Below are 144,179 nucleotides of genomic sequence, written 5' to 3'. Positions count from 1 at the left end.
TTTCGGGTGGTCCGTACGGAGTGCTTATGTGTTAGTTCCCGCTGAGGTCAGCCGGCCTGAGGAGCCGCTGGGAAAGGTGGCGCTCGTAATTACACTGCGTAAAGCAGGAATGAACGCTCTAAAAAAAAATCACAATGAACGGTCACGAGCAGGTGTTTCTTCTGCTTTTCTCCTGAATAAATGTTATGTATCTTACTTGCAGCACATTAGAAACACTATTCTGCTCTGGCTGCTCAATGATGCTTGGCAACATCTACAGGTGCACCCCAAAGCATCTCGACTACAAGAGGGATTTGTTCTCTTTCAATGTTAACGCAATTGAAAGGTAAAAGCATAGTTGTTATCGGTAAGCCTGCCAACCAAACTTCATCCATCGGGCGTCGTACTGAGGGATGTCCCGGCTAGGGGCTTGTCTAGAGGGTAGCTGTTTCTGGCACTGTATTCCACAGCAGATTTCTGTGTTACTGCGGTTAGCATCATAGTGCTGAAGTGTGAGGAACACCATCTGTGTAATGTTAGATAAATAGAAAAAATAAAACAGCAGGGCTGCCTTGTATGCAATTTCATGCTTAACACCCAAGAAAATAACACTAGGTGCACAACACAGGAGGGTTCCTTCTTGCTTCATCAGAAGAAACTGCATATACAGTCCGCTTTAGACAACATAAAATGAGCCTGCAGCCATAGGTAGTACCATATAGGCCTGGCTGTAAGCTATGAGAGGTAAACATTATCAGCAGAGAACATGGGCAGAGGGGTTTAAGCAGAACTTGGGGTGAGGCCAGACCTGTACTGATTAAGCTTGCTTTTGCCTTGCTAAGGTAGGTAAAAGCAAGTCTTCAAACTGAGTATGTGCTCGAGGCTCTCACCTAACAGTTTTTGACTGTTAGGACAGTTATTGTACTGGTTTTAATTGGTTTATAGCACTTAAAAGTGGTATTAAAATATTCAATAACTATATCCTAAATATATATATATATGAAACTCCACACTAGAGTGCTTTTATCCAAGCGTTAATCTAGTAAACAGTGATAGGTTACTTTTATTTCTGTCTGGGTTAGTTTTAATGTTTCTGCTTTTTGTGACATTCCAGATTCTTCTGCATCTATGTGGATGTTTGCTTTCCTGCTTGGGACAGTTGTGTTTTTTCTCTTTCCATAGCTATGATACTTTTTCTCCATGGCAATAAAACTCTCTGAAACACTAACATGGCCAAAGAATGAATTTTTCTTGGGCAGCAGCAGTGATGGCTGCTTCTCCCAGCTAATGTTACACTATTCTTGATGGCTGTATGTTGTGGTTTAACCCCAGCTGGTAATTAAGTACCGTGCAGCCACTTGCTCGCTCCCCCCTCACCCAGAGGGATGGGAAGGAGAATCAGAAAGGAATGCAAAACTCAGGGGTTGAAATAAGAACAGCTTAATAGTTGAAAATAATTATTATTGTTCTTTCATTTTTATTTTATAACACTTATAATGAAAAAGAGGGAGAGGGGGGATGAATGAAATCCAAAGGGAAGGGAGGAAAGAAAACTAGTGATGTGCAGTACAGCTGGTCACCACCTGCTGACTGATGCCCAGCCAGCCCCCGAGCAGTGATGAGCAGACTCCGGCCAACCCTCCCTCCCAGTTTATATACCAAGCATGACATCCCATGGTATGGAATACCTCTTTGGCTAGTTCAGGTCAGCTGCCCTTGCTGTGTCCCCTCCCAATTTATTGTGCCTCTCCAGCCCTCTCCCTGGCAAGGCCTGAGAAGCTAAGAAGTCCTTGACTTAGTATAAACATTGCCTGGCAACAAATAAAACTATCAGTGTGCTATCAGTGTTGTTCTCACACCAAAGCTAAAACACAGCACTGCACTACTTATAAAGAAGAAAATTAACTCTATCCCAGCTGAAACCAGGACTCTGTAATTTTTCACTGAATCCTGTAGCACCAGAATTCATGACTGGTTCTTGGAGTTATAGTTTTCATAAAGTGGTGGTGTCTTAGTAGTTCTGTGCTTAAAACTCTTCGTTCCACCATACAGTTTGTTTACAAAATTACCAGTTGTAAATGCGCTCTTTTGTTGTTGCTGGAATCATGCTTCTACTTTGCTGGTGTATTAATTGTGATCTCATAATCCTTGAGAACAATGGATGAGTACTACACTTGGTTGTTTTGCCTTCAGAGTGAAACATGCATGATCTAAACTGTAGTGTATCAGTTACATTCTAGGATCCTCAGAAAAGCAAGCTTGTACTGATGAGGAACCGTTAACTCTTGAAAGTCAAGCTGTCATGGAAGAAGTGCTACAAAAGGTAAGACTTAACCTTACATCGTTCTTTGCTTAAGTCACCTCTGCGAAATCTTAATGTCCTTAAATAGTTTCTTCAAAACAGCTTACTGCATCCAGATCAAATTTTTGGGTTTTAACATATGCTCTAATACTTCATGCTATTAATATCTTGTGTTATGCAAGTTTTTCAGTAACTTTTCCTTCAGTTTTGATGGTAGTGAGCATTTTCTGTTTGTCAAGGACAGCATTAGTTTCCTATTCTGTCAGTAGCTAGAAATGTCATGTCTAGTTCTGATTCACTTCTCCAGATTTTCACTTAACTTTGATTTAGTCATGTTTCTTCTGTCTTTCATGTAAAGTGATTTAATGCTTTTGCTGTAACTTTGTATTGAAATATTACATAATAAATACAGTTGATGTTTTGCTCTACTGAATACTTCTGCAGGTAGGGAGAGTTGGGAGCAAGTAGCGTAATGAAGTCACCTCTGAAAGCTGATGGTTATCTAGCAAAAGCTGAATGTGGATCTGACACCAAGGTTGGAAGCAATTACAGATTTGAGAATGTGTAGAGAGTTAATGTTAGAGTTGAGTGAACTTTCAAATTATGAAATCAGCAGGAATAGAATCAAATAGGATTGGTGATGCAAGATCAAATTCAAGCAGTTACTGACATCTACACTTGTTCTTTATATTATCAAGTTCTGTTTATAACTGAGTATCTTTCCCTCTTTACAGGCAGACACTGTATTAAAGGCTCTGGAGGCGAGGCTGAGTACTGTTGAATTTCGGGTGGCTGCTCTTCACAGAGTCTGAAAGAAATGGCATACAGGCAGTTTAACTGCAGGAGAATGATGTGTGTAAAAATTGCTTCCACAGATTCCAGCGGATTACAAGTACATTGCAAAAGTTTTGCAAAGAACTGAAAGATGCTGGTGGCTCATGTTTCAGTAGAACAATGATGAGTCCTTGCCTATAGCAAGGACTTCCTCTCTTTTCTGTTAAAAGGATACTCCAAAAAGAATTAAATTTTTTTTTCCAGTTTCTGTAACTTTTAGTTTATATGTAAACATGTATTTAAATTTTATCTCTGAAAGCATAGCATTTATCTCCTGACTTCCATGCTATTCGATATCTATTGAACTGAGTGTGCAGCTCCTTCCTGAACCAATTTTAAAAAGTAGTCCCTGCAATTCTGAAAGATCAACAAGAAAAATGATACTTCCACAGCCTTTGCTTGACCTGTGGTCAGAGATGAGAGTGGCACAGTAACTGTTTGGGGTAGTCTGGGTTGGTGGTTGTGGTTTTGTTTTTTTCCTCCCAAGCTCAAGACTAAAATGTAGTGTAAAAGAAAGCTTTAGAAGTGTTAGATAAAATGGCTTTCCATGCAGTACTGAAGGTGTTTTACACCTTCAATGGGAGGAAAACAAACAAAGCTGGTAGTAGCATACCTTTAAGCAAAGCTTGGTGTATATTTGAGCAATGAATTAAAAATGCTAATTAAGAGCACTTGTCAGTATTCTATTGTCTTAACGCTTGAAAAAAATTACTTGAAACACTCACACTGTGTAAGAAACCCTGTCAATTAGTTAAATACACAGAAGATCAAAGGCGCATGCTTTTGATTTTAATTTTTTTTAAAAAATTAAATTTAAATCTTGACCTAAACGATTTGTTAATAAGTAATTGCCAGGCTGATATGAGTTTCATTCATTTGCTTGCTAATGTTACAGCAGAGTAACACAGGCTCCCAAACCTCCCCACAGCACCCGTGTCCTCAGCACCTGTGGTCCCTCCATGCTTCCCTGGGGAGGCCAAAGGAGGGCATATCTCCATAAGAGATTTCACTGCTACTTAGCACTTACAGTTAGGATTTTCCTTTCCAGCTCATTCTTCTCATTCGGGACTTTGGTTTTCCACTGTGTAGTGCTACGGGGGTTTTGCCTTTCTTCATCTACCCGCTCCTTAAGGTGAATTTGCAGGCTAGCTGGTGACTGCCAGTGGCTCTGCTTTGTTACCTTGAGGTAGGAAGTGTAGGTTTGCTGAATAAATACTGTTTAGACTCAAACCCGTTAAGACAGAGCCACAAAGGAGTCCGTAGGACTTGCATCTGTTACTTTCCTGGGAGTTCCTTGGGGATGATGTGCTATTACTAGTACGATGCTTTCTATGAAAAAAAAGAAACAACTGAGCAAGATGGATTTTTCTAATCTAGAAAGTAGATTGGGGCTCACGTTTGTCTTTTGTTTCTGATATATGAGATATTAAAGAAGTAATAAAATGTAGCAAGCATTCATTTAATCCATATTGAGGAGCAAATTTCCATTATTTGACAGAAACTAACACCACTAGCCTATCTTTACAAAGGTAAAGTTGAAAACATGAGGACTTGCCTTGTAGTTTTCAGTGGCACTGTGATACTCTAGAAAAGGAGCCCACAGCCTAAATTTTGAATGACAAACTGCAGCTGTTCACCACTAGCTAATTAACATTGCTGGCAAATCTCAAACTTCCTAAAAGAATCTAAACATCTACCCACTGAATATGTATTTAAAAATATTCTGGGACAGAGTGACTTCATGCAGTGACTTCTGCATGAGTAGCAATAGACCCTTCGTTGTTCACACTTCAATTGTTTTCTGCATATTTTTTTTCAAACCACCAATTTCTGCATCCTCTTTTAAGCTGTGGGCAGCACACATGCAGAGAAGAATGCTGGATTTAAGCTGAACCCCTGAAAACCTATGGTTCTCTGTTTTCTCTGCTGTCTTTCAATGGCTGTTCTTCAATCCTTGCATAAGCAAAGCTCTGCATTATATCAGGCCAGTGAGGCTTTTCTGAAAGCAGCTGATGAGAAAGGAGGGTTAAGCTTAGAAAGCTTCGTATTTGAGCAGGAATTAACAAGGCTTGGAAACAGTTTGCAGACACACAAGGTCTTCCTGGTTGCTGATATCAGAAGCATAAAGCTTCTCCTCCCCAACACCAATAAATACAGGGGGCTGGGTTGGCTGAGCTGTGAAAGTCCCCATTCATAATGCTGCTGTTAGATTTCAGGCTGCTTATTTTATCTAGCCCGGTGTCTCGTTAACCCCCTTGCTGGAGTACTAACCCAGCCCCTGAGGCACGGTGAAATCTGGGTAGCTGGAGCCAGGACTCAGGATCACAATTTGCAAATCGCTTTTCTTATCTGGATGGATTTTTGACTGCAGTGCTAATTAGTCCCAAAGGCTTTATTCAGCAGAAATAAGACATACTGAATAACTCACCAAAAAGATGGTGGGACCAGGTTCCCTTCAGGGCACTTTTCCTTGGCAAAACATAGGCCAGTCAGGTTTAAACTGCTGGTTGTCCTTATTAGCTGTCCTGAGTCTTAAAAAAAAATCTGACTGTCCAGCTAGTCAGCTCAGCTGAGTGTCAGTGCTACCTGAAGTGCAGCAACTAGAACGAATGGCCTGGAGCAAGGAGGGAGGAAGATGATGATAGAGGAGGGCTGGGATGTGCTCCCTTAGGTTGGAGGGGAACTGCTGAGGTTGCTCATGCTAAGCTGCGTAGCTCTGCTCAGGGATTGCCGTAACATACTCCCAGATCAGGATGGTTCAATTTCTAAAAAATGGGAAGATACAAAAGGGGAATATTTTTTGCCAGACAAAAGCTAACAGCCCTGAGAGGTATCAGAGGAACCTAGTCCTTCTGTTTTATCCTTAAACAAACCCACTAAAGTTAACCCCAATGGCAGGAGAATGAGGCTAATCTTGACTAGACTGTCTCAAAGTAATGCTAAAGCACCTCAGGTAGCTTTGATGTGCCTTTGGCTAGCCCATATGGCCTGATTATGTTGAAGTATACAGCACATCTTTTAGCAATGAGGAAAACCTCTGGTTAGATCCAGCTGTCTCCTTTCCATGTGCCTTGAAAACGATGCTGTTGTGTCACATGACTGCTACGCCTTCTGACAGACACAAAGCTAATATTTTCAGTGCAGTTCAAACAACATTTTTTTTCATTCAATTAATAAAATAAATCTAATAAACCCAATTTATGTCCTCCAGGAGAAAACAAACCCCTATTTATTGCCCAAGTATGAGGACTGTTTCCCAAATGTTAAATAAAACCTAAAGGGATTATCACATAGCCTTTGCCGAGAATTATAGACCACGTATTAAAGAAAGGCAAAAATAGCCATCCCAGAGAAAGGGGGAACAAAATAGGAGTGAAAGCTGAATAATTTCCTGGGTTTGTAACAAGCAAGGTAGTGATCTGAAGTCTGCAGCATTTCCATGTATGAGATGTCCCTGGGAAGTCAGCAGGACAAAGTTTTTGAGTAAAGACTTGCCCATTTGGAGAAAACAACTGGAATAGCAAGTGTCACATCAGGTTTCCCACACAGGCTATCCTGGAATAACTGCTTTGGGAGGGGACTCTTAATGAACAGAAATGTTTTTTTTTCCAGAATAGTGACTTCTCTCTGGTAAGGCACTAAATCTTTTACAACAGTATCTGTTCCTCCATCGCCATTTTTGTTATTTTTCCCTGCACAGCCAGGCCCAACCTTTGCCATGTGAGCCCTGTGCTAACTAGGACTGGACCTGCTACTCTGGCCTCAAGTGTTTTTTTCCACATGGTACAGACAAAGGGAAGTTTTCTACCATTATTTTTGGGATTCCTTTTATAAGGATGGAGGCTTTTCTTCAATTTTTTGGTCCATGAATGTTCAATAGTCCTTCCTGAGCTAATTTTTCTTTTCTTTTTTTCTAATTATTTCCAGACATTGATTGGAGATACACCTTTCCTTTCATTCTTGCAATTATTACACGTGCAAACAGCTTTGGCTCTGTTTACATCTGATGTCTGCGCAGTACCATTTTTGCAGACAAGAGCTGAAGCTCCTCTGTTCCTGCAGTGAGCTCCACAAGGTGAGGACTCTGCCCTAGCTATCCCCCCAGAGCCCTGTGGAGTATCTCCAGCCTGCAAAGGCTTTTGAAGGAAAGGCTTGGGCACATCAGGCAGCCTCCTGCCTCTTTGGGGTCCAGCAGAGGAGTTATGGGCTTCCTCATCAGGAGGTTCAGGACTGGTTTTCAGTACCAGTCAAACTAAGGCTTGAAATGGCGTGTGGACCAAGATCCTCAGCCAAAAGCTTTTAACAATCAAATATAGTATCATTTCAGTGCCAATAAATGTGGCTACATGTGAATGGATGTAAATATGAGTCAGAAAAACTGTCCAGATAGTTGTTATCATTAGCTTCTGCTATCAGTAGAAGGTTCTCTAAGCATTCAGGTGTAATGCAAAGTCCTTGGGAAATAATAATTTGAGCAAACCAGTAAGGCAACAAAAATCATACCAGATACTTGGATTGTATGTCTGGGTATGTATTCAGTAAATCTGCTACATATATGTACTAGTTTAGGGGTTTTTTTTCCATGTGGAGTAAATAAATTTATAGGAAATTAATAAGTATTTTGCAGACAAGTTCACCAGAAGGTGGTGGGTAAAGGCCATTTGCAATCTTAGCTAAAATTGAACCAGAAAAATATTATGAACAGAACGGTCATTGAAAGTCTGCACATTTGACAAACCTCTCTGCAGCAGGATTTGCTTTGTTTTCAGTTCATGTCCAGGGGCTGAAAATCAGACACAAATGCCAAAGGTTCACCTAGTTCTTCAGTCTGCTTCTTTGGTTTGTTTTGATTTTCAAATGCTAAAAAAAAAAAGAAAAAAACCCAACTAAAAAGTGGGAATTGTTGTCAGAAAATGCTCTATGAGAATACACAACCCTTTTCAGTCATGTATTTTTCTTTCAGACATCTGAAGGTTTTCTTCCTCGTTGGATGTCATTAGCATATAATTAAAGTGCCAGATCTGTGGTATTTTCCTGTATGCTTAATGTGGTGAGTTCTTGAGGTTTCTTGGGAGTTTTTTTATTTCAAACAGTTAACTAGTCATTTCTTTCCTCCTATTTACATGCCTTGCAAGAAGCAGGATGTACTAACATTCTCTTGTGGTTCACCATAACAAAAATGCCATTTCTCTTTGGAGACAAACCTCAACAGGCCCCTGCAGCAGTACTTCATTTATGGCTTTCTGGGGGAAACCTCTCTGTGTGTCCTCCATACCCAGCACAGCAGCAGAGGAAGCTGCTGTCTGCTGGTAAAAGCCTTCCTGCTCTTCTCTTCTACCACACATCTCTCCTTCCTGTCACACTGTATCATAATAAATTTGAATAATCAAGCTCTTCCTCAAAGCAAATGCTGTACTTTCTCCCAAAATCCATGACCTGACCCTAAGGACTAGAGTGGTATGTGACCCCTTTCCAGGAATTTAAGCTAAAAGCTTACCCATCTGCAGTGGTATCTCCATGGGAATGACACTGGCTTTGCAAGGGCACTGGTAAGTTTTCACAGGTTTCTGTTAGAGACCTAGCAGGACTGTGTCGATGTCCTGGCCCTTCTCTAAGTGCCTCTGTGCCCAGGGCATGTCAGCAAAAGAGCCCTGAAGGCCTCCTTAAAGGCTCCTCGCTCACAGGATGCCTGGGGGGAGCAGGAGATGCTGAGGAGCAATCCAGTTGGAAAAGCAATCAAGGCTGCCTTCCCTAGCAAAGGACCTCAGGGCCTGAGCCCCAACCCTCCTCAGCTGCAGACAAAGAGGAGAGAAAACAGGCTCTGTGATTCCCAGATAGCTTTTCATGGGTTAGGAGGAAACATCTCACAGGTTTTGTTTTTCCTTTCAGGCTGTAGGTGTCCTGCGCTTCTGAAATCTTTATGTTGGAGTGGCTGGTCTGCACCTCCACTCAGCACTGCACAGGGGGCTTCTCTCTGGGAAGAACCGTGGGAAGGAAGAAGCAGAAAACATTACTGATTTTTTAAAGAGAGACAACTTTCCCTGGGAACAGATCTCAAGTGCCTCTTGAGATCACAGACTTCAAGCTACCCAGCAGTTGAAGCTTTTCTTCTCTTTCCCTTCCAGGATGCTCTTTGAGGTCTGTGTTCATCCCTTCCCCTTTATCTAAAGCCTGAGGCATTGCAAACAAGATCAGCATTGACAGATGATGTCCTTCTGGCTGGGAATCTGGGGGAGCAGCAAGGACACAGGATGGAATTAGCTGTGTCTGAAGAAGGAGCAATTTGCATTTGTTGAATTCTTGCTGAATTACTTGTGAATGGTACTGCCTGTGGGTGCCTTGACCCTGTTTTGGGGAAGGCTTTTCCGAGTTGGAGAGAAGGTCTTCATCTTGTTGTTGGGCACTTATCTCTCAGCATATCAACTTAATTAATGGTCTCACCCCTTTGGTCAAATTCTACTCTATGGATCTCTGGCAAACCTGTCTGCTTCAGGGTTTGAAGTCCTTCTCACATAAACTCTGTCCTTTAGCCTTGACCCTTATGGAGTTAGAGAAACCCTTTTGGCTCCTGGAAGGGGAACAGGAGGGGAGCAGCAAACGCTGAAAAGGATAGACCCCTATGAAAATCGTGATGTTGTTATTTAGAGGCACAAACACTGGCTTATAAAACTCATGCTGTACACCTAAGTTTTACAACATTGGCTTCTCCATACGTAAAACATGCCAAATCCTATATGACATATGAAGACATATGACATTTTCAGTGGCAACATAGCTGCTGGGAGAGGCTTAATCATTTCACACAACTTCTTGCAGGTGACAGGATGACGACGTGTCCAGCAGGGGAGGATTTGCCTGTCCATTGCCAGTTACCTCCTCTGGAACAGAATGTTTCATGACCAAACACAACGCCTGAGGAAGGTGAGCCAGCATAGCAAGGAGTGCTCACCTCACTGGCATCTGGCAGGTGATATGAGCAGGGCATGACTGTATGTTTTGCTTTTTTCTGAAGAAAATGAGCGAGCAATCCAGAAAGGGAAACACAGAAGTCAAGGATACATTTTTGCAGGTGATCCATTGCCTTCCTCATGAATGACATGGAAATAGATGGTAATTTCTAAGATGAGAAACTATTATAAAAGATTATCTTCCTTGAAATATCTCTAGAAGTAAGAATGTTTCAGTTCAAACAATTCCAGGAGCAAACAGCAACACAGTTTTCCTGTGTACATGTAGACAGTGCCAGTAATGGTTATATTATTTCTGTTTTCAGACACAGAATTGTAGACTGCCATCTTGAACAGGCAAGGAGAAAGCTAGTCAAAGCATAGGCTTGAAGATATTAAAATCTAGCAGGCTGCCGTTGCCCCTGCAGAACACATTTCTTCTTCCCACCAGAGCACCTCAGAGCTTGCAAAGAGGGAATGGCGATTTCCCAGCTAAGGGCAACTGTCACCCTTTGTTGGGTGACTTGTCAGCATCGGTCCCAAGGTAGATTAGAAAGCAGAGCTGTGCAATGTAGTAACCATACACATAGGCTTAGCTTAGACATCACTTGCTGCCCAGAAACACCCCTTTTGTCAACATAGTCCCTGAACCAAAGGCAACTGACATGACAGCCAGTGCTCCCTCCTAGCTTTGCACCAGTTGTAAACTCTCTTGTCTGGCCAATATCCATTTGTTACTTCAGCATTTCACTTGGTTGAATTGCTGAGATCTGTCCTGATGCCTCTAGTAGCATCAACACACCTGGTTGTGGGGAGTGGTGTCTGGTCCTGACACAACAGCAAACACTCTAGCAGTATCACCCCATTGCTACACAAGCATCTGGCTTTTGACCTTAGTTACATGTACGGACACGTAAACCATCTTGCCATGTTGGAACTTTTTACATTGTGTGATGAGAATAGCAGCTCATGATCCAGGAGATGGGCTGAAGGTGAGGGAACAAGGGGCCCCTTTTAAAAAAATTAAATCATAAATACTTTAAAAAAGCAGTAAAAGGGAGAATCTGCAGAGAAAGCAGCAACAGGGAGGGAGAATTTTGATCCCTCTCTGAGGGCTAGTGCTGGAGTTCAGCACGCTCTGCTCCAGAGCCTGGTTTCCCTAGCCGGGGAGATGCTGAAGTTAAAAGGCATTTGCTGGTTATGCAGCAATGTGCTTTGCGGTGTCTCTACCAGCTGTGTTGCAGCTGTGCCTCCCAAGGGCAAGGGGTGCTGTGACCCACCCAGGACCTCTTCTGGAGCAGGCATAGAAAGACCCACGCTTGCACTCCTCTAGCATCACTGCATAGTCACCTTTACAAGTAGCCACCTGCTCAAGTTACCATATTTAGCCACAGCCAAGACTCAGGCACCCAGATCTGTTCCAGAAACTTGGTTTCGGCTTTTCTGTCCTCGTAACTTCAAGTGTCCAGCTGACAACTTCTGTGCTGCAGGCATATTGTCTGTATGCTTGGCATCCCTCATTAGTTCAGAGAAATAGTGTGTGATGCTCATGGTTCAGCATTTTCTTGTGGTAGCAACCCAAAAATTGACATCCAAGTATCAGCCTTGCAATTGGTAAAATTATAGTAGAATAGAACTGCCTTTCAGATCCATCAATTCAAAATTATTATGGGTTCATTTAGGAAATCATTCAGTGGAGCACTGGGGATTGACTGGAGCAGTCATACTGGCTTGAACTTGATCTTTCAGTCAGACAACAAAGAGCTTGTGTTGAAGTGACTAGTCATTGTGCTCGTCACAAAAAATGGTTTCTTCCTTACAAGTGCATACATATTTGTCTGTGTAGAGGTCAATGGAAGGTTTAAAACAACTGCCTACTTGCAAGCTTGAGAGCATATTCATAAGGAAAATGGTACACATAAAATAACCAAACTATCCCCAAAGAGATACTGGCTATTCCAGATGAAATGACTACAGTAACCCTAGCATTGCAAATATCCTTCTCAACGAAACTACATTCTAAGTCTTACAAAACTGAAGGGGAGGAAGAAGATTTAGAGCATTTGTGTGTGAAGGTGCAAAATGCCAGTTTTTAACCAGCCCTAATTTAAGCTAGTGTAGTTGTAAAGAAAATCTTAAAATGTGGCTCAGAGAAACCCACTAAAAAATCTGTCAGCGAGGTCTGTCTGAATCAGCAAACAGCCCTATGATGAGTCTGAGTCCTGGGCCTAAATCTTGCATTTCATTTTATTTGGTAGTAAGCTCTGGAACCTAACAATGAAAATGCAAATATTGACACTTTTCACTATTTACCTACTTCTCATTTTAGTGGAAACATCCACTGTATAGTCTTATTTCAGATACAGTCTTATGCTTCCACAGTCAAAAAAAAATCTGTCTTTCTTCCCCTGCTAGGCTTAAACATTCAGCTCCCCTCTGTGTGGCTGTTTTCCATACACTATCCAGCAGCATGCTGAATACAAAACACGATAAGGGAACATTCAGTTAATGCAATTAAGTAAGACACGGAATCATGGTTCACGCTAATCATTTCCCTAGTCCAACAAAAGCCTGCACCATTTTTAATTTATCTGGAGATGCCACCGAGTTTCCAGTCCGCTGCACCAGAGCCATCCAAAAGGTAGGTCAAGCTTGCCAAGTTCACTTCTGCATGAAACAAGCTATATTTTCCCCAGGGGGTGGGTGCACACATCCTCATGCTGCCTGTCCCACCGCTAGGGTACGGCCAGTCTCCTGTGGCAAATTTCTGCTGGGCAGTGGTTGCTTCACTCTGGTGCAGGGATGAAGGATGGCTCCTTGATGCCTCAAGTGAGAAAATGAGTGGAAAGTTACATCCCAGTGGTGCACCCGTTGGGTTTTGGTTGCAGCACACCCGTGAAGGTGGCCAGCTGGCTCCAAAACCAAGGCTGGTAGTACTGTGCATTGGAGGGGGTGCCAGGTGACACACTGGCAGTGACTGCAGTGCTCCCGGTTTGGCACTGGGCATAAGTGCCGTGTCCGTGGTGGGAAAGGGGAAGGGCCATGACAAGCAGTCCTCCCACAGGCTTGAGCAGTGTATGGTCTATGAAAACAACCCTGAGAAGAAAGACTTGGGGGTGTTGGTGGATGAGAAGCTCAATGTGATCTGGCGATGTGTGTATTCTGGCACTGATGGCATGACCAGTAGGTTGAGGGAGGTAATTCTCCCTCTCTACTCCGCTCTGATGAAACTTAATGTCCAGAACTGGACATAAGCTGCGTTAACTGTGCAACGGTCAAGTGCAATGTCAACGACCTTTATATACTATGTGTACAGTCAAGGGCAGCAGAGTGGACACAGTCCAATGATCTAGGGCTTGTACGGCATGCTCTCAAGCTAACAAACTGAAATCCTAAACTTGGCCCTTTGTTGTTTTTTTAGTTGGTAGGTTATATTAATTGTAAAGAGGAAGTCTTTTCTAGTTCTAAGCAGCGAGGGTAATTACTATTTTTGGTCATCGCAGATGCTTAAACTGGATAGAAAACAGGATGTTTGAGCTATGGTGTTTTCTTTTTTTAAAGTTGGCTTTGACCCCAAACCAGATCAAATTCAGAACATTAGCAGTTTTCCACAATCTGTGGAATTTTAAGGAAGTTTTATTTCAAAACAGTCCCAAACAAAGTCTGCCCAGCAGCTCACAGTCATATGAGATGAAATTAAAAAATTCAGACATCGGGGGTTTTCAGAGAGCTCAGGAGAATCCCGGCTCAGCTGGACCCCCAGAGGTGTGGCTGCCTGCAGCTGTGGTCCAGGCAGTACTGAAGTTGTTAGGATCTTCCTGTTAGCTGTTGTGGATTTCCAGGCTGCAAGTCTATGAGGAGACCAGCTCCAGGGCAATGTGCCATGAATCTCACCCAGGTTCTTCCCTGTGTCTTGTGCCGTGGGCTGAAAAATAACCTCATTGAAGCTGCTTGTTTCAGACAATATGTTCCTTATTCAGTGAGTCAGCAACATTAAACTCCTTCCATTTCGAGCTTGTGCTGTTGAGCTGGAAAGCTCTGTGCATCTGCACAGGCTGGGAGAGGCTGATGTATCAGACAGCTCTGAAGATGGTGCAGAAGGGAAAAACGATGAAAATGAAGAGGGTAGGAGTTCAGTAAAAGTCCCAAGTCAAACAAGCAACTAATCTGACAGAATACATGTCGCAGTTGACTTGCTGCACTTGTTCATGTAGTCTGATGTGATATTGGAAGAAATCCTGAGATTTCTCATCTGCTAGCACTGTTTTGGTCTATTCATCACCTTCAACTTTTAGTCTAGAGTGCTCAGGTTTGCCAAAAGAGAAACTGTCTCCTTTGCTGGCAAAAGCAGGACTCCGTGCAGCCTTGTAGATGCTGTAGCACTTCTGAGGGAGCATGCTCAAGGGCTTCTGCTTCTAGACATTCTAGCTGACGAGTAAATAGGGGTGAACCACACTGGGAGCAGTTTCCAAGAAAGAATTGCTATTAATTAGCAATGTATTTTTCATATGATGTGCAGTGACTGTAGAGAACCTTCAGAAAGTCTGAGAGTCCTTAGGTTTACTCTGGAAATGGATCAGGGCTGTAATGGTAGCTAGGTTCATAACTGAAGGCAAGTTTTTATTTTTAAACTCATTGCAAATTCTTTTAAAAGTTTCTGGAAAAAGAATAACACCATCTATTGGATCATCCAGAGCAGGTGAATAAATGAATGATGAGCCTTCACAGCCTTCTTTGCATCATTTCTCAGCATTGGAGCATTGATTATAACATCCTTCATTGATGGTCTTGACTGGCTAGAGGTTACAAATGCATTCTTAAGAGTTGCTTTTCATTAAATAGCATGCCTTGTAGCAGATATCCATTTATAGAGCATCACAAAGGGTAGAAAATGCTGTGGGTTATTACCTGAATACCTGGTCCCTGAATACCCTTCATTTATAGGACATCTGAATCATTTTTTCAGTGGCAAGAGCAATGGTGAGGCTAGCATGAACATCAGAAGCAAAACACACAGTGTAAAATTGGAAGCTGACTGCTTCTTTGCAAAAAAAAAGTTTTCCCAGAATTTTGTTGACATCACAATATCTTATACATGCGTACATATCTGTCAACATCTATATGGAAGTGTGTGCATATATGCCTCTACTACAGCAATCCTATGCCTAATAAATCACTATGGCTCTATTAAATCCCAATTAGTAATGTGCTTAAAATAAAATACGAATATGTATATTTGTAATGATGTGTGGCATTTTATATAACACTCAAGAATGTCCAGGGAGCAGCAAAATTTTAATTAACGTTTTTCATTGCTTTTCCTAAGGAGTCAATTCAAAGTCCCACTGAAAGACAGGAGGGAGACATTAAAAAAAATGCCACACAGTGACAAATGTTTACATGTATTTTATAACTTACTCTGTAAAGGACATCTGTGGCTCATCTAGTGTAAAAAGCCAAGACTATCTGGTATGAGGCATTTTCTATGTATGTTTCTGTAATGATCATGCCGTGAGCAGTGTGAAAAACCTTCAGTGTCCTGAATTTCTCTTAGCATTGGTCACATAATATATCAGCACTTTATGAAGAAGTGTTTTAGAGCAGAGAAAGCCACCCCAGACAGCATCAGCAAGGCATGTCCTGTTGAAGCCACCAGTGCTGGGCTAGAAACCCAGCGTGCCAGAGCAACGCCATCTGGAAAGCTAAGGCCACACTCCAGGCAGAGGTGCAACAACTGCCTAGAAAGATGGATCCAGACAAGTTTTGATGTAGCAAGGGTGGGAGCTGGTAATAGTGTGGCCGTGACACCATGGAGCATGACATGACTTGGACATCTGGGCAATTGCCCAGTGCTATAGGCAGGATTTGCAATTATGCTGTTTCTACACTCTTGTGGAACCTGGTGTTGTTGGTTCAAAGCAGACTACAAAACCATGGACATAACAGAAATATGTTTGACCTCTGGGCTGATGCATTTCAAAGTGTGTCTCTCTGCAGCTATAAACAACGTTGACTGAGGTCCTCACAAGTTTTACTGCATTTGAACCATCTTTGGATACAAGAAAGTCTCATGCCTGGTTTACAAAGAGGTACCCAAAGGAAAAAGGATTCAGGTAGCTTCCCAGTGTCCCAGAGGATGTCCCTGAGTGCACAGGCTAATGCCTTCACCATGGTGCCAGCCTTTTGCCCCTCCTATGAGCTTACCAAGTCAGAGCAGTCAGAGCGAAGGTGGGAGACAGTGGACAGTTGCATGTGGAAAAGGAGATTTTCTAAGCGTAAAGGAATTACTGAGCTGGTCCTAGAGGCTGGAATAATGGCGCTGTAGGCCATGTTTGGGGTTCTTTCTGCAGAGTAGGACAACTTCCCTGTCACTCCTGCTTGAAAATATGTGATGAAGATGTTATCTCCAGACCCCTTGGCACCTTCTCCCCCACCCAGTACTCAGAATCTGGGAGCTCTCCTGGTCCCACGTGGCTGGGGAAGCCCTGTGGGACTGACATGGGAGAGAGGACGCAACAAAAGACGAACAACCGGACTGTTTTGGCATGCCTTTTCCTTGTATGTTGAAGCAGATCCAGACTGCCTCTGAGCCAGGCTCCCCAGGAGAGTCATCAGCCTGCTCAGAATGGGCTAGCGTAGCACAGGAATCATTTGTTTGCTGTCCTCCCAGTGCAATGACTACTGCGCGCTATCAGGAAACCACGCACTAGGTGATGTAAATGCTTTCCTGTGTGGGATCTGTTTCTTCGCAGCCTGTCTCCTCTTGGGCTGGACAGTGTTGAGACGGGTCAGATTCCACTGAGCTGGGCTGGTTTTGCAACTTCTCAGCCCTAATGGAAATGCATATAATAGATAACCTGGCAGACATCTTCATCTAATTTGCCCTGATGGAAAAAAGATAGTATTTTTCACTCTGCTGCATTCACTTGAAGGCTTTTTAAAATGTAAACATAGATTTTGCCTAACTAAATGTAAGTGCCCTAATTAGAGCCTGTTTCTGAATAAGTTTGGAATTGCTAGTCATTCTAGGCTTACCCATAAAATATCACTGTGTTGAAATACTTTGCTTGATTCACTTCATTTAAGATCTCAAAAGAAACTTCATGCAAAAAAATGCTGTGAAATCAGTAGTAAGAAGTTCATTCTTGATGCTAATTATTCTCCATGGTTATATTTAAGCATTATTAGATATGATTAAGTGCATGAATCCTCATGTCTCTGAGGTAAAATCATAGAATCATTTAGGTTGCAAAAGACCTTTGAGATCATGCAGGCCAATCGTTAATACTGCCAAGTCCACCACTAAACCGTGTCCCTAAGTGCCACATCTACGCTCTCTGTCTTTTAAACACCTCCAGTGGTGGTGACTCCACCACTTCCCCAGGCAGCCTGTTCCAATGTTTGACATTCTTTGATGAAGAAATTTTTCCTAAGATCCAGTCCAGTCTAAACCTCCCCTGGGGCAACTTGAGGCCATTTCCTTTTGTCCTGTTGCTTGTTACTTGGGAGAAGAGACCAACACCCAACTTGTTACAACCTCCTTTCAGGTAGTTGTAGAGAGCAATAAGGTCTCCCTTACAGGCGTTTTGCTGGCATGCTCTGGGTGCATCTCCCTCACATGATGTTGGTGGGGTTATGCAGAGAAATGGGAATTTGCTTATGGAACTCTGTTGTCCTCCTCTGCTGGTGGTGAAGACAGGGGTGAGACCTCTTTCAGTCTTCATGGTGCTGTAGTCAATTATTCTAGGAGAGCTAGGCTCCCATACAAATGTAACTATGTAAAAACATCACTGTATTATGAAATAAATAGCATGTGTTAAAAACATGGAACAGAAAATCTTGGTTCCAAGAGATCCAGACACCCTGGGAGACTCTCTGGCTCAATGAACTCTGAAATTTAGGGTCCAAGTGTAACTGGCAAAAATCATCTATTGGAAGAGGTTTGTGTTTGCCTCTGAACTGCCATCTGTTGATTCATTTTGCTGCAGGTGGAAAAGGCATGAGAGACTGGGAAGGAGGGATCTGTGTGCCATGAGTATTATTGCAGGCACAGTTACCAATGAATCTCCAAGTCCTATGGATATTTATCCCATAGTTGTTCATCTGGCTGGAGGAATATTGCCACAGTACAGACAGGTACGGAGACATTTTCCACAGGAGAGATTGATAAGAGAGCTAACTACTAAAAATTTACTATGTTTCTTATCCTCCTTGGAGATCTCCAAAATATTCCTTAGCCTCAAGCCTAGTCTGGTATTTTGAACTAGTGAGCCCCCAGGCGTGTGTGTGGCCAGAGCAGTTGTTCCTGCCAAAGTCCAGGTGCTAGTTTCAAATCCATTTTCAGCCTCTCTGAGGAAAGAATTGATGGCTGAGGTTCTTTTGGCACCAGCTTGAGTTCTGGACACTTACAAATACCTCCTAAAGTCATTAAACCCAGCCTTGTTCAACATGTTTCTTTAAGCTCCTTTGAAAATTGAAAAATGCAAACAGTTATGAGATCAGTATTGATTTCCTGAATCAATTGCTTTTTTTCTGCTAGACCAAGTTCTAAACATTGTTTACATATTGCTAAATAGAATTAGTTGTCCTAGCTATTAATAACTAGGGATTTAAATATTGGCTTGGCAGTCTGCCAGCTGCTCTAAATCTATGACCAAATTATTCTGTATGCTGTCTCAAGCACTGCTGCAGCCAATGCGAAGACAGTGATGAGTATGCAGTTGGCTGTCAGGTTTGTCCCTGCCTGCATATGCTTCTCCCTATTACCTTAGGGCAATTGATGGACAAAACTTGGGGCCTTTACTGCAAGGAAGAGCTCAGAGGTGAGAGCATGGGTTCCTGTTTCACTGTTGTGGGTCCTACTTGTACGCAGTGTGGTGACACCAAAAGGGCAGTAAGTATTTGTTCCATTGTAACAGCAAAACATGAGCTTTCTCCTCTTGATTTCCATCTTGCTAATCGACAAATTTCTTGCATAATGGGTGTTTATCAGCACTGATCTCTGAGGTTATTGAAATTGTTGTGGATAGCATACCAGTGACTGGCTAGCTGGAGGTGTCTTACAGCAAAGAAATACTTGTAAGTAACAAAGGGAACGCATTATAGGAAGTGGGATGGGAACACAGGCTGTCATTGACTACACTGGAAATTTAACTCGATTTCCTTCATATTTCTGGTGTTTTTCATCTTCAAAGTCAGTACTCCACACAGAGAATCTGCTTTGTGATGAGGAGGGTGCCATGGTGTGTAAGGTCTTCTTAGTAAATAGTGGTACTGCTATCACTTGAAGGCCCTTTCCATTTTCCTCAGTCTTGTAGTTGTGCCATAAGATTTCTTTCCTGCCAGGTGGAGCCATCTGGAAGGCTCCTTATGTGACCCCAGTCTTACATCCACCTGCAGCTGGAGCTTGTTGTGGAAAAAGAGTTTGCCCCTGTTTTGGGGAAGGTGTGACCCATCATGAACTTCTGTTGCTGTTTGATCTCTCACGAGACCCTTCTGAAGCCAAACCTCTGTCAGCTGACACTGAGCCCCGCTTTGACACTATAATAAAGAAGATTGAAAGAGCCACAGAAGAACATCGCAGGGCACTGGCTCCAGACCCAGAGCAGCTCTCCATGTACAACATGGTGTGGAAGCTGTGGCTGCAGCCATGCTGTGGGACATTCACTTTTTGTTGGTAAGGAAGGTGACAGCATACAAATTTTGTGAGATAGATGTCTACTAACATGTCCTGTGACACTGGGTCCTCTGCTGACAAAGCTTTCAGTAACTGGTTGTATCCTTTCTCTTGCTGGGAAGAGAAGTGGATAAAAACAAAGGAAAGGAATGTCTGTCAGAGCTTTTCCCCTGCATTATTCACCACTAACCAAAGGTTTAAGGATATCCTGTCCGGTACGGTAAAGGGCTTGAATACAGACTGGTTTTACAGATTTGTGTGTAAGAGAGAACTGTAGAGGTATATGCCTAATATTTGCCTAATTGATGCCTACTCAAGGAAGATAATTGGAGAACTCTGCAGAGAGCCTAGTGTATGATGCTGAGCAGGCAGCAATAGGAAATACTAAACTTACATAGAACCCTAGATGTTTGCAATTGTGCCCCTATAGCCCCCAAATTATGGTTGTACTCTATCTAAATGTAGTAGTTTGAGTCATTATTGTTTCCTGTCCTGCCCTGTTATCTCTGAAGAAATATTGTTGGGATGCTGAGCAACACCTGAGACAGAGCAAATTTGATCGAGGAGGGATTGTCCTCGAGTTGTGAATAGATTTTTTTAACAGATCTGCAGCTTTAGCTGGGTAACAGTAACATATTTCACAGTCAGTACAAAATGTTGATGTGCAGTATACCTCTGCTAAAGTTACAAATAAGAGAGAAGCATTTTGCTCTTCAGAAACAGGTTCTGGTGAATGCAAATTGGCAAAAGCAATTTTATTGCACATAAGATGCCAATAAAAATGTTTTGGATTGATAGTTTACACTGTTTCAATGTCAGTTCTAGAAAAATAAGGTTCATTTGAGAGTTATATTGGAATTAATGCCCCAAAATGTTTAGTAGCAGTATTTAGGTTTACAAACTACAGCTTGTAAAAAGGGATCTTGCCAATACTAGTTTAAGAAAAAAAACCACCCACAAACCAAAACCAAACAAAAAAAACCCAAAACCCTGTGGTGGTGTGACCCCAGCCAGACTTTCTGAAGAGACTTTGCACTGAGTTTGTAGTGAAATTGCAGAGATTTTGGAGCTTTGAATCTGTTAATGTCTGTATTTTTGCAGGAGTAGATGACGTCAGAGTTTATTATAAGCATGTTGCTAGAACTCTAGAGAAATCGGTGTTTGAATTTAGTAAATGGAAAGATTTTGTTGTTGTTGTTTTGGTTCCTCCCTTGACCCCCCTGAATACCCCTGCAAACATTTTACTTGCTCAGATGGTTTACTTAACACTTTTCTTCCTATCTTTTAATGTTTTTTCCTAAGTGTGATGTAGAAACAATTTCACAAATTTTTGTTTGTGTCACTTCAATATCTATGTTCTTCAGTACTGTAAGTCCACTCAGAAAACTTGTCAAACATAGAAGGAGCTGTACAAGTGCCAGTGTTTGCTTTTAGTACTTGGGTATGTGCAAAAAGCCAGATGAAAAGCAGCTTAAAGCACACAATAACTCAAAAAGCAAGTTTTTGCGGGCAGAGAATTTGCCTGTATGCACCAGTGAGTAAACAGCAGTTTCCTGTACTCAGGCTCAGTGAAAAACTGGTAAGCTGAAGAGGAGGAAATACCACAGGGCTCATAATGCAGAGATAAAAGTAATCTCTTTTCTGCTTCACTGTTACAAAGCTCTTTTTCTAAAAAAAAAAAAAAAAAAAAAAAAAAATCATGGCTTAAAGCTTAGTTTTTTTGAAGACAATAAGTAATCTCAGCTGTTACCTCTGAATTGGGTCACTAACGTAGTGGTGAGGAACAGGATGCAAGGTCTGCGGTAGCAGAATGCCTCCTCTGCTTCTAGGTAGAGTTTTGTTATTGGGGAAAAAATAAGAAGGTGTGGGGTTTTTTGGGGGTTGGGGTTTGGTCTGTTTTTTTAAGGTATGCCAGCAGCAGCGTGGGCACATCTTCGGTAGTGATCACATGGTAAGATGTAAACAGTCTAGAAGGGCTGAAAGAAAAGTTTAGTCATAATTTGGACCAAAGGCAGGTGAAAATTAATACTTTTTGGCAATTTTCAAAGATCAACCTTTCCCAAAACATAGTATAATTCAAGAAATGCAGTTATTTTCAAAGAAAATCTTTGTACCAGCATCATCACAAGCTGTTAAAGTTATAAAAAGTAAGTATGATAGTCAAAAGGTATTCATAAAAGTAGCCCAATTTGACAACTTATGACTATATTAAGTTATTTTTGTAAGTGCAAGGAGGTCAACAAATAAAAAAGCTGCCTCCAGTGCTGGTTATTCCTGCCACTGTATTATATTAATCTGATAGTTTAAGCTGCTTCATCTTTCCACACCGACTCCTACTGAGTTCTCTAGAACGAAGTGTTAAATTCCGTGTTCACTGTATTTGCGTAACTCAGAGGACTGAAGTGTCAGAAAATGAATGGATGAGAGCTCCTCCACGTAATTGTTCAAGACCTTTTGAAGGGTAAAACATATTATAACAGAGTTAAGTTCTGAAAGATGGTGGTAGTGGGTAGATATACTGAACTTTCAGTTCTTTGGGGTGGGGGAAGAAAGTGCAATTAATATCTTCAGCATAGGTAGGTCTACCTTTCCTGAAAATGCAGCAAAGAAAAGACATGACAGAGGAAAAGACATCATGACAGAAGAAAAGGGGGAGGCCAAGCTAATTCTGTTACCCTGTCTGGAAGACTGGAAAAGCAGGGTGGGGGACACAAAACCCCAGGGCTATTATTATTTATGCCATCTCTTTTTGAGGCACTGAAATAGAGCAGTGACAGTCTTTAGAGAAATCTGCACAGAATTAACTGAATAAGGAATTTAGAAAGGGCAGTAGCTATGTTGTGCTGGTATTCCAAGAATAAGGACTTTGTACTCAGCCTGGAATTCATGTAAAACCTGCATAGCAGTGGCAGTTCCAGTTTGCTGGTGGTTCCAGTTTGCTGGCTGTTGCTGGCAGAGATCCCAGGTGGTGTTTGTGCTAGAGAAGAGGAAAAGGAGCAAGTCCCACCCTGCTTCCTCCCACATGTGTCTTAAAGGATCAGGAGTGCTCAGCACACCAAGGAGCAAGATGGGTTTCAGAGCCAGAATAATAATTGAGACAAGAGTTTGTTTTCCACATTGTTAGAAGGAGTTGGCCTTTTTCATTAGTCTTGATCATTTATTGTGGCTTACTGGCTTACAGAGGGAATTGCTACCTGAAGTTTTCTTGGATTTCTATAAGAAACTCTGCTAAGTTTTAGAGGCCAGTGTTGGAATTATGAATTAAGGTGGGTTGTTTTTTTCTTATTTAATATCTAAGGGAATTGGGCAAGCCCTTGGGACCAGTAATGGGTTTATCACATCCTAGCAATGTCAGTGAGAGCTCTGCTTTCAGAAAGATTCAGTGCCTAACAGAAAACTATAAATATGCATATTTAAATTGATTTTTTTAAAAAAAAAACCAAACACCAAGTTTCATACTTCTAGTCCTTCGGTAAGGGTAATAGTCCTAAAAGGGCTTGCAGTAAATTAGGAAGCACTAATTTTAATCATGCCACAGCCAATGGTATTAAGATCCAACTAGCTTTTAATATTTAATAGCACTGCACCTCCCTGGTTCAAAATTCACACCTTTCCTGAGCGGCTGTACAAAGTCTCTGTCTAAATACCAATGTGCCTGCTGTGACCAGCTGGCTGTGCTGCACGAACCTGTGGGGAGAAAGTGGAAAGCAGCAGAGCTGTTGTACCCGCTTGGAAAGCTTACAAACACCCACAGGAAACCGAGGGTTTTGTTACGTGTCCTGGATCTGTCTGGTTCCTTTGCTCTGCTACAGCTCACAAAGGATGTGATGATCCTCAGCTACTCAGTGCAGGCTGAGAACATCTTTATTGCAATAGTTTTGGCTTAGTGATGTACCCTTTAAACACAAAAGATGCTGCCATTATAGATAAGAACCAGAGCCATTCCTAGTTCTTCCCTCTCGCGTGTTAATGCCCTCATGCGTTTGCCTGACTGTCACCTCTGCTCTGTCCTATGGGGCCATAGTTCGTTGGGGCTCCGGGCGACCTACTGCCAGGCTGTGACTCTGAGGCACTGCTACCGTATAAATAAAAGATTTGAGATCCTACTAGTTAGTCCTTCCTTTCATATTAATACAGCCTGTTTTTCAAAGCGTGGGATTAGGCTACTGGCATTTGCATTCACAGGAGGGTCTAGCTTCAAACCACCAGTGCGTTGGGTCAGAGGGATCTTGCTGCTTCCCCGTTGATCTCTGACTCGGCCACCACTCAGGGAGGATGATCCCTCAGTGCTGCCTTTCAGGATCTTGCTAACAGAGAGGGGAAGCATCATCAACCCTGTGGTAAATTCCATAACTAATAGAGATGAAGCTATTTTTATTATTATTATTTATTTCCCATATTGGGTCAGCCATAGCCAAACAAGTACTTAGATGTCACTTGGAAAAATCATCAATGGACCCCAGACTCTGACTCTTCTTATACTATTTTCCTGGTCAGGATAACAGCATCTGCAATTTTTTTATCCTATGGCTCATCCTTTGAAATACATAGGCCAGGATTATACTCTGCTCTGGCCACTTTATTATTCTGCAGACATTCAAGGTAACTGTAACACTCTTATGTACCAAAAAGGCAGAACTCTCAGAAAATGCTATATTTTCCCACTGGAGAACATGCTGATTTTGGAGGAGAAAAACCCACAAGTTTTTGATTAGTCAAGGTGGAACTTTTCAGTTCTCAGTGTTTAGAAGTGATTTTATGTTTACAGATGTGCTTTTAGTTGTTGTAGAAATTAAATATTCTTATTAGCCTCAATCTGTTCCTTAATAGAGCTAACAAATTATTCTTTAATTGTGCTGGTTTGAAATGGAGAGAAGTGTGGAAAAGTAGGGATTTTGCATGGGTGGGATATTTCAGATTTTTATCTCTTCTCACAGTGTCATCTCTAATTTACTTCAGTGTACACCGCAAAGATGAGTTTATGCCAGTCCCTGATGGAGCTGGTTTACCATGTACTTCTTTATGACTATTTGCACAATTGTAGTGCAACATTTTCTGTAGATCCCTTAGTCTGTGGCCATTCCCAAGGAAAAGGAGTGCATTTCCCAAGCCGTTCTTTGTCCAGAGCAATTGGGTGTGCTCTCTATTTCAGCAAGCATAGGAAATTTCTTCCACTCATGAAATTTGCTTTGCTAGACAAAAATAAATATTTAAAAGTTGAAAGGTTATTTCTAGGTTTTTGAAGTCCAGGTTGATTTCATAGAGTTGGTGGGCAGAAAAACTGGCTTGTTAAATTTATAAATGTCATTAAGTTTTGAAGACCTTTAAGGAACTTATCATCGTATTATGTTTCTGGACAGTTTTCAGTAACGTTCAGATAGAAACACCTCCTTGAACGTACTAGATGGCATACAAACCTAAAAATTTACAGTCCTTTCCCTAAGAATGACACTGCAAGTATTATTTTTGGGGATGGCTTTTCTTTGAGGCATTTTTTATGGTTTCTAAGATCACAGTAAGGGTTAGATTCTTTTTCCTTGACCTTAAAGATAATTCGAGGTTAAGTAACCGAGATACTAGCTTTACTTATCGTTCGTCACCTCACCTATAAAATGGTGAAAACCTTTCAGGGAACACCAACAGTTCTGTGCAGGTATTGAGTAACTGGCGTCTTTAATACTTGTCTAAAGCCATGGGCATTTACCTTTCTTTCCAAAGGCTCACAACCCCCACTGGAGTTATTGGCAGCTGGGAACAGGCCAGATCTTGCAGAACTGTATGTTGTGCTATCTGACCTTACCTGTCCTCAGAAGTGCCCCTCTGCCTTGCAATATCGGTTCAACAGGGCTCTGCAAGCGCGTGCTCAGGCAGGTAGGGACCCTCTCTGCCATCAAGCGCTGGTAGGTGAGCTGGCCTCTGCTGCAGCCAGCCACAGGCAGGGCAGTGTGAGTGTGATAATACAGGGCAGTTAATGGCCAGCCACACAGGCAAGATCGGCAGACCCACTGGGCACTGATGTTTCTTGGTTTGTTTCCTTTTTCACCAGAATTTATGTGGCCAACTGTGTACCTGTTTCGTACAAGGGCACGAAGCTTGCCAAGGGAAAGCAATGGTAAGAAAAGATGTTTGCTGAGGGTCTTTCCTGGCTTTTACATTTTGTGCTTAAGAAAAAGTAAGCAGATCTCTCTCTCACACCACCACCACCACCCCCTGAAACACACTGAGAATCTAAGAGCAGCTACTAGAGGTTTAGATCTATTGGTATTTCAAGGCTTTTTACCCTAGTTTTATAGGATGTGGAGGTTTAGGAGTATACGTAATACATAGTATGGTACTTTTACTATGCATTTATCACATTGCAGTATCTGTCAATGAACTAGCAGTCAGTAGGTTTGTTCTAGCATATGTATTTTACTTTAGGTGAACATCTGTAAGCTGCCTTTTGCACCCACCTTGAGCAACTAAGATATGAGCGGAGATATTCTTAGGATCTTCTAGGAAGATAGCCATTTTTAAGCCCTTTGCTGCAACCTTGGTTTTGCAGATGGTCCCATGCCTGAAGGTGCGCTTTCCAGATGATGTTGTGTAGCACTGGACGCGGTGGATGCAACAGGCAAGCCATTGCCATCATGAGCAGTGTGCCTCCACATCAATCGCCTCCATGCTTCTGTCCCACTTGTTCCAGGAGCCTTAACGGGAGTGTCCCGCACTCCTGGATAAGGCGTGCCTCAGGAGACTTGCAAGCATCCAGCCACTCATTCTACGGGAAACATCTGCTAAGATCAGTGCAAATCTCAATAAAGAAATGCTCACACAAAATTCCCGTGCGCACAGAAGTGTTGCTGGTTTTGGAAAACTCAAGAACTTCTGTAACTACTCAGGAGCTCCACCTGCTGGCAGCATTTGGTAGCTGTTTGCCTCTGTACCGAGTCCTCATTGAAGAATAAAGTCTATTGTAAAGCTTACAAATGTTTTTGTAATTTTACCTTTTTACTTCTAATTTCAGGAGCTGCCTAAGAATTTTTCTAATTTTATGCTTGTTTCCAAGAACCCGTGTATCAAATCCTTCAAAACCCAATTTTTTACTGACACTGGCTGATGATCTTGGTACTAGAGATGTGGGGTGATATAGCAATGATACAATAAGTAAGAACGTATTCTAAAAAATAAATTATCCCTTCCGGGTGAATTTCAGTGAGAAAACTGATGACACTTCGTACTAGAAAATTAATTATTAATGGTTTAGTTTATCTAGATACTATTCTTTTCAAACCACATACAAAATAAATGTTCTCCGGTAATTTCTACTGGACTAATAATTATGCAGACATGCTTGAACAACTTTCTTGGACTTCTATCCTTCAGCACAGTCAGAACTTTGCAAACTCTTGTAGGCTTGTTGTGAAATGACAGCTCAGTCTATGTGATATATTTATCTCTAGTGTAGTTATCAATCTGCATATAGATTGATTGATAGAATGATTGTACATATATTCTGTGTTTACTCTAACCTATTATAGTCTTGGAAATTATTTTGTACTGCATCTATTAAAGGAATGTCTTCACTACGCTACATGAGCTTTTGATATGGGATATATCTGAAATACTTTTTTTCTTTCTTTAGTTACTAATAAAAACAAATGTATCCATGGAAAAATTAATTTCTAAGGAGTCCAGGTATCTCAAGAAATATGTAACACAGAGCTTTGCTAGTTGAGCTGCAGAAAAACAGAGAGTTTTGTAAATTTGATGGTGTCCTTGTCAAACCTAGGAGGAGTGGGATACTATAAACTTCTGTGTCATACATTTTTATCAGAGGTGGGATTTTTATTTTTAGGACCCCAAACACTGATGGCCTGGAAAAGGACGGAGTGAGACTTACCCAGCACATTACTGCAGCTGCTGTCTGTACTCCAAGCAGAACAGCTTTCCTGACTAGCAGATACCTTTTCAGATCAGGTTGGACCTCTCTCCAATGGTTCACTGCAGTTTGTCTAGCCATTGTTGCTTTTAAAAATCCCCTTAAATAAACCATTTTAAAGACTAATTATTCTAAGGATTTGGGGTCTCACCGAGGGGGGCAAAAATAAAGATGACTAGATTTAGTGATTGATTTCTTTGGGAAAATCCCCAGATAAAGCACAGCAATGTGGCTAAACACAGAAATGAATGAAAATCCAAACAGCAAAAAGCACCCAAAGGTAGAAACAGGAAGAAGAAAATTGTGCAAACACTGTATGTTTAGTGGTATTAAGATTATAGTGTAATATTACACTTTGTAAAGCCTTGGCAAACGTTTCCATAGAGAAATGTGTCAGACTGTGGAAGAGTTTTCAGCAATGATGTTTTAAAACAGATTTACTTCAGCCATGTAAATTCATGACAGAAAACTTCAGCCACAGCATATGACAGTAATAATCAGTGTAGCTCCTCTGACGTGATTCTGGCTTGCTAAAGGAGAAATGTAATCATGTACATTTCAAACTGTGTACCCCTGACTCTGTAAGCATTTTGTTCTATATAAAACTTGTTTCCCCCTTTTCTTTTTTTAACAATATATTTTGATAGAACTTTAGTTGTAAGAGATTACTTAATGTCCTAACAGAGGCATCTTGGTATCATTTTGCCAAGGTGTAACCCCAGCTGGTAACTAAGCCCCACACAGCTGCTTGCTCACTCCCTCCTCACCCAGAGGGATGGGGAGGAGAATTTGAAAGAAATGTAAAATTCCAGGGTTGAGATAAGAAAAATTTAACAGGTAAAGCAAAAGCCATGCATGCAAGCAAAGCAAAGCATTTGCTCATGCAAATATACTCAATATAATGCAAATATACCCCAAATATACTCAGCATGATGTCATATGGTGTGGAATATCCCTTTGGCTATTTCGGGTCACCTGTCCTGGCTGTGTCCCCTCCCAGTTTCCTATGCCCCTCCAGCCCCCTCACCAGCAGGGCCCAAGGAACTGAAAACTCCTTAACTTAGCACAAATATTACCCAGCAATAGCCAAAACCATCAGAGTGCTATCAACATTGTTCTCACACCAAATCCAAAACACAGCACTGCACACCAGCTACTGAGAAGAAAATTAACTCTATCCCAGCTGAAACCAGGACATGTTTGTAGAAACCACAGCATAGCTGAGGCATCTGCATTGGACAGCAGATATTGACATGGGACTTGGAGAAGACGTCATTCTGGGGGTCAATCAGAATATCCCAGTGCATACTAAATGGTTTATAAAGACTCACTAAGCTTAGGCAACTGCGTCCCATTCATTAGAAAGAACAATCTGAGAAGACTGAAAATCTGAAATCTGGCTGGCTTTATTTTAAAGACATCTTTAGAGACATCATCTCTAGGCATGACATCCAGCACTCAATATCAAGTTCTCTTTTGGAACCAGTGTTCTGGTGGGATCCCACTAAATCAAACTACTTTTGCAAGAATACCGCACCAGCAAGGTTATTCTACAGCACTTTGCATTTGTTGCTTGTTATTCAAATGAGGCTGCTTCTGTAGATACTTTTCTTTGCCAAAATGTCTAGAAATCAGTTAAACCAGTTTCTCATATGTATAACTTTCAAACATTAAAACTTCTAGTATGAATGTCGCTAATTAAATATTTTCCAATAGCTCTCTTGATGTATGGTAATGTTGCAAATTCAGTAGAAAATGTGGGAAAGTAGTTCAGCCATAACCCAAAGCACTACTTGAAAATCTTGTAGTATTATAGGATCATAGACTATCTCAAGTTGGAAGGGATCCATAGGGATCATTGAGTCCAACTCCCTGCTCCTCACAGGACTACATAAAACTAAACCACATGACTAAGAGCATCGTGCAGACACTTCTTGAACTGACAGACTTGGTGCCATGACCACTTCCCTGGGGAGCCCATTCCAGTGACCGACCACCCTCTCAGCGAAGAGCCTTTTCCTAATGTCCAATCTGAACTTCCCCTGATGCAGATCCAGAACACACGGTTTGGCATCTCACTTGAAACATCCTTCTGTTTTTCACAGTAGATGATTATCTGTGTCAACACTGGCAGATATCATGATGACTACTTTCTTGATACAGTTTTCCAGTTTCTCATCTATCGTATATATGTTTCATCTAGACTCCCTTTCTATGACCGGCTTGCAACATAGTGTCAAAAACTTTATGGAAATGAAGATCTGTGGTCTCTCTTGCATGTGATTACTCCAGAATGCTAAGCCTGAAAAATCCACTGTGACAGCTTGGGCAGTTTGGCACTTACTGTATAATGAAGCCTGAAAACTGCCCCCATGACTTATTTCTCTACAGAAGAAGATTTGGATGCCTTGACCTTGCTCAGTATCAAAATGCACATCATGTTACTCGATGAGCCCCACAAGCAATGCTTGATACAGCTGAGATCTCATCCAGGAACAGTCCTAAATGCTAACTTTGCCTTCCATTCTGCATATGAAATTTCCATACCAGTAACAAATGCAAAAAGTCCAATGGGCTGATTTGAATAGCTCAGAACGTAACCTACCAAATTCACTTCTACTAGCTTAACACAACCATATTAGTAACAGAAGAGTCCAGAGAGGAAAGGTGAATGTGATTAGACAGTCTCCAGTATGAAAGGACAATAATGAAATCATGCAAGCTTAGGGAGGAGATAAGAGGACATATAATATCAGTTTAGATATTAATAACAGAAAGGCATTCCCATTTATGTCTACATACAGCAGAACAGGGGATATCCCAGTGAAGCTAACTAGGAAGATTAAAAAAATTAGTTTATTTCAGAAATATCTGTAGAAATCACTGCTGCTATTGCTAACAGGCTATTAAAAACAAGAAGATAAGTAAGCCACACACAAATAATAAGGACAGCCACTAGTGAATAACAAAGCATGAGATACCGTTATCTTACATAGCACAAAGATTATTGCACAAGTAGCTGGACTTGCCCTGCTTATAATCCATCCTGCCACCTTGTCAGCTTTTAAAACCAAGCTCTGAGAACCTTGCCTCTAAGCTGTAACTATGAGCACACCTCCTTCATAGCAAAGTCTGGCATTACTTAGCAAAGCCAGAGGCTAGTATAAACTACCATTCAACTGCTGAATTATTAGCTGAGCTAATAAGATAGCTTGAAGTTTTTTTTGCCAATTTTCCTACAACACTTTCCAGCAATGACTTGTCATTTCTGCCCTTCATAGGAGGAATAACAGAGCAAAGGTCATACAGGTACCTGAGAATCAACATTTTGCGATTTTTCTTTTCTAAGTGAACCCTCAACTTGGAGTTCTAGCTTTAAACAAATGGTTTCATTCATATCCTCATCCTTGATATCTATAATTCATATCTGTAATTAGTTAATGGTTCTCACTTTGAAACACTATTCAAAACAATGAATATTTTGACTTGTAAGAGAGCCAGGGCATGGAGGAGACCAGAGGAAGGCAAGAGAAACCCAGTTAAGAAAGACTCTTTGGATTACCTTAACACAACTTCAACAGAAATGTGGGTGGAAAGTCTTCCTCTCTGCTGCATATTCAGAGCACTACCCTGTTCACTGCTTGAGTTCTGCACTCTTCCATTTGGGACCACCCCAGAGCATCCCTGGGACTCTCAACTCCTGGAGGGCAATCAAACGTTATTCTAATCCCTGTCGCTGCTCTCCAGGACTGCAAATAATTTTGTCATGTTCCTGGTGGTTCTGATTGTTAACTGTTTGACAGCCAAGCTTGCCCTGTGTTAATCTCCCTTCCTCAGGCACCAAGCAGGGCTGCAACCTCTATTCCATTGACATGAGGTCAGATTTTGCTTCTTATTAGTGAAGACTTTTTTTCTTGGGCACGGTTTTAGGGAGTGTGGAGATTGTTCTCAAACATGACATTCAATTAAAAGCATGGGCCAGAATGTCTTCTCAGGCATTAGAGGGTGGGATTGTTCCTTTTCTGCCAAAAATACTGCTTAGTAGTGGGTTGCTGTATGTGCCACCCAAGAAAGCAGTCTAAAATAAAGAGATTAATACTTATTTTTGAAGAATGGAATTTGTACTGTAGTCATTCTACTGTTCTCCAGGATCTGCTGTTATTTGAATAACAGATTTGATAATAGATTAAAGTTATTTGAATATTCTAAAAGTTAAAACCCCTGTTATTATATATGTATAATAAATATCTAGTATCTTTTATTCTTTTTTGGTACTTCCCCACCTCCCTTCTCTAACAGGTGGAAAAGGAATGGGAGGCTGGGAAGGAGGGATCCATGTCCCAGGAACGGGAGTGTTGCCTGCAGGGACAGTTATCAATTATGACAAGCCTTGTGGACATTTTCCCAACTGTAGTTCACCTGCCTGGAGGGGCAGTGCCTCAGGACAGGTACAAAGGTGGCATCATAAACCATACTTACTCCCCTTTTTTTATTTAGATAGAAGCTGACTGTATATGTCATGCATCCAAACAGCCACAAGTTAAATTCTGCTTGTTTCTAAACCAGGCAATTCCCTAGCTTTCTTTCTGTGTAGCTTCCCCATCTTGTCTGCTTATATGGGAAAGGCAAAGGAAAACCATATGTTTTATCAAAGGTTGTTTAGCTAACTCAGTTTTCTAATCACTGAAAGGCAACCTGGTTGATTTGGGACACTGGGATGATGGAACACCACCCCCCCACCACCCCCCCTAGAAAAAAAAATCTCAAAAAAACCTAAAACCAAAGTTGCCCCGTTTCATTTTGCTTTTTATCAAAAATTCACAGATGCTCACAAAGCTGGTTGATCCTGTTAGAGTACCAGGACAGGCCCTTTCCAAGTCTAGGAAGCTCATGAATAGGGAAGGTGGAACAAATGGCACATGGTCTGCATTTGGCTGGCAGTGTGGGAGAAGTAGCATCCTCCACAGTAAAGGATTTGTAGCATTGAGTTAGACTCCTCTAAAGAACAGGAGAAAGTGTGGGTGGCTAAGCCATTTGAGCAAGAAGCATAAAAGGACTGGTGGTGTGTAACTAAACCAACTGTTAGTCAATTCAGTAAGTGGCTTTTTACCTTCCCCCCCCCCCCCCATTTTATTACAAAGCCTCAAGCTCACAGAGCTATCAGTGACTTCAGTGACTTTCATTTCAGGCAGAAAAATTAAAAGCTGTGAACCATGTCTTCACTATGGTTATCGCTTACTTCCAGGAAGATTACAGTAATGGTGAATTATCTCCCCAGGCAGGATGTGTGAACTAGCTGTAGTTGCAAAAACTGCTAGTAACTGCTAATCACTTGTCTCCACCCATCCACCCAATTAAAAATCTCCAGGCTTATTAGCTAAACAGTAGCTGGGTTTAGAAATGATACTTGAAATTGTAATGCTGCATACATAAAGAGTCAGTACTGCTTATACTCCAGCTGCAGACTGAAATTCTTAAGCAGCCTGGTGGCTCCTGTCCTCTCCATCAGGGTAACTGATGGGCGCACCTTACTGCCTTTGCGCTCTGGGCATGAGTTCATGTTTCACTGCTGCAGTGTACTTCTGTGTGCAGTGCAGTGGCACCAAAAGGACAGTGAGTATAAACATCCCGCTCCTGCAGATCAGACATGATGTAATGACCTCTAGCTTGCAATAGGTTATCACACAAAAACATATGTACAGGTATTTGGAGTAAGTTTATTGCCTCAAACTCTCAGTTCTTCTGCAAGGTGCAGAATGGCTGCATTGTTGGTTGTCCTGCCTTGCCCAAGATGGAAGGGGTTTGCTTCCTGCATAGCCTAGCTTCAACAATAACACTGTTGTTGCAGCCTTTCTATCGCTTTTGCTGCAAAAGCATTTGGGATCAGATTTAGTGTAAGATTGAAGAAGAAGGAACTACACACATAAGGTCTTTATCTTAAGTGGTAGTTTGTTTGTTTTCAGTAGCTCTATCCTGTTTGTTAGATTTTTTCAGCTGTGGCATTAGACAAGCTGTGACGCTTTCCTGAGCTTTCAACAACCACCCAATCTTTGTTGATGTCGCCCTCCATTATTACAGCATAAAAGAGAACGGGCCGGTGACTGGTAGCTGTGTCCTTATTCCCACTGAAAACAGAGGATGGCATTTGCGTGACCTGGATGCCAGGTGCCCAGATCTGAGCTTGTTGTTTTATAGCCACTGAGGAGATGCAGATGTTTACAGGGTGTTATTCACCTCCTTCTGATTAGCACATCTGGGCTAGATCAGTCAGGCCTGTTTCTCCACTGACTGAAAAGCTGAGACTGACCACATCAGATATAAAAATCATCCTTACATTAATTTAAAGTTAGTTGAGATGACTTGCACCTTCTGTGACTATATGATGTGATAGTAAGTGATGACATGACGGTAAGCTGATGAATTCATGGGGATACTGTACTCAGGTTTTTTCCTTCTGCACAGCTGGAGAAATGCAGAAGCTGATGGAGTAGGCTATGACTACTCATCTTCCCATCTTTTAGAAACTTGAATCAGCCCCTTTAATTTTTGTTTTGCTTTTCCTATCTGTGAAGTGAGAGAAGAATTACAGAGTTCTTGTGCGACTGCAAATAGGTAGCAGTTACAAATGCTAGGGCATTCCACCATCAGCAGCTGTTCACATTCAGCTGGTCCACTGACAAAGAGCTGGCTGTTCAAAGACTACTTTGAGCACTGACCACGGGGTGAGACAACCATAGGAAGCCCAGCAAGAAATCCTTCTGATGTCAGAATGTCCACTGGGTGATATTTCTTGTGCCCATTTACATTTCTTTTATGATGCTTTCTGATACGATGATAGTATCAAGCCAAGAATCTACTTGCTCAGTGAACACTCAAAGACTACAAAACTTACTTGTTACTGCCAGTTTCACCCTGAGGTTAGTGCCCTCACCATCACACCACATTTGACACAAGCATGGCTCCCAGGTGGGATGTCACTGCTCTTGGCCAACAGGAAACATGGAAGAAAGGGATAAGGACTAAATGTGAGTATGTGGTGCCAGGTGCCATGGTGGAATTTTATTTTTAGGTTCTTGATTCCCAAAGACAAATCTGGGTACTTCATCCAAGGAAAAATATTTAAGCTATACAAGCCATGTAGTATTTGAGGAGCTATGCCTTCAGGGTGACATCCAGAGCAACCTGCACACCGCTTAAGGAGCTATATGGTAGAAAATGCTAAGTACAAGGGTGAATCATAAATGCAATTCTTCCATGGAGTGGAGCACCTTCAAGTCTTCCAGGGAAGGTTGGTCATTTCTTTTTTTCTCTTGGGAATCCTCATTCTTTATTTTCTCTGCAGAGAATAAATGCTAAACCCATTTTTGTCTAAGAATTAGGAACGGGGTTGTTAATTTAAAGAAGAAAAAAAAAAAGAAAAAGAAATAAAGAAAAGGGAAAGAGTGCTGCGACTTCGGCTTTTCTGCTTTGTAGCCGAGAGGTAAGGCCTTGACAGCCCTTTCAGGGCTGCTGCCGTGGGGCAGAACTGCTGCGGGGCTGCTGCTCGGCGCAGCTGCAGGCAGGGGCCTGGTCTGGGCAGCTCCCTCTGCCTTGGTGCTTCCCGCTGGGCTGGACGTTTGGATGACATGATAACCAACATGGCTATGAAACGGGGTGACACCAGTGAGAGAACCACCCTTAAAATGCTCGAGGCTAAAATTTTGGCTGTCCTAACTACTTACTTATCTAAGCAGACCAGGACTCGATTCCTCCTTCTGTGTGTTTGGCCACAATTAAAATATATCATCGCTACATGACACGTGCAAATGACCACTCTGCATCTTTCCTGCGGAAATTGGGTCTCTGCAGCAATTATAAATCAAGATTAGTTGAACCAACTCCATAACCTAAGGCTTTAAGCCATCAGTCTCTCCTTCTGTCGCAGTCACGGTCACTTTTTTTGTTAGGCACCTTGATGGGATTACATTACACAAAAAAAACATGGGAGGAGGGACTGGTGCGCCCCTTCTCTGGTAAGCACGAGGAGCAGGCCAGCGGTGGAGGGAAATGCCCGGCAGGGGAGAGCTGCAGCGCGGTGCTGCCCCCCCAGTGCGCCCCGCTGCCCCCGGCCCCGCGCCGCGGCGGGCAGGCACTAGGGCCCGGGGCCGCGGGCACAGCCGCCGGGCCGTGCGCCCCGCAGCCGGCAGCGCGGGAAGCGGAGGCGCCGCCAGGGGGCAGCGCAGCACCGCCAACGGCCGCAACGGCACAACGGCCACAACGGCCGCCGGGGGGCGCCTGTCAGACGTCAGTGAGTGCTTTAGACGAGGAGGTTATAACAACGTAAAATAAAATAAACCCTCCCTGGCTCTCGGGCACAGTCAGCCGCTCCGCTTTTCATTTTCACATCTCGAGGCGCCCTGTAGGAAAAGCAGCCCACACCCGCGGGACCTGTGGGCACTCAGCGGGGAGCTGTGGGGCAGCACCGGGGCCCCACCGGGCACCCCCCACAATGGGCACCCCCTGCCATGGGCAAACCCCCCGCCATGGGCACCCCCCGCCATGGGCAGCAGCTGCATCTCGAGGCGCTGTGCCCACCGGTGCCCACCTGCGCTCCGGGCCCGAGGCCCGACCCACCGCACAGCGGCAGAGCCGGGCAGCCCTGCGCCCCGAGGAGGGCTGCGCCGTTCCGCAGGGAGCACACAACAGCCTGTGCTCGGCAGAAACTTGAGAGTCGCTGCCTTGAATAGTGCTCCCCAAGTACCCAATACTCAGCTCAGCAGGGAGTTAGAGACTGACAGTGAAGAGTCCAGCTCTTACAGCTGCCACTGGAGCAGCGAGAGATCAGTTCACCTGATGCGGACTGGTGCCAAGCTGGCCCCACACCAGAACTGCCAGTAGCTCCAGGCTCGGTCACGTCTAACCCTGCACCCACTTACCCATCTGCTCTACATAAAGCAGAACAGCAGTCAGAAACTCAAGTCTCCTATGCCTCCAAATCCATCTCTATTCTTAGAGATCTCTCTTCATTTCTTTGTAATTTGTATTTTTTTCCGGACAGAGAAAGTTTCTGGGCAGAGAAAGCTATGTTTTAACTGCAGTGGCTCCTGGAGAGAATTCCTGCTAGAAGTCATGCTGCACTTCCCTAGCAAAGCTAAATACATCCTCCATCAAGGGATGCGTTTGAAGAATTGCTTTTCAGTCTAAAGAACTGCTGTTCTCCTCACCTAGCTTCCACCTCTTGCTCTCCCAGGCTATGTAAGGTGTGTCTACATTACAATTTTAGTTCAGATCAGAAGCATGCTTGTGAAGCAAATCCCTCTTGAGCGTACCCACTCGTGCTTTGGGTTGCATTGTGGAATGGGCTTGGAGATCAGGACTTTAGTTTAGATGAAACTAAACTGTAAGGTAGGCTCCAGGATCATACCTAATATGCTCTAATCACTAAAAGATGTAGAGACAGGACCAGACAAGAGTCAGCTCCCACTAAAACACCCCCACACAAACACAGCATGGATGTAAAGCCATCGATAAGTGTTCTGCTCCACAGATCAGTTTCTAACAGCCCACACTACCTGTAACATACACACAACATGCAGATGCAAGCTATATTTTGTGGTATTTTGTGTTCTATGAAGCCACACACAGAGCTTCATCTCCTGTACATGCCTTTCCCATCGAACCACAACTGTTCATGGCAAGGAGGTTGAAAACAATGTGACTTTCTGCATATGAAAGAGTGGCTAATCAAATATTACCATGTAGCTCAGCCTTCAGGCAAGCCAGAAATTCCGATTCTTTACTTCAACTGCCAATAATTCTGACTCGGCTGACAGACTTTTAAAAGTCTGGTTTAGCTCATTTACAAGTATATCATGCTCGTTTTACATATTTATTGTCTGTTTACTTCTATCTATTGGACAGGCTAGATATGAAGCCATTGTGCCTTGATGTCACCCAGGCAGGGCCCATCAATTAAGCTCTTCACAGAAGCCAGAAGAATCCTTTGTCTGTATGTTAAAGAGTCCTTTCCTCTACCACAGCACAATAAGGCTTATTAGTGACAGTCCATTTCTTTCTGCTCGTTAAACTGATTGATTGTTACCAGATGGGTTTGAGAGATGTTTGGATTGAAGAAGCAGGTTTCCTTTCCCTTGGACACATTACTTTAACATGTTGCCTTAAAATTCACACACATCCTTCAAATTCTGTCATAGCTACTTGTAGCAAATTGTGTATGCCTCCTTGCCTCTTGGAGATAGATGAGTGAAACCCCTGCTGCTTTCATCAGCTCTGATTTCTACCACCGTTTTTTTCTTTTATCCTTCTGTAACCCAGCTGTCTACTCAGATCACCAACACAGGTTAATTACAATCAGCCCCCCTGTATCCTTCAGAATGGACTAACAAGGACCTGGCTCTCTTCTACTCTGCAACCTAGTAATTATTTGCAGCTGTGAAAAGTGAATGTTAAAAGTTTGCAGAATCAGAACAATTCTCCTCAGACACTCTACACTTATTACTTCAAATCACTGTACAGTGTATAAGTTGTAAGAAATTCAGCTCAACTATTTATGGAAAACAATGACTAGTTAGTTTCATTTTTCTGAACATTGATCACAAATTTGTATGCATAGCTAGGTAAGTCTACCTGTCCATCTAATTTTTTGTCTGTTAAATGGTTATTTTAGCACTATCACAATAGCGCTCTGACTAGAGCCAGCTAATCAGAAAAATGCATATGGCCCACAGTGCTTAACTCATTCTAACAAGTATCTATGCTACCTGAGCAACAGACGCAAGACCCAAATCCCATGCTTGGGGAACCCTCATATAACAGAGGATGCTTGCATTTTTGTCATGAGACAAATGCTTATCTAGTCACAAGACAGGGAAAAGTAGGAGGTCACAGAGCACATCCCAGCCAACACCGAAGCACACACCCAAAGAGACCTAAGGAATACCTGTCCTTAGTAAGCCATCAGGAAGCGAACCCATTTCCTTTAAGAAATCCACCTTCTGCATCCTTTCTCTCTTAATTTCAGAAAGGGAGATATCTAAAATCTGTAACATTTCTAAATGTATTATGCCAAAACTTTTCAGAACCATTAAGACATCATCCCTTCACAGAAGTGCAGAAGCTTAGCTTAGCAGGATGTGGAAACCATGGGGTGGAAATAAATAGATACATAGCCAGCCAGGCCACCAGCCAGAAGCTGCAAATTTTAAGCTAAAATATTACCTCAGCTTTCATATCTGTTATTTATTCCCCCTCACCTTTTAAGAGGTTTAAAAATTTTATTTATTAATAAAATACATTCTAGCAGTAGTGATAAGACAGAGACAGAAGAATAAAGCTGCAGGGTCCAGTCATGATGAACAGCTCTGGGGACAAGGAAGGAAAGTTCAGCTGATTCCATTGAACCAAAAAGAAAATGCCATGTAGAGACAATGCAGTTGTCAGCTATTTGTGTTCAATGCATTACAGAAATGGCTCCACATGTTGAATATTCCCTTTCTTCTCCCTTTTTCAGACATAATATCTAACTGCTGCCTTCTTCCTGGGCACATCCATGCCTTCAAGCTCAGCTTAGTGCTTTCTAAATGCAGGGCAAGGAATAGGGTAAAAAAGATGGAGGAGGAAGGAAAAAATCTCCTATTGAACTGCTTTCAGAACTGCTAGTATTTTGTCATTTCTTCATTAGAAGTTACAGACCCGCATTTATGCCATGGTCAGTACAAGAGCTTGACAAAGTACAAGCTCTAAAGCTGCAAACTAGTTGCCTCCATCACATTATCTTAAAAACTAGACTCCAGATTTTACTGTTTTCATGGCTGAAATTACCACCCTATTTGAAAGTGTGCTGGAACATGAACATGGAAATGAACTGTGGTCAGTTTCTGCCCAGGTGCTCTTCTTTATAGAGACGTACAGAGCCAACAGAACTACCTACCAGCACTTCCATTTTCCCCACTAAGAGGCATGTAGAATTTTAAAAGGACACAAGAAAGTGGCAGAGACTCCCTCTGCACCAGAAATATTAGACTCTAACCATCCACACCGTGTATATGGCCCTGCATGTACCCAGGGCCAAGGTGCACCCATGAACCACGAAAAGCATTCTGAAACCCTGCCAGCTCCCAAAAGACCCTTTCCCTGTATGTGACAACCAGGACATAAGCTTGCCCTAGGAATGACAAAGCAGATCACTTAAAATGTGAACCAACCTTTCAGGGACATCCCCTGACCCCTAATGCCATTAAGCTGTTCCAATGTGCTGCTTCTGTGACAGGTGGGACTGTATGGAAGGCTCATTATGCCAGTCCAGTATTCCAACCAGAACCCTCCGAGGCCTGTTTTGAAAGAGGAATTTGCCCATGTTTCAGGGATGGTGTAACCCATCATGACCCTCTCGCTGCTGTTTGATCTCTTACAAGATCCTTCTGACGTGAATCCTCTATCAGCTGACACTGAGCCCTTGACACTGTAACGAGAATAGGAAAAGCTACAGAAGATCATTGCAAGACCCTGACTCCAGTCGCACAACAGCTGTCTCCTTACAACAATATATGGAAGCCATGGCTACAGCCGTGCTGTGGCACATTCCTGTTCTGTTGGTGTGATGAAGAAAACCACCAAGCAGATGACGTACTCTTAATACCAAAAATCACAGTACAGTTAGCTTTTAAAAAGCTGATAGTATTCACATTTACATGACTACAGTCATAGAGAGATATGGGTCAAATTACACTGGAATAACTGAAAGGGACATTGTTGATGCTTTTTCTTCAACCTTTTCTCTTACCCACAGAAATACAATAAGCCTGTAGTTTAAAAAAAAATAATATATATATATATATAGGCTCCAAAGATATTCTGCCTATAGGTCACTTGTATAATTTATCCCTCAAGTGCCTAACTCTGGATCAAATACTCAAATAAATAAAATGTATTTCCTTGCTGATTTTCAACTCAAGTAGATTACAAATGATAGAAAGCAAACTTTAACTGCAGCTGTTTATACAGGTGATATACATGTTAAGGCAACAAGACTGAGCCGAAGAGGGGATCTCTACTCAGGCCTTATCTTCTTAATGAAAAAAACTGTCCTGTGTTTAAAAGCACAATTGCACATTTAATTTGGAAACATACTGAAACATTCTGGCCTCAAAGAAATAAATACCTACTAATTTATAGCAATTTTTTGCCTCACTTGTACATTCATTTATCTATTATTTAAGAATTCCCAGGAAAAAACTGAACTGACAAGTATGTTTTAAAAATCAGGTAGCTAAAGTTATCATCTCAAGTTCAGCAGCAAAGTATGGAGCTATTCTGAAATGCTAAACCACAGTGATTCCTATTGGCATACATTTTCCATGTTGTTAAGTGATCTCCGAGAGCACTGAAAATCATCACCCAGCTGCCTTGGCAAGATAGGTCCTAAATTTCATGATCTGCGAGACCAATTCATCAGCTGCATGTCCCACTTGAGTGGCAATGCTCCTGATTTCAGAAGAGTGCTATTATGCTACATTAAAAAAAAAAAAAAAAAAGTGCTTTGTTTTGTGAGACAGCACTTTGTTTTCAGTAGGTGTTAAAAAATTCACTGCACACACTAATCACTTCAGCGTACAGGTCATCTTGTCCAAGCCAAAGAAGTGTCAGCACTCTGTACTGTCATTAGGGAAAGGGAGGGAATTAAAATATCTAATCCTCTCTTGCTGCCCTCAGGTTAAATAAATCAGTCTCTCTATATATAATCCTAACCATGCTCTTGCAGGGTTTTCATGTCAAATCTGATTTTTAAGCACAGGCTTCTGCATTTTCTGCTTCAAAAAAAGTAGATTGTGTGTCAGAGACTTTGATTTGAACTTCTAAGCCTTCCTGAACACTGTGTATTCACTCTACCACACAGATAAAGGTCAGCAAGATTTTAAAAGAAGGGATGGTAAGAGCAGCACGGTAGGTGCTTCAGGCAACTTGTTTCCTTAAAACTAGTTGCCTCGCAGAACCCCACCGGCGCAGCTCCGTTCAGTACCAAGGTTGTAAGGTTGTCTGTGTGTCATTTTTTTCCTTTTAGAAATGGGAGGAGATAAGGCGGCCCACAGCAGCTGGTAATCCCAGAGCAGTGCGTGGTGTGCTCAGATCTTGAGCTGCAACAGCAGGTCCCAGCCCTTTCACCAGCCTCAGGACAAAAGAGTGTGTACGCCTGGACTGTGCACCTTTTGCAGTGTTTTCACGCAAGCTCCTGACTTACACGCCCTATGTGGTATGTCACCGGCGTGGCAAGTAGCTCTTATTTTGCTCTAAACAGCACAGGTTGTGACCATGATGCAGCATCAAACCCAAGTCTCCAAACAGCTGACCAGGCATTTCTTCAGGTTATTTCTTGTTTTACCTTTTCTTTAAAAGGTCACCAAGCAAGTTACGTGGAAATTATTCCACATAAGTCAAAGGGCTAATCTGACAATGAACTGATAGGACACATCAATGTCAGACTTGACAGAAGTATCTAAAAATACTTTTGTTCTCTACTGCTTGATAGCATTTAAATCCACATCAGCACTGCTGAGAACTTGTCAGAAGATTTGACATTTTTCTGTGGCTGACAGGGATTGAAGCCAGAGCAGCTGTATTTCACTGGATTCATGCAGAAAGGAAAGAGCATAAAAGACTGTGCGTTTTAAAGCCAGCCTGGCTGATTCAGAGGTGGGGGAGAAACCTCATTGCTCAGTGGGGAGCAAAGCCAAAAGCTGTCCTCTAGAGTGCAGCCAGTCAGTTCAGGAACAGCTTCGTTGTCAGTTAAGCATGAAGACAAGCCTTTTTCAGCTCACCTCACTGCCCTCCCCACTCACCCACCCCAGTCATACACAAGAACATGGCCAGTCCCAGACCAGGCCACGACTAGAGCGTGTACCAGGGGATGGGAAAGTGTTCAAGCACCCACACAGCATTTAAGCATGGGTCCAAGCTCCCGCTGAGAGGTTAGGAAGCCTGGTACATCAGCAAAACCCCTGAACTCCCATCTCCAAGTGCACATAAATCTGCTGAGTTGCCATATAGAGTCAGATGTGAACATACATGCTGCCTTCCTGACACCCAAACACAGATAATTTCACCTTGGCCAGCATCTGTGGAAAGCCAGAGGGGCTTTTGGGCAGAGGGGGAGGAAACGGGCCTGGCAGCACAGAGTTAATGGCTTTTGTCAAGTAACTGCTAGAGACCTCAAACAGGTGTGGGGAAAGGGGCTCTCCCCATACAGGGAGAGGAAGAGGGCAGACAGCCCGCACAGCACAGGGGTGATCTGCAGGGGACAGGAGAACAAAGTAATGAGCAATCGCTGAACAGGATATGCAATGTGACTTCAAAAAAACATGTGGGATAGGAGGGAAGACTATTTTAGGTCCTAAATTCCTTTAACTTTCTAAAGCTACATGTATCTTAAAAGATGCAGTTTGAGGAGACAGTGCTAAGCAGGGAAAGGAGGTAAATTATTTTACCTGTTTCCTGCAGACTGTAGCCATGAAGTAGTTGCAGAGCTCTGTCTGTTGTTTGTCTCTCTAACCAGAACATGCAAGCTCTGCACAGGGTATTGTTCTGATCTCCTGGGAAATGTATATTCCCCATGAAGCAGGTGAACTCAGCATCACACTTAAAAGAGTTGTCCTGGCACACACTTCCATATCAAATGCATTAATAGGTAAAAATGCTGTTACAAAAACCGTTTGCATTTGAATAATACTAACAAACAAATTCTCAACTCATTTACATAGGTTTGCTTGAAAAATCATCTATAATGATCTTTTGCAAAATATACGAATGAAAGCTAAATTACATGCTTTGTCCCTTCTTTGCTCATGGTCTCTCCCTTCAAAGAAGGGAGCAAGCACCATATAAAATGGCCTCTTGGGAAAACATGACACAACTGGCAAATCTCCAAGCCAGTGTTAACCACAGGAGAATGTGCCTACACATGGTTAAACATAGACACCACAGAGAGGGAAGCATTACTTTGTCACAAATGAAGTTTGTTTTTACTGAAAGAGCTGTGGCTGGACTGTATAAATGTTTGACATTTATACAGCTGACTTGCATCTCAATGGATTGATCATTATTAAATGACATTCAGAATTGTTGCATTGGAGCGACTCAATAAAGTAATTGCCAAGTCTCACTGCTGTGAAACAATAAGCTTCTGAGACCTCACTTCACCATGTTTAAGTATCGGACACATTGCTTTGCTCCCTACTGGGACCCAAGGGAACGCCAGCATATGGATCACAAGATCCCATCATTTGAGGATACAAAGTAATTGTGTAGCAGATAAACTGAGAAAAGCAATTTGAGCTAAATTCATTCAGCCTGAAATTCCGAGGAGACTGAGTATATTTGAGAAGCATTTACATAAATGACCAAAAAGAAGGAGTAAATATCAAAAAAGTTTTGCTCATGACCAGACTGGAGGTCAAAATACACACACGCATATATATTCTGTTGAACCGAATAAAATATTGGAAGATTTTTGTAGAATGTTTTGATTGTAATGTTTTATCTAAACAACACGGTAAAAAACAAATTTATGAAAAACCTAGTTTTGTCTTTGCATCAACATACTACTGCATTACTAAGATTTTTTGAAAGCAAGAAAATAATAATAAAAAAAGCACCCCCATTTCTCCGAGATAAATAGTGAAAATAGTGATACTACACGTTCCAAACAACCCTGGCTCCTGTTCAGCCATTTGTCTAAAAGCTTTAAGTTAAAGGTTTGGAAACACAAAGAACTGGGGGTATTGGGGGGTGGGGGTGCAGGAAGTCTTTAAACTAACAAAACAGGTACTCACCCCTCACATGCAATCAGTTCTGTTCCAAGTATTTAATACTATAAGAAGGCTTTGAAAATCTTACTTCTCTGAAATAAAACAAATCACCTGTTCCTGATATTACACATCTAAAGGAAAACCACCTATAATTATGATCCAGAAACCTGTACAGTACCATAAAGGGAACAAACACTTTTCCAAGGCAATTAACATTATGCCATCCTGAAGTGAGAAAAACATTAAAATAATCACAAGTCGAAGGCTGGCTCTCCTAACATTTTTTTATTTTTTTTTTCTCTCCAGTTTGTTAAAGTTGAAAGGGTTCCGACAACAGTCAAAGTAAAATTCAGGAAAAATACTTGCAGCTGTATTTTTCTCCTTTACTCACAGTATATCATTGTCAGCCTTCTAACAATTAGTTTTTATAATGTTTAAAGTCAATTTTATAGCACTGTATTTTTAACTACCTTTGCTATAATAATGGCAGTGGTAAACGCAGACTACTTCAATGACTAATATAAATGAACATGTATTTTTGCAGGCTAAGAATTGACTGCTACGCATTTAAACTCACTTACAAGGGTGATTTAAAAAAAAAAATAAACCCACAGAAATAAAACCCCAAAATGACGACGAGAAAACTGGGGGAAAACCCCCAATCAAATACTTAAAACATTTTCCCCATAGACTGACCTAAATACCTTTACACAAAGGTAAAGATATTAGAGATGTGAATTAAAAAAAACAGGCCCATCTCATGTTATTTTCAAAGTCATAGGAATCGGAACAGTTTGGATTAACAAATGAAGAGAATCAGATCCATGAAGGAACAAACAGGCATGCTGCAGAGTTGTTTCTGGTGAACAAGTAGACATTTTCAGGAGCATGTAAATGTATGAAGCCACCTGCCACTAACCCAGCCTCCCATTTGTGGACAGAAAAATCAACGTTTAAAAAAAAATAAATATGCATTTTTTCAAATGTCAGCCTTACAAAACAACTGATGTGAGCTGACTGAACTAGAGAGACAAAGAAAACTTATTCCCCAAAAACAACCCAGTTGGAAAGGTCCTCACAAGACACCAGGCAGTAAGTAAAGTGATATTTCAAGAACAACCACCTCCTTTTCCTGTAGGCTAGGAAATTATCCCACATGTCTAAAATTTTCAAGAATTTTCCTTGTGGCACACCCACACTATCTCCTGTTTATACATGAAGAGCACCAATAAAATAGTTGTATGGCAAATGAAATTAGCCTCTAAGTCTAGCTGTGAATAACTCTAAGGACATCACAGAAGAATCAGCATGTTTTGTTTTTAAACACAATCTGTCCTCTTTAAATACGGAGTCTGCCACACAGCGGTAGGTCAGTCTGGCCTTTCAAAATCTTTACAGCTGCTGGTCAGGTCACTAGGGCTTAAAAACAATACTGACAAAACTCTCAGTTACACACACACACACACACAGAGACCAGCTGGTAAAAGATCTGCAGTTCTCCCTCTACATTTCATTGAGGCTGTTATTCCACAGTGCCTTCCAAATTGCCAAAGCAACAATGTCTTGCACCAAAAAGCCTACGCTTCTTAACTTTCTTTACCCTAAGGGTAAAAGCTATATCACAATTAGTGGAAGAAATTCCAAGTTAAGCTTGCTAAGTTTTTTTTCCCAAGTCATGTTCTGACTTAGCAAACCTCAACCCTGTGGATCACGGCAACATGCAGCCTGCAACACCCCCCAGACCTGCTTGTGGCCCCAAGATTTCAGGAGGATGTCCTTAAGAGCAAAAAATACTGCCCAAAGTACAGCACTTGCAAATTCTGAATTTGCTTACAAGATTCTCCCTTCTCCCACCCTGGTGACAACAGTACTGTGCTAGAATCCACTGCGGCACCACATTACTTCTAACTAGTTCAACATTTTTTGTGTGAAGACAGTACACAAACTCAGGCAGGGATTTCAACCACAGCTATGTTTTTCCATGAAATGTAATAAAACAACTACTGCTATGCTAATTCAAGAGATACTAAAGCTTATAATTATGTATGTCTGTAGAAATAATTATAACACACACCTTTAATTCTGCTCAGCAGCTAGTGCTAATGTCTCAAAAGCAATTTAACAAAATTAAAAAAAATATTAAAGTCACTAGCAAGTCACAAATAATACTTGCTGGCACAACATAAACAACCTGTAACCCTGCATCATCTGAGAAACACATGACTTCGTATATGCTTTCCATTTCTATTTTATTTCCATGACATTAATGTACTACAGTTCTTCGCAAAACATTGTATAATCCACACACAGTACCATTTTACATATTAACACTTCCAAATGTATTCCATGACAACTCCTTTTACTACAGTCATATGCCTATTTTAAAACTTTCCAGTTACTGATTTCACATCAGTAACGTTTCTCCCATAATCTCATTAATGTGCCCAGTAAGATCTAACAGTTACTGTAAAAAGTACAGTTGCATGAAGCATGAGTTCACATTGTTGATTACGGTTTTATATAGTCTTCAAAACCCGTTTGAATTATATTAGCAATAACGCTTATGAAACGGAACATTCTCAGAGGTGCACAAGTTCACCAAGAAATGGGGATAATCAGCAGATCAAGTGCTATGTAAGTAAGAGTACCCTGCAGCTACTGCAATCTCCACATAGTGCTGCACTGCACCACACACAACCGGCAGAACGCACCTACCCACGTTAACACACAAAGGTTACCTACCCAAGGGAGACAGGGTATCAAGGGTCCCTTTATGATTAATGGAGACCTTGAGAAGAATCATCTTCTGGACATCTCTCACTTTGACTTCAGAGACCCTAAACATCTAACTTGAACTAGAAGCTTGAATTCAGCAGACCCACCAGAGATTCCCACTTTAAGAGTGCTTAGAATAAATGAGAAATAAAGAACTAGATAAAATCAGAAATACCCCACAAAAGCAAATCCACTATTGTGAATATTAGAAAGTAATTCTAAAATACTCAAAGATAATTTTTCTTCCTTTCAGGGACCTTTAGACTCATTCATTCCTTTCCTAATTTGTGCAAGTTACGCCCCCCTGCCCCCAATCTTTTTGGATGGAGGAAAAAGAAACAAAAATTCCTTCCCTCCTACCTGCCTTTTTCTCTGCTAGCATCTATGGCAATCCCTCTGATGCATAACATTACATCATTGCTTTTTAAACAGAATTCCCAAGTTATTTCATTAGGTATATCTGTACCAAAACTGGTGACATATTAAGACTGAAACATGTTTTAAGTCCTGCATCAGCACTGCAGATTTCTTATTCTAATATTGTGTGGTGTCATGAATAACTGTGTCAAATCTGTTATCGTATTAGCATGCCTGTCGAGCTCTTCGTTCAAGTGTTTCTTTATCCTTGTTTGCTAAGACAAACTTGCTGACATTGGTTAAATTTAAATACCCAAATTCGCAAAGCAATCCCCCATAAGTATCCTTAATATAATGGGAGTCTCACTAGTAGATTTTTCTGGAACTATACTCACAGATTTATTAGCTCCCACACAGAGCTATTGTTTAAAAGATCTCCAAAGGGCCTGTTTACTAAAACAAGTGCCAACTGTGTTTTCAGTTGCACTTAAGTAGGCTGCAATATGGGGCAACAAAGCTAAACAAGAAGAATGCGTTTGTCAACTGCAATTGGAAGTACTGTAAACAAACTGATATAAAGCACCAGAAGGTTTATACCATAGTCTCAGCATTTTTTCCTCTGACTAGCAACTCTGAATATGCAAGTGAAGCTAACAATTTCTAAAAAACCCAACAGTATCCTATAGCAACAATATACAAAAAGGTTAACATACATTATCAGTCTGTCTTAATGAGTTTTACACCATTTTTCATCATGCTGGCGATGAAGCTGAGCAGCTTCCTATAAATATGGAGAACATCCACTAGTGATCTCAGATGAAGTCTGAATTTCCTCTAATCCTAAGAATACTTAAATTACAAAGTTTTGTTGCAGATTCCTATGAGGACAGGATTTCATCTCCTCACTTTTTTCTCATATTGAAGTCTACACTACAGTTGCCCTTAAAAGTGTTAATTTGGTTTCAAGAACAAGGTTTTCATTTAAATAGCTTCATAGCATCTTCCAAAAGTACTTCCGAAATAATCCCCACTTGGGAAATAATCTCAATTTCCAACATGTTTCACATTCATGACTGTTTCTGCAGAATGCTGTGGGAAGGAGCAGCGAACACTGATAAAAATGTGAGTTCAAACTCAGAGGCTATCATTCATTATACTTCAGAAGGCACTATGGGAGAATAATGAAGATGAAACACACATAACAATAAAGATGAGGCACTCTGAACAGTAAAAAACAGGAGTCCATATTTGTTAATCCTCCCCCAAAATATATGAGGATCTATATCTACCCCTTTAACTTTGGTGTCAAATAAACTATGAAAATAGCCAAGTATTCAAGGGTTGCATTTACAGAAGAAACACAGATCATGGTGGCCATTACAGTATGCTCCATCTTAATGTAAAAATGCATCCAATTTCTTTTTGATATGTTCAAAAGCATCTTTGCCCATATAGTCCATGCGCCCTTCCTCCCATTTTCTCCGTTCATCTTCTGGGATTGGTTCTTCTGGTCTGAAGTGAATAGACAGCTCTGAAACAGAATGTGCGACATTATTCTGTGGGAAGAAGCAGAACAGTGGGAAAACAGTCATTTGGTTGTTCTCATTTCGGTGCTGTGAAGTTAAACATCAAATGTCAAACTTCTGCTTTGTGCAGTCCCAGTTAAAATAATAAAACAAACAGTATTCAAACATTCATTCTTGTTTTGATTATGTGCTCTCATTTTCCCATGCTTTTACTACTTGCCATGACACCTTTGAACATTACCAAACATTTATTTTACTTGTCTTAACTCAGACCTTGGCATACTCAGCAACACCACAATAAGAATATTACAAATATGGCCTGTTTAGGGTGGAAAATCTCCTACAATAAAGTATAACATTGCATCTGTGCAAATTTTGCCTTCAGCAGGCTTTTATGTGAATGTAAGTTCCTAGAATTTTTTGTCATTTGTTTTACCTATCTCCAGCAAAATCAGTATTATTTATCAGATGTGAGACACATTATCCATATAAACTAATTCAAAAGATTGACACTATTCATTATACCAATAACTAGTTCATTTTGAATGATGGTCCAAAATTGTGAATCCTGGTTCAAGATCAAGCTATCATAAGTGCACAAATGCAAGATACATTATCAGTGATAATTTCAACTACATAGCAGAAAAACTGTGCCCATGATTGACCAATGTCAGTAAAACCAGAACATCCCAATTATAGCCAGTAATAAAGATGAAATATAGCAAGGACTAGTCAAGGCAGCTACTGAAAACTGCTTTCAGTACTAGTCCAAAAGGCTCCAAGGCAAACAACCCATCTCATGTTATACACAAAACAAATCAACCAGAATGGCTGGTGAAGCCCTCAAATCTAACATAAAAATGTTTCAGAATAGAAGTTAATGGGCAGGAATCTGTGGCTTAAGCTGCCGAAATGTCCTGGAATATCCATTACATCTGCCCATTTGGTCAAGGTAAAGCACAGGACTTGCACAAGATCTGCACCTAGGCAAGTATAAGGTATTTCACACAGTCAACGTGACATTTACAGGTTTAGGCAACTGCATCCTTCCATATGTATCCCCTGGGTCCCACTCTGTATGTAACTTTAAACATAAGTAAATGCTCTGAAGAGCATGAGCATGTTTGTGCCCTGAAAATGCAAATATGCAACAATATTTGGTATTTAATTTTCAGGCTTTGTATACACATAGCTGCAGTAATCCATGAAGATTCCTTCCTTTACCATTGGCAAGCCTTATCAATGGCTTCAGATGCCATTAACAAGACAGGAATCACCATGTTTTTAAAAATGAAGAATTTTAGCTAGGGCCCAGACACCCCTGGCTGCACAGGAGCTGCAGTTTCACCTACACTTTTGTTTCACAGTCTTAAGAGTATTTCACCATAGTGCTTCACAAGCATACAAAAGGACGCACTAGGAAAATGGCTCTGTTGTGTACCTTACAAGATACAAGTCCTTGACACCCTGTCACCCGCATCAACACCAAGAATGGCACTGCTGTCACATTACCCACAGATAAATGCAGTGCAAAACCACAAAGGAAAGCCTAGTAGCTTAGGCTCCATGCCCGACTCACTGTACATTAATTTTCCACTTCCTTGGAAACATTATTTCAGCAGGTAAAAAAACCCCCACAAACAAAACAAAAACAACAACAACAAAAAGAACAGCTTTGCTTGTATTAGTACTGGGAGAGCTAAAATTAACACCATGCATTTACTACTTGGGGGCTGGCAGAGGAAAATATACATTTAGAAGTTTTTAAAAGAAAAGTAGAAAGAGATCATATCCTAGCATTGAAAGCAGTTAAGGAATTACATAGCTAAAACATTAAAAAATTTATTTGCACACTGCATCATGATTAGTTGATATTTCCCAAAATGATTTTGGCAGCAAAGACATGCATGCAATTATCAGACGTACAATGCAGAAAGCTACATGTACCAGTTCTGATGTTTCCGGAAACGCAGGATGAAATAAAAGCTGTTCTGAAGGTCTGTCAAGCTCACCGAGATGGACGTTAGAACCAGTTTGTTCAACTTCACATACAGGTTGCTAAAATACAGCCACTGAGGTTTTATTAGGAGAATATTTTTCATAGGTTCCTTATCAAGTGAATTCATACAATACAAAGTGATTTTAGTCTTGGGGATGGAAGTGGATGGAAGGAAAAGGAACGGAACATATTATCACCAAGGACAAAATTCATCTCACCCAGCTTTAGCTATCAAAATGGCATTGAATCTAAGCTCCTGCTATAATCAATCTAGGATAAGTACCTCCAGAGGGTAGCTCATCTCATTCTAAAATAGGTTCAGAGTGGCCGTCATTCTTCAGTGACTACAGAAACAACCTGGAAAGCTAGCTGACAGTAGATGCCTACCACTCATGAGGCCAAACTGCAACAACAAGCTCATTTTAAGATAATAGCTTGCTCTGTAACTCATGAGCTTTTTATATTCATAGAAAAGAACAAAACAATGTATTCCAAAACAGAGTAAGATACATTGCCCCAAAAATACTGCCACAAATATTTGCCTTTGCCAAATAAACCCCCATAAATTAGTAGACAGACCCCATTCTGAAGTCTCTTCCACCAAAACAATCCTACAAGATTACTGAAGCTAAGCAACAAGAAGTGGAATATGGCGTTCCTAAGTAAGATGAGAATCAGGCTATTAATTTCTAATTGTTATGATCTTCTGATAAAATAATCCTGGTAATCAAAAAAATAAAAGAAATTTAAGTTTGAATGGCACTACTTTAAGTGAATATTATGGGTTTTTTTACCCTAAGCAAACATCTTGAAAATGTATCCCTACTTAGTTTGAGCATTTCCAATGGAGTCACGTGCATGAGGCACACAAGATAACACATCCTTTGCAAATAAATTATTCTTAAGTTATAGAGCTGGAAGTTTTGCAGTTTTACTTCATCCCCTCCGTGTTCAGGGTGGAAAAGAAAGGAAGGAAACTACAGTTTTACTTTATGGAGTAACTACCATCTAAAGGGATGAAACACTGAACACAGTAAAAATTGTCTTCGTCTTACTAAAGAGTAGTCCACAAGTTACAATAGTAAATGACATTAGAACATTAATTTTATTTTCTCCCAGTTGTAACTTGCTAAGTATGGTTTATCATACAACACATAAAGACTTACACCTGTGTATATATATATATATAAAAATAGCAGAAACACTGTGATATTATGTCCAACTTCATTCATTCATAAAATAAGGGGAGTCAGTGCAACAAAACACTCAAACACAAGAGTGACAAAAGAACAAGGACCCCTGCAATATTCATCAGTGAATCCTTGTAAGACACTCCTTGTTTCCCAAATCACAGAAAATTGAGGAACAGTTTTCTCAGTCAACACTTCTGGGAAAAGTTTTAAAATATATTAATCCACAAGAATATTAATATTAAAAATATTACTTTGGTAACACTTTATTTTAATATTATATTTCCAGTACCTAACAATTTTCAGTAAGTAACCTCTTCATAGAATTTAATGCAAGCTCTTTAAAACCTCCAGACACATCATGCATGTGTGACTAAAGACTAAAGAATATAAATACTCTATTTCTGATGCTAGCAAGAAAATTCAATAGCTACAGCTAAACTGAAGAAGATGCAATCTCCCAATCAGAGGTATATTTAATAAAATCTCATTTTAGTATCTCATTTTACTTTGTTACTGCATACAGTAATATACAATATACTTACAGCTTTGAAAGCAAGTTCTTCAGGTGAACACACTGTGGGATATTTTTCATACGTCTGCTCTGGAAGCACAGGCATTTGCAGCGAATTGGCCACATAAGGACTGACCTTTTTCAGTGTAATTTCAACTCCATTGAAAGTGTGCTAACAAAAACAAAAACATCTCACCACTGAAATACAATTTTGCAGGAAAGTCTTACCTTACAACAGTTTCACTTCCTTACAGGGATTTCAGCATTAAAGGACTAAGTTAATAAAGTCAAAAAAGTCTGTGGTCCCAGATTTAGAGCACATTGATTTACATTTTTGCACGCACGACTATGCCAGCAGCAGCAGCAGGTAAATCAAACAGGTATTTCCACTGTAATGTACCATAGCTGAAATATTTCTTTACTGCACAATTTCTTAAAAATTAAAGCATGTTAAAGTACGAGATCAAAAACTACCCATTCCTTCTTCTGCTTTCCAATTTGTCATGAGGTTAACAAACCAAATTACTCTCTGGGGCTTTGATGGTAATTGTTCAACTGATCTTACAGGACTATGCAATTAGTTCAGTGATACCAATAGTCTAATATTAAATTTACATATGTGTAAGTGTGATTTAAATTGTCTTTTCTGGATACAAAATTAAAAACCTTACTTCTACGCATTACTTTATGCTGCTGGTCTCCAAGAATCATCTGTTTATCAGCAGATTTTTTTATTCTATTCATAGAAACTATACATTACTGCACTTCTGAAGAAAAAAAACCATAAAGAGCTCAATAAATGCTTGATGACATAAGAGTACTGGATATAACACCTTAAATGTAATTAACTCTGCTTTTGCAAATCTGATTTGTTATGACCCTCATAAAACAAGTTATAATGCAGTTCTGAAAAGGTAAATTTTACTATAGTTCAAGGGCTAGTTTGATGGTCTACATCAACTTAGCTTCAAAAAGTCAAAAGTCTGTTTGTTTCAAAGCCGGACTATCAACTTTGGCTAATTTGTATCATATTTTGTGTTTAATTTTCAGAATTTATATTTCAGAACCTATACACATACGTTCCCATACAAAGGCTTCATCAATCAATAAGATGGCTGGAGGAAATCTTTGGAAAGCCAATAGTACTGAAAATTCTTCCTAAACTGCTAGTTTAGATGCTTCTAGAAGCAATCACTGCTACTACCAATCAACAGATACTATGTTTTCCCATGTGTACTGGGTTTGCATGGCATGGTTTTGGTGGGGGGGTACTACAGGGGTGGCTTCTGTGAGAAGCTGCTAGAAGCTTCCTCTATGCCTGACAGAGCCTGTGCCAGCTGGCTCCAAGACAGACCCACCACTGGCCAAGGCTGAGCCCATCAGTGATGGTGGTAGCACCTCTGGGATGGCGTATTTAACAAGGGGTTGGGTGGGGATCTGTGCAACAGCAACTGCAGCCAGAGAGAGGAGTGAGAATATGTGAGCGAAGCAGCCCTGCAGCCCCCCAGGCCAGTGCAGGAGGAGTTCCAGGTACCAGGGCAGAGATTCCTCTGCAGCCCACGGTGAAGCCCATGGTGAGGCAGCCCATGGAGGTTACTGGTGGAGCAGATCTCCACCTGCTGCCTGTGGAGGACCCCATGCTGGAGCAGAGGGATGCATCCGAAGGAGGCTGTGACCTCATGGGAAGCCCACAGTGGAGCAGGCTCCAGGTAGGACCTGTGGGCCCATGGAGACAGGAGCACACGCTAGAGCAGGTTTGCTGGCAGGACTTGTGGGGGACCCATGCTGGAGCAGTTTGCGGGAATGACTCACATTAGAGAAGTTTGTGGAGAACTGTCTCCCACGGGAAGGACCCCTTGCTGGAGCACAGGGAAAGTGTGAGAAGCCCTCCCCCTGAGGAGGAAGGAGCAGCAGAGACAATGTGTGAAGAACTAACCACAACCCATTCCCTGTTCCCCTGTGCCTCTTGCAGGGAGGAGGTAGGGACAAATCAGGAGTGAAGTTAAGCTTGAGATGGGAGGGGTGGGGGGAAGGTCTGTTAAGATTTGCTTTTATTTCTTTTATTTTTTATTGATTGGTAATAAATTTAATTTCCCCAAGTCAAGCCTATTTTGCCCGCAACAGTAATTGCTGAGTGATCTCCCTGTCCTTATCTCAACCCACAAGCCTTTCATTATGCTTTCTTTACCCTGTCCAGTTGAGGAGGGGAAGTGACAGAGCAGCTTTGGTGGACACCTGGCATTCAGCCAGGGTCAACCCACCACACCATGTTATTCCTTCCTCTAGCAAACATGATTTTCAGAATTTTTGTTGTGATTCCAGCATATTCCCGCTAACTACTTACCTTGCAGTCCTCAGATCCTGATTCTTCCATCTTTTGAAGTTCTTCTAACAAAGGCAATATACTAGCACTGTATATATTCCACCAGCAGGCAAGAAATGACAGTTGATGAAAAGATCCAGAGGTGGTGCTGTCCTGCATCACTCTTTTTGTTTCAAGGTTGTATTTGTAGTTCCAGGGCTTTGTCGCTCCCAAGAAGTGAACAACTTTGGCATCTCTACCAAAACTGTAGAGATTAAACATACAAGTCTATGGATTAAATAGTTTGGGGTTTTTTAGCCTGTATAAACCACTAAAGAAACATGCCTACTTTCACTGGTGAGATGATTTTGACACTTTGCAACAGCAAATTCAATATGAGAATATATATTCATATTTTTTTCTGTCTTATTAGTTTAGGGTATCTCATTTAGCATACAGAAAACAAAAGGCTGCATTGCCATTTGCTTCCAGCTGCTGATTCTAGTAGAAAAGTTCATGAAGGAAACAGACAGGCTCATGGAGTACCATTTCCAGTCCTCCTGCACACTCTGTTCACACACAAATAAATACCACTTGAAACACGGAATCAACAAAATCGGTTATTACTGATCCCATATTAAAAATTACTCATAAATACATCATCCTAAGTTCACCTTTCTGTAAGTGTTTCGTGCAACTGGAACAGTAATTTATGACACCCTAAATCCAACTTGCCTTCTGACAGAAAAGTTTCTCTAACTGCATTGTCTGAAGTCATATTTACTAGCACAAATTTTCTTTCATGGAAGAAACTAAGAAATGGTTTACAAAATTTAAAACGAACAACCAACTGTTTCCCACAGAACTGACTGGAAAAGAAGAGAACAATTTTCAAAGTAAAGCTGTCAGAACCTAATACAGAAGTAATCTACATCTTTTCAAACATGAGAAAAGCTTCTCTGAAACAACATAGTATAGACGACTCTGGGACTCTCTCTGTGTTCAGATGTAAGGCATTCATATTGCATTTAAGCTTCTACCACATGATTTTTACATATAAAAATGACTACTGTCATTTATAATCAACAAATACATCATTATTATTTTCTCTTATAATAGAATGTTTGTAACAAACTACCAAGGTTTACAGTCCGTCAGTGTTATACTTACTGATTGAAAGCAGGAATGTAGGTGTATACAGCACTGCTGCTCAAGTTATAGAGGAAAGGTAAGTGTTTGCCAATATCGGCTGTTGCCCAGTTGCTGAAGAAACTATTCAACAAGCCTTGATCACCTCCTAAAGAACATATTAAACAGAATTACCATAATTATGCATACACTCAAATGTATGTCAAAATGTAACATCCAAGGATGGAAGTGAGACTGGTGAGTTCATGGGACTGTAACTTGGACTTGACAATACGGCCATGTGAGCAGGTACAAGTGAGTAATACCTGATCCACTCCGATGCAAGTTCAGTGTAAATGGAGTCCTATTGTAATGTATGAAGAAAGGAGTAGGAAAGGGTTTTGGTGTCCCTCAGAGCAGAAGACTGAAGATCAGCTGTATTTTTCTCTCCTAAACCAGACAGCAAAATTAAAACCTACTGAGCAAGACTCAGACACAATGTCCCTTCATTGCCCTCTTCTGGGAAGTATAGTCCACAATAAGTCAATGGGTCTTAAGTACAGTGTAAGAGGCAAAGGTCTGCACCTTACATTTCTGTGGGGACACAATTACATAAAGCCCAAAGAACTCCTGCCTTCCTCTAATCTGCCTGATGGCATAGAAGTTATGGAAAAACAGCTTACTGACAGGGAATCTAATGTTTTGCCTTTCACCCCTTATGCCTTGCCCCTTACCATCAAAGCTGCCATGTTCAGCAGCAAACCGCAGCAGTAGGTTGTAAGTTTTCAAAGAAGGTCGGAACACAAATACACCACTATTAAAGCAGTCAGGCCAACCAGAATCAGGAGCTGCTGAAAACTCTTCTCGATCAAACAATTCATCGACGTTGCAAAGCACCTTAGAGACAGCAGGAAAGAAGAAAAATTGTTAGAGGAAAAGTTTTTCTAGAACGTGAATTGCTAAACCAGTACCAATATGGTAAGCTGCTAGTTTGGCCATAGCTTGCAGAGCATAAAAGCAGTGGCAATGCAAAATATGCTAGAGGTCAGAACCTGTATAATAAGGCAACATTAATTGTGGTTCCCCATAATTTCTCTGATAAAAGTACAAAGCCTGTGAAATTATTTCATGAACCTCAGAGACCCTCCAGAAGGTCCCTTTAAATATTACAACATATCATTAAAACACACAATTTCCTTCTTGTTTAGCTCATCGTTCCCATAGTCCATTATTCTCAGTAACTGCAACAGAGCTGAATGAAAGCTGGGAATCCAAATAATTTGAGTTAGCAACAGACTGATTAAAGGGGTAGCAGAAAAACTGTCTTGTTACTAGTTTTCCAACTGAGTCAACCTCAGAAGTTTGATTTGTTCCACTACATTGTGAAGCTTAAAAACCAAAGCCAAGTAATCAGGTTAAGGCCCAGATCACTTTTAAAGTTGGTGGAAAGCAAGCTGTGCAGTCGCTGAAAGTCTGGACCCCACCCACAACTGAGCCACTAAAAAAAGCAGGAGAAGAAAACTTCTTTTAGGAGAAAGATTTTGTCATTGAATTTAAATAAAAAACAAGTAGTTGCCTTCCTCATCTAATGTAAAGCAGGAATTCATAAGCCTCACTGCCTCACCCCCTGAGAACAACAACTTAATTTGGTTTCTAATTAAAATACAACCCTATTAAATTAAAATGCATCCCAGTGTTCCAAAGTGAGCCATGTATGTGCAGGAGAAAGCTGACATCATTGTTCTTGCAAAAATTATGGCCATTTTTATCTCTATACCTCTAAAAAATGTAAAGAAAAAGGTAATTACTTTTTCTGCACGCCCCCCCCCCCCCCCTTTTAAAACTGGCTTGCCTTCCTGACCAGAATAAGTCCAAACAAAAATATATGAGATTTATTTTAAACATCTGTCAGAAGCCCATACACAGAGTGAGTTTATGCTCTCTTTTGAGGATGGTCCTGAGTGTAGTCTCAAAACAGGATTTATTTCTATTCAGCCTGCAAAACTGTAAGCATTGCCAAAACATGCCAGCTGGAGCTCCTGTGACCACCAGCAAATCTGGTCAATTCATAAGCCAGCAGGCTGCTTGACAAGGAAGTATCCAACACTCAAAGTAGATCTTTAAGACAGACATAAATGTTTCCATGGCTCCTGCTCTACTCACCAAAGTGTCTGCATCCATGAAGACACATTTGCTATAATGAGTAAGTGTCCAACAGTGAAGCTTAGTGAAGGTTACACCCAGTTCTGGCCTCTGCATCAGAGCCAAACGGACTGAGTCAGCACTGTCAAGTGCATCTACTTTGATTACTTCATCAAATACGCTGCGAAGGACAGACCTACCAGAGCATGCAGTGGAGAGAAAGAAGGGAATGCAGAGAGGTTCATCAGAGTTCAATTCTGGCATGAAAACAGTGACACACAGCACCACATTTATTACAACAACAACAAAGGCTAGATTGATCGGTTAGAATGAGAAGTCAGAAGCAACAAGTCCTTGTAAACCACCTGCTGAAGTGACAACTATCAATCAGGACATAAACCATCACCTCTTCTGCTACGGGGCCAGCACAACTCAGAAATGACAGGTGCTGTATTGGAGGAGAAATCAATCCTTCCTTTAGTTACTTAATCTCCTATAGAAACAACAGCAGAAATTAAAGCGGCTTTCAACCTGCATAATTGATTCTAAAGAAGACACCATACTGTGTTCCCTGCGCATTGCACAGGATGCGGCACACACTGCCAGCGCACTCATCTGCACCTGTTATGCCCAAGTAAACCCAGCTTCAAAACTGCACCTTTTAAAACAGGCAATATATACTTCCTCATTACTACAAATCACCTCAAAAGAGACTTTTAGGAAGAAAACTTTTTTCTGTGCTTATCTTTCATGGGAATTTACAGGTCATACCAAAGTTAGTAATTTTCCTTCCAGAAACAAGAAAAAAAGTCTCTTAAACACAGCTTATTTATTTACCTTACACTATTAGCCACAAAGTCCTGGATGTCATACAAACAACAGGAGAAGAAAAGACTGTGCTAGTTATCTAGATTTCAGAGTCATTAGCTTTTGCCTGACTGATCTTCAAGGGACAGGAGTTAACTAGTAATGAACTAAGAGCAGGTACAGGTTTTCAGAAGCATAGTTCAGTGATGCACTTTTTTTAAATGCTATCCCTGATTAAAAATTAAAAAGGTTTTTCCCTACGCTGAATGGGGATGAAAAAACTGACGAACTCAGTATCCACTCAGATGTCAAATGTATATAGTGTTCCCTCAGGAAAGAGTGTTCTGACAAAATACATACTTTAAAAAGCCTGTAATAACACATTTCTACACATCTAATCACAGAAAAAATGGGAAAATATGTTTCTTGAGCCAGATGCATTGCAAATACTTTCACATGAGATACAGAAATCAGGAGCTTGCACATGTCCTAGGCTAAAGCAGAACTAAGAGTTTAAGTAGCTATGGCATGTCAGGTTCCTTTTAACACGGAACACAGTCCTCCAAATAACAGGGCTTGAATTCAACAGGTCTAATGAGATTTCTGTACATGCAATTCTGTAGTGCCTGTAAAATCACAGCCCAAATTAGAAAATTATTAAAAAAAAGCAGCAAAATAATTTCTCATCATGATAGCCGTGCACTAATATTTTAAGATCAGTCACCTGAAACTGAGCCCCTAAGGTTTTTAGAGTTCTGATGTCACAAGTGGTTATGTATCTTACCTCCTTCTAAAAGAGAAAAACTTGCAGAAAAAACCCAGTAGTGCCTTTATTTTAGCTCAAAAGCAAGACACTAAAACTTTCAGTTTATATTCCCAATTATGGACTTAAGACAACTTCCAGCCACAAGCTCTACTTCTGCAATGAATTCTCATGAGCCTTACAATCTTATCATAGATGTTATTTGGGACTCATCTCAGAAATCATTAGCCAAGGGGAAACTTCCAGACATAATGCTGTGAAATCCACAGGAATCCTATTAAAATCTTTCATGCTGTTGTTTATTTTTCCATAATATCAACCTCTAAAAATACATTAATACTTACCTCATCCCACTGGAAACCTCTGGAGTAATTAGTACTGCCAGTTTTCTAGATGTTGTATGGTTCCTCAATGACTGTCCGAGAACCAAAGCGCCTTGACAGTACACATCATCAGTAGCAAGGGTCACAAAGGCTTGGTCTGTTACTGTGAGAAAAATTCAGAAGAGTCACTTTACAGCTTTAACATAAGCTCTTTTGGCAGGTTCCTTCCTACAGGCTGCAGCTTATAACAACCTGCAGCTCCTGTGATAAGCTCTTTTCTCTCCCGAACTCCCCCAGAAGACACAATTGAATAGAAAATCCAGTGAATGTGACTGCAGAATGTATGCTTCTGAATTTATTTTTTGTTTGCCTGATTTACATAATAACAAGTTTTTGGACTAGCCTTAAACTAATAATTGCCTGAAACTTATTGCCCAAAAATAATGTCATCCAAAAAGCTGATCTGTAATATTTAGATTAATTCACATAGTATAATACAACCAATAAAGAAAATGTTCCTGTTTATACAGTGCCAAAAGCTAAGGAAAAAACCAAGATGTTAAGTACTAGCCAGAAACATCCTTCTTTCCATAACCTCCTGACTCCAACCAACAGGCATCATTGTTTGCTCTGTCCTTTTTATACTGGAGTAACCGGTTCTGGCTGAACAAATGCAGAGAAATTGCTACTGACATTGGTACACCTCCCAGAAGCTAAGGATCCCTACCTCAAGTAACTCCAGGAAAATCAGGAATCTCATTGTCAAGAAACACATGGGGGAAAAAAGTTACAATAAAAAAATAAAGCAAGCTACTCTCCTGCACAACAGGAGACATAATGTATTGTGTAGAGATACCAGTCCTGTGGCAGTATCACCAGGGACTGCTTCTTCAGCTCTGCCCTCTGACAGAACCACTGTTATTGGGGGTCTCCTGGAGAGAGCCAGAACCTATGATTCAGCAAGGTGAACAGCCTCCTTGGAGCAGGAGGAAGACCTCAGTGTTTTAGGCTGCAAAATTAAGCAGAACAAGGTGAGTGGGTCACACAGCAGAGGGGAATTCCACTGAGGTCTCCAGAGTGTCAGTAAATACTTGTGTTGAAATACTTGTTTAAAGCCACTGTCATCTTAAGCGACAAGCAATTATGTTAAATAAATTAAAACAAGCAAACAACAGCAACAACATAAACACCCTGTCATACAGTTCCCAGGCTCCGTGCGAGACTCTAGGAAAGAATCTCACACGACTAGTTGCAGAGAACCCAACAAATGACCTCACGGCTGCCTCTGCCAGAGGCTGCCAAAATGAATGAGTTCAAACCTCTAACCTAACATCAAGGTATGCAATGAAGTATGGTTGGTGCTGGTGACAAGCTCTCAGGTACTGAGTATCATTTTTCGTGTCCTCCAAACCCAGAGCAAAGCACAGATTCACTGGTGCACTGTCTTCTTCCCCCTTTTTTTCCCCACTCATCTCCACACAGTCCCGAATTCTCATCCAGCAATTCAAATCAGCGTTTGCTGATGTTGCAACAGATCCCTGCACCTCAGAAGAATGCCAGTAGTGCTAAACTTGACCAAAACCCCCTGAATCATCCATCCAAGCTTAAAATAGCTTGCAGATCCTTCAGCTAAGCAAACTCCAATAACATTTTTTTAATCACAATTTCCAGACAAAGCAAATGAAAAAAGGAGCTTTCAAATCTCCTGTTATAACAACAGCTCTAGCAAGTTATGGGTGTTCCAGAAAACAATAAGGAGTTGCTTACATGGAGTGGTTTAAAAGGACAGCTGTGCAAGTAAACAGCTCTTACTGCAATTTCCCAGAAGGTTGAACGAATAAATATAAGCATACATAAAAAACAATAATAAAAATAAAAAACCACTGAAGGCTACTTTAGCAATAAAACTATTCTGGAAAGACACAAAGAGTCAGGAAAGAAAAGCACTTTTGTGTCAGGCAACATCTTTAGCCAAACAAAGGTAATAAAACAACTACTGAGAGGAATGTGGGAGGTACGTTAATACAAGAAGCACACTGTGAAATGAGTGGGAGTTTAAATCTTAAAATACTGTTTTAAATAACAACCACAAAGCTGAACACATAATCTTACTGCTTCTGCAAATTCTTTTAGCTACAGAAGCTGAATCTTTACTTAAGTAATACACATAAAAATACACAAGCTGCCCATCAAATAGTTCAGCAAGCTGGTATGGCAAATTATCACATGCTACACATGCTTTCATGCCCTGTACCTCTGCGGCAAAAGTTGTGGTCACAACCACAAGGAAGCCAACTACGGAACAAATACAGCTTCTAAGAAACTCTTGCCCATGGCTCACACAAAAAATAAACCAATTGCTTGTTTTGAGAATCAGATGTGGGATACATATTATGGCCTTCTTAATAGAGTGAATCATTACAGAGATAATGAAATAGATAATCAAACTATCCATGCAACCGAAACCAAGACCGAAACCATGCAACATTAAAATATTCCTGGTGCAAAGACAGAGGCACATCCTAGCTATTTTAAAATTGTAGAGGGGCATCACTAATCCATTCAGGATCCATAGGGGGGTTAAACCCAAAGGATTTTACCATTACTTGTTCTTTCATCTAACCTGTGTTTTCAAGGAAGAGGTGTTTCTTGACTTGCCTTGTTTATAATCTTCCTTGGAACACTGTCCCTATAAGTAAATATTTTATTTTTATAACTGAATACTAAGGATCAGATTTTCATTTCACCTTGTGAAAGTAAACCATTTACCTGAAAATTCCCATTTAACTGAAATCAAGGACAATGTTGCGTTAAAACCAACGTACACAGGATTTCACTCACTGACTTCAAGCTGCAACCAAAGATTTGATCTTTTAAGTTTGAAAGCCAAAGTTGTAGCTATTTAAAATTCATTGCAACTGGATTTTTCTTTTTTTTTCTTTCTTTTTTTTTTCTTAAGTGTCAAGTACATCATTACACATAACTTTCAAGTCTTTGTGGTGAATGATAATAGGATTTTTCATGGAAAACACCCAGTGTGAACAGTATTAAGTTTTCAAGCAAATTGTTTTCAAGCTGTGGAACCTATGGCTAATTCTCAGTGAATTATGAGAAAAGTGTATGATTAAGAATCACATTAAAACCATGTGGTATGAATTTATAAATCTGCTCTTTTCTCTTGGCTGGATTACCACACAGCACCTGAAGATGCAAATTTAAAAATCATTACCATCAGCAGTGGCTCCTCAGTTTTAATACCTAATGATAGTTTCTTAGAACACACCAAGGATTTTCAAGCAAGTAACTGCCAAGTTATTTTAGAGCCTGCTCTACAGCTACAGACAGCAACAAAGAAAAGACAAAAGTGAATTGCTACAGTCAGGCTGATTTTATGTGAAACTTGTTACTTTTTTAGCCAAGATCACCAACTTCTTATGCTAATTACTCATAGCAGTAGTACCTGTGACACTGCCAGAGGCAAAATTCTTTAACAGGCCTGAAAACTGGTCAGAGGGCAGCTAAAGGCCTTACTTAGAATCCGCACCAGCAAGTGGACAGGGTGGTGCTGCACACTTTGATGTTCAAAGAAAGAGAGGGAATGAACAAACACCAGGTACCCACTGGGAATTAGGAGTGCCTTATATTAACAAGCACTGAATGAACCACGTGCCTGCTAGCTTTAAGGCAAGTTTAAGTAATAATCCACTAGAGACAGCTTTTAAAACATACTTTGGTCTTTCTTCTAATAGACAGAGAAAGGATAAACATGCTCTAGGTGCAGCTCCTAGAGTAACAACTCAAATTTGCCAGGTTGCCCGCTCCAAATTGCAACAGGAGACCAGAGACTCATAGGCTACAAATTTCCTACAAGCATACTCTAAATAACGTATTGCTATCTTATGCATAAAACCAAGAGTAGATAAATGAATAGCTATAAGCCTCCAACAGACTGGTTAGGTCTCCAGTATGTACTGCCATTCATACTAACCAACGCCGTATGACTGCTTGCTTAAATTCCTCCCTAGTACCATCTGTTGCTCTTCTGTCACCTCCCCCTTTCTACTTCAGACACAATCTGTAGGATGGGCAGGCTGCAGTCTGGACCTGTGCCCGCTGAGCCCAAAGCGCCTTTCTGAAATCCCGTGCGACAATGACATTATCCCAGCCTCAGCTCACAGCAATTTCAAACAACAATTTTGTTGCTCCCCCTCTCACATGTAGGTCTCTACGAATCCTCCCCCAGAAGCATGTCTCAGTGTTAGACTACTGTAAAAATAAAGTGACAGGCCTCATTACTCTGACCTAGCACAACCATATCAGAAGCACCTGGAACAGAAAGCTCTGCTCCAGCTGACACCCACAACCTTAAAAGCAGTCAAGAAGCATCTTGTTCTAAGTAGGTAAAATGAATAATGATGTCAGACAATAAGCTATGTCAGACCACCATCAGCAATTTTTATGTAAGTTTTCAGCAAAGAGGCAGTTCTTGCCCTGGTAAACAAATGACACCTGGCAATTTTAATTCCCATGCCTCTTCAGGCTGGCTCCAACAGTAGAAATACTTACATTACTGATGAAGGCGGCACAACCGACACTTTACACAGACCTTTTTAAGACAGAATATAAATTGACATTTGATGGGCATGCAGTATTTCTCTTGGTCTAGTCTAATGGAGTTCTGCCTAATCCAAAACCAGATTCTCTCTTATCCTTTATTATAACAATACCAAATCTTAGTAGACGGGATTACAACTGTTACCTTGGAAGGCTACAGAAAGAGGACTTGTTTCTCATTCAGTGTAGCTTTCACTGTGTATCTTTCAGTTACAAACAGTTACATTCTGTTTCAAGACCCTACAATTTTATTATTGAACAGCTAGTAAGTGATCCTTACAAAAAGTCAAATGCAGTAATATTTTAATACACAAATAAGCATAATACATAGCACCCAAAACTAGTCTCCAAATAGTAATATACCAGTTTGAAAAAAAACATAGTAATAATTGTTTCAGCAATCCAGAGACAGCACAGATGACTTCATATGTATGGGTAGGTGTTTCAGTATTTCACCTTCTTAAAAAAAAAACAAAACCAAAACACAACCAAAAAACCCCCCAAAAACAAACCCAAACCAATCAACCAACCAACACCGCAGTCCTCTGACCCTTTAATTTGCAGGTCCCCTTTTCTGCATCTTCCCCCAGTGCTGAGGTGCCACATAGGTGAATTCAAACTGGGGATCCTCCCGGCCAAATGCCCAAGGAAGATGTGTTCGTGACATCTTCCAAATGGCTCAAGAAACCCCACCTGGGGGCGGGGGGCTGCTGCTCAACTTCTTCCTCAGTTTTGAGCGTCAGGAAACGGAACGGTACCCGCACCCACCCTGTGCGGTCAGCCCTCGCTGAGGGGCTCCTCTGGGCGTTAAGGATAACCGAGTAGCAGCGGTACCGATGCTATGTAAGGAGGGATGCAGGACAGCTTCCCTGCCTGCCTCAGCCCGAGGGAGCCCTGCCCGCCCCGCCGGGAAAGCGCAGGGAGGCCCGGGCAGGCCAGCCCGTACCTACGGGCAGAACGCACCGATGAGTTCAGCTCTTTCATTGCACCGGCCAGGCAGTTTAAACCCTCATCCGAGACGGCTGCTGACAGCACAGCACTCCGCTGGTAACGAAGCCGCGGAGACCCTCGCCCGCACGGGGCTGGGAGGCGGGAGAGGCCCCGGGGGCAGCGGCCCGGCCCGGCCCGGCCGCCACGCGCGACGGCGGCCCCCGCGGCAGAGCCCGGCGGCCGGGCCGCGGTACTCACCGGACATCCTGCGGCGGCGGCGGGGGCAGGCAGGTGCACGGCCCGCCGCCCCGGCCCGCGGCGCCCACCTCTGCCGCCGCCTCACCTGCTCGCTGCCGGCCCGCTAAATCGCGGAATAGGATTAGCCTCCTTCCTGCTGAAGGCTGCGGGAGGTGAATTACACTCGCAGGGACTCCTGCGCAGCAGCGGAGAAACGGCATTAGCCGCAGGGACCGCTTGGGGTAGTTGGCACGACCCCCCCCCACTCTCCCCTCCGCGTTCCCGGCGCTGACTTTAGTTCAAGGGGGGCAGCCTCCTCTCGCCCCCCGCCCCGCCGTGCCCCCCGCAGCGCCCCGCTCCCCCGGCAGCGCAGCGCCGACGCTCGGCCCCGCCACCCGCCCGCTTGCTCCCGGCCCGCCGGCGCCTCCTGTCGGCTCGCCGCGGCACTCCCGCCCCCCGGGCCGCCCCGCGGCAGCGCCCACCCCGCCCGCTCGGCGCTGGCGGGCCCTGAGCGCCTCCCGTGGTGGCGGGGGCTGGAGGGGGGCGTCGCCTCGTTCTCTCCCGTCCCGTCGTGTCCCGTCCCGTCCCTTGCGCGCTGCTCTCGGTGAGCTTCAGCGGGGCCTCCGGAGATCCTCCCTCAGGCGTCCCCTCTCGGGCCGTCCGCCCGGCAGGCTGCTCGAGCGCTGCCCGGGGGCGCTGGGGAAGGAGAGGGGCCCCCTCGCCCAGCCGCTGCCGTTTCCGGGCTCCCGGCGCGCGGTGGTTCGGGCGGCGCTGGAGGGAGGAGCGGTCCCTGCGGGAGGGACGGAGGGGCGCCCGGCCCGCCGGCGGCGCGGGGGGTCACGGCGTCGGGCTGACAAACGGGGGGGCGTGGGGGCCGCGCCCCGCCGCCCGCGCGCCTCCCGCACCCCGCGCGCCTCCCGCACCCGCGCGCCTCCGCCGCGACGGCCTCACCGCCGGGCGCGCGCTGCGCTGCAGGAGCGGAGAGGGATAAAGATAAGCCGGGGGAAAAAAACATCAACGCCTTTGATGGTGAGGACGGCAGAGTGTGGAAAAACCATCTTGAAGCATGAGTACGGTGCCTCCAGGGCGGCCTCGGTTACCCCGAAACTTGGGATTGACCGTGGGTTAGGGGGGTCCACCCCTTACCTCCTCCGGAGCCCTCGTAACCGCTGCAGACACACGCAGTCTGATACTTGTGATCCAGATAAATCAATGTTTTCAGAGAGCCTATGCTACTTGGAGGGCTAAATGTGTTTCCACAGCCGCATGTGTCGGTGCACAGGCGCTCACCAGTGTGGTTTTGCCACTACCTTGGAAGCGACTGTACACGGCATTCAGCCGCGCAGTGTCTCTGTGGGGCACGCCTGGGCTGACCTCACTCGGCCGAGGCATTTTTGCATCAGGCTGCCCTGTGAACCTCAGGAATTACTTAGCAGAGGACAACAATTTAAGGCAGTGTGCCACCAAACAGAATGCACATACCACTCAACCATTTCAGCCTTTATTTCCAACAACTTGCAAGTGATCGGTGTTGCCACTCCAAGCTGCAGCATTTGTCCTCTCACACACTGGGAAAAGCCTAGAGCTCTGCTGGAGAAGAGGATGCCTTTGCTCTGGCAGTGGCGAGGTATTTAAGGAGGGAAGGACATAAACGCACAGGAAATCAAACTTTACTTGTCCCGCAGAAACAAAATTCTCAGGACATGTGTTAGTCATCTGCTTATATAGACAGATCAACTGAACAATATGCTTATGAGTAGGAAGATCCCTGTTGCAGATAATTTCACACTAGCAGATCTATTTCAGTTGGGGGACTCTATAATCAACAAAAGCATTTGGTTGGTAATAAAAGTGACATCTACATTTAATAATTTTCTGTTTTACTTGTGTGCCAGCAACTTTTTTAGGGTATAGAATAGATTTCAAATGTCAGAGCCAATAATACAAGCTAGATTTCTGATGGTCTAACATCCAGTTTATTTTCCTTCATTCCTGTCCAGATTTAAATACCTTAGAGCTTCCCTACATAATCCCTCAGTTATCTGAAATAATAATAAAAAATATTCTTAGAGTAATTAAAAAAATATTATTGTCATTATCCTAGTTAAAAGGGAAATTAATACTGAAAAGTGTGCCTGCACTCATATGTTGATGTAATTAGACCAAAGACCTTCAGAAGGTTAAACACTTGGGTGGGTAGGGTTTAGTAGTTCAGGTTAATGGATTTTGTTCAAATTCACCATAAAAACATCTGCTTTTTGGCTAGTAATTTTAACACAAGAAATATTTTTGAAAATACCATGAACAAATATAAATAAATTGTAGTAATATTTCAAAAGCAAAAATGTTAATAATGCACATAGATCCTTCTCTGGACAATGCTCCTGAAAAAAAATAATTCTTAAGCTGTTTTCTTTTTTTCCCCTGAAGTCTTTAATTTGAAGCATTTCTTTCTCTTCCCTAGTGGGACATAGATGAATTTGTATATAAAAGTTGTCAGTCAGCATATGTCCCAGAAAGTAACAAACAAAACTCAGATCACCTTAGATAAAACACAGCATGAGTTTATTGAAACTTGTCAAGAGAAAGAAACAAAATACATATTTTCATTGTAAAACAAAAAAATGAAGTGGTAACTACAAAACACTTAACATTTCATTAGTCGAAACTTTATGTCTACCTGGCAAAATATATCTCAATCTGTTTTAACTGTTAACATGGCAAATTAGTATTTTCTAAGAAGTATCAAATGTCCTTGAAAACTATTTTAAAAATATGTTCTCATTCATAAGTTGCAAGTGATAACCACAAAGGTGCTTGTTCATTTGTGTGTTATCAAGATGTTAAGATATTTCCATATTTAAATTGTTGTACGTTGTCATTGCTTATTTTCAGGATCAAAATAAAGATTGTGGTAATCTCCTCAGCAACCATTGTATATCCATTTAAAGCATAATTTAGATAGAATAGTGTTTTATTTTATGAAAAGAGTACTTGTTCAGATTCCGTCTTTCTCTCAACAATTTAATAAACACAAAGTCATGTTTGCCTCCATCTACATGGAATTTCAGTAAGGAAAAGCATGCTTCACATATAAGATGAAGATAAAACACAGATTTCCTCTATGCTTTAAAGAGTTAGCTAAAATGTCTGTGTTGCAGGATTATGTCAGTAAACTACTAGTTCTGCCAGCTTTTGGCTGCATTTCATTAGTTTGCTAATATTTTGGTTCAGTTAGCTATATGAAGACACAGACTGGAGAAGTGTTAGGTTTTGTTGATAGATCTGTCTACATAAGGACATTTGTTTGTATGGCAAGGTTGATCAGGAACAAGGGAAAAAAGTGAAACAGCCTTGCTAGCAAAACTATCAACCATACCTCCATATATGTATGAAGTTTAAAAGTTGGTGTCACATAGATTTTATAGAACAAAGTGTCATGGACTCATTCTAAAACATTCAGAAAACTTTGTACCTATTTCCCCTTTACAGAAATTATGAATGATACATTTCTTAAAAAAAAAAAAAAAAAAAAAAGCCTGCCAGATTATTGCCTTTAAAGGCTTCTAAAGCAGGGCCTAAGTTCAAGAAGAGGAGCAAAATTTATGTGAAATTCCAGTTCCTGAGAAAAGCCAAACACATTTCAGTAATAAATAAATAAATAAATAAACCAGCATGTGTTCCTCTAATTTTTATTTTTTTTTAAACAGTGGTTTGTCAATGTACGTATTCTTTTCATGCTATATTTTCAAATTAAGAATTGATTTTCCATCTATAGCTCCTTTCACTTTGCTAGAATTCAGACATAAATACAAAGCAAAGGCATTAAAACTTTTAATCCTTTATACAACTTCAAATTTTCCTTAACCATTATAAACAATACAGAAATATACTTAAGAAACCCAATACGTATGAATGGAAACAGCGATTTCTTTACTCCTATTTTATCAGAAGTATTAAGTATTTTGGCTAATTTTGAAAGCAGGAAAAAAATTGTGCAGTGACACAAATGCTCACAAACCAAAATTTTTCAAATTTTAGCTTATATTAAACTTGATTTTTTTGTTGCTTAAAATAACTTCTGAATCAAAATGTGTTTCTAGCCTTTATGAATGCAGGTTGGATAGTTCAATAAAATCCCTTGACCTTTTAAGCACATCTTCAATGACATAAAGCTCAAGGTGCAAGGGTGACATCAGGTAAAAGAGAGCAGAATTTCAGTGTCTCAACATAACGTTCTTTAGAGGGAGATTTTCTTTTGTCAGAATGATAAAATAGAACAAAATTGTTGGGTCTGTGGGCTGAATGTCACCAACAAAAGGAGTCTGTCATCAGAAGGCCACTCTTCTTTCAGTGGTTTATACTGTATCCCCACCTGAAAAATGAAGATCGAACATTCAGTATTTTCACCACAGATGCCCTTTGCCAGCTTTCCTGGTTTTTTTTTGCTCCAGTCCTTTTGAGGCAGCAGATGGGAACCTCTCACCCCCAGAGACATACAGACAGAATTCCCTGTTTGTCTCACTCTCCATTTCCAAAGGGCTATAGGATCCCTGACCTGATGCTTTGGCTACACTCCAGCCATAGAAACAGAGAAAAGTAAGTGATTGTCAGGACCCTGAGGGCACACACAGCCTTGGCAGCCCTGACCAGCCTCCCCTAGAGCATCCTGGGCTGTGCTCTGGCTGCATCTCTCCAGTGTCGCTCTGCCCAAGCCTTCCCCCGGCGTCCGGGCAGCAACAGCTGCCCTGGAGCCCACCATGGCACCCCCAGACTGAGGCTCTCTGCAGTGCCAGGGGATCCCAGATGTCTCAGAAATGCCTGTGAAGATTCTCCACACTCCTGTGTTTCGCTCGTGTCTTAGTCGTTATTCCCATTATGGAACAAATAATGCAAATTAAAGTTTTAAATTGACCTCTATGGCAGCAAAGAGCCAGGGCCAGGCTGTTCCCGAAGAGCCGAGAGCCAAGGGCAGCCGCATGGGAGCCTGAGCTGTTGCCTCCCCAGTGGTGGGAAGGTGATGGCAAATGGGCCCCATGGATGGGCCAGCCATCACCAAATGAAGGCAAGCCAACTAGCCCAGCCCACGGGTAAGCCAGGAAACAGCCATCCCTCCAGGCTCACAGCCGGGGCAGGCGTGTGGGGATGCATGTGGGAATGTGGCGCAGGCTGGGGCAGGAGGCCCACCTAGGCCAGAACTGAAATGGCGGCCCTGGCCAGAGGGTACTTGGGGTGCCCCAGGCGAGGCTGACCTGGGCCATGCAGGCTGGTTTCCAGGCACAGAGCCACAACAATCAGTCACCTCTGTGGTGGCAGAGTCCTCATGTTGTGTAATTTCCTTCGTAAAGTGACATACATCCATCTTCTGGGCATGTTATGTCTTCCTATACTTGTCCTTGATGAAGAATATTAATTACCACTACCTCTTACAGACCAGTGAGGTTGTTCAGGATGAGATTTTCAAATGCCCTCATCCCTGACCTATTTCTTCCCTGACTGAAATTGTTTGTAAAATTCCCATCTACTTCAGCACTAAATCAGCTTGGAAAGTGGGAAATTGATTTGGTCTTACCTTGTGGTTTGAAACAAAGTCTCTTGTTCTTGTAAGCAGAGTAGGCCGCTATCGATCCCACAACTAATATTACAAAGGCAGAAATTATAGGAGATGTAACTCCAGCTATTAATCCTGAATCTGTGAAAAAAGAGAGAGGTTTTCTTTAGGGACACCAAAAGGGTTTGACTTAAGCATATTCTCTAATAAGGGGTGCTTTTGCCAAACTGTGAGAATTGTTTGGTGAAACACTGGAAATTCATTAAGAAGAATTAAGCAGAAGACTAGAAATTATTACATTACAGCTAGTGTGAAAATGGTGTCTTAAAGCCTCATTTAGTATATGTACTACTTTTATAAGGCTAACATTTTCTTACTATTCTATGATGATCAGAAACTAATTACAAAATAGTTTGTTTACTATACCCGTGTTTCCGCCATGATTGAAATGATGCTCCTCTTCTCCTGGAATAGAGAGTGAACTTTAATCAAGAAGTGTTTTTCATCTTGTTTTGAGAACAAAGTCTTTTACTCAGCAAAGTGTGACAGAGGGTGAAAGGGGGTGGCTTGGCAGGACTGTGATGGAGGAGCTCCCCTCCCAGTCCCCACTGACAGCTGTGCTGGCCCAAGGAATAACCATCCATCCTCTCAACGACTTGTTTTTGGAGAAGAATATTATCTTCTAAAAAAAGGATAATGCTTAGCAGTCTACATCAAGCTGATATCACAGGGAATGGGAGGCCAGTATAATCTGGCTGTTCTCTATTGCCAGACAAACAGATGATTTATCAATAATTCAAGTCAAGATCATAGGCCCAGTACATCTACTTTCAGATCTCAGCAGAAGCCCCTTGCTTTGGGACTGTCCTAATGGAATTCAAAGCAATAAATCCTGCAGGGTTCGGGCATATGCCAGAATGCTACAAAGTGGTTGGGAATATGTTTCACATTTGAGCTTCAGGCTCAAAGCCATGGTTTGTGGAGAAGGATATGTAATCTAAATAAAAATAGCAGAGTCTTGTCCTATACCTTCAGTGACAAACATTACTGCTAAAGCAAAACCAGCCAGCTCCAAGTTACAAATATTAGGAAGAAGCTGCAAGGAGAACTGGCAAATACTACCTGTTATGTGTGGTGGTAAAGGCTTCCCATCGAGGAGATCTGAGTCGTCAAAACCTCCTGCAAGATAAATATTAGGATTTATGTGGCAAAATTATCTGAACAATGGTAACCCCTTCAGCTCCCTTGTCCAGTTTTTTGTAATGTTCTAGGGAAGGGTGAGAGACCTTTGAAATCCCAGCTTCGATGTGGTGGATGGGTCAGGTGTCTTGCACTGAGCAGTCACCTATTCAAATTCAGCTGGAAGCTGGAGTACTAAAACTGTTGGAGTCTACCTGTTCTGCATCTGTATTGGCACCTGTGGGATGTGTGGGCTTGGGCTTTCAGTAGCACAAATCCTTATATAATATGAACACCTCAAACCCCAGCAGTTCCTAGAGCAGGAAGCCAGTGGGTCCATTCCGGGAAAGACTCCAGAAGGACTTGCCCACAGCTTACCGCTACAATCACACCAGAAGTAAATATGGGATACGTGGTGGCAGCTGGGATAGATGTGCCATTTGCAATTTATTTCAGTGGGTGTCTGGGACCACATCCAAAAGCAGTACAGGCTTACATCTATGTCCCCTGTCCCACCTGTTATACACCCCAGGGCCATCTCAGATGCACATCTCAGTATGGATTTGAACACAGGCTTATCCATGCCCTGTGGTTAGATGTCACGTTTGAACCTTAGCATGATTCAGTGTATACATACCCAGAATGAAAAGGCAAACAAGAGGAGTGTTAGTCTCATGCCATTTAGAAGTCAACATCCCACACTGTGGGCAGACAGAAAATCTTTATGGTACCAACACTAAAACTCAGAAAATCTTTCCAGATGCTGGGTCAGGAACAGTGATTACAAAAGGGAGATGGTGGGAAGGGATGATAAAAACTATTAATAAAGAAATAAGAGAGTGAACTATTCAAAATATCTGCTCTGAACAGCTCATAGTGCTAGATATTCACAAGACAAAATATTCTTACCAGAATTACTATAGCTTCCCGGTCGTGGTGGAAGAGGTGGGTATAAAGGTTTCCTTGAGATATCACCTATTGATAATTAATATTGTTAGGTGGTTGAACAGGCAAAACTGAGAGCTGTACGTAAAGAGTATGATAACCTGAGATTTTATACCTATCTCTAATTTGTCCTCCGGTGAATTAAAAAAAGGATTGTGTGTGAGAGAAGAATTCACAAAAATGTTGAGAGGAAATATTCAATGTGTTTCTGGCAACTACTAACACTGTTTAATGCTGACAGCTGGGAAGCGCAGTGTGTTACTCTGGGTGTCAGTGGGGCAGTTATGCAGAGCCATCAGAGAAGCTGGTGTTCTGGGCTGGGCAGGTGGCAACAGGTTATTTCTGTGCCATCAGCAGGTATTAATAAGATCTGCAGATTAGTTTCGTCTGACAGAGGCTGAATTTATCTAATGCATGATGAATTTTCTGCTCTTGAACAGTGCAGAATGAACTCAGACTTCAGCTTTTTTGTTTAGGACTTTGTGCTGGTATTTGACCATAATTTTTGCCAAAGTATTAGAAATAGATGCATTGGATAGAGCCAGAGCTCTGATGACTAATAGCAGTTTCCAAACTACCCATACAGTGCTGGGAGTAGCAAGAGCTGACTCAGGTCAAAACCTGCCAAAGCTAACGTCCAGGGCTGTTGCTCTGTCTGTATGGAGTAGGCCCGCTCTTGCTGTCCTTTCTTCAACCAATTCAGTCGCAAATTTAACTCATTAAAAACTTGCAGGAATGGAACAATTAGTACAGGCAGGAAGAAATGGCAATATAAACATGGGAATTCTAAACAAAATTAGATAGTTTACAAAGTGTGAACTAACATGTCATTCAAACATAGGGGAACTGGAAATGTGGAAAGCCCTAGAAATAGGAAAGAATGATATAAAGGTGTGATTCTCTATGACTGAAACACAGGTAAACCACACCACTGAGACTGGAGTCACATTTCAGAGGTTCTATACAATGGGCTGAGAAGTATTTTTTCTTTTGTGTACCCTTGATTCAAGTGGATTTCTATGCTTTGATTCAATACTACTTGCATTTTAAATAATTTCAGTGTATAAGAACCATTCTAGAATACTTCACATCCTTGGTATGCCTCTAAACACACTAAACAATATGTGGTGCAAAAATTCCCAAAGTCAAGGATTTTATACATCTACACAGCTCAGCACAGTACTGTGCATACTTCCTAGGTCAAGTCTGGATATTATAGAAATACGTGGAAGTTACATCATGTTACAACAGCTTGGCTGCTTCAAGCTCAATCTGTATTACGTCCATCAGTGCTCATCCCTGAAACCTTCCTGCTTTCTTGATTTGTGATCAGTAGAGCTACAACAAGCTCACACCTCTCTCTACCCACTGCTACCTCTGATTCCTAATCTTAGGCAGACTTATTTTTGGTAGCTGAAGAAACTACTGCCATCACCTGTTGTTTTCAGCCTTCTGCCAGAGGCCACCACCCTGAACCATGGCGACTGAATGGGCAGTGCATCCTCTGCCCAGCCAAGCCTGTGGTAGCATGGCCTGGTAATGTAAACCACAGTTGACTTCAGCTTGCACAGGCAGGCCAGCCTGCAAGTCCTGTAGCTGGGAACCAGACACAGCCCATCCTGCTGTCCCCACTCTGCACGATGGCCTCTGGCAAAAGGGCTGCATGTACAGGGCTTGTAATGACTCCCATTACCAAAGTTCCTCCTGCAGTCTTGAAATCTCTTTTCAAAGATTAGGTAGACTTCAGAAAAAGGCTACTGAAAAACCCCATTATATTTGAGAAAAGAAGAGAGTACTCACCCCCACCAAGAGCATCTCCTAAATGCAGATCATTGTCTGAAAATGCAAAGGAGGAAGATTAGAGAAGTGAGTTACACACAATTACTGAGGGATGATAGAAAATGTAAAACTGAATGTTTGACAAGCAACTTTTTCAGGTCAGTCCCACACATTCAAATAAGGTATTACACTTTTCTTGAAAACTCTTATAGAATGTAATATTTGCCCACAGAATAACTGACATATCATTATATGATATTTTCTACTCTGAATACAAAAGATTTTTTCCTGCTTTAAATAAGCCCAGAATAAATCTCACAGTGCAATCAAGATCAATACCTTTTCAATATAACTGTAAGTACATAAATAAAATTATCTATGTTAAAATATATCTATTTTTACAATATACTTATTTGTTAAAATTTATGCCTATGGTTAAAACTGGTATATGCATGTTTGGCATAAGTGTAATTTGTTGAACTATAAAAACTGAATACCTATTTCAAGAACAAATGCTGGGAAGTAAGAAACCTACTTGTGCAGAGAGACTGAATCAACTAATTTATGTAAGGGTCATCATGACATAAAAATTTTTGTTTCAAGCAATCATATGCGCCTGTCTGAGGTCGGGTGACAGTCTGCTTTGCTTTGGCTGAGCTATAAAGGTTTTAAAATATACTTTAATGTCTGCATGTGCATGTTACACAGTGAATCAACAAACTACAACCATTCCGCCAGCACTGTACATGTGTCTTGCTGTACCTGGTATGGAATTTTCCATTCAATAATTTGTCCATGAGCTGCAGACGCATAAACAAGAGGAACTCCATTTCTAGCATGCAGGTGTAGGTATGAGTATGTGAGTGGTATTTTAGGGTGTGTATGGAACGATGGTGAGTTCTGAAAGGTCGCTGAGTAATAGGCAGAAATACATTAGATGGATGTCTTAACTCCAAGAATCCCTTTCTTGCTCCTTATAAATGTGGAGTGCTAGAATGAATCAGAAGAAAAGGGACAGCAAATTCTACCTAAATTTTGATATCTATGCTTATTGCCACAGAAATTAGACAGATGCTCCATTACATATATGTTCTTTTCATTATAATTGTTTCAGAATTCCCAAACCCTAGGAAAATCCATCCAAATGCACCACCATACAGAACTCTGCCTTCTCATGTTCTTCATATCTAGAGGGACTGGGAAGCTGCTTTTGTACAAAATCTAGTCTTATTTGTATAACAACTCAGAAATCTTTTGATGTAACCAGGAAATATGGTATGAAAATAATCAAATTCATATTGCATGACTTGGCTTGTTCATGTCAGGTGTTGGTCCTGTTGGTGTCTGGCCAGCAGAAAGTTGCATTTCAAAAATACCTTTACCTGTCAAACACTAACACTGTAAGAAGGAATAAATTGCAAACCGGATTCAATTAATTATCAAGATGAAGAATCCAGGTAAAATGCAAGGTTCCACTCTGGAGGGCTCATGCAGAGATTTGTTGCAGAAATACTAAGGTTGGTATGAATGAAATACAAATGGAAATGCATGTGTCTGTAGGGACCAGAAAAAACAGCAGAGCAAAGGGTTAAAAGAACAGACAATAAAGCTCACCGTCCCCAGCAGTAAAGTTGAGGAATGCGTTCTTACCACCCGGCCTACACTCTGATAAGATGACAGCACAGATGACTTGTCAGCAGAGGAAAAGCAGAAGGGCGCTCTAAAGGAAAAGGTTGCAGCCTACCATCTATTCCACTACTTTTCCTGTTTGCCCACCCAGAAAATAGACTGTAGGCATAGTCTGTGTACCCCAAAAAAGCAAAAGCAGATAGTTTCTGGCAGCAACCTGACCAGAGAAGCTGAAGTAAGCAAGATTATGAGGCAAAGGACCTCTCCATAATAGCTGATGACTCCTAAAGGGCAGAAAAGGTCTGTACATAAACTAGCTTGTCATTTCTGATCAAGAAGAACCACAGAGACAGGATAAGGACTCGGTAGCTGGCATACCTTGTCCTGTGTTGCACATGATGCTCACCAGACCACCTAAGCACACACATCTTGGTGCTCCTGAGTATGTGCGTTTGAGCAGATGGCTGAATTACATCAATGGCAGGATGAATGTGAATGGGTAAAATCAACTTATTTAGAGATTTTGTAAATAAACATCACCTTCCATTAAATTTTGTGTTGAATTTTGTTAAACCAGATAGGAGGTGCCTACAGGAGAGCTTCAACTCCAGCAGAGGTGTGTGGGAAGGGATGCCCAGAGGACATGACCTGTGTAGTAGTTGACCTCAGCTGAACCAAAATCATCATCTCAGCCAACCTCATTTCTCAATGATGCTGGCTGCATAAGACATAGAGAAAACCCTGAGGTTAAGATGAAACATTAGGCACACGCTAGGACATACTCTTGTATCATCTTTCTGTACTTTCCAAATCTGGTAAATGATTTTGAATACTGCTTTTTTTAAATCAGTTTTAATTGCCTTTAAACTCCTGGGAATCCTCTGCAGTGCTGAAAGAAATTCCAAAATGGTTTGGAAAACATAGAGTTCTTAATTCTCAAAAATTAATGAAGTTGATTCAGGTAGGGCAGATAATCATCTGACAGTCATATATCTAACAGTTTTAGGAGTCTCTAAAAATCAAATTCCTTTCATCTGACTGAGGCAGCTTCGCTGTAGATATTGGCATCCCTAGGTTACCCTTAAAACATGACGCGAGAATAGAGTTTTTTAGGGCATAATTCAAGTAACCTACTTGAAATATCTATATTAGGATGAGAACAAATACACATTTAGAGTCATATGAACCATCTCCCTAGACATGCTGATTTATCTCCACTGACTTTAAAAGAATTCAGGACAGTTAGCTAAATGAGGGCAGTGGCTTAGCAGTACTTTACAACAGACACTTCTAATCTAGACCAAACACAGATTTGCTTTGCAAAATGAAGTGGGAAGGAAGAATGCAACCATTAACAGGATTTAGCAGATACCACATTCATGAAATGCTGCCCCTGTTTGTTCAAAGAGTGGGCCAGGGAATCATATGTAACTGCTTTCATGTACCTAAAGATTTATTGCGATGTTTATCCAGAAAAAGACTGAATGTTGTGTGTGCTAATGTTATCCAGCATTTCCTGATCCAAGCATTTTGTTGATGGCCAGAAATTTCTTTCAGTGTAGATTAGTTGAAAAATCTCTATGTTATTATAAAATGTTCCATCATAAATGCATGTGTGGTTTTGTTGTTGGTTGTATTTCGGGTTTTTTTCAGAAATGACCAGTGTTCGTTGGAAATCATCATTTGTCATCCTCAGGACTACAGCTAAAACCTTTTGGTTCTTTGCTGTTCAGAGCCTTTTTTTACTTTCTGACACAATCAGTACTAGATAGTATTAAATAAATATATGGGGAAAAGAAAGAATACCCAAATTCCTTGTGGTTCTTTTCCAAGTCTGTTATCAATCATCACGAATATTTATGTTAAAAGAAAAGATAATGGGGGAAAAAAAAGTAAAGAAACAGTTACCCATTTTTAGCAACAGTTACACATTGCTATACTCCCCAGGGAGTTCAGTACAGGCTAGAAAAGCGTGAAGATCTTCAGGAAATAAAATGCCATCACTGGCCAGTCATGCTCAAAAGCCTTACTGAAAGTGGTAAAGACATGTAACTGTTAATTGTCCAAAGAACACTTTACATACAGAAGACAACTAGTATTCACACAAATGATCTCATCTATGGTACATTAGCGAGTATGATCAAGAATCCCATGGGAGACAGTTTCTACATGTCTAAAGTCAGTTACGACCTGTTTTCATTACTCACTCAGTACAGGCCTTGTCGGTCTTCTGATCACTGTAGGCTTCCTGGTAATTATGTCATCTGTGGGAACCAACGGCACACCAATAAACAATAACAGCTTAAATGTTTTCAACTTAACAGAAGAAGATATCTGCAAATCTAAAGAGCTGCATTCAGTAAGTCTTTATGTATCAACAGCAGAAGCTAAAAATGAAGTGATATATTTTCAAAGCCTTTTTTTTTTGTTTGTTTGTTTTTAGAAAAGTTTTAAGTTTATGACAGAAACACTGAAATCTAGCATTTCCAAGTTCTGTATATCTTTAAATTAAGTGATAGCCACTTCCTATGCTAGTCCTCGAGGAAAAGGATTTAAGATGTATTATTGTGTCTAATTCTAAATATTTCTATAATAATAAATAATTCTAAATGCCATGGTAAACTAAGGATAGGAGATTTACTTACCTGGGTGATCAAGAGCATCAGCTAAATCAAAATCATGTTGACCTAGAAGGAAGGTGACAGAAGGAAAGATACTAAATCAGTGGGCAGGTTTCCATGACCTCTAGGTCTGAGGGCTCTGGACAAAGCCAGAACACCAGTAAGAGGCAAAAGTAAAATCCATCCAAACAGGAGCAGGCACAGAGCAAGCTGTCAGCTGTTATCCCTGTGTCATGCAGTCCTGAATGACCATGCAAGATAGGCTCACTTAATTCAAAGAGGCTATTCATTCAAGTAGCGCAAAGCAATACCTGTGCTTTCATGTTATCCATAGCCAGCCGCTATGCAAATATGCCTTTGAAGACCACAGGTTGCCTGTTATAGGACACAGGGCTATTGCTGGGAGACGGCTGAAGGTAGCCTTCAGCACAGTACTTGCAAAAGAGAATTGTTAGGTGAGAATTTTCAATATCTTTTTTTATTGTTCTACTAGCTCAGCTTCAGAGAGCAGTTTTACTGACAAATCTGCCTTGTGATCAGTTGTAACATGAAACAACCTTGGTTTTTTTAATTCTTCCTGTACATGTGCCAACGGTAAAATATATAAAGATGTGTTTACCTAATTTAGTTTCCGCTGTACCTTAAAAAATCTGAAAAGGGAGAAAAGAACCCTTTCTGTTCTGTGTTAGGTGACAATGATGTCATTAAATGCCACGGCAGGGCTATTAGTATCCCGACCTTTGAAGTTAGCAGGTAAATAAAACTGGAAAATTTTTAAAATGTATAAATTGAAGCATACAACTTTGAACTGAGCACACAGTTATTCATGTGAGTTTTACTTTCCACTTTCTACAATCTGCCACTTCCTGTTTAATACACAGCCTTCATGAAACAGCTCTTTGCAAAGTACGTATCCATTAGTTTTCATCCAGACTGAAACTTCACCGCACTTGTGTTTGCACACCAAATACAAGATCAGCCTGCAGAAGCCCACAAAAAGTCATGAAGTGCCATGGCTCCCCTAAGCAGAAATGTTTTACTATGCTCTGTCGAGTAACCCTCTTGATCTGCATCTGTTTATTATCCCATCTAAAATGTTTAATACCTAACTTTTTGATGAAGTGTTTTTCTTGGTATGTCTTGTACACCTCACAATAAGAAAGGTGTCATTGTTTAAGTGGGGAAACTGAGGAATAGACAGAGGCCATCTGAGGTTCTCCAGTGTGACAGTGCTTTGGGTTCAGCTCAGCCCTCTCATCTTGGCAGGTGCTGTCTGTCTTCATGGCATTCTCCACATTAATCACTGCTCCTGAATAATAGCTCTCGCCTGTTGAAGAGCTCCGGGAAAGATTAATTATCAGTGATGAAACACTGTGTGAACCTCAAATAACAATCAGTGCAGGAGCATTAAGTAGAAATGTTTTGATCCCTGTGAGGATTTTCACATAAGTCTGTGAACTTAGTTACAGCTGATGTCTGACAGAAAAGATAAACCAAGGCTGGAATGCAGAATAGTGAATGGCTTCTAAAGCAAAACTGTCCCTATATAAAATTATGACAAAGCTGTGTTTGGAAAGGCAAAGCAGATAACAGCATTAAGACTTCCCTGGTAATGTTATTAGAGTAGCATTTTATCTTATCATTGATCTATCACCTTTTGATCATATCAACTGATCTTGGAGTGTCATCTCGTCTGACCACCTCTCCTTCCCCTGCCCTGGCCGCTCAGCCAACCTTGCCAAGCCCAGTAACGTTTGGACTGGGTCCTTAGGTGGATAATATTCTAAGACCCTGACAGGTTCTTTCTTTTATATGAATTCATTAAATACATAAATTTAACTCATGGCTTCCTCAGCAGATATTCCTTGCCAGAGCTCTGAGGGCACCACCAGCCCTTGCTGGGCCTGAGCCCCAGCCTGTGGGGGCCCACAGCCGTGCTCCTGCCCAGACATGGGGCCATTTGATCCTGATGCAGACCCCTACCCGCAGGCTGACAGCCTGGCATTGCCTCCAATGGTCAAATTGTGTTTTTCTGAAGCATTTCTTTGGTGCCAGCAATATGAGCAACTTAAATTCGACTGTCCTTTGATTTTATTCTCTGGATAAATCTTCATTCTTGATCATAATCCTGAGTGCTGAGGGAGGCTGTCTGACCTGAACCCTGCTGCTGCAGGATACCACCAGCAGGCCTCAAACCATTTCTTGTCGAGTGAGTCATCAGGAATAATTCTGTAACACCAAGAGCTGTTGGCCAAACCAGCCCCTTTGTTACAGGTCCCAACACGCAGGAACTAATGAGACAAAATCAGCTGCCGAGGTCCTAATGCTGTAAAGAGAATGTGACAAAATTGTCTTGTGAAGGAAGACTCTGGAAAGGTTCCAGGTACAACGTTTCTTTGAAGTTAGGAAAAAGAGAAAAATAGAAGGAGGAATCTAATCAAAAGAGATTATGGAATTCAAGCAAGATGATGCAGATGTTTCCAATTGCATGAGACCCAAAGCAAAACAGCAGACTGAAACAGTTACTGACATCTGCCCTTCTGGACAATACCAACGTTTCCCTCTCCTGTGGTACACCTACTCGGTTATCCAAAAGGTGGGAAAAGACAAAAGGTGTTTGGAGACTGCATGGGAGAAATAGAAGACAACTACAGAAATTTTAAGGACAGAAAAAAGCAGCCTGAAAATCTCCTGCAGAAATTAGTTAAATTGATTTCTGTTTTAGTTATTTCTGATGATAAACCAAGTAGTGAAAAGAAACAGACACCAACACAGAATGACTGATTGGGAGCAAGACAGGAACTCTTTGGCTGTGTAAATATAAACCTTGACAGATGGGAAAATTGTATGTGAACATCTGTGCGGCGTGGTAAATGATATTCCAATAAACCAAAAGATTGCTTGGACTTCCATCCCTACTTCCTCCGATAATAACATCAAATGACCGCAAGGAGTAAGATTTTGTGGAGCAGAATTTTAAATGCTCATTACCATTTCTGAGACTGCACCTAGACATTTAAAGAATCTAATTTGGGAGGATAACAGATGGATAACTAGCTGAACAGCCGATTTCATCGGCAAAATGGCGGGTCTAAAACCAAAAACACGTTAGAGACTCAGAGAATATTTAGCTCAATAGGAACTGCAGTTACTTCAAAGAACTCTGAAGATAAATGACAATGGAAATAAATTAGTCAAGGTTCTTCACAGAACAAACAGACTGAAAGAAATTAATTTTCCACATACAAAAATGGCCTTTTTTTTGGACAAGCTTCCATAATAGAAACAGCTGGAAATATATTGATGAAAATGAGAAAGAAATTCTAGTAGGGAGAATACAGCTTTGTTCCTTTGGGGCTTTTTGTTTGGTTGGGATTTGTGTGTGTGTGTGTGTGTGGTTTTTTGTTTGTTTGGGTTTTGATTTTTTTAACTTGGATAAAGTTATGAAGAGATTTAGCTATGCAGGAGGTATTACCTCAGAGTTATCTCTGTTATTACTGCTTTGGGCTAGTACACTATTTCTTGGCATCACTTCTAGCCTTTCATCTGGGAGCATCCCTGTTTTTGAAAAGACATAAAATTATTGTAATAGTGGTTTTTGTTGGGTAGTCCACAATAATTCATAACAGAATTTGAGAAAATGCTTATAAACTCCTGCCTTACACCACAGAACAGTCCTTATCTGCAAATGAGAAAATGCTAAGCTAAGCAAGCAAGCCTTCCACACGGATATATGGTTTGCATCGCAAAAGGACCTGTTTTAATAATGTTTATATTAGCTGCTCAAACACAATGAACGAGAGTAACAGCAGGACTTTTGCTGGCACTGCCACACTTATTTGGGATGTAATTCCCTCATCCCCACCCAACACATGTAGCTGTGCCAGTAAAAATCTAAAGTGTAGACCTGGCCTACATAGCTAACGGTAGACTTCTCTGTAGCAGCGAGACAGGGGAGAATAAACTCTGTAAAGCCAAGCATCAAAACATGGCAGCTTAAATTTCAAAGTTACCAGATTTATTTTTACAAGCATGATTCTCCTGGGTAGGACATTTGCTTGCACTAAAGCCCATGCTTTCTTTGAGCCTTTTTAATATCAAGTGTGGAAGGCTGGTGATACAAAATCCTTGTTAGTCCACTTGCTCTACTGTGGAGACTGTTATGGTTGCTGTTTGCCACAGAGATACTAAGCCTTTTTTTAAGATTTTAAGAAACTTTACTAAGTTTTCTTGAATATAAGACACATCCCTCTGAAGCACCACTGAGCTGAGGTCATCTTACCCGATCAAGGCAGTTGCCTGCGAAGTCGTATCCTCAGGCACATGGACACTTAATGTTCACAAACTTTTGCCCATGTTAGTTTTCAGAAAATGTGACCCAGATAATGAGTCACTAAAATGCAGACAGCAGCATCTTTTCCCTATGGTTTAATTTGTGACCTAAACATTAAATGAATCCAGCACCCTTTAACTGTGTAGCTGATTGATCACAAGGGTCTGAGATCCCACAGATTTTAAGGAAGGTTTACAAGGGTGAGGCTGGATCTGCAAGTGGATGTTACCTCATTGTCATTACAACTGTAGTCAGAAGTTTTCTGACAAAAGGCTTCCGTGGCATGACTTTGCAATTTTTGATCTCCATAAGTAGGCTCAGCCCTGCACTGGATACATATGAACACAGCTTGTGGCCATTAAGATGATGCACATGTAAAAAAGACAGCATGAATATGGCTAAATAGGAGCCAGGTTATGTGACAAATGAAAATAATTTCTCAGACACTTAACATGCATAGTCTAGTATTAAAAATGCAGCTAAGATCCATGAGAAAATGTGTTTATATGTGTATATACATGTGTTGTGGGCATAAATCTTAAATGTATGCATGCATGTATGTATTAGATAAATCCTTTTGGCATTAATATGATTAATTTAAATGGGCTTTGAGTTACATTGCTAGTAGTCATGTGATTGGGATGAGATTACCTGTGTTACAAATAAATTAGAAGCAACTAACTTAGAAATGTGAGCTAAATAGAAAGGGAAAATAAGTTGATTTTTCATTATTTAAAAACAAGAACAAAAAATATTTCTTCATTGTAATTAAATAAAAATTGTTTTGTGAATACAATGAGCTTAAAACATCATGAAGCCAGCAGAGACTGAGGAAGAAGTGGGTGACTCACAAATTACAACAATATTTTTCTGAAAAGGAACAGTATGTTACTAAAATAGCTCATGAGACCCATTTTATGTTCTTTTTAGCTGAAATGGTAAGTTATTCTTTGCACATATAATTTCTGATTATTATACAATCATGAGATATTTCAGCTGTAATGAGAAAATGGGATGTATTCTCCCAGGTATGTGACTCAGAACATACCCTTTCACTGGTCCAACTTTATTCAGGAAGCAATTATGTTTGTTTAAAGGAAATTACTCATGTAGGAAAAGTTATGGGAGAACGTTAAAGGTTTACACCACAGAGTGAAAACTTTGGACAAAATCTCAATGAGCAGATACTATTTCTTTGATGTAATACCCTTATGATCCATATTTCCTGATGAGGTTACCATAGCTTTTTTTTCCATCATGGCCCTTTCATTCCATAAACAATGATTGTTGTTACAAGCTCTTGATGCTGGGGTGGAAAAATTAGTATGCGTTAAAATCTGTAATTAAGATCTAAGTTTCAATCTATAGACCACAGCATGTGGACCTGATTATTGGCTTCATGTTTTTTCCTAGGCCACTTCTGTTTATAGTTTGAATTAAAGGGAAATGAAAAGGTCTCTCACTTATTCATACAAGAACATATTTAAATAATTACCAGCAAATAAGAGGCACTAATAAAGCAAGAGTGGCAGTACTGCTTTAGGTCTGTGCAGCATGGTCTCATCAAACATGAAAGAAATTCTTCGAGTTCTACAGTGTTTGCTTTGCTGTGGACAAACAACAGCTGTTCAAAGGTAGCTGCCATTATTTATGATGTGATATGCCCTGCATAAATAAAATAAAACATATATCATTTTCTATATTTTATTTCAGAGAGTGCAGAAGAAGCTGGTGTGTGCTGTAAAATTACAGGCAGAGCAAAAGAGTTGAGACCTCCCAGGAAGCAGCACCATACGTCTGCACATCTTCCTTCCATCACTACTACATTTTCAGCTTTGTGTCACAAGAAAGCAGAGCTTAGGTCATTGCATGGGCTGTTCCATCAAAGCTTCTCTCTGTCCCTGTGTGGTTCGTAAATCTGCCAGCCCTTTTCAACTCTTTGGTCTGAGAGTGTCAGGCTTCATGACAGTCACATTACATGAGAACTGTACAGATAGGCTCAAACAAGAGACCTATATGAGTGTTCCTACTGAAACCCTATAGTGTGGCACAAGCAACAGCTGTGTTGGGGTCTGAGTGACCACTCGCTGCCTAAGTACCGGCTGGCTAATCCACACCTTCCCCAGCTGGCAGTTTAGAGACAACAGCAGGAACTGAAGATAATGCGGGGGAGGTCAGGGAGATGCCAGGCTTTGCTATTTCTGATGCTTGTGTCTTTTAATGTTCCTCCTCCAACCTTCATCCCAAGTTCAGTGGTAAAATAAGTGCAGAATACTTTTAGCTCTTCAATATCAGTAGCACAGATCTCAGTAGTACTATTCTGTAATTTAACATCAAGTTAAATTTGTTTCAGAAATTCTCTTATGTTCTATAAACTAATCCTGTGACCCCTGGACCCACAGTAGCCCACCGGCATAATTACTGTATTGCTTCCAAGAGGGTTAGTAATACTGCCAAGTTGAAGTGAATGATCAGGGCATTCCATACACATTCTTCGTGCGTTTAAGATGTAAGACAGCAAAGAAGGAAGGCTTGCATCTTCTCTCTTTCATGCAACTAAGAACATGTTTTCTACAGAAGAATAATGCTAGAAAGAGTTGCTGGATGTCAGTAAGCAGGTCTGTTCAGCAACAAAGTCTCCATGGAGTCTCAGGACTCATCTCATTTGGACTAAATGAGAAAAAGAATCAGGCTCTCTTCGCAGAGCTGAAGAAGCCTCTGGATGAGCCACTAGAATGCAGAGAGAAGCCTCTCTGAATGACACTGGGCAGAGGGTGGTGGAGCATCAGTTGGTATCTGAACTTCAAAAGCAGGGGGCTCAGAAGAGGATCTGGTGGCTTAGCCTTCAGAGGGAACAGAAATCAAGAGTCTCGGCATGCAGAATGCTCTGCAAATCTGGGTTGGATTTCTGAACAAAGAGCCAGCCTTCTTTTTGTTACCATTATGCTCAGGAAACAAAATGATCTGTACAATCTTTGTGAATAGAAATGTGTGGCTCATATCTCGATTTCTGCTCCTTGCAGATGGTAACCTGCAAGACAGAGTTGCCGTTTTGATACAATATAGATTGTGATCTGGGAGGCTTTGTTGCTGCTAACTTAGGGGTTTTCCCAATGTGGAGTGTATGCTCCTGGTTCCTCCATCACTAATGTTATAAGACCTGGGGTATAAGGAAGGACTTTGCTTTATTTTGTCTGCTAATCTTAGTGCCTACTCTGGGCTTTGTTTTAATTTAATCTGGAACATTGTTGCCCTTTGAAAATATATTGCTGTGATTTAGTATCTTAAATAAATTCCTCAGGAACTAAAAAATGCATTGATGACAGGCAAAGCTTGTAAGTGGGACTGTTATATTTCTGTAATCTGTTCAAGCCCTTTCTTTCAACTGGGATGGCCTATTTGTCTTCATGAGATGTACTACAGATCAGATTTTTGATAGTGTTTTCCCATAACATTCATAGATATCAGCCTCCCTGTGGAAACAAAGGCAGACTTTGATCAAAACAATCTGAACCCCTCTGCTCCTAACCACGAGGCAAAATGCCACAGATTTTTATTGATTTTTTAATAATGAGAGAATTATGACATTTATTTGTTTATTTATTACCCTCAGTAGGATGGAAAGGGATTGACAGTCACTGATACAAATGAGTGAAAAACACATACTACAAACAGGCAGTCTGGGCACCGCTACCAGATTTGCAATATGGCAGCAATGTCTCGAAAGTGAGCGGGAGAAGCTGAGGAACCTCACCGGCTGTTAGCTCTTCCCAAGCTCTGACATTGCAACAGTTCTGCTGTTGTTAGCATTTCAACCAGTTCAGCTATGTATTTATCAAACTGCAATCATTTTTTTGCACTGACATGACTATAGATGATAGCAGCTCTGGTATTGGGAATGAAATAGTTTGGGCACCCAGCAACAAGAGAATTCATGTTCTGATATATCCCTGCTGATACTGTGGGTGCTTCGGCACGTACACAGGGACCTCACAGAGTGACAGTGGGGACTGGAGCTTGACATAACAGTGTAAGAAAAACAGGACTGTGTTTTTCATCTCTCCCATTATGTCTTTTAACTCCAGTAACTACATTATTCATAAAACTTAGTAACACAGAGTCTCAAATCCAAAAGGTCTGTAATTTTCTCCCCATGAAGTGCCTAGCTAATTAACTGAGAATACAATTAATTTTGAGTCAACATTTTTGTAAGCCTTAGCTGGGCAATGGTACATGGTTTACTGGCTAGCGATAAATGCTGTTCCCTTGACCTGCGTAGCACACAATACCTGATGGAGTAAGCTTAATGCGTCTTAAACATGATCAACCTTTGCATGGTCTTTGTTACTACTAAACGTGATTTATCAGTTGACCCTAAAGACCATGGATATATAGACTAGATCTATATTGAGAAGCTGATGAGCATTTCTGAGCTGTCAGGGCAGAGTGAGAGTCTCAGCTGCTTTCCAGCTCCTTATAGGAGAAGAGCCCTCAGGTTGCACTGCTTCCCCGCTGCCAGGACACCCACAGCTATACGGCCCAAATGAGACCTACAATATGTCTCAGACAGGTGCATGATCTCAGTTACTGGGGGACTAGGACCTACATCGTGTCTTACCACACCCTGAGCGGGCAATGTAGACACAGCCAAGGCTGAATTACCACAGGTCAGCTGAGCTGCAGTAACTGACGTGGCTGTTAGCGTGAACTTCAGTGGAAGATGTTCCTGTGAAGTTTCTTTCATTTGAGTTGGGGTAAAAGCCACTCAGACAATTAGTTGTTGCAGCTCAACTTATATGGGAGACCTCATTTAACCTGCCTAAGCTTGGAAATAACAAAAGCCAAAGAGTATAGATAGAAGTATGGAAGACTGCAGTGAGCGTGTAAGTTTCTGAACTGTATCAGGTCCCGCTTTCCTCATGCAATGTGGTCCTTGGTTATACCATGTCTCTGTTGAGATGTACCCATCAAGGCAGTCCAGCCAACTAAACGAAGACAGCCAGACACAAATGAAATGGTAGATGGTAAGAGAAGTGATGTGATCTGGCCTGGCTGTGGTGGCACGGTCGTTTCTGGAAGTTATCACAAATGGTTACGGTTTAGATAAGAATTAAGAACGCATATAAAAATGTTAATTATGCCATAGACATTCCTATCTTAATGACTTAGACCACCCTTTCACCAGCATGGTCAAGCTTTTCTCATATCGTGCCTTGGTTAGGGCTCAGAAGTGGTTCTGTAAATGTCCCCTGAAATAAGGTAAATACTTTGATGATAAAATTCAGTGGCTGTTGCCATAGACTTAAAATAATTCATTTTGCTTTTGAAAATGGATTGAATAGTTGCCACAGCTGTAAGACTGTGCCCAAAGCCCACAGCAGCTTTCAGCAATGACTCCTTCCCCAAAGCAGGGCCTTGGACTGGCTCTGAATTACCACATGTATAAAGCAAGAATGGTTGAGCTGACTATCCTTGTAATTAAAGTGATAGAGTATATGGAAATTGGCCTGCCCATGCTCAGATTGTTTGAACAGAAATATTCAACATCAGAGAGTCTTCCAGAACAAGAAAGTCTGCATGCCAGTGATGAGAGACAATGTGAATCATCACTGTTCACAACATAACTACAGGGCAGGCCAGCACAGCCTTACCGCTCTGCTGTTTCTGTGCCACGTTACGTGCTGAAGACCTCTAAATAATTCCTCATTTGTTAAAACAGAACCGTGGCACTAGTTTAAGGCCTGTTTTGTTCACTGCCCATCACTGCAAGATCTCCTAGGGACTACATTTAAATCAAAGGTGGTGGGAGAATGAGCAGCAGCAGCTATTTTGGAACTAGTGGTTAATGATTGATTTCTTCCTGCAGTCAAACACTGCGCTACAAGTTTTTGAAGTAATGCTAATATACAAAAAAGAAAAGATTACTATTACACTACATGGCAGATGCACACAAAGATGATCCTATTTGGTTTGACATCAAAAAAAGTTTTACAGAATGTTTTGCTGAGGGAAAATTGTATTTGAATACAGAAAAATAAGTCAATGTGAAAGGACTAAGTTTTCCCAACTGCTATTCATTTGTCAAAAAATATTCTCAAATTGTATTCAATTCTTCATTAATCCTGTGTGAAAAAATAAAGTATGCTTGTGTGTGGACTTTATATATTCAGGAATATTTTGGATAAGGTTAATAAATAATTAATTTATAATTATTAAACCATGAGCACCAATATGAAAGTATAAGCATATTTAAACTGAATCAGAATTTGTTTTTACAATATAACTAATAAGTTTCAGAATATTAATAACCAAAAAAAGCTCTAAAACCATGAAGTTAGTATTTGGCTAAGGATCTCTTTGGAAACTTTAAGTTCCCATGGAAGCTTTCATTTAACAGCTTCCATTTAAAAAGTTTATACTTCAGTCCAAGCTTGTGAATAATTTTAGGGGAGCAACACTAAAGACAAAATTAGAAATTACAACAAACAAACTCTAACTATCATGTCTATCATAAGAGATCATCCAAAAGATATATATCTCTTTAGAAACTGCAAAAGTATTTCTCTAAACACTCTTGAATGCTTCTCATGAAACAGTAGCAACAAAAATAATGCCAGCAAGCATTTCTAAATAAACAAGCCCTAGAAATAAGCCAAGGCAAAGGTCACTTACCTCTTACATGGACTAGAAGAAAGCCGAAGCACAAAAGTAGGATGCTTCTGAATTTCCCCATGATCTTCCGTGCAGTGCCTTGATTGCTGTGGTTGTTTCTTAACAATTGACGATGGTAGATGTTTCAACTGCAGCGCCAAGGTTTGAGGGAGACGCTTGGAATCAGCAGCTCTGTCCAAAGAGTTCTCTCACCATCACACACAAGCACCGTGGAAGAGAGAAGAGTCTCTAGAAACCTCTTCTAGTACAAGACAAGTAACAAAAGCAAACAACTCCACTACAGCCAAGCTGTGAGCAGCACCATAGGTGCCACCCACCCTCTAAGAAATCTATTTATCGCCCAGGCAGGGAATGTGGAGAGCTGGGGAGCCAGTGGGAGCACCCAATGAGGAGGGAGCCAGCAGGCTCTGAATCCACCTCCTTCCCGGAGGGAAAGCGAACCTGTTTGACATCCTCGCCTTCAAAGCAGGGTGTGGTGCTATGGGAGCTCAAGTAGCCTGTGAGGAGACCAGCCTTCTCTGATGCATACTTGAAAAAAAAATCTCTCAGGTAGACTCTGTCCTCAGAGTGCTGTTGCCCTGCTCAGTTTTTGGCTGAGCAATAACTGCTGTAAAGGCAACCCCGTCAGAGTCCTAACCGCTAACTGGAACTGCTGCGTTAGGGAAGCAGAGGCCAAGAATCAGAGACTTGGGAATTGTCTACAGAGAGATGACAAAAAAAAATAAATAATTGTAAACTCAAAATGTGATATTGGACTACTGAACTGAAGCATGCTCAGCTCCCCGGCGGATGCTTATCATCACAAGGTAAACGTTGTCATGATTTTTTTCATTGATCTAGATATATTTTAAAATATAAATATCCATGCATATCCTACATGGAGAGAGATCTCAGATAGTGACATGCATGAGAACACAAAGCTTTGGAAAATGAACAAAAATCATGTGTGCATCCATCCATGAACTTACTCTAAAATCACTGATGTGATTTAAATCCAGTTTTGTCATAGACTCTCTCCAGCAAACCTGTGTGCCAGCACACTTGTCTTTTGAACTGGACCGCCACCATCACACTGGCACCCGGCACTAGCAAGGAGAGTGGCGTGCGCCCTCCCTTTTGCTGGGGGGTAAGCTGCAGGGGGGTTGTCAGCGCTGGTTTGACTAGGGCAGCAAATATGCTCAAGACTCTGCTACCATGAATGGCCAGTCTGTAGGGTCCTGGTGTCGCTGGGTGAATCAGTTGGATGTGGGGCACAGGCTGGCCCCAATTGCATTTCTGTCGAGTTACCTAGAACATACAATACAGCGTGTGCACTGAATACGTGCTGTTATGCCAACTACAAAAAACTGACGCAACATAAACTGGACTGATAGAACCTGGTGATATTGGATCTTCAAGATACCTGATGTTCAAGTAGATTAGCTACACACACCCCATGCCAATGTGAACATGGTTTATAAAGGCCTGGCTTATGGTATCACATAGCTTAACTGTTTTTAAGGTGGTAATAGGAGTTCTAAAGCTTAATTCATGTATCATCACTCTCCTTGTCAGGGACAATTGCTCAGTCTCAGAAGAGTCAAGGACATTTAGGTTTAAGAGATGACTTTGTCAGCCACTTAGAAAAAAAATTACACTACAATACAAGCAATTCTGTAAGTCCACTGTTTATTTTTTTCCAGCATAACAGAAGCAGGCACACACGTGCTAATCTTCATATCAGTGATGAATTTGCCTGAAGGGAACAGGAATGTTTACAAGGCTATGTACTGGTCCTAGGCAAGTCTGAACAAATGTTCAGTAGCTTTACTTCAAAACAGCTGTAAATGGAGTCTTCACAAAATGCATTATCTCACCTGTCTGCTGATACTAGGTCAGTTGGGATATTGAACATTCTCAGATTAAGTTTGGAGCTGATGCGCCCCTTGTTTAGTTCTTCAGAAGCCAGCTACTGCTCTCTGTAGCTAAATAAAAACTATGAAGAAGGCACAGGAAGGAGTGGACCTAGCCCTGAAGCAGGGATGTCTCGAATATTTATCCCACTTCTGTTCTTGGCATTGCAGGAACTTCTTAATCTCAGCTGTCTCTGTCAAAGACATGCAACTGCTTGCCCAACATATTAGGTAAACAACATTATATATTAAAAACAAATGTAAGGCCTTATGTCTGACCATAAATTGCAGTTTTATCACTTTGAGAAATCATTGAGCCATTTTTTTTCTATTTAAAGGGAAAACGAAGTTCTGCCTAATATGCACCTGACAATGTGGATGAATTGCCTATTTTTTTTGACTTGTTCTTTCAAGAAAAAAAATCTATTTAAGAAATAGCAAATGGGTGGAGAAACAGAGCCAGTGTGTCTGTCTGTTCTCTACACCATACACTTTTAGCCCATCAGGCCTCTTTTAGATGAGACAAGCTAAAAGAGGACAGTCACAACTCACCACGGTGGCAGCCCCATCCTTCCTGTGGGCAAAGGTTAGACATTGCTGTCTTTGGCAGGGATGACCTACTGTATGAGTCTATCCAAGATGAAAGAACCAAATTATACACTAGATCTACTGGGGAAAGCCATTAATACCCTACAGTATTTATCTTTTGTCATAAAAATGGAAGTATTTTAATTAAAATATTAAAACATCTACTAATATTAGACATTCATTTAAATATAAGCCAAAGACACAAGTGAATCAGTGATAAAATTTCTTGGAATAGAAGAATACAATTCTTACACGCTAGCTAAAACTTCAGTGGTTTTTCATAAGCAGATGGAGGAACATGCATGTATTTTATTCCGGTGGTTCCTAAAGTACTCCAAATGCAGGAGTTTTAAAAAACTGTATTTTTGCTTCATGCAAGTCCTTATCCTATTCCAAATAATCTCTTCACTTTCTTTCAAATGTGTCTTTTATATCTGTGTAACAGAAAACAGCAAAAAGAAATAATCTTTTCAGTTTATGAAAAGGTTAAAGTTTGTTTCATAATCTTGTCAAGTGAAAAACACACAGAGAATAGTACAGTTTAGATAGTGGCCTAAAATAATTAGCCAGAAAAACACCGAAATGCACCATTGGGAGTGTAATTCAGCCCAAGGTACACTGAAAGCTGAGTGCACTAAAAAGTTTTCCTTAGCATTCAAAATTTGGCACAGATATTGGAATGAGCATGAATAGGCGCTACAGTAAAAACCTGCCAAATTTTATGCTTAAGAATTGCCTGCTTTCATTTCCACAGCCCGATGAATTCATTTGGATAAGCCTGGATATTTGAAATGGACGTCAGGTTTGAAAACCATCAAAACATTTTTCACGCCGTCCTTCTCACCTAAAACTGAAAGTTCTAAAAAGCTAAACTGCCACCTCAGCTCCCTTGTAGAAGAAGCTAAAGTGACATGATAACCGACCAGAAGATCCTGCTTTGCTTTTTTTCCTCCCGTTACTGAAAGTCACTTCTCCTCCTCAAAGGAGGTAGACTGGAAAAACAGCAGAACTGAAGAGGGTGCACCACAGGAACAGGACAAAACTCTGTTGCCATCCATTTAAACTTAGATTAATGGTGAAGGTACCTCACCAGGAATAAACTTGCAGTTTGGGCCTGGAAAGGACAGTATTTTTTCATCCCACTGCACAGTCTGATCAATACCTGTGTGGAAAGTAGAATGTCAATTCCCAGACTGGAATCTGAAAATCACTGGCAGCCCACATGGCCATGGTGGGCAGCAGCTGACCTGAGGGAGATGATCATGAAAACGCTTCAGCAGGGTGATGAGTAATTGTGAAGGGATAATGTTCCTTGACCCAATGAACGTAAGAAATACTGAACGAGGATGTTTAGTTACACAATGCAGGAGCATTTTAACTAGGAACAAGATCAAAGTCTCAGTGGGTAGTGGGGCAAATAGCAACATAGCAATTAATACCCTGATATCTAAAACAAGCGAACTGCAACATTCTATCCACACATCAGTAACAGAAATCCATAAATTGGCAGCTTCTTACAAGAGAACAGCCTGAAATGTCAAGCCTTCTCTTTAACCTTTTCCTGCTAGGTGATAGCAGGCCAGTCTGTCTTTCTTCTCTCACAACTCCAGCCTACAAAGCCATAGACAAAGCCAGTGGAGATGAGAGCTGTTGAAATTACCATTACAACACCCATTCCCTCCAAACATCATCTCAGGTTTGCCTGCTCTGTGGAGTACAGCTGTGCCCAAATTTCATGCAGCAATCTATGTCTGTTTAGACTGGAAAAAAAAAAAAAAAAAGATTAGCAAATCTGTTACTATTTAGTCACTTGGCAGCCCCTGCATTGTCATCTCATTTAGCTATGGTCCTCTCATATCAGATGAGACAAAGACACATGGCCCTGCAAAAGCGTGTAAAGCACATTAGGATAGCTGGATGAGGAACACTCAACACAAACACCATGAAGTTGCCCATAATAAGTCTTCTATCGCTGTGCAAATCAGCAGATTTTGTGTTACCAAATCTAGGTGTTCTTCAAAAGCCATGCCTGTACTTCACACAGATAGATGTCTTCTCTGCACTTCACACTGGCAAGTGCCCTGTGAAAGCAGCTCACAGCTTTGTTGCTACTGGCCAACTTTCTTACCGATGTTTTGATCATTTTAGAAGGAATAAACCTGAAGTGCTGATGGCGCAAGAAGACAAACTGTCTTTGAAGACTGCTCCTCCAGTAGAGCACCAAAATTTTTGTATATCTAGAGCTACTACAAAGGAAAATACTTAAACATTTCTTTTTCTTTTTTTTTAAGTTTATTTTTAGAAAAAAAATCACAATGTTCATAGAGGTTTTAGTAAGTAAATCTTAGGCTTGCAAAAGCTGAAGAAGGATTCAAGAGTCTGGTTAGCTAAAAACTAGTTTGAACTTCCCCTGCCATTCTATCCCTAACAAACACTGGCTTATTTCTGATTTCTCTACACTTGGCATTTATTATACCTGTTTATTCACACAGGTAAGCAGTACATTTCATTTTGTATTTACACAGATCAAATGTTTATATAAAAAAATCACTTTTCCACCCTCAAACACACTTAAAGGTTTTAGCACTTTTATACTAAAAGTAGTAGGGCAAAACGAGGTCTACAAATTAATTCCAATACAAAATACTAAAATCTGTGTAAAGCTTTGTTGCAAGCTAAGAAACATATACAAGAAATTCTTAAATGAATTATCCTTGGCATACATTCATATTTGAATGTACAGATATATTTACATGTTTAATATCCAAATTTATAATGATTTCTAAGATGTTCCATGAAATATCGTATTTCTGTAGAACCAGGTGGCTGAAGCACATTAGTAAGACACATACTGTAAAATGGCATGAAAATTGGAAACAATTAGAATGAAAGTCAACAGAACTGGTCAGACTATTCCTTCTAGACAGAACTAGTTATTATTCCAGACTTAGTCCCTTAACTGTTAGGAGTTGCAATTTTCCATGTTTCCACAGATACTTGAAACCCTCCTGTGGCTTTCAAGAGCAAAGCTCACAAGTGCTTTCAGCTGAGGATGCAATCATAGGTCCTTATCCCGATGGAAATTCTTCACAAGCCCAAAAGCATTCTTCATACATATGCTATTTATAATGTTCAATGAATGCTTGTGGAGTGAGGCTGGGTTGTTCCAGTCAGTCTTGCTATTCTGTACTTTAGAATTGTAGTACTGGTTCTGTCTTTTAAGTGTGTATGGTAAGCCTTCGAATTCAACAGTTTTCTGTTAAATTTTTGGTTATGGAAGCCTGAAGATGTTAATTTCCACACCCCAATACTTCATCTATTGTTTAGGCAGCTGCCAAACATCAATCTCACCAGATGTACAAAATCCAATTATGGTTCTGATTTGCAAATCAGGCTTTTCCACATCTGACCAGCTCCGTACTTGCTAAGCAGGAAGCACCAGAAAGGTTGAAGGTTCTGTGTACATTAGTTTGGGTGTTCTGAATCTGTACCAGACAGATGCAATGAAAAAAAATGCAAAAACAAGACTGAATTTTTGTCTCTTGGATGCTCAAGAACAAGTATCCCTTCCCTGGTGGCTGACCCAGGCAGCTACACAGATTGTATCAGCAGCACCCACACCCAGATCCATTACCCATACCAGTGAGCCATTTGCTTTCAGGTGCCCACAACACACACCAAGTTGTTTGGTTGGTACACTCACTGCATACAGGATATTAAAAAAAATGTTTGCACTGCCTGAAAGCAAAGGCATAACAAAATATTAATTGCTTATTGGTTTTGGAGAGGTAAGAAAAAGTTGAACATACTGAATGCGCTTGAGACACACCCATTTGTCACAGGAGTAAAGGAAAGAATGTAAAGGCACAACATACTTCTACACTCCTGTCATTAAGGCCATATATTGGTGTGCAACAATGCTTCACAGGGCTAACCATACAGAAGTACTTAGGTCTAAGTCACACTCCCAGAGGTGTTTAGCAAACAAGAAGTGTTTCCTCATGCAACTTTAGACTCTGTTGTTTACATTATGCTTTTTTGTTTCCTTTTTTTTTTTCTTTCAGGCAGAACGCAGACTCTGTATCCAGTTTCAGTGATCTGTTCTTCACCATGTTTTCTTTTAGTTCTCCAGAAGTGTGCGCTGCACTAAAAAGTGAAAAACAATTCAAGATTAGTACACTAAGTTAGTATCCATTGTAAGTTATGTATTGCCATGTAACAGTATATGCGGACAACAGACTTTTTCAGTAGGTATTTGAAACTGTGGGATAAATTCAGGTAAGCAGAGGGTTGATTCTACGAAGCCAGTACCTTGCATACCAAGGGATATTACATCTCAGATTTCTCACTCAAATAACCACGTCCTACTAGCTCCTTGTAGCTATCTACACCTGCAGTACAACCCAACAAGCAGTTTCAGACTTGCAGTTTGGCAGATGCGAAAATGAAATGGAGTACAGTCTGCATAAATAATAGAAAAACTGGGTTATTGAAAGAAAGTGCTAGCCTAGGTTATCTACATTTTCAGGAAGTCAAAGATAAGTCTACATAAAATTTTCAAAACGCTAACCTGTGCTGCCATGCCATCTGACCTGGCTTAATGCAAGCCTGCTTCTAACTAGGAGCCATGTTGGTACAACAGTGTATTACAAAAAGCAGAGCCAGTGTCTGCTGACTCCCAGAACTTAGGTAAGGAGTAGCACCACGCTGACCATGGTTGCCCAGCTTCTTGGCTCAAAACATGCTCATGCTTGCTGACAAAAATATAAGAGAGGTATGAGATTTGGGATGTAACATGACATCAATACATAGGCAGGAGTAATAATTTATGATAACAACCCAAGTTTGACTTTGTTGGATAAAACAAAGTATGCATCATCTGACGCATTTCACATCTGAGTTCTGGTGAGTTTTGGCCAAAATCTGAGCATATCCTGACTACAGCTCTTACGTTAACTGCCCTTGGTAGAGGTCTTTGAACAATACTGCTTGCTTCACTAATGCATAACTGAATTGAAGATACCTGACTATCTGCAGTCCTGACTTCAACAGCCAGTCACAAAAAAAATGTTTTTTCCTTGAGAGTTTTATATATTTGACTGCTTAAAGGGAAAATAATTATGAAGAGGATCATGAGACAGATGGAAGCTTTTAGCAAACTAATGAAATACCTGAGAGAAGTAAGGTATAAATTTTTGTTTCTAATTACAAAAAAACAGAACTAGTTCTTCAGGTTTTAGATTAAGCTCGCAGCAGAATACATTGTAAATTTATACGGCTTTGAGATTTTAACATTCAGCATTTCAAAGACACTCATTAAACTTCAGCATTAGGTTGTATTGCTTTTTCCTTTGTTGACCAGTCCAGAAGGCCAAGTTTTCACCTATGCTGTTTCCTCCAGATCTACCTATGGCTTTCCTGGGGTTAATCCATCAGCCAAGTATCCTAGATAACCATACCTGGAAGGGTGAGGTTCAGGTTTTATTGTTTTAAAAGAGATCCTTCCACAGCTATCACCACTGTAGAAAGATTTATTATCTGATAATCCTTTCATACATTCTGGTCACAACAGAGAATATTTTAGTTCTAAGAACATGCTAGTAAGTTCAGTCCTCCTTATCTCCAGTGTAGTTTCATCTCTGCCCAAACACTATTAACATTTTAATAAACATCTGTGCAATTCTATATGGGTTTACAATCAATCAAAAAAACAGTATCAGATTCCAATCAGACACAACATACACTAATGAAACATCTGTCAGCTAATTGCATTATGCATCACACTAAGGGAGCAGGCTTCATCCCTTTACTTTCTCTAAGCTCCTGTATTTCAAGGACTCCTCAAGGCAATAAACCAATCTGTTCAAAGAATAAAAAGCTACAGAAGAGTGGCTGTATTATCAGAACTGTAATCTTTATTCAGTTTTAAGTGAGTTGTCACGTTAGTTACAAACAATTTTTTGGAAACAAATCAAAACAGTGCAAGTAATTTTCTCCACTATGTTACATGTCAATAAAGAGCATTTAATAGGATCCCCACCAAAAAGTTGATCTTTCATCTAGATTCTTCTCTTACCAGGTGGCTCAGATTGTGCTCCTCGATGGCTTTCCATATTCACATTCTCTTCATCTGCTGGGAAGCAAACAGACGTTTAGTATTCAAATTCTCTGCTCTTTGAAGCTGTTAATTAATAGAGGTAATCTGAGAGAAGAAACAGCGCTGAACAAACTGGGCTACTGATAGCAGTTGAGTTGCCCCTGTGTTGCCTGCATGTTAATTTTAACATGCATGCTAGATGTTACTCAGTTTCCAAACTACCCAAATTACAAAATAGCAGTGCCTGGCTGGAGGAGTGCTCTTCACCAACCAAAGACTGGAAAGGACAACAACAAAGCTTCTACCAAAGTTCTCTCATCCAAGTTCTATCTTACATAGGTGGAAAGAAAGCAGATAGCAAGCAACAGACAACTGCAGAAGAAAGATTCATTTCGAGGTGAACATCTGGGTAGTTGTCAGAAAAATCATATGTAGGCAAGCATCTTGTGAAGACACAAAGGTATGATTTGCAAAATTAGAAATGACAAAGTATTTTTCAGCATGAAAATAGTCTCTAATCCCCAACCTGCACTCAATTTTCCTTAAAGAAATGTTCTCCTGCATTCTCTCCTACTTACTCTTTAGCGGGAAGTGCTTTTATTTTAAGAAATGCAAAGCCTTAATTCTTGTCTGCTTCTGAAAGTCTAAATTTTGGATGAGGCATTCTTCAGACACCCACTCTTAAGACAATCCTCTCCTAGTAAGAGAGGTTACTCCCTGTGAAGATAAATTCACTGTGCTATTAAAACCACCTTATGCCTAAGATCAATTTCTAGACCCCATATAAATACAAAAAACCATCTCTCTAGACAGTAGAAACCAAAACTAATGTAGAATTCTTACCGCTTTGTTTGAAACAGAGTTTCTTCTTCTGGTAAGCAATGAAACTAGACACTGCTCCAATCACAGTAGCAAGCACAGCACTCACAATTCCAGCTATTGCTCCCTGAGAACCTGGGGGAGAAAGTTAAAAAAGTTAGGAGGAAAAATAAAGGTTTGCATACATTTCTCAGAATTGAAAGCAATGTCGAAGTTGGATCGTCTCGAAGTAAACCCTGTAAACACTTCAAAAAACCAACCCTGAAATTATGACATGAAACTGTAGTAAATCAACTCCTCCTGTCTTTGTGAATAATGAAAAGCACATCCTCTAATTCTACTCTAAAATCATTGATTTCCTAGCAATGCATACAGTTGAGTAACTTAAGCATGCCTGTTTTAAGTTTAATGCAATCACGGCACCAGCATCTCTGAGTCCTTAACACTTGTGAATCACTTGCAACATAGATTTTAAAATTATGAAAGCAGAGCCTGAATGTAAGAATTCTAGATACCACAAAAGTTTTTAAATTGAAACCGACTACCAGCAGTGACCATTTTAGCAGAATATTAGCAATACAGAAAAACCCAGAAAACAAGCTTCAGACACGTAGACACCAGACAACATCACACACAAATTTATGCATTTACCCTCAGCTTCTTCACCACTCTTTGGACTTGGGCCTTTCCGTTCTGTAAAAATGAACAAAAGGTTTAGATTTAATATGTCTAAAGAACACTCATAATTAACAACCTTTTTGTCAATTAATCATGCAAAATTACAAGCCATCTATTATATCCATACAGTGCTAAGCTCTGGCACTCAAACTTTCTATTTTCAATGCACAGCTCATGGTGGTGAAGCCACACTTCAGCCTTGGGTGTTCAGCACTTCTACAAAATGAGCACAGTATACCTGTGAAATCTGGTTTAATCAACTTGCCCACCATTACAGAACACTCCGTGGAAAGGAACAGCATATAACTTCAGAGTAGCATTCAACTGTACTTCCATGGAACCAACTATCTTCTAAAATCCCTGCCTCATTTACTAAATACTTGTGCAATTATCTTGGCAAACCAGACAGAAGTTCCATAAATACTATCCTTATTTCTCACTATGCAACTCATACGACTGAAGCAGGAACCTGTGCAGATGAAAACACCACACAAGTCTCAACAGGTGCTTCTTGCGCCTGTCAATTTTCAATTTACCTGCCCCAAAGGAACCTTGGAAAGTGAAATCTTCCCAAAAAATCAACATCAGTAACCTCCATCTAGGACAACTCTGAAGAACTCAGTAACCAGCCGCATGCCTTAACACCACATCAAGATAATTAAGCTAACTCTGATCTGGAAACAGTGAAGTTGCAGTAATGCACACAGGGACACCTAGCCCCATCTTAATGATGGCCATTACTGCAGCTTTGTCTTTCAGACCATCTCTGTACTGAGTTGTGCCATAAAAATTAGATATGGCAGATTACTCAGTTTGGTAAACTACGAAATGGTTTTATGCTGCTCAGAGTAGACATACCCCACATCACTGGGAAGTCTTAAAGATCAATTAGTCCTGTGGGACAGAGGAAATATTTAAGAACACAAGGTGGACCCTCTTCTAGCACATCCCTAGGCTTCCTAATCAGAAGAACTAAAAGGAACTGAGAGTATGTCACAGAAGATCTGAAAATAACACCTGGATGCCTTTAAGAACTATATTCACAGTGAATTTTGAAATAAGTACCATATTCACAACTCAATTTTTAGCCCCATCTTTCTTAGCATAACAATAAAAATCACCAAAGGTTTTACCTCTAGACCAGTTTTTCTTAATTATCTTGTGGTTTTTGGCAGAGGCAGAACATACTGCTTTTGAACTGGAATGCATGCTCTTAAGTTTCAGACACCAGAATCAAAGGTATTACAAATTACACCATGCTAACCAGCTTGTGAGCAAGCTTTTATCAAAAGCTCAGGTAACCACAGGATCAATATGAAGCACAACCTGCTATCTTACCATTGCTGCCACTACCGTCGCCGCCTCCTTTTGGTAAACTGCCATCGTATAGATCTGAATCATCAAGGTTGCCTATTAAAATTAAAAATAATATAATCTTACATGTTTTAAGTTCAATGAAAAGACAACTCAAGGCACATAGTGACATGGAAGTTTTCTCTAGATCATTCAGCTGAATCTGTGGTGTTTTTAGGCTCAGCATCATCATCAGTCACATGTTCACGATTCAAAAGCCCTCCCAATCTCAAGTCCCTTCCGCTCGGCACTATACTGTCTAATAGCAGCGCTGCTGCCTCTGGACTTCTTGAACAGCTGAGAAGTCAGTGTCCAAAAGCAGGCAGTACCGCACAAGTGTGCTTCCAAAGCAAGCAGGAAGCCCTGTAAGCTACCTAACTGGAACAGCCCAGGACTCGTCATCCTGTTAAAGCAGAGAAAGGGCATGGACAGGAAAGGACCCTTTCTTTTCAAGGCTGCAGCTGTGAATGTTTCTTCAGAGTTGGGTTTCTAAGTCACAACCAGTCTTTGGAACCTCTACGACACACTAGCTAGTGGGAAAAAAAGCGTTCAATATGCCACAGTCCAGTGGCTGCAATTTTTGCATGACAATGAGAAGATCAAAATGCAATTCCCTCCTCTGATTTATTGCAGGACATTGAACCAGTTCCTCTCCATTTCCACTGGACCCTACCTCATGGGACATGAGCACTCTCTCCTTCCCACTGCTGCCAAATTAACCTGTAGTTTATGCAAAGTGAATACGTTTCAAGCAGCAAAACTAAAAGCAGTGCATCAGAGGATGTTTTACTTGGGTGGTAAAAACACTGTACCAAGGTGTGCAAGACTGAATTCAAATACCTGCTGCTAATCAGGCAGGAGAAGAAACAAGAACCAGGGCTTGCATTCCAGGTAAGGACTCTTTACCACCATGCTTATGGATAATGGCATTGTCACAGTTGCATCTATCTGAATCTGTTTATTCTGAGTTAGGCAAAGATAGAGAAGACCTCTAAAGCACAACAGGCAGGGAAGGACATGTATTTTAAGCCTACCTTCCAAACACAAAAGAATTGTATTTCTTAACTGGGCTTTTAAAAAAAACCCAAAACCCACTAAAAAAATTACCCTTTAACTTTGAGCTTTGCCTTTCATTGAAATGCTTTAAGAATACAGATCACAGGTAACTCCTGCTTACATTTTAGCACAACTAGCAGGGATTCAGTTTTTAAAGATGAAAGGACTCAATCCAATGCACAGATGCTCCACCACAGGCAGCCAAGAACAGCATTGCTCCAAGCACACACACTCTGTCCCATCCTTCCTGCTCCTCACACCATCCCGCTTTTAAGTGAAAGGCAGGTAACTCAACAGGTTTGTTATGGAATTTCAAGACTACTGCAAAGTTTATTTGCAAGACAATTTTTCCTCAATCCTCAGTGTTTATTCAGTGCAACATCTGACTGACATAGCAGCCAATTAACAAGGAGTAATTATTAGAAGTTTGAGACAGTAAACCCATGTAATTATTCAGGAGTTTGTGCTAAAAGCCTTACCAGTGTCTTTAAGATGTACAGGTGGACCTTGCTTGGGGTTATCTACACACAAAAGAGAGATTTTTGGGGAAAAAAAGCAAAAGGTTAAAATATCAAAATCAGACTACAGTACGGTAACTTTGAAAGGGACTAGGAAAGATTAACAAATACTTCTCTATGTTCAGAAATTCCTGTTAGGTCAGTCTTACCAGTGTCTCTAGGATTTGCAGGTGGACCTGGCTTGGGGTCATCTGTAGACAAACATAGTATAAAGTAAGCAAAGTTACTAGTGTGAAGAGACCAAAAGCAGAGCATATAGTGACCTTGAAAGACTATCTGACCTAAAAAATGTTATCAAATCTTCCCCGTGCCATTTTCCTTTCCTTTCATTAGCTAATGTTTTATTTGTTTGGTTATTTTAGGTTAAACACTGAACTTTAATGCAGTTAACACTGCTTCTGCTACATTAGCCTGTACGTCACACCCTTGCTATAACTGAACACAAACAGAAGAACTCACTAAGTGTTATGCAGCATTTTAGCTTGCACATCTGATTTCAAATGCAGAACTTCTTCAAATTTTTCTATCAGGTATAGGCTACTTGACTGTTTCCTCTCTTGAAACTACCAGATTTTAACCAATAATAAAGGTTGGTACCTCACTTTAAAAAAGACAAGATACACACAACAGAACCAGAAATATGGTCCCCACGACATTTCATTTAGCCCGCCACAAAATAGGAGAATAAGAGATCTTAGTAATTATCTCTGCACCATATGGTCACAGTCTTTGTTGCCCACATCAAATTAACACACCAGCAGTGGTTTTGTAAAACTGTGTTTTCACCACAGCTGAACACATCTAGTGTCCCATTTCTTCTGTATGCTACTTCTCCTCGGTGTTGTGTGGTCTTGCCACCTCCCAGCTCTAGCACAAATCAAAGCAGGTCTCTTAGGTCCTCTGCATATTCAAAGAAAGAGGCGTGCACCTCCAAACCACAGTTCTAAGACCCCAACTTAGACTTCCCATCTTATAAAGGATCCTCTCTCTCTGCTTACCTGAACCATCCAATTCATTCAGCCAACTGTTTCTCAGTTAGCCAACTGTTTTCAAAAGTGCCAGCAGTTCGAAACAGACTGCTTTCAGAGAGACAAAACTTCAAAGGGCTAAATCAAACAGGGCAGCCGACAGTGCTGCTGTCCTACTGTATGCCCTGTGTTAGGAAAGCTGTATATACTGCAACAGCGATGGTACAAAAATCTACTGTGCATTATCTGCCTAACTGGATGCACTTTTTACTGGCTGAGTGAAAACAATACTGCAATTTCTGCTCCTGCCCACACTGCAGAGCTGAAGCACATTAGAAAAAGTACCTTCCCTCATATAATTTCAAATACATTAATGTTCCCTTGTGCTACTGAAGTTACTTCCTGGAAAGGAAGAGATTACTTAAGATTTAAAAACTAATTCCATAAGTAATATTTAATGGAATTAGTGCCATCTAGTGAAGACACAGCAATGAAACAAGTAGGACTTGGCAAAGAAATGAGTGAAATACATACAGTTTTTGTCACCCAGACCTTTAAAAACGAAGGTAAATAAAGATAACTACACTGCAATTATTTTTATCTGCAGTCTGTTACCTTAATCAACTCAGTGACTTTATTAAATGTGGGTAATAAAGGATGGATAGACATTGCATGAAATACCATTGAACAGTATATCCAGGAAAACAGGATACTTACCAGGCTGAAGACCATCTTCCAAGTTTAAATCATCTACAAAGAAAGAAGGGAAGTTTTAAGTGTAATGCAAAAACTGAACTAATTTTAGACTATTTTTACACAAAATGCACCTCATGATGTTTTCACCAAGAATATAATGGCACGGTCATTCAGCTGTGGCCCACAGAAGACCACCAGTTACCAGGCGTTATCTGCCAAACTACATGCTGCTTTTGGTGGTCATGGTACTTTACCAAGGGCCAGCTCAAGGTGAGCAAGCTCAAAACATGCAGATTGAAAGCCAACAGAAGGGATTCTTGCAGGGTCTTTAAACTTGTGAAATCACAAAGTAAATTTGTGAAAGCATTAGCAGAAGACTCAAAAATGCAGAAATCCTTTTGCCATTAAGAAACTGTTTTCTTTTATAGAAATAAAAAAATCAGACTCTCAAGTGACTGTGTACTACACAGTAAAAGGCATTACAAGCCAATTAGATCTCACTGAAATCTGATGATGGTGGCGGCTTTTTTGATGGAAGAGGCTTCTTTGATGGAAGAGGCTTCAATGGAGGAGGTTTCTTCGTAGTTTCTGTCAGGGATAGTTAGAAAAAAAAGAAGTCTAAATACTATTTAATACACTGTTCCAAGGATACCTGAAGGACAAATGTAAGCCTATGCCTATACAATGAAAAGCACAAGGATCAAGTCTATACAGCAAGACATTTTCCCCTTAAGAGGTATCCCTGAGTGTTCCCAGAGACAAATTTCAGTTCTATGCAGTCATCACATTTTGACATACCCATAGCTGAATAGTTCCACTGAGGTTTAAACAAACCTGTGGGGAAGATGTCATGCTTGGTCATGCAGTGGGACTCAGGAACAAACAAGCCAAAAGAACAGCCACTATTTTCCCACCTACCTCCCAAAATTTGTAAGAGTGTAATAATTACCAATTGCATCTTCTAAGCTGAAGTCATCAAAATTGCCTGTAGAAGATGAAAGCAACAGTAAGAACACTGGTTTTCCTTACTCAAAACCAACACTTATTACAGTCATAACCATGTCTTTGATCTACCTTGAGGTATGCTTCCTGCAACAGGCTAGAAGAATATTTTGAGTCAGATACTCCTCTCTTTCTGCAGACCACTATCCACACATCTCTTAGAAAAACAAAGGAACAGCACTGAAAGTGTCCCTGTCACAGAGGATCCAGAGGACCAGAACGTATATTCCTACAGTCAATATAATGCACTTAATCCTTTATTCTTGCCACTGCTATTGCATGCTTTCTTAGTTACAACCAAAGCATATTCTTTCCTAGCCTTCTTTCTACTGCACGGCAAAATAAGCAGGGGCACAGCTCCAATTCACAAGAATTTACACAATCCAAGTGTGAAGATGAGCCTTGAAGCACAAAGGCCAGTATGAAAGTTATATGATTGGGTAATGGATTTAATACCTTGGCATCAAAAATTAATTTTCATGGGTTTATAAGACTTATCTTTTCCTCTAACAAAGGTTAACAGTATGAAGGTGGTTAAGTTATTACGGATGATCTTCAGCAGTCTCTTCAATTTCCTAAAAGACAGCTAAATGCAGCTGTCAGCTATGTGGTCTTCACTCTAGGTAGATTAAGCTTCATTTTCAGCTCTTAGGAAAAGAACATTCTCTCTTGCTGTATTAAGTCAGTTGCTAGAGCTACTGTTGCTTACCCAGTCAACTGCAAATTCAGTAACTTAATATATACATGATACAAACTGGTTTCACAGCACATAGTAGTGTGATCTCAGCAGCACAGGCTTGTAAGACAAATGGACAGCTAAAACAACTGCTTGATAGTTCATCATTCCTACTTTCACTGCAGAATGGGAAAAGGCACAAAAGTAGATAACAACTATTTAAGAAAAAGACATCCAAATATGCTGCCCTAGCCCCAAAGAAGCTGGAAGACCTTTTCTAACTACTATCAAACCAGCCAGAGTAAAACTTAATTCCAGCCAAAGATACCTTAATTCAGAAGAAACACACATAAAACATAGATGTGTCTGACTTCTCCTCTAAGAATGTAGCTACCTATAGAGAAGGAATAGAACTTGATACTGCAAAGTCTGAAGAGAGGAATAAAAAACCCATCAAAAATCAAACCACAAGCACAACGTTCTTTCTGCTTACATGACAGGCTAAGTTAAGACAAGGACAAGTCACAAGTCTAGTCCCAGGAATGACAGATGCTCATATACCTGGTAACATCTTTCATGTCAACTGAGGTCAAAATTGAAATCTCTTCCTTCTCAGATAACTGAACTAATAATGCCTTTTTTTTTTTTTTCAGAGAAGAAATGAGACTAAGATATATTTTTAATCTGAAGCCTACACCATCTTGCAATATAACCTCAGAAACCTCAGTAAAATGAGCCATTGCTAAGACCCATATCTCAGTTACCTCTGAAGTCACCCCTTTGCTTAGACTTACCCAAGAAAACTCCACATTAACAGGCAAAAAAAGGTCAAAACACTCAAGAGAAATTTAAACAGGTATTTGCATAGTTGTTCCTCAAACTCAAATTCTGGTTTGTTTGTTTTCTCAAATACATTAATCTCTCAGCCTACAGTCCTCCAGGGAGGAATGACTAAGACAACGCCTGATCAGATATTTACTAGTCTAAGAAGTCAGGCAGAAGGATCTGTTGAAGATGCATGCTCCTCAACACACTCTATCAGAGTAGCAGAGGATGGACCACCACCATATGTTAACACTGTATGTCTCAAGGTTAAAGATACATCACCAAGTCAAGGCATGTTACACTGGTGAATGTACTTCAAGAGCAGTATTTCTTTTTTAGGAGTGGGAGGGGCACCTATACTCAACATCATGCTTTGGTGTAGCTGAAGTTTTACCTGGAGCAGAAAAGAGGCTATTTGAAGAGTCTCCTACTGACATCATGAAACAGTCTGAGAACTCTGAATAGTTCCAGTTGCAGTGGTTTCCCTCAAAAGGAGGAAACCAGTGTAAAAGAGAGTGCATTCAGTGACATTGCTATTTTAAGGTATTGTCTTCACATATAATCTTCACAGAGAAATAATTTAGGATGAGACTGTTGATGCCAATCTCACATAAGGCATGCTTTGAGATACCACTAAGAAAATCTGAGAGTTAATAAAAAAATAATTCTATATCGACTGGAATTATTCAATATTCTGCAACCGCAATTCTGTTTTCCAAGCATGCAGCAAGGTGACAGGCTCTTCAAACACATTATTAAGAAAGAAGGAGAAAATGTCAAAACCTAGCTTATCAAACTCATTACAATAATCTGCACTATGAAGTGCTGGCAGTCTGCTTTCCTAGAAAAGCCTGGTTGTTTCTCCACTGTCCATGACAAACCTTCCTATGTCTTTAAATCATTTGCTTTTACAACTGTACTCATTCAGGTTTTTGTATGGGTGGGTCCAACTAAACTAGAAGTTCTATTACTTAGTCTGAAAGGAGAGAGGCTCAGTACCAGGGATTCAGCTGGTTCCAGGGGAGAAACAATTAGATAACAGAGATAAAGCCACAGGACTAGAATAAACGTAGCTGCAGGATCCAAGAAGAAAAAGTCAGCAAGAATATGCTACACTCCCTACAGGCTTAAGGAGCACCAAGAGTAACCAAGCTTATGAGCATTTTCTTAGTCTAAGCAAATAAAGCAGATACTATACTGAGTATAAAGCACAATACAGCAGATGTTTCTAGCTCCTAGGGGCAAGAGCAGATTCAAGAACATTTCAGAAGTGTCTACACTATTTTCTTTCTGTGTTCATAGCTCAAATACCAGGATCTCAAGAGAGACATTTCTTCAACAGGCTGTCCCCAGTAACCTGCATAGTTTGTGTCAGATGGCGGAAAAACAGCAGGTAAAACAGGCAAGCAAACATATGCTTCTGAAAAGCTGATGAGCTAAAGAGTATTCAAGACAGTGAAGTAACTAATACCGTAGCAGTAAGTACCTGAGAGTGGTGATGGGTCTTTGCAAAGTAACTACCCAAACAGGAGTCCTTTGCAAAGACCCATCACCGCTCTCAGATACTTACTGCTACGGTATTAGTCATATTTACATTCCACTGCAGAAGCTGACACAAGCTTTGGAAAGTTCCTCCATCAGTCACAAGTATGGCAACACACCAAGAAAGGAAACTTGTGATGAATCACCACAAACATAACTTTCTGACTTGAGCAACTAACTGCTCGAATGTTGTTTTTCTAAATGCGGGTGCTCTCCTCCTTCCCTCCCTCCCTCCCCAGTGCCCTGTGTACCACAGGGTGCCACAGAGCCTGCATGCTTCAGCTGGTCTTCCAGTTGTAGGCCTATGGACCAGGTGACAGTAGTCAGCTGTGATCTCACCACCGGGTGGTGTTACCTGCCACTCTGTCAGCGGCCAAATAACTTACAATCATAGAATCAGAATATCTCAAGTTGGAATGGACCCAATAAGGAAAGATCATAGAGTCCAACTTGTTGCTCCTTGCAGAACTACCTAAAACTAAGCCATGTGACTAGCAGTGTCATCCAGATGCTCCTTGAACTCTGACAGGCTTGGCGTTGTGACCACTTCCCTGGGGAGCCTGTTCCAGTGACTGACCCCCATCTCAGTGAAGAGTCTTTTCCTAGCGTCCAATCTGAACTTCTCCTGATGCAGATTTATTCCATTTCCTCGTGTCCTATTGCTGATCACCAGAGAGAGGAGATCAGCACCTTCCCCTCCACTGCCTCCTTTGAGGAAGTTGTAGACTGTGATGAGGTCACCCCTCAGCCTTCTCTTCTCCAAGCTGAACAAACCAAGTGAGCTCAGTTGCTCCTCACAAACCTTGCCCTTGAGGCCTTTCACCATCTTGGTTGCCCTCCTCTGGGCACCCTCTCATAGTTTCATAGCATCATTTAGGTTGGAAAAGACCCTTAAGATCATCGAGTCCAACCATTTGATTCCTTTATACTGAGGTGCCCAAAACTGCACGCAGTACTTGAGGTGGGGCCACATCAGTGCAGTGCAGCGTGGGACAATCACCTCCCTTGACCAGCTTGCTATGCTGTGCTTGATGCACCCCAGCAGACAGTTGGCCTTTTTAGCTGCCAGGGCACACTGTTGACTCATGTTCAACTTGCCATCAACCCAAACCCCCAGATCTCTTTCCACGGTGCTACTCTCCAGCCTCTTGTCCCCTAGTTTGTACGTACAACCAGGATTATACCATCCCAGGTGCAGATTCCAGCGCTTGCTCTTGTTAAATTTCATATGCTTGGTGATTGCCCAACTTGGGTCTGCCCTGCTGTCTAGCTGCTCACTTTCATGAAATCTGCAAAAATCTTGAGCTCAAAGAGGCATCTCATCTCTGTAGAGTCTACAGGAGGTTTGGCAGCCCTCCTGGGGGATGAGGATGCTGGTAGCTACAAGGGCATAAACTCTTGGGCAATCAGGCAACAAGCAGCTTCTCCAACTTCCAGCAGGGAAACTGGATTTTATACTCCTGCATCTTGTGTTCCTTCCCCTTGGGGGACTGAAAACACAAGCAGTAGAAATATTAAACACCTAACCATATCAGGTGCTACAGAAAATACAGGAAAGCAAATACATTGAACCTTGTTCATGAAACACTTCCAGTACAGAGCAAAGCCATCACATCCCTTACCACTGGTTTTTAAGCTTACCAGCACTTGGTTTCAATCCAGGTTTTGCCCCACCAGCATTAGTTATCAACAATAAAAGACTTCTACTGCTCTGCTCACATTCTGACAGTTATTTTCCAACATGTCCTACGCAGGCAAAACCAAGAGGAGCAATTTAATCACAAAAAACCTGGGAGAAAGGTGACTTGGTTCTCCATACCTTGCTGTAAAGGACTGCCTTTCTAAGATTTTAAGTTCACTGCGAATGGAAGAACATACTTAAAACTGTACTCCATCTCTCAGCCAGGGCAGAGGTTTGCAGGCAAGATTCCTCTGCGTCAGGCAACACAGATGGGATATTTACTCCCACTGCCAAACAGCAGTTTATAATTAGCCCTGCCTGGAGTCTTATGAAATTGAATTCCACACAGTTGGTTTCAAACCCTGTTCCTCCTGCACATACCCACCTATTGATGCTGCTTTTCAAGTTTAGTCTCTCTACAGAGCAAGAGAAAACAAAAAGCTTTGCATAGAAAGTTCTAAGAACAAAGCCCCTTCCTACTTAAAAATAAATATGGCCCAAACACAAATAACAACTGTAAATCAGCCAAAAAACAAAGGTAATTTTTTACATCTGGGGAATGTGTGCTTTCTGCACATCTGGAGCTTTCGCTAACATATCTGATGGGAATAAAGTCAGCGAAGCCTCTGCTGCAAACAATAAAAAGATTTATTTCCTTTTCCAAAAGATGCACCAGGCTACCCTAATAACTATCATATTTAATTTTTGTAGAGTGATACAAAAGCGACTTCCCTGAAAAGCTACTTTATTTGCACCAATTTTGAAAATACAGTAAAGAAAAAGTTAGGTGATTACATGGCCTAATCTTTTCCTGATCTGTCTGCTAGGAAATAGTTTTTAGACTAATCTGTGATTTATTTTAATATCTGAATTACTAACTATTCTTTCCATCTAAAAATGGCAATTTAATATTTTTAAAAAGCCTACACATTTTGACTCAAACCTGTTTACTTCAGTAACTGTAGTCATATGAGGGTTTTTTAACAGAACATGGTAAAATAAGCTATTTATTGGGGAAGAAAAAAACATTTTGAAGCATTTTGGGGAATTTTGCTTGTTTGAAAGTCTCCTGTGCACGCACTGCACAACTTCCGTTGCCCCTCTGAGCAACAGAAAGTAGGAAAATATGATGGGGCTATAAACATGAGCTATAAGCAGTTTTCCAGGGAGGATTTGATACAGCAGAGAACAGAATGAATACTTCTGAATCAGCAGAAAGCATACAGAACAACAGAGTCAACTATGAAGCTAGAGTATTAACGAGATTACAACAGTCCTGCCAATGGCTGAGCTGCTTATCCAGAAACAAGAAGGGATAAAAGAGAAGTATGCCATAGTTAAAAAAGGTCTAGGAACTCTTGAGTTCCTTCAATCGAGTAGTGACGATAAAAGCAAATATTTGGGATCTTAATCACAACCTGCCCAGTGATGAGTTGTCTACCACAGTCTGGTTGTTTTCTTACAGTATGTAATTCTGCACATCCATAACCAATGTGACCACCTTCCCTCCAAGCCAACAGTCTGGACGCTTGGTGATTATCTTCTGGTTACAACCCTCAGTAGCAAGCCAACATCAAATGGCAGAGCCACAGGTCCCAGATCTCTTCCTTAAACTTAAAAGAGCTTCCAAAGCACAGTCACTAACAGCACCTTGGAAAGGGCTAAAATATTTTCCATGTTGTGGAGAAAATTGTCTGTTGCAGAGAGTACCTCCCCCACATATCAAACATACTCAAAACCTGGCTGGCCATGGTCTGGGGCAACTGCAGTGACTGACTCTGCAAGCAGTCAAACCTATACTTTGAAAACTGCGGAGCAATATACACACTGATAGCACTAAGACGGACACTAATGGAGATGGTGGGGCTCGGAAGGGGCACACATTCAAGGCCTTTTGAAAACTCAAGTGTTCTCATCTTCACAAGCAGATTCATGACCATTAAGCCTCACTAGGTAACAACCCAAACTGCAGCCAGCACCGATAATTAACAGTTAAATACACTGGAAAGACTATGATGGCAGTTAATCAAAAGATTAGTCTTGAATTTAAGAAAACTATTTTATCCAAGCAGGTTGCAAACTCTTCAGTATTGTGTAATTGGATAAAATCATTGGTTCTCCTGGAAGTAACTACAACTGACACATAACCTAACGCTATTTTGTTGCTAGGAGTTTATCTATACTTCTACTCAGATAATAACATTCTCCTCTCTTTGCACTGAAAACCTCTATATGCATCTGTACAGTTCGGTACCCTGCCCAGCCTCGCGTGGAGAAAGGGAGACGTGTTGTCAGGGCAACTGTGTGATATCTTGAGCCATGACTTTGAGTTGCGTGCTTTTTCTGCTCATCCCAATTCACTAAAACACTATCACTGTGTAATATGTGTAAGGTGATAGATTGAAGGCTTCCCTCCCCACCGAACCATCAGCAAACACCAGTGTTATGTTTTCTCTGCATCCTTATTTGTGCACACTTTGCACCTCTGGTAGCTTCTTGGATTGGGGCAGGGAGGGATGGAAAAAAAAGAGCATCCTGGGGCGGGGGGCTCAGAGGAGAAGGGAAATGGGGAAATGCAGCAGTAAGGCTCAGCTGCAGAAAGGGTAGGGAGGTCTGCACTAGAGAAATAATTTAAATTATAACTTTATATTTAAATTGTAACTTAGAATGAACAAGTAAATGGAACTTGGCCTTCCATTTAGGAATTCCTTCTTCAAAATAGAGTGGAAATATATATTTGCAATGAGCACAGAACTAGGTTAAGAATATGCTTATTTTTACAGTAGTACACCAAAATGATGGCTTGTAGTAAGCAGGACTGTTTTCTGTCTGCTGATACTTGTAAACTGACAATATATTTCACAGCCTGTTTCTTTTAGCTTCCTCACCAGAAGTCTTACTGGTTCCATACAGTTTGTATGCTAATAGCAAACTCTAAACAAAATCTGTAATCTAGTCAGAAACTTTATCTGTACAGTAAAATTGACTTTGTTATTCTAGAGTCTTTCCTCATGGCTTGTTCAGCTATGGCTAAAAACATTTCTCAATATTTTCTGTCTGCACACTCAAATATAGCTACTACAGCTTTGGCTAAAATAGAGGTAGAAGACTTTGGATTTTACAATGAGGGTTTCTGGTGGGGAAGGCTAGGGTAGAGGAAACCAGACCCAGTACAGTGGTTTGCAATGATTCAACTCATATTTTAAACCATTGCTTGGAGATTGAATCAGTTCTGGCACTAGTCAACTGATTTTATAACAAAACCTATTTTTCTGATCAAACTTCAAACACTGACATGTTTCAATAGCACCGGTGACACTTTTCTTCCTACAAGTATTTATGTTTAAGGGATTACTTGAGAAAGACTCGGACTAAGTGACAGTTCAGTGACCCAGGATTTCACTGCACTGCACCAGTATAGGTTTGGAAACGTGCAAACTGGCTTCAGCCAAAGGACATGTGATGTGATACCAGCCTTCTTCCCTGGGCAATGTGGAACACTGCAGGAGAAAGCTCATTACTTCTGCTTCAACCAACTTTGTACTGGACATGCAAAACTACTATCTAAAAAAATATTTCTGAAGGACAGCCATGTCCTGCAGAGATACTGCAGCCACCCAGGTCAATGTGACTAGTTTTAGTTGCCCAAACCAGACAGATAAACTAAATAATCAGTTGGATTCTACCTAAGTGGCAGCCACAGATATATGGCAAGCCAGAAATGTGTAATAAGTTTGGTCAGGAAAGAGTGTATTTTTTCTCAATTTAAGAAAGGGTTTAGTTTGTTTTTTTTTTAATTTGGGTTTGGGGTTTTTGTTTGTTTTTCTTTTCTTTCCATCCTTCTTTATCTTTACTTGAGGAACAAGGTAAATCTTCCATTTTGTACCAAGGCTATATTCTTTGTGGTTCCAACGTGTTCATGTGCTTAGCAAAACATCTGGAATGTGTCCACAGTGAAACCATAAGCATTTCTAGTTCAAGTGCATCTTGTGAAAGTACTTCTATTCTGCTATATTTAGATGGAACCTTTTATCAAGAATTCTCCATGTCCATCATAAGAAATAATTTCACCATTTTCACTCTGATTCTGTATCACCTTCTAACATAAACAGGATTTTAAGTTCCAGTGTTAATACTTGCAGGCAGTCATTACACATGCCAGATGTTACTCTGCACTATAAATTTACTCATTTTTCAGAACAGCACAGGAAATCAATAGGAATGGAGGGGAAAACTGTCCTCAGGACAAGTAAGAAGCACAAGCTGAAGGAAGCCATGCCTGGGGACAGGACTGGCAGCGGAGACAGTAACAACGATGCAACGGCAACAACCAAGAGAAAGGAGTAGAAGAAGCAGTGACCAAGGAAGAGGAAGAAGGAGACACAGTCGGAGAGCTCTGGCTGCAGAGAAGCTGTCAGCTTGCTACAGCCACAAGCTTCAGAATCACTGCTCTTCTCTGAAGTTTGGGGGGGAAAAAGGTCCACATCTCTGCTTAGTTAGCACAGTACCTTTACAGGAGGCTGTGGAATTATTAGGAAAATTAAGGTTTGCGTCTGAAAATTAAGGGTTATATGAAAAACGTAGCACTGTTCACCTCTAAAGGAAAAGTATAAAATCAAAGAGCTCTGAGGATGGGACACGGCTGCAGCAGACATGCGAGGAACCTGTTGACACAGCAGGAAGCAGGGAAATCTTTCCCAGACCAGAATTTGCAAGCATACAGAGAAAACAAGAGTTACTTTTTTTTTTTTTTTTTAATGAAAAAGCAAACTAAAACTAGCTTTTACGACACGAAGCAACCTTCCAATCACTAGCTTTTGCAGTATTGGTCCCAAGTCAGCAGAAAAGCTAACTCAGAGCTGTTGCTGCTACTATGTTCTTTTGCAAGGTGGCACAGAGACCTCCTGCGGCAGCTGAGAAGATGCAGACAGTCAGGCAAAGGGCCAGATACACAAGCTGGAACACTGTTTCTCTGTACTGGGAATAACTCGCAGGGTCTAGGCAGCAAGGGCTGATAACATGGTGGGACCCCTGTTGACCAAGGAATGACCTACTACGTACCATGCTGGAGGGAGCATGCTGTAGGATTAACAGCAAGGCCAGGGATAATACCAAGATTCTGTCAGCATGGTAAATCTTGGGGGAAAATGCCTGGAATGAATGGGAATTCTTCATGCCCCTCTCACAGATGCTGGGAGTTATGGATGCTCCTGAACAGAAAAAGAGACGGTATGACCAAGTCAAACAGAAGGCCCTTCAGAGATGCAGCACTGCCAGCTGGGGAGTTGTGAGCACAAGGCAGAGTCAGAGCTTGGTTCAGCCATCACCTTCTCCTGCCCCCAGCCTCCGGACTGAATACTGTTCTGCCAATCCACCTGCATCATTGCACTGGGAGGTACCTGCTGCTGGCCTGGCAGCAGGTGCAAGTAACCATATTTATTGGGCTGTCTGGGAAGGTGGCCAGGCACTGCTTGGCCTCATCTACATGGTGCCATAATAGATCCTGATGCTCAGTGCATCTTATTGCCCTTGTGTACCAGTGATGAATGAGCAGTTACAGAGTAAGCAGGGAAGACACACATCTACCTCTAGTAGAATGGAGCCTCAGTTTGAATAGACAGGATCGGTAGCCTGTGCCTGTTGCCACTGCCCCTGCCGTTCTTGGGTTTGACTCTCTTGACCACGGTAGATGGGACAGATGAGACAGGAAGGCATTGGGCTTTTGGTGTAGGTGGTGTGCTTTGTACAGGAGGGAACCAGCTACAGGACTTGTACTGACCGCAGTAACGTTGCATGCACTCAGACCCAGTGGCTCTTCCCTTAGCAACGCACATAATTTTCTGAAAGAGATACTGAACTAATTAAGGGGCCACGGGTAAGATTTAGAAAGTGATTAGCAATGGAGCCCCTGGAAAAATAAGGGAAAAGGGGCTCTCAAACACATTTACATTACAACAGTCCTGTTTGGCATGTCCAGAAGCATACTGGAGAATGGCAGTTAACAACAGACATCAAGAGCTTTGAATGATGTAGCTGCTGCATTAGCAGCTGTAGTTCAAGCATGCTGCAGCTCTTGCATGAGCCAGAGACCAAAAAATGTACCTGGTATGTTACAACTGATGTTGCAAATGCTTTCTTTTCCATCCCTCTGACTGAAGAAGCAAGAACCCGATTGTCTGCACCTGGAATGGTGTGCAGTACCCCTGGAACTGGCTGTTGCAAGGGGTGGAAACACAGCCCCACTATCTGCCATGGCATCATCCACAAAACTTTAAAGCAACGCATCTCTTGAGAATTTTTCCACTGCATTGATGATGTGTTCATTAGAGGAAAAAAAGTCTTGAAGCAATACTAAGTAACAGGCCGCAGGTAAACCCTATGTTTCCCAACTTGAACTGATTAGTCTGTGGCCAGCTAATCAAAAATATGAAAACACTGAACTCCTCTGGCTATAAAATGCCCTGCATATGATGAGTTATATGCTGAAAATAACCAATGGAGTTTGTTTAGTGATGGATTCTGTAAAATCACAGCAGGAAATGGGGCTCCAAGCAGCTTGGAGCCCCTCCACAGGGGAGGCTGCCACCTACAAATGGACAAGAAGCTGCCGTCAGTTTGCAGAGGTAATGGCCTTTCGAGTCGCCTTGGAACATGCTCAGGAGCATCGGTGGCCCTGAGTATACATGTACACAGACTCCTGAGTAATCACTAATGCGGTGCAGAAATGGCTCAGAGATTGGATGTGATAATCAGCAGTTAGGAAAAACACTTTCAGCAGCAGAAGAATGGAAAGTAATAAAACAGTAACTTGGAGAAACATCTACTTGAACACACAGTGTAAATGCACATATTTGAAATTCAAAGGCAATTTGAGAAACATAATAACAAGGCTGACCAGTTAGCTCAACTTGCCAGCACAGATACAGGGTGTGAGCACAAAGGAAAGCTATTTTTAGCCAGCTAGGTCCATGAAACTGCTGCTTGTGTACTGGGGCAGAGAACACAACTTAGACTTGTCTCAGCAAAGCCATAGTGCAAGCAACTAGACCACATGAGATCTGCAGAATAATACATCACACATGGAAAGTACGAATGATAAACCAGTACGTGCGATGGAAAAACAGAAGTTTGAAGAAGCTTGGCAAGCAGATAGGTTGCCTTCTCTTCAGCAACAGCAGCAGGTGCTGTGTCCTCACAGTGGCAAAGCTAGAAATGGGTTGTTAAGTAGTTTTTCTACTTGGAAGGGAAATGTAGGGAGCACCCTAGACAGAATAAACAAATGTATATTTTGCCATGACAGAACACAGCCTTGGCTGGGCTCAGATGGCAGTAGTCATTTTAAAACCACAGCTGTCCAAGAATGAGCAGAGCAAGTGTATCATATTCCCTCAAATCCCCAGGAATCTGGAAAGGTAGAATGGTACAATGGCTTACTTGAAACTGCACTCCAGGAAAAGGGAGTTTCATCTCTATGAAGCTAGCTGGGTCAGAAGGGGAGCTAGTTAACATAAAAGTAGAAACCCATCACACCAGCCCTGCAGAAAACCATCTACCCCAAGTCCAGCTGGGTAACAAAGTACCAGCCAGTTCTGGGGATCCCAGAACTGAGACACAAGTTCGTGACTATCCTCCTGCTGCAACTGAAATCCCTAAGGAAGGAGTCCTTATCACTTGAGGACCAGGAATTACCTACTAGGTGGTCTCTGGAAAAATTATAATGAAATTAAATATGTACTGTTACATATGATAAATCATCTTATTTTCCTTCATAAACTATGCCATGTATTTTGGACACACAAGACCTATGTCTTTGCAGACACGATGGAGTCAAAACAGTTCCTAGGTACACATTGCTCAAGAATGTAGAGGGCATGAACTGGGCAGGGTTTCAGCAGTAGAGGGCTGCAGGGTGCCCTGTCTGGGAAGAGGCCATGATGTGCCCAGCGCCACTTACAGTCATGCCATGCTGGCACTGACACCAATGGTGTGCACAAATCTTCAAGTGGTCAGAGAAGCACAGAGTATTCCTCCTTGAACACAGGTAAGAAAGGGCATCAGCCAACAGGGACAGGAGACACATGCAGACATGGTCTGAGACTCACAGAGGGAGAGGCTGCAGAGGGGACACGTGGCTGGAGATGTGCTCTGGGCAGAGAAGGTTCCATGCCAACAGAGTATGGACCTGAGGGACTGTTGCTGTGGGCCACTCACACCACAGCAGTGACAGCCCTGAGGGACCACCAACAACCTTCACTGTGGCAGAGATACTGAGAAGCAAAGAGGAGCAGGGGAAAATCAGCAGGAAGCAAGGAGAAGCAGCAGAAAGAACTCATTGGACATATGACCTTCCTCCTCTGCTCATCACTTCACTGAAGCAGCAGAGGATGGGCTGAGCGTAACATGCAGTGAAAACCAGGGGGGCAAAGATGGGGTGTAAGGGTGTTTGGCTTAAGCTGAAAGTAGGGAAGAGGGTTAACTGATTGTTTTCTTCCTCTCAATTCCTAAATTCATGATTATTAGTTTGTGTTAACTGGCAGTAAGTTAAGTGAAAGGTCCTTTGAGCTGAGGCCATTTTGCTTATAACGTTCTCTCAAAACAGTTTTACTAGACTTGGAAGAGTAGGTTCCTGTGCCAGAGCAGGGAAAAGCACTTTGGCTAAAAGAAAACGGCTTGCCTCTGGCAAGATCATCTTAACTGATGAAGATTACTATTATTACTGCATTTCACTAACAAAGCTGTCATCTGATGAAATATAAGTTGATTGCAGTGAGAAGTTCAAGACAGCAAGAGTTAAAGCAGAGTCCTTTCTCAAGCACAGGCAACCCCATCTCATGCACCAGGGTAACATCAGGAAGGTATTGAAACTGGTCTTGGCTGGATGGCAGTAGGATGAGTCACACTTAGCTCTCGCCAAGTTAAATCCCTGTAGCTACGGAAAGCTCAAGGATTGTTACAGTGATGTCATTTTGATGTAGAAATGCAGTGGCCATTTTATATAAATAATACCACATTAAAAAACCTCTTGGCCATTTCAAATTAGAGGAAATGGGAAGATGGAGAAACACGTGCTGCACTTCTCAAGTTCATGCTACTATGTATGCATACTAGCACTGCTACTAAAATTGTTCAACTGAAAAAAAAAGTTGTGTGGTTTGTTGTTTTTTTGTTTGTGGTTTTTTTTTTTTTGAATCAGATTTAAAAGGCAAACAACTCCAGAGCCCACACAGCAGAAATCAGTCTCCAGGAGTCCCTGCACCACCTCCCTGCCCTAGCTGAAAGCTCCATCTACTAGATTACAGACAGGCTCATTTCACCATCTTTCATCCAACTAGTCATTCTTCTCAACAATGACTTGCCTCGACAAGAAGCCAGGGGCACAAATGCTTCCCTCCCTTTACTCATAGCACTATAATTGCAGCGGTCTTACAAAGAAGGATCTCCACTTGTAATTCACCTTAGGGTATTGATCTTACAACACAGATACCTCAGCTTCCAGCAGCTATTTTGCTCGCCTCCCAGTGTGCACTACAACTATTTCTTGTGGCAACTGTGTTTCAATCAACAAGCTGTACTCAGTTCCTGCAAAGGATATTTAAATCACATATTCCCGAGTCCAAACTTGAGATCCTCCATAAGCATAAAGTTTTTATGCCTTGATCTTTCTGCAGTAGATAAAGGAGACTTTTAAGCCTTGTTCGTGCATGCAGCAGTTTTCTGTTGCTCATCACATACAGATTTTTCTGTTTAATCCTTCTGCTGTGCTCTTCACATTCATTCTACAGAAGATCTGCTGCCTAATACTTTTTTTTTTTTTGGTTGTATTTTGAAAACCAGATGCCTAAAATTAGATGCTGGGCTAACCTGGTGGTTTTACAGTTGTAAGATGGCTGATCTAGTCTCACAACTCATAGCCAGTCAAAGCAGGACACCTCCTGCCCTCTCCTCCTCTGCCCCCACCTCACTTCCACTCTCCAACACTGAGCCCTGCCACTCCCTTGTGCTGGCTCTGACACTCATCAAACACTCGGCAGAGCAAACTCAATGCACCAGATTAGTCATATGCTGACTTATCAAGCTGAATCATCTCAGTATAGGCCCTGATGGGCACCAGACCAAACACAGGAGGAGAGAAACAGAAAGATCCCACTCCTCAGCAGGGGCAAGCTGTCAGACTGCCTATAGAAACTGACGATATAAAAACTCGCATTCTACCTTCCTCTGGATCCAGCCCCAATGATACCTAAATTCCAGCTTTGCCTGACTTGTACAGCTCATACTGGCAAATGAGACAACACTTAAAATACCAGTTTTGAGGTTAAAACTGCAAAACTCGTTTTCTAAGCAAGCTCTTTAAATAACAAAGTTCACCCTTGCTTAATAATACATGCAAATCCTCATGATATGTTGAATGCTGTTTTAGCACTAACAGCTTTCACACGCCTAAAATGATCCCGTAAGAAGTTCTCAGTCCAGAGGCACAGACTCATCCACTTGAACCATGGAAGCAAGAAGTGCCAGTGAAACCTGCCATCTCCAAATCGTCGCACAACAGCTGAACTGCTTATAAGGCAACATCCTTAACTTTCTATAGCAGTTCTGCACATTCAGACTACAGAGAGCCTACCAACAGTGAAATTAAAATTTTCAAAAGTACATAATTCAGGTCTTGCCTTTATTTTCACTGCATCACCACAAGTCTGAAATTCCCCCAGAGGGCCCCACCCTCCCCAGGCTGACATTCTCAACAGTGCTCAAATTCTTACCCATTTTGTTTCACGAAAAAGTGGCCAAACAAATTATAACCTATCTTCTTGGTTGTTATTATTGGCATTAACTATTACCCAGCTAAATTAATCAGCTTTTTAAGAACTATCTGTTACAATTGCTCATTTCCCTCAGAAATCAAAACAAAACCCCTGAAGGCAGTTTTTGAGCACCTTCCCTCCTGCAAAGCAGAAACCAGACAGCCTCTCTTCACCTCCAAACTGCTGGAAGAAAGTTTAGAAAGACTCTTTTAGTTACTGCAAATACTTCCACGCCTTAAGAGCACCACACCAAAGACCCAGCTGCCTGTGACCACGAGGACTGCTTGCAGAGGTAGAGGAACAAGTTTTCCACCTAAGCAGTAAGACAATACCTACGTTAGCAGTCTGAATCATCTGTCAGTTTTAAAGGCAGTTATTGTAAAATTGTACTATTTCCGCAAGAGCTCAGGTTTGCTACCCTAGCAGCTAAGACCAGAGCAGAAGAACTGAATTCAAACAGGCTTAATGCTAAACTGCTTATCTGGCATCCTGCATGCAGCATCTACAGCGTCTAGTCAAAGTTATGAATGGCTGTTTTTCCTCCTCTCTTACAGTGAGGAGATACCTAGGCTTTGAAGTGTTGCTTTTACAACACACCTGAAAGAAAACACCTAGGCACAGCACCGAGTATGTTAATTAATGTAGTTTAAAAAAAAGTTTCTTAGAAATAAGTCACGTAAATGGGAGATGCCAGTTCACACAGCATATTCCAGTTTATCAGTCTTTCTCCTGAAAAGAACTCGGTACTGGGAACTTCGCTGTTCTCCCCCGCTCAGTGTCTCCTTACAGCAAGCCCCGCGGGCTGTGGCACACACGCCGCTCTGACCGGGGTTCCAGAAAATCGCCCCTGACACACACCGAAGCCATGATAAGCTTCTCAGAAAATACACGGTGTGTTTCGCCCGGCGGCTTTGCAGTAATTAAAAAAAAACCAACTGTTAAAGGCTGTTGCGTGCCGGCAGACTCTGGTAACTGTCCCATGCCCTGGGACTGCCCTGACTCCGCTCTCCTTCCTAAAATGGAAGCCGCGCTCCGGCTGAGCTCCCCGCCGCCCCTTCCAAGCCCCCTCCCCGGACCCCCCCGCACCCAAGGGCCCTGCTGGGGCGAGCACCACGTATTCACCGAAGAGATTAAAAACAAGACAGGGTTTCCGCTGCGGGAGGCAGGCAGAAAGCTCAGGAATACTTTTCCGGTTAGTTTAAAGGAAAAAAAACCCACACCACCACCCCACAAACCCAGCCAGAAACGGGACGGAGGCGGGGAGCGTCCGCCGCTACCCTGGCCCGGACAGAGGCGGCCGGGGACTCGCCGGCTCCCCCCAGGGCTCCTCTGGTCCCCGGGAGGCTCCCCGGCCCTCCCCGCCTCCGTGACGAGCCCGTGGACCCAGGCCCGGCAGGGCAGCCGGGGCCCCGCGGCAGGACCGCTACCCGCTCCCGCCGTCCGCCTCACCTCTGACGGGGACCAGGAGAGCGAGAAGCACCGCCAAGGGAAGGAGCCTCCACCGCCGCATGGCTGCCCGCCCCGCAAGCGCCGCTCGCTGCCTGACAGCCGCTCCCGGCACCCGCCGCAGCCGCTCCCGCCTGGCCGAGGGCAGCACCGCCCCAACCCCGGGGCTGGATGCGCCGCGCCCGGGCCACCGCCCCACCTCGGGGGAGGAGGGAGAGAGAGGGCGGCCCGCCGAGCTGGGGCGGAGCCGGCCCGTCCTGCCCGCCGCGGTGGCGGGGCAGCTGCCCGCCTGGCCGCGCCGTGGCGGTGCGGGGCGCGGAGCCCGCGGGGAGCGGCCTCTCCCCGGGCTGGCGGGGCGGCGCGGCCCCCGGGGCTGCCGTCGGGGCGGGCGGTGGGGCAGCCGTTACTTGCGGGTGGCGGCCGTTACCCGCCATGGCCGCGCCGCGCCCGCGGGCAGGGCTGGGCGGTGGCGGGGCTCCGTTCCCTGCGGGCGGGAGGCGGCGGGCCGAGGCCGGGAGCCGGGTTTCCCGTGCGGGCCGGCCCGAGTCCGCCCGGCTCCGGCGGGCTGGAGAAGGAGCGAGGCCTCGGGGCGGGCGAAGGGGTGCGGGTCGGCCCCGGCCGCTGCGGCGCGGCCTGCCTGCGAGCGGAGGACGGCACCGGGCCAGGGAGCCCGGGAAGGGGGCCCCGTTGGCAGGACGAAGTGAGCTGCGGGGCTTAGACACCGGCCACAGGTTCTCATGTTAGAGACACGTGCTCTTGTGCCGCTGCCCTCTCTTCTCCCAGGTGCTCTCTTGTCCCGCTTTCCCTCAGGAAAAGCTACCCGACACTAAACACACCAGGACACCTAATAATCTTGCCCATAACAAGCTTGCTTTTGCTGTGGTCCGACAGAAAGCTGGTAGAACAGCTCTGAGTTTTGTATTCACAAGCAATGCCGTGCTGGGCCCGCAGCTGATGGGTGCAAATGTAAACCTGGGCACAGCATGGCACTGAGTTTCCCAAACTGATTTTGCTGGTGTGAAAAGGTGAATGTTAAAGGTCCTGGTTTTGTGCAAGTCCTTTTCTAACGGCCATTTCATGCTCTGTATCAGACGCTTTCAGCTGAGGGTCGGTCAGTCCCCCGGGTGCTGCTGTAGCAGCCAGAAGCGCTGCTGCTGTGGTCCTACGGGGTAGGAGCCGTGGCAGTGCAGCTGTGCTGAGCTCTGCTGGGGGCACGTATGTCAAAACACCTCTCCCAGATCCTGGGTTTCACTTGCCAAGTATGTGCTGCTTATCAACTGGATAAGGAGCAGTTCGGTGACACAGCCTTAGTGTGTTAGTGTCTTAGCCTCTAAGTCTTCTGTGACTTGGCAGGTAATTGGTGGTGTGGGGCTGACTTGGATTCCCTGGTCGCATACCTTCCTCAGGGAGGGCTATGCCTATTCTCTAGCATGTGTAGGACCTTGCCTGCTATAAAAGTGGGAAGTCACAGTGTCAGTGAATCACTGTCACCGGTTCATAAATTGATGGTAATATTTCTTCTTCTTTGACAGTGCTTAGTCAAGTAATTTTTAGATTTAACCTGAGGCAATGGAGAGTTTAACTGTAGTAATAAACACGCTTAATCTTAAAATTATGCTGCATGCCAAATTAGGGGTAAGCTTTTCCGTTAGAATATCCGAGTTTTGCAGAAGCAGTACTGGAGTCATCGCTACACCGTTGTTAGCAGCTTCCTTTTTCCAGGACTCCAAGCCTAGAAGGTAAGATTGAATATATGCACATGCATTGTGTAATCCAGCACGTATGGATGTAGTCATTAATGCTGTGTGCACATACACAGGAAATTATTGGTGTTGCTCAAAGGATGTCCTTTAACAGAGTGTTTATAGCTGTTGTTAAGCATCATCTAAAGAAGTTGCTGTCTTGACAAAAAACCAAGAATCAATACTCCTTAGACTACTGTGTGCTTCTCCTTTTAATCACAAAATCACAACATACTAAAATACCTTCCCCTGCTCCCCTCCCTCACCCAGGACTGCAGAATTAATAAAGAAAGCCTAGTTAACTCCCTGGAATTACCACGTCAGGGCACTGTAGCTTCCTGTTTCCAGAATTAGTCTTCATCACAGTTACTGTCTTCAGATGAGGTAAAAGCAGTCTCCTGTTAGAACAGATGTGAGATAACTAGAGCTAGTGGTTTCCATTTGATTTGATCCTTGAGGCAGGGGCAGTTTGCTGCACTAGCCATTTTATGGCTAGTAAGTTTTCCAGATTTGTGAATATCTGGTAATTTTTTTCAGTGTTACTAATCTTTTGACCTGAAGATTTCACTGATAACCTTGTGAAAATGAGTTTCATTATTTGTGGTTACCAGCTCTTCCGTGTGTGGAACTTAGAAAAAAACCCAGGCTTTGTCATCTCACATGTAAAGCCAACTGATCTGTAAAAATAAAAATAATTTAGTGCTAGGGCCGGTAATCTGATTGTGTGAGTAATATGCATAATCTGAGCCCCACTTCTTCTGATAGCACCTATCTTTGGCCCACTCAACCTGCAGTGATTGTCCTAGCAGCTCTTTCACTCTGTGTCCTGGCCATAGCCTCTACCAGGAAGCCTCTGCAAACAGCTCGGGCATTTGCCTGATCTGAAGATGCCTTAGAAGGAAAGAAGGTTACCTTAAGACTTACTTCTAAAGAACAGGATCTTCAAAAGACATGTATGGTCTATGGTTTGGCCCAAAGAAAAAATGTGACTTCCCAAGCAGCACAATGAAGGCTGGGAGTTGTAAACCCAGAGGAAACTTCAAACTTGAGCAAACTCAGTGATGTGTTCAGCTAAAGAGCTGTCTCGGTAGTTGTTGTTGGGCTATGAAGATAAATGTTCTTTCTTCTCAGTTTCCTCCAATTCCTCTTCTGAAGTGAGATCCTTGTAGCTCTTTTCCTGCCTCAGCATAACTTTTTGCCCCTCTTACTTATGAACTCTCAACCTTGCCATAAACAGCATAGCTCTCCAGATACACAAAGGAGCAAAAGGGAAGACATATTTTCATTTGCCAAAAGCAAAATCTTTGTGGACCAGCTAAAACCTTACTACTTTGTTCCCTGAGGACACCTTTTGGAAGAGGGCCACAGCCACCGCCAGTAGGTGGTGAAGCATATGGGCAAAGATAGTACTAGAGAAAGAAGAAAGGACATGGGCAGTATTGGCAACGGTAAAAAGCCACTCTTTGATGCACACACGCATTTGGTTACTGTTACAAAGCTGGTATGAGGATGAAAATACTCCTGGAAATGATGTGGCCTTTTTTGCTTTAACTGTTCACCAGAATTTAGCAATACTCTGTGCTGATTTTTTATTTCAGGTGCAATTTTTCTGACACCAAGAACACTCATGTAAGTTGTATATTTCAGTGTGTTGAGGCTGTGGTTGTGGCCCCATCTAACAGCAATGTATTGGAGGGCTATTTGCCAGAAGCATCTCTTATTTTTTTTTAATCAGTTGGAAATCAAACTGAAGGGCAGGTTTCTGTCATGGCATCCACTGAAGCATGGATTCTGATCTTTATGTTTCTTCTTGCTGTGAGGGTATAAAGGTTCACATTTGTCTTCATTTTTATTTCAAAGTCAAGCGTGTGAAACTTTATTTTCTCCCAACATTTTCATACTTGAGCTGTGAGAAAGAGAAAGGGCTAGTTCCACCAGCAAAGTTTTCTGTAAATACACATCATATTTTAGCAGCAAGTTGAAGTTTTAGGGCCACAAACAAACTGATATGGTATAGTCAGTCAATACAATCAAAGTTTTTTTTAAAAGGATGAAATATAAAGCATGTATTACGAACATAGTTAACCCCCATGTGATCTTTGGTTAAAGATTATAAAAACTGCATCAGATGTGTTTGGGTTTTGGTTTTATTTTTTAAAGAAGCAGTAGTCTTATTTTGAGTTGGAAGGGTATATTCAGAATGAGCCAGTCCGAAGAGACTCCAGTATCTGCTGTGTAGCCCCTGCTGGCTCCTGTGTTGTGTGCTGTTTCCTGATGCTCTCTGCTTTGCAGGACAGAAGAGACATTAAGACACTACAGCGTAAGGATCTCATCCTAAGGAAACAGATTCGATTCTTCTACAGCCAGCCTGTTGAGTAAGAGGGTGTTTCAGAAAGGAGTTTTTGTGGGAGATGTGTCGATCCCGAATGACCTCTGCAAAGGCCAATTACCTGGTCTTACCCACCCTCAGCTTATTAAGAGTAAATGCCCCTTTCTCTGTTGTTAGCACTTGTTCCCTTCCAGTAGCAGTAATCATTGCAGTATGCCTACATGATTTAAAGCACTAGCTTGGGTAGTGAGGCATCACGGTCTATTGCAACTGAGACCCCATTTCCTTTAAAGGTCATCTCATTTCTGCTACTGTAGAGATTTTTCCTGCTATAACGATCAGCTGGGTATTGTCTCCTTTTCAGATTCCTTCCATGTAGCTTTATACTCTCTTTTGTTATTTTTTATCTTCTGCTGTATATACTTTGACTATTCCTCCTGTAGACTATCCAAAGATCTTTCTATGTCCAAAGACTATTATGGTTTTTCATAACAATTCATAAAGAGAAACATGATTTTATACATCATTTTTCTGTATACTAATCCACATTTGAAGAGACATTAGGTGAAAAGTTGTTTAAAAAGTAGCTGTATGTTATATGACATGGATGCCACTATTAGTTCCGTAATAGAACATGCAGTTTATTGATGAATGATATAATTTATTTTGCTAACAATATTTTTTTTTAGCATTATTGCATTGTATCAGAAACAGAGGGATATTTTATTTCCAGCATAACTCCTTTCAAGCAAATACAGCCTGCAGCAACAACTTTTAACATGTTCTTCCTCGGTTACATGGAGGCTTAACTATGGTTTTATGCATAAATTTGTATAATACAGGAAGGTTGTCAACCAGATTTATGGTAGATATACACAGGCTGTTTAAGTATGTTAATATCTATAACTGTAGATAGTCACAGCTAATTCCTTTCTGAGTATTTTTTCTTAATGAATACATAGATCTTGAGGAACTAACTTTCCTAGTTTTCTGAGCAAGGTCTTCTTTGCTATTTTTCTACCATTCCCTTAGGAGTTTACTTATTTAATACCTGCAACTGCAATCGTTTTCCCTTAAAGCCAAATATGTTTTCTTCTGGAATAACTCACACCAGTAGAATTGGAACAAGTAGCCTTTTATTAGGATCAGGTGTTAAACAGCTAGCTTCCCATCATCTAGGGTATTGAATTACTTATACATAAGCAGTGGTTTTCTCAACATGTTTTAATTGTTCCTCTGAGAGATCTAGTGATGTCAGAATAGGCAGGACATTAAGAGGTCTTCTTTGTTAGAAATAATTTTGTGGTATTTTTTGGATAAGCATACCAAATATGTGTGTGTGGTAAATTGTTATTTTGTATTTTTATGGGTTCCTCTTCTGTTGGAACACATTTTTTTTTACAGTTACTCCAGTGTGTTAAAATGTTATTATTAATTGTTTACATTCACCTTCAATTAAAGATTTATTTTATTTAATATTTGTTTCAGTAGACTGTAGTATCTTCACTGATTTCTAGTATATTGAGTTTTGTGCTGTTTAGAGAGCTGTTTATAACAGTTTGCCTTCATAATAGTATGGGCTAGAAATATCTACTCTAGTATAAATGCTGAAAGAAATCTGGTTGTAGCAGTATATGGTATAGACTCTACCTAGACTTATCAATTACAGTGAAAAGCTTTTTTTTAAAAGATAAAGTCTTGTAAGGTATGCTAAGATGTAGATGTATCTAATGAAAGTAAAGTAGGTCTTCTGCTGATAGGAGCTCTTGATTCCTCTGGTAATATTTAAATTTTTTGCTAACTGTATAAATCTGCCTTTGTAATTTAACTACTGAGATTCAGGTTTCATGGTTCACTACATGTCTTTTGAAACCTGTTTCTCCTGTATCCACATTTCACCATGAAACTTTGTTTTGAATATTTTTATGTAAATATTTGGTTTAATGTAAATATTTGACTTACTGAAAAGAAAACCTGGAATAAGTTTCCTCTGTTTCTGGCAAAATGACATTTTCAGTAATGAACTTTTTGTTCCTTTTCAAAAACCTGTGATGTCATTTTTTTTTTCTTTTTCTTCTAAGAACAAAATAATTAAATTTTAAGATCATAACATAGTGCTGGGTTTGTATGTTATTTTCCCTGATATTAAATTCTGTTTGTCTCTGCTCTTCAGAGAGGAAAGAAGGAGAAAACTGCCTGAAGTAGTTCTTAAACAGGTAGGTGCCACATGCAGTTTATCTTGTTTCATCAAACTGCATCCTTCTGAGTCTAAATGAATGCAATTTTGACACTCCCAACATGTATTAGAAGTGTTTTATTCTATAAAACAGGAACATGTGAATATGTTTTAGTTGTTCTGTTGCCATTTGCCATATTATCTAAACATACCCTATTTAATACTTGAGTTGCTGTTTGTATTTTCTCCTTGTAGTAAAAGTAGCTGACTTTCATAAACTGTTGTATTCACAAGGAGTAAACCAAAGTTGGAATCCCTTCATTTTCAGCCACAGAGTGATGTTTGTGACACTCCCGGTACTGACATTGTCCAGACAGTAAAAAAAGGCAGAAGGTTCCTCTGTTCTTGAAAATCTTCCTTTCAAGCTCAAGTCTGCATGTCTTATTGTTTCAGAAACAAGTTTCTCAAAAACCTCTTTCCTGTAAAATCTGGGGGAAGGATTGTTGTGGGTTAACCCCAGCTGGCAACCAAGCCCCACGAAGCTGCTCACTCACCCCCCTCACCCAGAGGGATGGGGAGGAGAATCGGAAAGGAAGGTGAAGCTCAAGGGTTGAGATAAGAACAATTCAATAGGTAAAGCAAAAGCCCCGCACACAAGCAAAGCAAAGCAAGGAATTCGTTCACCGCTTCCCATGGGCAGGCAGGTGCTCAGCCATCCCCAGGGAAGCCAGGCTCCATCACACCTAACGGGTACTCGGGAAGACAAACGCCATAATGCCAAATGTCCCCACCTTCCTTCTTTTCCCACCAGTTTATATACGTGCATAATGTCCCATGATATGGAATACCTCTTTGGCTAGTTTGGGTCACCTGTCCTGGCTGTGCCCCCTCCCAGTTTCCAGTGCCCCTCCAGCCCTCTGGCTGGCAAGGCCCAGGAAACTGAAAAGTCCTTGATTTAGTATAAATATTACCCAGGAACAACTAAAAACATCGGTGTGTTATCAATTGTTCTCACACCAAATCCAAAACACAGCACTGGACCAGCTACTAAGAAGAGAATTAATTCTATCCCAGCTGGAACCAGGACAAGCAGTCATACGTGTCACTGCATGTGTTTCCCTTCCTTTCCTTGGGAATGCAGCCCTGGGTAGCTAGGGCTTGCTTGCCTGCATGCCCTCTGATCCATTCAGCTGAAACCTTCTGCACCATGGGCCACAAGGCCACCTGCACCACAGACGTGAGCTGGACCAGTTGCCCTGAGGGGCAGTTAAACACTGAACTGCATGAACTTTAAGATGACCAGGATTTAGACATTTCAGTGGCTATCCAATGAGATAACCCCAGGTTATGTGCTCTGCTAAGGGCTCAGGTTAGAAAGAACTGATTTAGTTCAAGGAAGAAAGCTGCGGTTTAATGAGAGCTAATTGTTCTTCCATGCTTTGTTGTCTTCTGTATCTCCACTTCTGTTACGTAGCACAGGTTACGTGACTGCTCAGTTTCATAAACACAGTGAGGGCGTAGCTGGATTCTTTAAAGAGGCCAGCAGATCTGACACAAGAATTTAGCAGCCATTTGTGAAGGCATTCTGTTCATAATGATTTCTGTATATGCATACTAGATGCATCACATCAGGGCAAAATCTTGAGGTGCACTGATAAAACAAAAAACGTCCCTGTATTTCTCACTTAGATCTCCATATAAGAATCCTTCATTAAGATGCTATGGCAAATGCTGTTGGTAACTTCAGCCATCTACAGTCTAAGACAGGCATGAACTATTTTGGTTGTGTGTTGCAGAATAAAAGAAGCAGCTGCTCCAGTGTGTTATGACGTGTACTGTTTTGCACTTGGCATTAAAGGAGTCGTACAGGAAAGATGGGGAGGGACTTTGTCAGGGAGTGTAGTCGTGTAGTCTAGTGGAACCTGATCTAGTGGAAGGTGTCTCCGCCTGTGGCAGGGGTTGGAACTAGATGATCTTTAAAGTCTCTTCCAACCCAAACCATTCTGTGATTCTATTAAATCTTCTAAAATTATGCTTCAGGCCCACGTGTGGTTTGAAAGAGAGTGGCCTCCATCTTTGCATAGCCTGGCTATGGACTCAGTGATCCAAAGTAGCTCAAGTCACTAAGTCATGTGTGTGTATGAAAAGATGTTCAATTTGGTGCCTGTGCACCAGAACAGGTGTCTGTTCTTGAAAAGACAGAAGTATATAAATGAATGCAAAATCATGGCAGTGGAGTGCCTGCGATGCTTTAAATATGGGAGTACCCAGGATCAGTCTCCTTTCACGTACTGGAGAACTAAATGTGGTGTTAGTCATGCACAGTCTTAGGAACAAATGAGTCCAAATAGGCAAATGCCCCTCTAATGGACGGATGCTTAAAAAGGCAGGTAGGAAACCATTGTTCTTATTTTCCTTTGAAAACTTTAAAATTCTTCTTTAAAAAATCATTTCCAGCATTAGAATGATTTCCTGCTTTAGGATCTTGAAGTTTATCTTGTCATCTGTTTAGGAGACATCTCTTTGTATTTGTGCTCAATGATGCCAATTAGCCGGCTCATAAGGCTCTCTCCTCAGCCCGTAGAGTTTTTTGTGGGTCATGATGCAGAAATGTGTGGCTGTCCTTGTGCACTTTGTTGGTGAACAAACTTGATTTCCTGAGTTTGGTTCCTAAAAGATGACTGTTAGTATCCTTTCCTTTGCTGCTGTCTGTACAGCAGTGGCAGAGACAAGGGTGTAACAGTGGAGAAGCCTAGGTATTTGTCTGGGTGGAAAAAAACAAAAAGTTGAGGAGTTGCTGATATCGATGTTGTGGTCCAGCTGAGAAGAAACCAAGAGCACTTTACATTATTCAATGGTTCAGTTTACAGTGAGCAATAATATATTTCACAGATTAATCAGTTGATTCATACTTGGACTTTTTTTTTTGAAACTGGTGATTTAAAGTCAGTTGAAGGGCAGGAGTAACATTGTAGGTTTTTTTTTCTCATACTACAGAAGGAAATAGTTTTTCCTCCAATTCTCTATTAATTATTTGCTTCTTTTCAGCTTCTGCCTTCCTGCCTTCATAGAAAAAAAAAGCATATACAACAGAAAGGCGCTTAGTAAGTCTAAATAATTCAAGTTCTCTTTTATTATTTCCTTAAAAGACATCTTACGAATAAAAATTTACTAATTTGTATGTGATTTTGTTCCTAATGCTGGGGTCTAGGTGGGTAGATCTAAAGTGTAATTCTGAGCAAGAACATTCGCAACTTCTCATTCTTCTAATATTATTCTATTTCTAACTAAAGGAAAAAATAAAGAAATGCAGCTTACTAAAGTAAACTTATAATGTTCATGATTGTCTTTTTTTTCTTTACTGCATTGCAAAATTAAGGAAAAAAGAAAAGAAATACAAGGAAAAATAGTATGTATGTGAAATACCACACAGCTGGAACACCCCCTTTTCCTGTAGTCTAGGAAAAATCATGAAGTCAAACGATACAGCACTTTACATTTAAGCACATAAAATTTGAGTTCACAAAACAAGCTAGCGTAACTGTACCTGCCTTGAGAACACTAGCTATGAATAATTTCTCCATAGTATTTAAGGAATGTGGAAAGCAAGCATCACTTGAGAAAAATAGCTCCTGCATTCGTCATTCCCACATCCATTTTTCTGACTCATTTATTTTTACAATGCTCTTTTCCTAAGTGCCCGGAGTTCTAGCAGAAAGCTTAAACAAATGAGAGCAAATCCTCCTGCCTTTTTTTAGTGGAGGTGGAGTGGGGAACTGGAGTGAGGTCTCACTGGTCCTGATAAAGCCCCAAGTGTGAAAAGCTGGCCCTATTATTCCAGGTTCAAAATCTCAAAGTTATCACTGCTTGCCTTTCCTATCATGGATTCACCTTCTTTCCCCCATATACTGCTCCATTTTGTTGCCTTGTCTCCTTCTGTATCTGGGTCATTGGAGAAGTCATTTAAGCTTGCCTATGCTGTCTGCTGAGTGGTTTAGACAGGAGCCAGGAAAGGCATTCAGCTTTAGTTTCAAGCACTCCCCACTATGTCTAGTACTGTAGAGTCAAAGAAGACACCACTCTGAGATAAGACTTGTGTGGAGACTGTTCCCCCACACCTTTGTAATGTAAAATCTGAGGCTTTATGCTTGCCAACATTTAAAAGAAGGTAAAACTACACAGTGATACCAGATGTGGAGGAGGGATCAAAAGCACTAATGTGTGTATCAATGAGGTCTTGCACTGCTACTGACTGCGCTGTATCTCATTTCTTGTGCAAAATCAGGTGAAACCCTAATGATTAAGATGGTTTGTTATGCTTCAGTCTGCACTGGGTTGAGTGCAGTGACTACAGTATTTTAAAAGCAGCTAAGAAAGTGGAACATATCATGTTGATCATCTATCTCAGAAGAGAGGTAAAGTTTATGGATCTGTCCAGGGCATTTCTACCATAATGATATATTTTACAATAGATGGTCCCCAGTTCTAGTTGACATTTGCCGATAAAAATTCCAGGGGGAATCTTTTTAAATGTACAAAATACTACAGAAATCTGTAATTTCTTTCTTCCTGTTCATTAGTAGGAACTAATCGTGTGTACGCTTCTGTGCTTTGAGTAACAAATACACATTTGCCACCTCAGTCCCCTCCCTCCAAATGCATCCTACTTGTATGGGTTCCTATAGGAGACTACTGTGTAATGGGACAGTAGGTACAGATGTCGCCTATGATTTAAAGGAACTTTAGCAGAAAAGTAGAAAGGTGCGCTTAGCCTTTTTCTCTGAATATTCTGTAAGGGAGTGTGAATCCAGGGAATGAGCTGTCCTTTTACAATTAAAATAGCTGAGTCCTTCAGAGTGCCACTGCCTTCATATTCGAGTACAGGATGCACAAAGTGATTTTTGGTTTGTGTAAGAGCTCAAAAGAGGACTTTTCACATTTTGAGCAAAGGTAATGATTGTTTACTGATGCAAACAGGGAGCTTAGCAGTTGAGACTTCTGTTTCTATTCCATGTTTGTGATCTTGAAAACATCATGCTCTTCCTCTCTTTCCATAGCTCTACAAGTAGACTGACACCCTTGAAACTTTCAAATTTTAGCTCAAAATTTTTTAACAAGCTAAAATGTTCCAGGCGCAATCACTGGATGTGGCCAGCACAGATGCAGTTAATGACTTCAGCAGACCACAGGTGGCGTAAAAGTCAGTTCTGTCCTGGATACAGAAGCAGGAAGGCGATGTTTCAGCATTCACCTTGAAGTTAGCACTGAAACAATAAAAAAGTGACTAAAACTCCATTGCAACATCGTTGCAGAGGTTGTGTAGTTAGCAGGAGCATGCAGCTCACCGAGCCTCAGCTGTGTCTTGTTACATTCCAGTGCTGGGGGAACTGGGCGGCAGGAAACCGACACCGCCAGGAAAACCAGATGTTTACAACGGATTGTTTCTCTGACATAGCAACAACAACCTATTGATTTTCAGAGCTTTCACTTTGTACAAAAGAGGCATCACGTCTGCTCCGCCCCTTAGCAGCCACCCTCTGCAGCAGCTTCCTAGCCCACTTTCTCTTCCTCTTCTGTGCAGCTGAAAAGAGCACTGAGAAGCAGGTAGAAAATATTTTTCCTTACTGTCTTAGGCACAGCTGAAAGTCTTTTGAAACACCTTCAGATCCACAGTAATTTTCACTGCTGCATTAACTCTACTCAGCCTTAGTGTTCACATCCTAAAGCTGGCTAATGAGGAGGAAAAATCAAGTTTTGCTTATCTATTTGTCATATGGCAATGAATTTTCTGCTTCAGAAGTAATGCTGGGCAGGAGGGGATGCAAGAGGAGGATGAAGCACTGGACAAACATGCATTAGATCTGACAAGTTCTGTTCTGGCCCAGTGCTTTTGCAGTGAACTTTTTAAACAACACAATGGGATTTAAAGAAAACATCAGCTCAGCAAACCAGTTCTACTGTTTTATTGTCCTCACTTGGCAACAGCTGAATGTCATGTTTGTGCTGTTCTTGCACATGCCTCTTCATCTTTATTTACAAATAATAATTTATGTAACTAATTTTAACCTTTTATACAACTCTTGAAGATAGTTGTGTGACTTGCAGCATTTATTTGTTTAGAAAATTAATGGTATTGTAACCTTTTGACTCTTCATTTAGCATATTCCTAGTTCCCGTGAGTTTCCAGGTATGTTTAATTACTGGCATAACTCACAGTATACCATAAATTATCTTGTCCCAGCTGTCAGCATTTCTTCAGTGAGGCATTTGTATAATGACATAAAGGATTTTACAGTATAAAAGGTGAAACCGATACACGCAACTAATTTGATATATATGTCAGTTACTCAGCTTAAGACCAGAGATCTAAATGTTTAAATTTAAATCCTTGTTCAAGTGCTCTAGTTTATCATACAAGGTAAAAATCAGCACTTGATTACTTGGTCAAATTCTCAGGCATCTGGCTTGCAAAGCCTTGATTTACTCAGCAGCATTAATTTTGGGTGGAGTTATTTAAAAGCTCAGAAACATTCTTTAGTAGAGAATGGAAGAGTGGAAGAAAACCATTAACTATATATTCTCACAAGTGTGTTCTTTCAGAAGCTGAAGTAGGACTTCTTTGGGCAAGGAGAGGCAGATGCATTTTTGTGTGGCTATGCATGCATTACTGATTGTGTCTTCCAGTGTTTTCAAGAAAAAAAAAATCATTCATATTGCCATCTTCACACACTATTTGGGGAATGTCCCAGAAATGCCTGCTCTTGCTGGAGAAGTCAAGGTGAGTAGCAGTGAACTGAAATCTGATCCCCTTCAAACTGTGTAGGAAAGGTTGCCATCGCTTTTCCATAGAAAATTCCTTCTGCTAACTAAAATCCAGTATAACTTTTCCCAACTGCAGTCAATGTATTGGTGATCCAACAAGCAAACATCAGATGCTAGATTTACTTTCTTTGTTAAAATACAACTGTCTAGCCTGTAGGTTAAAATCCAAGCAACCGAAGGCCTGCTCAGTTTTCTTTTTTTTTCATTTCTTTGCAAAGACAGATAAAAGGAACAGAAACTGCAGTGGGCACAGTACGTGAGCAATAGGATCTCTGGGAAGCTGTAACCTAGAGTGTCTATAGAAACTAGCCAAGCACAGCTCTGTAGTTCACCTTAAGGGATTTCCTGCTTGAGATTTTCAGCTGATTTCAGCTATAGCAATATGCGGTAAAGGAAAACACAGTCTCCTGGGTAGGGCACATGTACTGTACCCGAAAGAACTTACACATGAGTTGAAACTTTATACAAAGCACGTTCTCCACCCTCAGATAAAGGAAACAGTCAGCAAAGCGCACAGAACAAAGATGCCTATGACTCATGAAACAGATTAATGGGGGTTTACCAGCATGCCTAGTTTGAGTTGAGTATAAAGGATAAAAGATGTCTCAGACCATCCCTAGTGAATTAAGCAAATGCTGGATTCAGCTGTGGTTATGCTTGCTGTTCATATTTGGAAGCTGGTTTCTGTTGGAATTTATCGTATCTGTTGTTTTTCTTCATAAAATCTTTTTCAGTGTAACCAGTAACTGTGGGCCAAAAAGAAGGCATGCACACATACAAAAGCTGTGGGTTGTATTTTAATAGGGATCCCTACTGCTTATCATTGCTGGTTTATGTAATTGTCTGGAAAAGGTCAGCATAGTTTGTGCTGTGAACAACTGAAGCTGAAAATTTTGATTTTTTTTTTTTCTACTGGACTTGTAATTTTCAACTAAATGCAGTATGAAAAAGGAACTGTAGAAAAAACAAAAAGAGGCAATTCCGGCCTCAGGCCATTGCACCTTTGTTCTTAAATTGTTGTGAATCTTACTAACAAAGCTAGTCCCAAATAACGGTTGGTTATAAAATGTTTGGTTTGAAGACAAAAAAATGTTCAGATCTTTAGCTCTAAGGCCAGTCCCATAGTGCTTTGTTTGTTTGTATCTCACTTACAAACTCTGTGCTAGAATATCTATAATTTTGTCGGGTTTTTTTTCTCTAGCACATACACAGTCATCTGAAGCATGACTTTTAATGTTGATTATAGCTTTAGCATAGAATTTAAAGCATTCGCTTTGCTTTTCACGTTGTGCAGTTTTTCAAAGCAGGTGACTGGTTGCTTAGAGGAGGACAGAGCTGAGGGAGGGTTCCTGCTGTTGGCTGAGTGAAATTGGCCTCTGCTGTCATGAGGAAGATGAGGAAGAAAAATTCAATGCCAGCTTTTATTTGAACTAAAGAGCATGCTGGAAGAAGGCTCTGAAAGCAATTTGGGCATGGCACTTGGTTCTTGAGGAACTGGGGAAGGAAGCCAGCCAGCCCTTGTGTTGGATTAAGGTGGTATGCTGACGGCCCACCTGCAAAGCCAAGGCAAGCTGTTGTTTTCTTTAGAAATGGGGACCACTGGCAATGGAGTTATGGAGCTGCAATCTGAGGAAATTTAGAGTAATGGCAACTGGACTGAAACTGAAACTAGTCCAGGGAAGGGACTGGTAGAGGGAACCACCCTTAAGGTTCTTCAGCACTTTTATCCCTTATTGTTTAATATCTAATAGATGGAGTGCAAGGAATTTTCTTCCAGTGTTCATGGTGAAAAACAGTATTAATTTCTCAAGTTAGAATTAAAAGACTGCATCTTGCTAGTTTTGCTGTCTGTGTTTGGGAAAGCAGAGAAATACAGAGATATGCACAACAGAAACATAGCTGAATTGTTATGAAAACATGCGCTTCTTGATGAGCAGTGGGAGTAACTCCTTAAAACCACTTTACTTGTAGAAGCTTCTTCTGAAACAGATGAAAATATTTTTATCAACAGTCTCCCAAGCTGTGCTTCTACCAGGGGAGCTTGGGAGTGATGCCCAGCCCTTGGCTTCAGATGTAGCACTTTGTACCATCCCAGATACACATCTCTCCTAGAAAGAGGCATGGGAGATAGTTGCAGGGTTTTTCAAGAGGTCCTATAATCAGGGTGACTGGGAATCAACACAGCTGGTTTGATGTGGAGGTCCTGCTGTGGAATATGTCTGTCCTTTGAGGTAAATGTAGTCACACATGCCTAAAAATTGAGAGCATGGTTATTATGTAAGGAGTCCATCTACACAAGTAAGAAGAACATAGTATCTAGGAGACTTGCTTTGTAGTCACAGAGGCAGCCATAAAGAGTGCCTTTTGACACACCTGATGTCCCTTTCATAAAATATTCAATGTAGCATGTGAATAGTGAGCTGTAACCAAAGCAAGATGTTTTATTTCTGAAAGCAGTATTCTGTCGGTGAAGGGAGATGCATGCCAGATTGACTTACAGCAGCAGAAGCTGCAAGACAGCTGTCCCATCGGAATTAATCTAAAGTGAAGTCTTTCTTTCAGCAGGATGTGTGTATTCGTTTGGCATTTGTTTCTTCTTTGTAGCCTTGTTTTGCCCCAAATCAGATACAGTAAAAGATGTTAATTATTCGTATTTGAATTGTGTTTTATAATGAATATGGCTTCCTGGGAACAGGACACCTGTGTATACATTAGTTTCACTTAGAGAATGACGAGCCTATAAATAGGGCAGGCAATTGTATGTTACCTCTACCTCCTCTGAGGTTTGTTTTACCATTATTAGCCATTTGCATGTATGTGGCTACAGCAGTGCAAAGGCCAGATAAAAGTCTGTAATGCCACCTGCTGCACCTGTGAAGAGGAATATCCTTCAGCAGGTCCTAGGACTATTGCAGATAACAGATTTGTAGAGATACTCGCACACCTGACAGAAGTGCTGCTTCTCCTACCAAAGCCAAAACATGCAGAAACCCACAGAAAGTTAAAAATTCCTTGTTGGCAGGAAAGCGCAGTCCAGGGTTTGTCCTAGCAGGAAAATTGCCTTGGGAAAGGGAGAAGAACAGAGGGCCCTTGGCTGGGGGTGCTGTTATGTGAAGATCTGCTCTTGTAATCCTTCAGCGCTAGGGACAGTCATGCAGTGAAATGCAAAGGGGCCATGCAGGGTGGCAGCAAGTGCTATTGGTGGTATCTTTGCATTGCCTCCAGAGCTTGTCTGCTTGTTCTGAATAAGTTTGTGTGCCAGCGGAAATCCAGAAGAAAATACAGGCACAGAATTTAATTTTCTGTGTGTAAGGGAACAAGGCTGGACTCTGCATAAGAAATAGGGAGGATCTGAAATTAGTCATGACACAAAGTGGCTTTTGTGGGATATAACCAGATCATCTGTGCTTGCTAAGACAGCCCTTCAGCTGTCCTAAAACTGCCTGCTGGGGACCTAAATGCTGACTTTTGTCAAAAGATCAAGTGCTAAATAAGAAAAATCAACATGTCAGAAAAATTACCCTCTGGAAGTGAGTGAGGGTATGGCAGGACAAAATATCAGAAAAAGGCAGTCTTGTTTAAGTCAAACTGGAAGTAATGCAAGGGTGCGAGTGGCAAGTGTTAGTCATTGGTATTTTCTGCTCCTGCTACGCACCCCGGCAGATTCCAGCTGCCTGCTTAGGCCAGATGCAGCTGTGCGGGGCAGGGCGCTGGGCAGTGCACAGCCCCCAGCTGCGTCTGTGGGCCTGAACCTTCTGGCCAAACTAAGGCTGAACTCTCCTCCTTTCCTCCACAGACCTTTGCTTAGCAAAAGAGTAACTTTGGAGTATGTGTTCTCCTGGTGGTGTGGAGGACCTAACTTCTCACAGAGGTTCTGCATGCTCTGGATTTGGTAGAAGACTTCAGAGGACAACCTCAAAACCTCAGTCAAGAGTGAATACTCCCAGAATCCTAGCTGGTACTGACTAAATGTCTGCTGAATGGCACAATGCCAAGCACTACAGTTTATGTTGTTATTCCCCTGGAAGGAGGTTTGCTCCTTTATGCGATGATAATACTTTAATCTTGTATCAATGTTAAGTCTTTGAGAGGCTTTTAACTAGCAGAAACCTAGAATACTACACTGGTCGACTAGATTCTGTCTTATCAGCAATGAGAACAGCTGCTAATATTTTCCTGGGTTATGTTTTATTTATTCATAGAGGCTAAAAAAGACCAGATAAATGGACTTCATGGACCATTTGTTTAAGACTGTACACTCAGCAAAGTCCAAATGAATAAGCCTAGTACTCCTTCTTTCCCTGCTGCAGTATTTACATATGGCAAAGCTCCAGCTCCTGCAGCACTGATGGTTTGTAAAGCATCATTTAAGTCCCTAGCCCTGCTGCAAGTAGCCCCTCTGAGTGCTGAAGACCAGCATAACTGCAGTGCAGAGGCTTTCTGTTTTCATTCTTCCCAGACATCACCCAGATAACAAAATCAATTTATCACCACCTGACAGCATGGACAAATCACAGTTTTCCTTCTTCTTTTCTCCTCCTTTTCTCCTCCTTCTCTTCTTCTTCTCCTGCTTCTCTTTCTTCCCTTAGATAACGAGTTTAGAAGAAAATCAAAAAACATTTGTGTCCAGATACAGACTTGCCACTGAAGGAAGGGTATCTGTTGCCCAATGGACTTCTGGTTGTATGATACAGCCTTTCTTCTCTCAAACTGGAGCTGAGCTAGTTTTGTGTTTCTGGGAGGAGCATGCAGCACGCTGGGCAGAATACAGAAATGCTGCTCTTAGATAATAGGATATCAAGTAACAGCCTAGCTTCCTAGTAGCATTGGCAAGCTGAAAACTTGGTGCTTGAGGCAGGATTAGCAATAGCAGCCCATTTCCACTGCAGTGGAATTGGTCAGATCCTCTTTCAGTTCATGGAAAATAATAACATTTAAACCTTATTGCTGGGCCTCCAGCTCTTCCATGCATGCACAGCTTTCTGGTGTGTTGATATGGTTAAGGCTAGTGAAACACAGTACTAAAAATATATTTTGAAGGTACAATGACAGACAAGCCTTTAGAAGATTTTCAGTACTAACAGCACTGAATCCAAGCTTTTCTAGACCCCATCTCAAGATAATGTTCTTAAAATATGATTCAAGGAAATGGAGTCCTAAACATGGGCTTATATATCTGTCTTTATGTGGTTCTAACCTCTGAAATCCTGAAATATTTGTCTGTTACAGTTGTACAAATCAGAGCAAATCGAAGTCAAACATCCTGGGACCTGTTGCTTTTTTTACCTCATGCCAATGTAATTAAGGAAAAAGCTAAGAAAATACTTACACCAAGTAAGAAGTGAAAAACATTGTGGCAAATAAGCATGCACATCTGTCTTCCGTTAGCATGCTATGACTCACACAGATGTCTGGAGACCATCCCATTTCCTTCCTGCCCTGAAAAAGTATCACAGAATCACAGAATAGTTGGGGTTGGGAAGGACCTCTGGACATCATCTAGTCCAACCCCCTGCTAAAGCAGGTTCACCTAGAGCAGGTTGCACAGGATCATGTCCATGTGGGTGTTGAGTATCCCCAGAGAAGGAGACTCCACAACCTCTCCGGGCAGCCTGTTCCAGTGTGCTCTCACCCTCATGTAAAGAAGTTTTTCCTCATATTCAGATGGAACTCCCTGTGTCGCAGTTTGTGGCCATTGTCCCTTGTCCTGTTGCTTGACACCACTGAAATGGGTCTGACCCCATCCTCTTGACACCCACGCTTAAAATATTTGTATGCATTGATAAGAGGTTTTCACAATTATAATGTAGACACCTTGTTTTAGACTTAATTTTATTTTCTGTGCAGGAAATTAATTCTAGAGAAAATAGCATGGATGCCAGTTGCTAACTAGTTGAGGAAGAAAACAGAGTAATAAAGTATACTTACTCTTACATTTTATCTTTTTCTGTGCATTGCTCAGTGCTGCTTCTAAAATTGTTCAGGAGTACTAAGCTAGCATGGTATGTCTGCTGTTCCTCATAATCTGTGTCTTCACCATCTTGATGTAGGGTACTGAGGGAGCTGGTGGAAGTGCTCACCGAGCCACTTTCAATCATCTATCAGCAGTCCTGGTTAACTGGGAAGGTCACAGTTGTCTGGAAGTTAGCAAATGTGATGCACATCTACAGGAATGGTCAGAAAGAGGATCCAGGGAACTACAGGCCTGTCAGCCTGACCTCGGTGCTGGGGAAGGTTATGGAGCAGATCATCATGAGTGCCATCATGTGGCATGTACAGGACAACCAGGTGATCAGACCCAGTCAGCATGTGTTTATGAAAGGCAGGTCCTGCTTGACAAACCTGATCTCCTTCTACAACAAGGTGACCCACTTAGTGGATAAGGGAAAAGCTGTGGATGCTGTCCACCTAGACTTTAGTAAAGCCCCTGACACTGTTTCCCACAGCATTTTCCTGGAGAAACTGGCTGCTCACAGCTTGGATGGGTGTACTCTGTGCTGGGAAAAAACTGGCTGGATGGCCAGGCCCGATGTGTTGTGGTGAATGGAGTTAAAACCAGTTGGTGGCTGGTCACAAGTGGTGTTCCCCAGGGCTCAGTACTGGGGCCAGTTCTCTTTAACATCTTTATCAATGATCTAGATGAGAGGATTGAGTGCGCCCTCAGTAAGTTTGCAGATGACACCAGCTTGGGCAGAAGTGTTGATCTGCTTGAGGGTAGGAAGGTTCTAAAAAGGGGTCTGAACAGGCTGGATCCATGGGCTGAGACCAGTTGTATGAGGTACAATAAGAAGTGATGGGTCCTACACTTGGGTCACACCAGCCCCACACAGCGACACAGGCTTGGAAACCTGCCTGGTAGGAAAGGGCCTGTGGGTGCTGGTTGACAGCCAACCAGGCATGAGCCAGCAGTGTGCCCAGGTGGCCAAGAAGGCCAACAGCATCCTGGCTTATATCTGAAACAGTGTGGCCAGCAGGACTAGGAAGTGATTGTCCCCCTGTACTGGGCACTGGTGAGGCCGCACCTCGAATGCCGTGTTCAGTGTTGGGCCCCTCACTGCAAGGGGGACATAGAGGTGCTGGAGCGTGTCCAGAGAAGGGCAACACAGCTGGTGGAGGGTCTGGAGCACAAGTCTTGTGAGGAGCGGCTGAGGGAACTGGGGTTGTTTAACCTGGAGAGTAGAAGGCTCAGGAGAGACCTTACTGCTCCCTACAACTGCCTGAAAGGAGGTTGTAGCAAGGTGGGTGTTGGTCTCTTCTCCCAGATAACAAGTGACAGGACAAGAGGAAAGGGTCTCAAGCTGGGCCAGAGAAGGTTTAGGTTAGATAGTAGGAAAAATTTGTTCACTGAAAGGGTTGTCAAGCCCTGGACCAGGCTGCCCAGGGAAGTGGTTGAGTCACCACCCCTGGAGGTATTCAAAAGACGTCTAGATGTGGCGCTTAGGGACATGGTTTAGTGGTGGACTTGGCAGTTTAATGGTTGGATTTGATGATGAAGGTCTTTGCTAACCTAAACAATTCTATGATTCTATCTGTGATTCTACGGATAAGAAGAACATTTCAAGGCTTTGTAACGAAACTTTCCACAAAACAGTCATGGAAATAAGAAGTAGAAGGGATAGAGAAGGGATGTGTCAGTGGGTTCAGACCTTTTAGCCTGGAGGGGAGGTCTCAGTGTTCCTCTTTGTCCTGTTTCT

At 41.5% G+C, this 144,179-nt stretch overlaps 5 protein-coding genes across 11 annotated transcripts in view; 2 read left to right on the top strand and 3 right to left on the bottom strand.

The window, feature by feature from the left end:
• MIS18A (MIS18 kinetochore protein A) overlaps positions 1-4,562 on the top strand; it is a 6,153-nt gene extending 1,591 nt beyond the window's left edge. The window contains exons 4-6 of one of the 3 annotated variants that reach the window (XM_037376345.1): positions 203-325; positions 2,209-2,302; positions 3,016-4,562. In XM_037376345.1, coding sequence (XP_037232242.1) covers positions 203-325; positions 2,209-2,302; positions 3,016-3,093 — 295 coding nt within the window. In that variant the 3' untranslated portion in view covers positions 3,094-4,562. Of the gene's footprint in view, positions 1-202; positions 326-1,093; positions 1,208-2,208; positions 2,303-3,015 lie in introns of those variants that run through there. The other 2 variants (XM_037376347.1, XM_037376346.1) reach the window with 2 other exon arrangements.
• Positions 4,563-31,642: 27,080 nt separating this feature from the next.
• On the top strand, positions 31,643-40,354 carry LOC119143550 (arylsulfatase D-like). The gene is given in 7 exon segments (XM_037377926.1): positions 31,643-31,664; positions 31,959-32,037; positions 32,039-32,107; positions 33,169-33,272; positions 39,928-40,046; positions 40,048-40,114; positions 40,117-40,354. Coding segments are annotated over 7 exon segments (696 nt in total). The 3' UTR covers positions 40,353-40,354.
• Positions 40,355-46,690: 6,336 nt separating this feature from the next.
• On the bottom strand, positions 46,691-66,403 carry GYG2 (glycogenin 2). 3 transcript variants are annotated; one of them, XM_037378114.1, is made up of 9 exons: positions 66,087-66,403; positions 60,306-60,447; positions 58,413-58,587; positions 56,984-57,146; positions 56,292-56,418; positions 55,164-55,386; positions 52,851-52,991; positions 51,064-51,174; positions 46,691-49,146 (listed from the first exon to the last, which is right to left on the bottom strand). In XM_037378114.1, exons 1-9 carry the CDS (start codon positions 66,091-66,093, stop codon positions 48,985-48,987), a joined length of 1,251 nt encoding a protein of 416 aa, XP_037234011.1. In that variant the 5' UTR covers positions 66,094-66,403; the 3' UTR covers positions 46,691-48,984. The 3 variants fall into 3 exon arrangements, with proteins under 3 accessions (XP_037234011.1, XP_037234013.1, XP_037234014.1); XM_037378117.1 differs by having other exon boundaries at positions 49,036-49,146; positions 51,064-51,188; XM_037378116.1 differs by lacking the exon at positions 51,064-51,174.
• A 4,020-nt stretch (positions 66,404-70,423) lies between these two features.
• Positions 70,424-90,835, bottom strand: XG (Xg glycoprotein (Xg blood group)). Its single transcript, XM_037377925.1, has 9 exons — positions 90,775-90,835; positions 79,794-79,835; positions 79,356-79,412; positions 75,541-75,576; positions 73,705-73,770; positions 72,739-72,795; positions 72,043-72,081; positions 71,638-71,757; positions 70,424-70,440 (listed from the first exon to the last, which is right to left on the bottom strand). Exons 1-9 carry the CDS (start codon positions 90,833-90,835, stop codon positions 70,424-70,426), a joined length of 495 nt encoding a protein of 164 aa, XP_037233822.1.
• A 6,400-nt stretch (positions 90,836-97,235) lies between these two features.
• Positions 97,236-123,601, bottom strand: CD99 (CD99 molecule (Xg blood group)). 3 transcript variants are annotated; one of them, XM_037377300.1, is made up of 11 exons: positions 123,420-123,597; positions 106,389-106,424; positions 105,941-106,027; positions 105,461-105,493; positions 103,925-103,966; positions 103,737-103,778; positions 102,187-102,258; positions 100,822-100,863; positions 100,195-100,305; positions 99,331-99,387; positions 97,236-97,400 (listed from the first exon to the last, which is right to left on the bottom strand). In XM_037377300.1, the coding sequence occupies exons 1-11, from the start codon at positions 123,478-123,480 to the stop codon at positions 97,375-97,377; spliced, it is 609 nt and encodes a 202-aa protein (XP_037233197.1). In that variant the 5' UTR covers positions 123,481-123,597; the 3' UTR covers positions 97,236-97,374. The 3 variants fall into 3 exon arrangements, with proteins under 3 accessions (XP_037233197.1, XP_037233198.1, XP_037233199.1); XM_037377301.1 differs by having other exon boundaries at positions 99,331-99,384; XM_037377302.1 differs by lacking the exon at positions 103,737-103,778 and having other exon boundaries at positions 123,420-123,601.
• Between the last annotated feature and the right edge of the window lie 20,578 nt (positions 123,602-144,179).

This window comes from Falco rusticolus, chromosome 2 (assembly GCF_015220075.1).
Source record: "Falco rusticolus isolate bFalRus1 chromosome 2, bFalRus1.pri, whole genome shotgun sequence".
NCBI classification, from domain to species: Eukaryota; Metazoa; Chordata; class Aves; order Falconiformes; family Falconidae; genus Falco; species Falco rusticolus.
Note: the sequence above shows the minus strand (reverse complement) of the source record. Positions and strands in the feature narration are given on the sequence as shown.

Bases quoted from the DNA above. Each gene is read 5' to 3' on its own strand.
- GYG2 (XM_037378114.1), bottom strand. The intron at 57,147-58,412 runs GTGAGTAGAGCA...GCTGTCTCTAAG, and splicing joins TCATGGATGCAGACACTTTG to GTGCTTTGCAACGTCGATGA. The intron at 52,992-55,163 runs GTAAGTAGTTAG...TGTTTTTGTTAG, and splicing joins CAGGATCTGAGGACTGCAAG to CACACTTTCAATGGAGTTGA.
- XG (XM_037377925.1), bottom strand. From the start codon at position 90,835: ATGGGGAAATTCAGAAGCATCCTACTTTTGTGCTTCGGCTTTCTTCTA. The intron at 75,577-79,355 runs GTGAGTAATGAA...TTGCATTTTCAG, and splicing joins ACCGACAAGGCCTGTACTGA to ACAATGATCTGCATTTAGGA. The intron at 72,082-72,738 runs GTAGTATTTGCC...TCTCTATTCCAG, and splicing joins TTTACCACCACACATAACAG to GAGAAGAGGAGCATCATTTC.
- CD99 (XM_037377300.1), bottom strand. From the start codon at position 123,480: ATGCGGCGGTGGAGGCTCCTTCCCTTGGCGGTGCTTCTCGCTCTCCTG. The intron at 106,425-123,419 runs GTGAGGCGGACG...CATCTTCTACAG, and splicing joins TCTCCTGGTCCCCGTCAGAG to GCAATTTTGATGACTTCAGC. The intron at 106,028-106,388 runs GTAATTATTACA...TATCCCTGACAG, and splicing joins CAGCTTAGAAGATGCAATTG to AAACTACGAAGAAACCTCCT.